At 46.0% G+C, this 109,917-nt stretch overlaps 1 protein-coding gene across 1 annotated transcript; it reads left to right on the plus strand.

Annotated features, from left to right (window-relative positions):
* Positions 1-23,206: 23,206 nt before the first annotated feature.
* SRD5A2 (steroid 5 alpha-reductase 2) lies at positions 23,207-95,131 on the plus strand. Its single transcript, XM_039532706.1, has 5 exons — positions 23,207-23,490; positions 74,395-74,558; positions 89,216-89,317; positions 93,877-94,027; positions 95,065-95,131. The coding sequence occupies exons 1-5, from the start codon at positions 23,207-23,209 to the stop codon at positions 95,129-95,131; spliced, it is 768 nt and encodes a 255-aa protein (XP_039388640.1).
* The last annotated feature ends 14,786 nt before the right edge of the window (positions 95,132-109,917 follow it).

Consider the following 109,917-nt stretch of genomic DNA (forward strand, 5'->3'; position numbering starts at 1 on the left):
AAAACAGAGTGCTAATATAATGATTTTAAATATCGCTGATGAACAACGAAATAAAAAACGGTTAATATGTAAAACCCAGTAAAATGTTGGTCATGGCGAAAGCTTGACCAAAAGGAGGGATTGTGAAAGTAGAATGAATTGTATTGTAAAAATAAGAATGGATTAAAGAAATGTTGTATGTACCTTTTAAGCAGAAATAAAAATTGTTCAAATACAGATGCCAGGAAAAGAAACATTAGGCATAAACAAGGGTGCTAATGGCGAAACATTAACAGAAGATCGGTAATAGTTAGTAAGGAAATAAGATATGCATGTCTAGCCCAGGTAAACTTATCAGATTCTGCTTCCTTTGTTATCTTGTTAAGTGCTCGCCCTTTTATCTGTATAAATAAGATAGTTTGTGTCTTGCATGGTGCTCACGTTATTTGGGTGTTATTAGCAGAGCACTGTGCTAATAAAACAGAGTGGTCTGACAAACTGTGAGTCCTGAGTCTAACTTTGACAGCTGTCATGATAAGACTGTGTTTAGATTGAATAGTAATTAACCCTCAAATTGTCTTCTTATAAACTTAAAGATCTTTTTAATGTGAGAAGCTTTACTACATTGTGATGTCTTTTTATTCCAAACTGGAGCAACTCAGGGTACAGGCATCCACAACTGTTCAAATCTGCATATTTATTTTGTGTTATTATCCACAGGTGGGTGTTCTGCTGTCAAACGAGACTGAACCCACTCACTATCCCTGCAGAAAAATTGAATTACTCGTGTAATCAAAATTTTGTCTCTTAAACGTACATTTTGTGTGAATACAAATAGACTATGGAAAAATGTGTTGAGTTTATGTGGCTTATTTTGCTTCCAGTGGGAAACTGGTTCACTGCAAAGCCACGAATCTGTTCCAGCTGCGCAAAGGTGCAATGCTGGTACCAGAGTGGGATAAAATTTCCAAAGAGAGAAACTGATCTGGTATCAGGGGCAGCAAGTTGTATTGGCCCATGGTGCCTGTGCTCCAGGAATATTCAGAGCATGGGGGCCCAACTCCACCAATGTTTGGTGCAGGGTATCTCCCCCTGCCCTGCCTGCCACCCCCGCATGCCTCCCCCAGAGTGTCTCCTCGCCCTGCCTGCTGCCCAGGTGATTTAAAAGAGCCTGCCCCCCCCCCCGGCAGTGCAGAAGGGTAACGTGGATTCCTGCGCACCATTCCCAGAAGCGGCCGACACATCCCTGTGGTCCCTGGCAGGGGGTGTGTCTCCACACACTGCACCTGCCCCAAGTGCCAACTCTGCCATTGGAACTGCGGCCAATGGGAGCTGCAGGGGCAGTGCCTGCAGGCAGTGGTGCACGGAGACCCCCTGCCTAGGATCCGCTGCCAGAGGGGTGTGCGGGTCACTTTCAAGAGCCGCCCAAGGTAAGTGCTGCACCCCTCACCCTCTCCCGCACCCCAGCCCTGCCCCAGCCCAGAGCCTGCACCCCACACCCAAACTGCCTCCCAGAGCCCGCCCCCGCACCTCTTCCTGCACCCCAACCCCCTCAGCCCTGAGCCCACACCCCCTCCCAGAGCCTGCCCCCGCACCCTTTCCTGCATCCCAACCCTTGCCCCAGCCCAGAGCCCACACCCAAACTCCCTCCCAGAGCCTGCACCCCCGACCACTACCCCACCACTGTCCCTGGACACCTGCAAGGGGGGAGTCTCATGCAACAGGGAGGAGGATTTTGTGAAGGAGGATGAGGAGGAGAATGTGCAGCAGGCAAGCAGTGAATCCGTTTTCCCCGGTGTCATGGGATCTCACCCCCACTTTGAGCTTGTGGGTTCAAAGAGGGGACCCGCAGGTATTCTCCCCCCACCCTAACCCTTAGGGTAGGATTCCTTCTCGCTGCCACCAGTCAGGTTAACGTGTCTGACGCACGGCCTGTCCCCCAAGCTTCCCCTGGGGAACCCAGATTCAAATCCCTTGAATCTCTACACACAGGGAAGCAGCCCACTTCCCCCCTCCCTCTCCTGCTCTCTCTCTGCTTGGAGACAACTCTTGTCTCCACAGAGTGGCGCCTAGCTTCCTTCCCCTGAATCCACAGGTAAGGAACTTAACCAAGTCCTGAACTTAAAAGAGTTTATTAAAAGAATAAAAGAAAGAAGAGAAAAAATACACAATCTCTATGAATCCAAGATAGACTTTCATAGGGTCTAATCTTATTAATCCCTGGAGAAATTTCTCCCTTTTCCTCAGTACAAACAATACAGGCAAAATTACGAATAATCAATGCAAACACACAGAATTGCAGACACAAGATTCTTATATGCAATTACCCAGTTCTTCTAATACTCACTAGCTTGACTAGAAGAAATTAGTTCAGAAAGATGGTCAGACTTGGTTAAGCGTCTGGTCTGGTGTAGGTCCAGACGGCTAAGAACTCAGAACAAAGAACACAGAGACCCAAGTTCCCGCTCTCTGGGATTTTCAAATTCTCTTCCCTGATTGGTCCTTTGGTCAGGTGTTTCACCAGGTCTGTGTTAACCCTTTACAGGTAGACCTTAACCCTTAACTAACTACTTATGACACGCCCCCCAAATCACCAACAGTGGGAGCACTGGCGGTGATTTCCTCCTAAACTGCAAAACCAACAGAGTAATAAACACATGCACTATTACATATACTACTAAGCATATAACATGTAAAGAACACTTTTTAGCCACTAGATTCTGGGAAACTGTCACGAGAGAGTGCATCAGCAACTTGGTTGGAAGCTCCTGAAATGTGTTGAATTTCAAAATCAAAGTCTTGGAGAGCTAAACTCCATCTGATAAGTTTTTTGTTGTTTCCCTTGTTAGTATGAAGCCACTTTAGTGCAGCATGATCGGTTTGTAGCTGGAACTGCCGTCCCCAAAGGTATGGGCGTAGCTTTTCCAAGGCATACACAATGGCGTAACACTCTTTTCACTGACGGACCAGTGGCTTTCCCTCTCAGACAGCTTCTTGCTGAGAAACACGACAGGATGGAAGTTGTGATCCGGTCCTTCCTGCATTAGTACCGCTCCTACCCCACGTTCAGATGCATCAGTGGTAACTAGGAAGGGTTTGTCAAAGTCCGGGGCCCTTAATACAGGGTCAGACATGAGCATCGCCTTAAGCTGGATAAAGGCTTCCTGACACTCATCAGTCCACTTAACTGCATTTGGCTGGGTTTTCCTGGTCAGATCAGTTAGTGGAGCAGCGATTTGGCTGTAGTGTGGTACAAATCGCCTGTAATATCCGGCCAAACCTAAGAAGGATTGGACCTGTTTCTTTGACCTTGGGACAGGCCACTGTTGGATAGCCTCCACCTTGGCCTGTAGGGGGTTGATGGTTCCTTGACCCACCTGGTGTCCTAGGTAAGTCACTCTGTTTTGGCCTATTTGACACTTTTTGGCCTTAACAGTTAGTCCTGCCTGCCTGATGCGCTCAAAAACCATTTTCAAATGTTCTAGGTGTTCAGGCCATGAATCAGAAAAAATGGCCACATCATCGAGGTATGCAACTGCACAGTCTTCCAATCCTGCTAGTAGACCATCCACCAGCCTTTGGAAGGTGGCAGGTGCATTCCGCAGTCCGAATGGAAGCACAGTAAACTCATACACCCCTGCATGGGTGATGAAGGCAGATTTTTCCCTGGCGGGTTCATCTAGTGGTACCTGCCAGTATCCCTTGGTTAAATCAATGGTAGAGATGAACTGGGCACGTCCCAACTTTTCCAATAACTCATCAGTGCGTGGCATTGGATAGTTGTCTGGACGAGTTACAGCATTGAGCTTACGGTAGTCCACACAAAAGCGTATTTCCCCATCTGGTTTGGGAACCAGAACCACTGGAGATGCCCATGCACTGGTAGAAGGGCGGATGATACCCATCTCCAACATGTTGTCAATCTCCTGTTTAATAGCAACTTTGGCATGAGGTGACACCCTGTAGGGTGGGGTCCTAATCGGGTGAGCATTACCTGTGTCAATGGAGTGGCAGGTTTGCTCAGTCCGTCCTGGGTTGGCTGAGAACAAGGGCGCGAAGTGAGTGCACAGCTCCTTGATCTGTTGACGCTGCAGACGTTGCAGGGTTGTGGTGAGGGTCACCTCTTCCACACCACCATTTCTTTTACCTTCGTAGTAGACACCTTCATTGCGCCATGGGCTTTCGGTCGAGCCTCTGACTCGCGCACGTGTTAGACTCCTTGGTCCGTGTTTCAAGACGGGTCGGGTGGGTGGCCGACATCGCCGCAGACCCCGGGCGCCCTGGCGTGGCTCCTCCCCGCCCGGCGGCGCGACGCGGTCGGGGCGCACTGAGGACAGTCCGCCCCGGTTGACAGTCGCGCCGGGAGCAGGGGGGCCCGTCCCCTTTACAGGTAGACCTTAACCCTTAACTAACTACTTATGACACCCGGAAATCAGTACCTTTTCATCACCCTGGAGCCAATACCCTCCCAAGGCAGGATCCCTGACCCTGAAGCTGGAGAAGGCAGCTTTGGTGAGTGCACATTTGTAACTACAGTACAGGGTTTAAAAGCAATAGTGTTTAATGTTTGATTTGCCCTGAAGACTTGGGATGCATTCGCAGCCAGTACAGCTACTGGAAAAGTATGTTAATGTGTCTGGGGATGGAGCAGGAATCCTTCAGGGACATCTCCATGAAGCTCTCCTGGAGGTACTCTGAAAGCCTTTGCAGAAGTTTCTGGGGAGGGCTGCCTTATTTCGTCCTCCATGGCAGGACACTTTACCACACCAAGCCAGTAGCAACTATTCTGGAATCATTGCAGCACAAAGCATGGCAGCGAATGGTCCTGGGTTTTGGTCGCATTCAAGCAACATTCAGTCTATATCTTTCTGTGTTAGCCTCAGGAGAGTGATATCATTCATGGTCACCTGGTTGAAATAGGGGAATTTTTGTAAGGGAACAGTAAAAGGACCCCGTTCATGCTGAGCTGTTTGCACTTGGCTAAAAGGGATCATCCCAGAGAATAGCCATGCAGTGGGGTGGGGAGAGGTGTGTGCTGCACATCCACCTGAAAACCGCAGCTCCTCCTTTTAAATGTGAAACCCAACCCATTGCTTGCTATGGGAAAGGAAGGTGCTGCAGTTTGAAACCATTCCCACATGTTATGAAGATGTAAGAAGCCAACCCCACGTACCTTTTGGCTTACCATGGCTGCCTGGAAACCGAATTCTGTTGCCCAGCCGTGTCTGATGTGTCACCACACTGGCAGGCGCTCAATATAAAAGGCAAAATGCAACCTTGTACCTAAAGCACATGTGCTGTCTGCTGTGAATTGCTTGATTCACTGTGAAAGTCTCCCTTTTGTTCTCAGAAATGTATCATCTTAGATTTTACTCTCCCTTTTTATCTCCCCACAGGTGCAAATGTTTCTATGCTCCCCCTATCATCTCCGTCCCTTAGGTTATCGCAGATTAGAAGGCAAAAAAAACGCACTCACAATGACATGTTTTTTGAACTCATGCAGTCCTCCTGCACTGATAGAGCACAGCTTAATGCATGGAGGCATTCAGTGGAAGAGGCCAGGAAAGCATTAAGTGACCATGAAGAGCAGAGGCAGGGGGTGATGCTGAGGCTAATGGGGGAGCAAACGGACATGATCAAGTGTCTGTTGGAGCTGCAGGAAAGCCAACAAGAGCACAGACCCCTGCTACATCCACTATATAATCGCCTACCTTCCTCCTCATGTTCCATAGCCTCCTCACCCAGACGCCCAAGAACGCGGCCAGGGGAGGCTCCGGGCACCCAGACACGCCACTCCAGAGGATGGCCCAAGCAACAGAAGGCTGTCATTCAAACAGTTTTAATTTGTAGTGTGGCTACAATAAGCAATGTGGCCTTGTCCTTCCCTCCTCCCCCACCCCACCCCACCTGGGCTACCTAGTCAGTCATCTCACTTTTTTTTTAATTAATAAAGAAAGAATGCATGGTTTCAAAACAATAGTTACTTTATTTCAATGGGGGGGTGGGAGGTTGGTTGGCTTACAGGTAATTAAAATCAACAAAGGGGCGGGTTTGCATCAAGGAGAAACACCCACAACTGTCACACCATAGCCTGGCCAGTCATGAAACTGGTTTTCAAAGCCTCTCTGATGTGCAGCGTGCCTAGCTGTGCTCTTCTAACAGCCCTGGTGTCTGGCTGCTCAAAATTGGCCACTAGGCAATTTGCCTCAACCTCCTACCCCGCAATAAACGTCTCCCCCTTACTCTCACAGCTATTATGGAGCACACAGCAAGCAGCAATAACAATGGGAATGTTGGTTGCGCTGAGGTCTAACCTAGTCAGCAAACAGCACCAGCGAGCTTTCAAACATCCAAAGGCACATTGTACCACCATTCTGCACTTGCTCAGCCTGTAGTTGAACTGCTCCTTACTACTGTCCAGTCTGCCTGTGTACGGCTTCATAAGCCATGGGAGCAAGGGGTAGGCTGGGTCCCCAAGGATAACAATTGGCATTTCAACATCCCCAACAGTAATTTTCTGGTCGGGGAAGTAAGTCCCTTCTTGCAGCTGCTCGAATAGCCCGGAGTTCCTAAAGATGCAAGCGTCATGCACCTTTCCTGGCCATCCCACGTTGATGTTGGTGAAACGCCCCTTGTGAGCCACCAGTGCTTGCAGCACCACTGAGAAGTACCCCTTGCAGTTTACGGACTGGTTGGCAAGGTGGTCCATTGCCAAGATAGGGATATGCATTCCGTCTGTTGTCCCACCACAGTTAGGGAACCTCATTGCAGCAAAGCCATCAAGTCTGACCTGCACATTTCCCAGAGTCACTACCCTTGATAACAGAAACTCAGTGATTGCATGGCTACTTTGATCACAGCAGCCCCCACAGTAGATTTGCCCACTCCCAATTGATTCCCGACTGACCAGTAGCAGTCAGGCATTGCAAGCTTCCACAGGGCTATCGCCACTTGCTTCTCATGTGTCAGGGCAGCTCTCATCTTGGTATTCCTGCACTTCAGGGCGGGGGGAAAGCAACTCACAGAGTTCCAGGAAAGTGGCCTTATGCATGCGAAAGTTTCGCAGCCACTGGGAATTATCCCATACCTGCAACACTATGTGGTCCAATCAGTCTGTGCTTGTTTTCCAGGCTCAGAATCTGTGTTCCACTGTATCAACCAGCCCTATTGCCACCATGATGTCCCAATTGCCACAGCCCATGCTTTCTGGAATGTATGTGTCCATGTCCTCATCAAAATCCTCCCCGTTCTGATGTCCCTTAGCCCGGTTCTGCACATACTCCAGGAAAATGCGTGAGGTGTTTACAATGCTCACAACAGCAGCGGTGAGCTGAGTGGGCTCCATACTTGCCATGCTATGGCATCTGCATGGGTAACCCAGGAAAAAAGGCATGAAATGATTGTCTGCCGTTGCTTTCACGGAGGGAAGAAGGGGCAACTGATGACATGTACCCAGAACCACCCGCGACAATGTTTTTGTCCCATCAGGCATTGGAGCTTAACCCAGAATTCCAATGGGCAGCAGAGACTGTGGGAACTGTGGGATAGCTACCCACAGTGCACTGCTCTGTAAGTCGATGCTAGCCACGGTAGTGAGGACGCACTCCGCCGACTTAATGCGCTTAGTGGGGACATATGCAATCGACTGAATAAAATCGATTTCTAAAAATTGACTTCTATAAAATTGACCTAATTTCATAGTGTAGACATACCCTAAGTAAATTAGTCACAGTGACTGTATAAGCTTATAAGTGCAGATAGGGCAGATATAACAACTGGGAAGTAAACTTGGTATAAAAGAAAGCAAATACTCAATTTAAAAAAACTATTCTGCTTCTTGTGGCTTTTCGAAGAGACGCATTTCTTTACCAACCTTGGTGTGAAATTCAGCTGGAAACCTTATAAAATATTTGAGCCCTCGCTGCTTGGCAAGTTCCCTTGCTCTTCTAAAGGCTGATCTCTGTTCAAGCACATCTTTTGCAAAATCTTGAAAAATCATTATCTTATTTTGTGGCATCCCTCGTTAAGTTCTTTATTTTTTCTTCCACAAGCTAGCTGCAACATTTTTTCTTTTACAGTAAATCTAAGAACTCTGACATTTGAGCTGGTCTTAGGAGCCAGGGACCTATGTGCTCTCTCTAAATCAAATTTAAAATCAAGCAGCAGGCTGAGCACTTCTGAAAGGACTTGGGGAACAAATTCTAAGGCAGAGGCAGGCAACCTATGGCATGTGTGTCGAAGGTGGCACGTGAGCTGATTTTCAGTGGCACTCGCACTGCCCGGATCCTGGCCACCAGTCCGGGGGGCTCTGCATTTTAATTTAATTTTAAATGAAGCTTCTTAAACATATTAGAAACCGTATTTGTTTTACATACAACAACAGTTTAGTTATATAGAGACTTATAGAAAGAGACCTTCTAAAAACATTAAAATGTATTACTGGCACGTGAAACCTTAAATTAGAGTGAATAAATAAAGATTCGGCACACCACTTCTGAAAGGTTGCCGATCCCTGTTCTAAGGTGTTGTCTTTCTCTGCTCCTTCAGGGACTCCTATAATTCTCAAAGCATTACAGCGAGACCTGCACTGAGGTCTGCCACTTTAGATTTAAGAGAAGATAAGTCTGTGAGGCTTCTCTGCAGCTGGGCAGAGAGTCCTTGTATGTGATCTTCCACCTTTCACATTCTCCCTTCTGCTTTTTTCATCCATCCTGTCACAGCTTGCAGAGAGGAGTTAATCATGGTCATGGTCAGATGTATTGTGGCCATTTTGGTCTTGATATCTATTGTGTCTACAGCAACTTTATCCTGCAGGGTCATCATAGACACAGTGTCCTCGGCAGCAGCCATCTTGTTTAGAGTGTGGGGAGCCTCCATTCTCCTTGCTTTTCATCTACATATAGAGCTCCCAGCAGACAAATCTTTGCTGGCTGACATCCCAGAGATCTGGGGGTACCCATTCCTTTTATCACAAGGGTTGCTCAGTGGCCCGGCATAAAAATTGATATTAGTGGATGCCTCTGGAGCTCAAGGGATCTGCTCCTCCATGCTGCACTGCACCTCCCAGAGTACCTCCTGCCCTCCTATTTAAAAATAACAGCTGGCCACACATTTAGAGAACAAAGCAAGTGACTTTTAATTATTATTTTTTATTATTTTTAAGTACTGCACTGAAATACAATTAGAGAATTAATTATTTGGAATGCATATATAGTTGCCACTTCTCAACTATTACACATTAGGAAATATATTCAAAAAGTTTAATGTATCAGTCTGAATTACACAATTCACAACAGATCACTGTCCTTGCTGGCACCGAGATGGGGGAAAAAAAGATAAAGGTGGCAGAGTTCATTTTCCCTTTGAAAGCAGCAAAGAATCCTGTGGCACCTTATAGACTAACAGACGTTTTGCAGCATGAGCTTTCGTGGGTGAATACCCACTTCTTCGGATGCAAGCAGTGGAAATTTTCCCTTTGTTTGGCTTGTTGTGCTTAGCATAGGAGCCAGAATACTCACCGTGCACTTTGTGTATCTGTACAGGGCTGTCCTTTTCATTCTCTTGAACAATGTCAATGAAACTTTCAAGGCGATAGTGTTCAGCCCCCTCGCAAATATTTCTAGGGATGATGGCCTTGTTACTTCCCCCATTATAGGAGACATTCCCACACCCCTCTGCCTTGAGTTCTGCTGGCATCATTGCAACAAACAGGCTAGCAGCAGACAGTCCATGGTGGCTTTAGGATATCAGTAGCAGCTGCATTCTCTGGGCTTTTGTCACCCTCAGGAGTAAGATATCAGCCAAAACCACCACTGCCTGTGAAAATAATAGCAACATTCACTGCACTTTTCCTATACTCAATTACAGGCCAGTAAGCCTGACTTCAGTACTGGGCAAACTGGTTGAAACTATAGTAAAGAACAGAATTGTCAGACACATAGATGAACATAATTTGTTGGGGAAGTCGACATGGTTCTTATAAAAGGAAATCATGCCTCGCCAATCTACAGGAATTCTTTGAAGGGGTCAACAAAGATGTGGACAAGGGGGGATCCAGTGGATATAGTGCTTATGCTGTGTAAACAGTGAGGTGGCAAAATTTGCAGATGATACAAAACTACTCAAGATAGTTAAGTCCAAAGGAGACTGAAAAGCTTCGAAGGGATCTCACAAAACTGGGTGACTGGGCAACAAAATGGCAGATGAAATTCAATGCTGATAAATGCAAAGTAATGCACATTGGAAAACAAGCCCAACTATACACGTAAAATGATGGGGGTCTAAATTAGCTGTTACCACTCAAAAGAAAGATCTTGGAGTCATTGTGGATAGTTCTCTGAAAGCATTCGCTCAATGTGCAGCGGCAGTTAGAAAAGCTAACAGAATGTTGGGAATCATTCGGAAAGGGATAGATAATAAGACAGAAATATCATATTGTCTCTATATAAATCCCTGGTACACCCACGTCTTGAATACTGCATGAAGCTGTGGTTGCCTCATCTCAAAAAGATATATTGGAATTGGAAAAGGTTCAGAAAAGGGCAACAAAAATGATTAGGGGTATGGAATGGCTTCTGTATGAGGAGAGATTAATAAGACTGGGACTTTACAGCTTGGAAAAGAGACGACTAAGGCGGGATAAAATAGAGGTCTATAAAATGATGATTGGCGTGGAGAAAATAAATAAGGAAATGTTATTTACTCCTTCTCATAACCAGAGCTGTCGATTAATCACAGTTAACTCACGCGATTAACTCAAAAAATTAACTGCGATAAAAAAAATTAATCGTGATTAATCGCACTGTTAAACAATAGAATACCAATTGAAATGTATTAAATATCTTTGGATGTTTTTCTACATTTTCAAATACACCTCTACCCTGATATAACGCGGTCCAATATAACGCAAATTTGGATATAACACGGTAAAGCAGCGCTCGAGGGGACGGGGCTGCTTTACCTGGTTATATCCGAATTCGTGTTACCGCAAGTGGTTCCTCTGTGCCCGCCCGTTACTTGCTGCAGTCCTCCCCGGGCCCCCCGCCCGCCCCAGCCCACCTCCGCTCTGCCTCCTCCCACGAGCGCGCCACAGCTCCGCTTCTCCTCCCTCCCAGGCTTGCCGCACAAATCAGCTGTTTGGTGTAGCAAGCCTGGGAGGGAGGAGAAGCGGAGCTGCGGCGCGCTCGTGGGAGGAGGTGGAGGCGGAGTGGAAGTGAGCTGGGGTGGGGGGGGGTGCAGCAAGTAAGGGGAGGCGCAGAGGAACTGCTCTCCACCCCAGCTCACTTCCGCTCCGCCGCCTCCTCCTCCTCCTCCCACGAGCACGCAGCTCAGCTCCGCATTGGTCTGCTCTACTTTGGATTGTTATCGAGCAGAACCCATCAGCAGCATGGATGCATGTATTCTGGAATGGTAGTTGAAACATGAAAAGACATATGAATCTTTAGCACATCTGGCACATAAAGTTCTTGTGATGCCAGCTACAACAGTGCCATGTGAACACCTGTTCTCACTTTCTGGTGAAATTGTAAACAAGACGTGGGCATCATTATCTCCTGCAAATTGTAACCAAACTTGTTTTGTCTGAGAGATTGGCTGAAGTAGGACTGAGTGGACTTGTAGGTTTTACATTGTTTTATTTTTTAAAGCAATTAATTTTTTGTACATAATTCTACATTTGTAAGTTCAACTTTCATTATAAAGTGATTGCACTATAGTAATTGTATTAAGTGAATTGAAATATACTATTTCTTTTGTTTTTTACAGTGCCAATATTTGTAATAAAAATAAATATAAAGTGAGCACTGTACACTTTGTATTCTGTGTTGTAACTGAAATCAATATATTAGAAAATGTAGAAAACATCAAAATATTTAAATAAATGGTATTCTATTATTGTTTAACAATGTGATTAATCACGATTAATTTTTTAATCACTTGACAGCCCTACTCATAACACAAGAATTAGGGGTCACCAAATAAAATTAATAGGCAGCAGGTTTAAAACAAAAGGAAGTATTTCTTCACACAATGCACAGTCAACCTGTGGAACTCTTTGCCAGAGGATGTTGTGAAGGCCAAGACTATAACAGGGCTAAAAAAAGAACTAGATACATTCATGGAGTATAAGTCAGGGGTAGGCAACCTATGGCATGTGTGCCGAAGGCAGCAAGTGAACTGATTTTCAGTGGCACTGACACCGCCCAGGTCCTGGCCACTGCTCCGGGGGCTCTGCATTTTAATTTAATTTTAAATGAAGCTTCTTAAACATTTTTTAAATGTTATTTACTTTTCATAAAACAATAGTTTAGTTATATATTATATACTTATAGAAAGAGACCTTCTAAAAAATGTTAAAATGTATTATTGGCACGCAAAACCTTAAATTAGAGTGAATAAATGAAGACTTGGACACCACTTCTGAAAGGTTGCCGACCCCTGGTATAAGTCCATCAATGGCTATTAGCCAAGATGAGCAGGGATCGTGTCCCTAGCCTCTGTTTGCCAGAAGCTGGGAATCGGCACTGGGATGGATCACTTGATGATTCTCTGTTCTGTTCATTCTCTCTGGCGCACCTGGTATTGGCCACTGTCGGTAGACAGGATACTGGGCTAGATGGACTTTTAGTGTGACCCAGTATGGCTGTGCTTATGTTACTCATATCCAGGGGCATCTAGAATCTAAACCACCCAGCAAGACACCCACTCCATACTCACCATGGCTTGAGCTGCACAGTGGTGCTGTAACAAGCCATTCCAAAGCTAAATTGCCACTTTGCATTTTTCACTAAAGATCTTTATTGGAAAAATGTAAGAGAGTTTGGATATTTGTCTTTCCCATTCCCTGCAACTGTTAATCTAATGATGTATGTGCCTGTTTTATTCAGCATCCCCTGCTGGGATATCTTTGAGAGGTGCCCCCTCCACACCTCCTGAATGCCTGACCCATATTGGGTGAAGAAAGGGACCGGAGAGGATATGTTCTCTGAGCTTCTCCAGTCCTCTGCAGCTGCTGATCATGAACACAGTGATTGGAGGGGCCAAATGACCAAGACCAAGATGATGGACCAGGAAAGGAGCATTCAGATGCTGGGGGAGAGCCAAAGGGACTGAGAGGTGCATCATACCGAGACTTTATGTCTGTGCTCAGGCAAAAAATCCAGATGTTGCAGACCATTATTGAGCTACAAACCCAGTCCTTGGTTGCTGTTCCATATATCTCCCAGCATAACAGACGGCAGCATGGCATGCACCCCTTACCCCTACCACGCCATGCCAGGGAGAACCATGATTACACCCGTAACGGAATGTTAAGCTGTGTTATACTTCTCAGACACTAGGTGATGCCATGCGTAACATACCTTATCTGAGCTGGTCATAGCTGGATCCAGGCAATGCACTCAAGATGTCCTAAGGAGAACACATCATCTTGTATTTCTCTGAAGGTGGAAGCTCTGTAACCCGTCTATATCTGGTACACAACATGGTGTCATAAGTAAAGGCAGTCTAATTGGGGACAGAGGAGGAGAGAAATTGAGGGAAAGCAGCAATAAAGATTGCAAATGGAAGAAGAAGAAGAAGAAGAAGAAGAAGAAGAAAGCAACAAAGGTTGTAAGATCTCATCCACATGCCTTGCTTCAATGCTCCAGAGAACTTCAGCTTTGATAGACCTTCAGAATAGTTAGATTGGAAGCAACATTTTCCAAGATTTTACATTGCTACAAAACTCCATAAGGAGATTGGACATGTTTAAGTATCATCTTTAATTTATGTTATGGGAAACAGACAGAGCATATGTTTAAATATTTAACCTTTACTGAAGACAGTCACAAAGATGACTCTGAAAGAGTTTTGGCTGTGTTTGATGCACACTTTATACCTCAGAGAAATGTGGTTTATGAAAAAGCACATTTTCACCAGAGAATTCAGGAACCAAGAGAAATTGATGAATTTTTATAAGAGCTTTGCATGCATTGTCAGAAAATTGTGATTTTTGGAAATCCAAAACATGAAAATATCAGAGATAGGATAAGAATAGGTTCTGCAGACACGAACTTTTCACAACAATTATAGCTGTAGACAGACACAGCTATCCAAAGATCAGTGTATTCTAAACTTGTGAAACAGCAAAACAAACTTGACATTCCTGAAAAACAAGAAACTAATGTAGAAGCTTTAAACAAATGCAGTATGAGTGTTAAAAGTAATTATCATATGACCCCTGAAGCTAAGAGGAACAAATTCCAGATAAGATACAAAAGTCTTTCAGATTAAATATATAAAATGTGTAAAAATTCAGAACCCAACAGATATATGCCCCTAAAAATATGGACATTTTGCAGCTGTTTGCAGCACAAAAGCAGTCAGGGAGTTGACTAATATTGCAGACAACCAAGAGCCACTATTTCTGGGATCTATCATATGTGATGACACAGAGCCTGCCTGGAGGGTGAAACTGAATATTCATGGCAAGACTATTAATTTTAAAATTGACTCAGGAGCAGAAGTAACAGTTATCTTAGAAAGGATTTATAATCACCTTCACTCCTCCCAGAGCTGAAATCACCTGACATACCCTGACTAACCCTGGAGGCATTGTGAACTGCAGGGGCCAGTTCACCACAGAAACAACTTACAAAAACAAAAGCTTTTCCAGGTTGTCCCTGCCTGCAGGTATATGGGATCTTGGGGAGCAATTACCACACGGGTGGGGTGCAAAATAAACTTTATTAAGAAAATACAAAAATAGGGAAAATTCAATAGTGAGGGGTATGGGGTTGTTAAGGTAGGCAATTGGGGAAGGGTTTCTTTTTTTTGGTGAACAGTAAGGGGGTTTCAATAGTGGGGTACAACACAGTAGTATACAATACAGTGGGTAATCAGTTAACACTGAGGTATAAATGTAACAGGTAGCTAGCGATTTCTATGTAAAAAGGTGTGTCACAGCAGCATATAACCAATTAACAGTTATGGATAAGATGTGTTAAATAACAAACAATTTTAGGTAAAAATGTGTCACAGTGGTGTAAATGTAGAATGTGAGGGGTATCAGAGAGGAAAAAAGTAACCAATGGGGTTTTATGCTAGAGATTTAAACTTAGTGAGATAGAACAAACAGGCTGCAAGCTTAAGCAGCAAAGAGAGTGTAACAAGGTAGAAAGACACAGAGAAGCGGGGGGGGGGGGGGAGGTGTTTGCAGTGGGAATACAGACAATTACAATTATACAGAACACAGCAAAATCTTATCTATGATCTAACTTAACCAAGACTACACAAATTAGCAAGTAACACAACACAATGCAACAATTCTCTAAGCCTAACTTACAAAGTATAATGCTAAACTTAACTTAATGGGTGCACCTTATGCTAAGGGTAGTTCCAGAGGGCTGAGTGGTGTGTGTCCAGGACACAGCTCCAAAGGGGGGGGGGTGACTGCAGCAGTGGGGTGGCTGCAAGCAGGCTTATTTCTAGCAGCAAAGGCACTGCAGAACTAGAAACAGATTACAGATACAGCTTGGGTCTGCCTGCTGGGGAAAGAAAGCCAGCAGCCAAGACAGGGGGAGTTTAAGAGAGGTTTTAAGACACAGACCAAGGTTTAGCTTGAGTCTGTGTGCTGGGGAGACAGAGCCAGCAGCTAAAATCATAAAATAAAAGTACAGAAAGTTTCACAGAGGGATTCTTACCATCCCCCAAGGCAGCAGCAGAGGCAGAAGCAGCAAGAACATCAGAAGGCTCAGTACAGTCTTGATAATCAGGAGATCTCTCAGGCAGCAATTCGTTCTTCGTGGGGGGGGTTTTCAAAAACAGGGGTACGCTCAAAAATAAAATGAGAGTGGAGAAAGGACCCCCAGAACTCCTGGTTGATCAGACCAGGCAGCAACGCAAGAACCTTTCTGAAGTCTGTTCAAAAAATGTCGGTTTTAAAGGCAAACCCTGGCAGCTTCCCGCCAGTAACTCTGATTGGCTCCCCCTCTTACAAGGAGGAGAGAAGGCAGAGAAAAAAAAACCACCAAGACATGTCTAGACTAGCCCTGAGCCCAGAGGTATGACTCATGCCCAGGATCTTAAAAACACAATAGGTCTTGCAGCTCTGGACAGTGCCCACCCTACACCAAGCCCAGGTTTTAACAAGGTGATAACAGGACTAACCCTTTGAACAGGGCAGTGGTCCCACTTAGCACAAGTGGCCATCCCTTTGAGAAGGGCAATGGCTCTTGTTAAACAACTTAAGGAGCCCTCCCTTTGAGAAGGGCAGAGGCCCTGGTAAACAACTTAACAGCCAGGGAGGGGCGGCCACAGAGGAGAACAAGAACAAAATGGAGCTGTAACAGACACAGGTATACATGATCAAAGGATCAAAGCTCAACAACAGCATGGCAGCCATGATGGGCCTAGTGAGAAAGGTGAAAGAACTTGGAGTATTTGGTGATACTGGACTTTTGGAAGGAGACCTAATATAAATAACCTTAAGAGACAATGCTGAACCATATAGTGTACATACACTGCGTAAGATTCCTATCCCATTGCTTCATAAAGTGGAAACTGAGTTAAAGAGAATGGAACAGAGTGGTATAATTCAAAAAATCTCTGAGACAACAGCATGGTGTGTCCAAGTGGTACCAATTATAAAGAAAAATGGAAAAATATGAATCTGTGTGGCTCTTAAATGACTTAATGAAGCAGTTGTGAGAGCAAAATATATCCTCCTCAACACTGGGTGACGTCCTCCTCAAAGTGAAAGGAGCAACAATATTCTCAAAGCTGGATGCCTAGAGTGCCAGCTCATGCTAAGGCCTGAGGCCTCACTGAACACTGACAAATGCATAACCGAAAACAAGTCTGGCTTACCTGTGTGTTAGTGCTGTTAAAATAGGTATTAGAGTTATAAGGCTGCATTTAGTGTTTTGACTTTATAGAATGCTTGTAGGATGCTGCATGTATTTATCCTACTTATAATATCCGTGTCCCATGTTATAAGTGTGATGCTGGTGAACCAGGTGCCAGCACTTGCCAAGGCTGTAGGTGTCAGCTGAACACTGAGAAATTAATAGATGGAAACCTGACCAGCTCTCCTCTATGTTACTATTGTTCAAGACAGGTGTTAGACATCTAAAGATGTGTTTAGTGTTTAGACTCTATAAAATACACATAAGTTGCTGCATGCATTAGTGTCTGTATCCCATGCTATCAGGTAATATGTGAGTTTTACTTTATAACTATAAAAATGCCTGCTTTGAATTTGTGAACTCAGGCAGGAGGAGTGGTTCCCCTGCCCATTCAAGGAGGACTATCAAAACTAAGTGGGCCATTGTGATGCATCATGATTAGGACTCTACCAAATTCATGGTCCATTTTGGTCAATTTCATGGTCATAGGATTTTAAAAATCATAAATTTCATGATTTAAGCTATTTAAATCATAGGGAGCTTAACATAGGGAAATAGATTCAATTAGTGTAATGACCCAACCATTCCCAGTCTCTGTTTAAACCTAAGTTAATTGTATCCAATTTGCATATTAATTCGAATTCAGCAGTCTCTCTTTGGAGTCTGTTTTTGAAGTTTAATTGAATCTATTTCCCTATGTTAAGCTCTTTCACACCTTCTATGGGTCATCTCAATTATCACTTCAAAGGTTTTTTTTCTCCTGCTGACGATAGCTCATCTCAATTGATTGGACTCTTCCAGTTGGTATGCATACTTCCACCTTTTCATGTTCTCTGTATGTATAAATATCTCCTATCTGTGTGTTCCATTCTATTCATCTGAAGAAGTGAGCTGTAGCCCACGAAAGCTTATGCTGAAATAAATTTGTTAGTCTCTAAGGTGCCACAAGTACTCCTGTTCTTTTTTTAGTAAAAGAACAGTTATACTTACAAATTAATAATAATTAATAAATGAAGGCAAGCTACAATGTGTATAGGAACAGTTTGATTTCAGAAACCAAACTTAAATTTGGTGAGGAAACATTTTGTTTCTTCCCCAAAAATAAAAGAATGTTTGATTGCTGATGCTTCCTTTTCTACAAATTAAAAGTAAATTATGTAAAGTTGTAAAAAATAAATGTCATACATTTTTAATGGTTGGCAGATGTATTCTGTCAATTCACACATACAGTAGCACTGGCTTGTTGCAGATTTTTACAGGCCACCATTTCTGCGACTGATCAGTTGCTGAGCATAACCAACGGTAGATATTTAAGGTTCGGGGGCACATCTGTTGTGTTGGTCGTGCAGCCAGGATTTGTTTATCATAGGAGAGTAGGATAAGTTAAAACTTTATTTCTTACATAAGAAGTGAGTAAATGCCTTATTCCCCAAATGAGAAGTGGGTAAACTCCAGTTACCGGTGTTTACCCTCAACTACACTACTGGCACTTGGCACAGAAATGGATGCCCTATGTCAGAGCATGGTTCTGCTCTGTGTAGGGAGCTAACCATCAGCACATGTAAGGAGGATTTGCAGGAGAGAGAGAGGGCAGGACGAACTCTGACCAGCCTGTAACTCTGACAAACCCAGAAATTACAGAAATGTTGAGCTCAGACTTGAGGAAGGTGTGTTTCATGACTTGTTGTCATTTTCAAAAATCATTAGCTCTTGATGGCTTTAAGAATAAAGTGTCAGTGGCTAAGAAACTCCTTGGCTAAGGCTATGTTCCTTACTTTCCTACCATGTTCTCCCCAAAGGGTTAAACTAGAATCTCAGGGTGACCACAGCCCAGGTGGAGTTCTGGGGGAGCATGTGTAAGTGACTAGAAGGCTCAGATTCAAACAGTTCTGAAAGTGGTATGACTCAAAAGTCATCTAGATTTGCAGAGATTTTGTAACAGGCTTCTCCATATTCACATAGCTGCTGCTGTTTCATACTCCTAGTTGATTTTTTTTCTGTACTAAGGTGTGTGATGAACCCAAATCACATGTCCTCTTACAACAGCTCCTACATGTCAAGTATTACAGAAACACAGCCCTGGTTGATGTCATTGTTAACCAACCTATATTTCTAGAAGCTTCTGTACTTATGCTAAATTGTATAACTATGAACTCTACACCCAGAATGCCTTGTACTCATGCTAAGCTTTATAGTGGAATTTACTAGTAGGTAAACTTTGCATTTAATCTCTGTTCTTTGTATATGTAGAATCTGTCAGAAACAAGATCTATGTTCAGTTGAGGCTTGCCAAATATGAACAGTGGGGTAGATACAGCTGGTACAGAGTACTAGGGACAGTTGACACAGATGTCTTTGTATCCAGAAAAATAGGTATGAAACTATATAAGTAAACATGAGTAAGGTCTGTAATAATACAGTGGAATTTTCTATCTGTTTTAAACAAGGGGAATATAAATATGAGCAGAATTGAGCCCACACTTTAGAATAGATTGAAATTGCTGCAGGACTGTTCTCCAAATTGGTAATGTATGAACTTCTCTGTTTGCACTGATTTATTTATGTTTAATAAACTGATTGAGCCAAGTTATCTGATGTCTCATTAATTGATCATTTAAAGTGAACAACTAACATCATGTTCCAGTTGATAAAATCATGGCTCCTTCCAAGTTGCTATGTCTTCATAAGCTTACCAATCCTTGTAGTCTTTGCCTGAGGACTGGACAATCAGATACTACTAGGACAAGCACTAGTAGATTAGGACCAGATTTACAAAGGTATTTAAGGTTCGGGGACATATCAAAGAGCAATCACCCATCCTTCTGAATATCCTCATTTATACAATACCATAATGTCTCAATCTTATTGCCTCTCTTATTGACTATGCAAGTGGAACTACTAAGGAGCATCATGTGGTGCCACAGATTGCACAACATGCTGTACACATCCACCTCTATGTCATTTTCTTGGTATGTGTGGCTGGTAGTCTCCTAAATACCCCAGGCCTAAATTCTGAATTATGTGCAGCCCTTGAGGTAAGGAGCTTCCCCACAGGATGTAAGGGTGGCTGAATGGACTTGTACTGCCCCCACTTGCAACCTCCAGTGTAAGAGCATCTTGGAAGTGTGGTCAGAGGAAGAGTGGACATTTCAGGGGACATCATAATAATTTTCAAGATCACTTACTCTGACCCCTACTTCAGCTATCTTCCCAGCTCCATAAATTTATTTTTGCTGCTGTCAAATCTCTTTTCACTCATGTCATTGGTTCTCACACACTCCTAGAAGTGGAAATACCCTTCCCTGCATTCTTCCTGTTAAGACCTAGTGTAAAAAAAGCTGCTAGTGCATAATATTGGTCCCACAGAACCCAGGAATTAAGGTACATATTCTTGACTACCATCTACAGGCACTTTATCTTATTAAATAACTATTTACATAGAGCTATAGAGCACTCCGATAACACTTCTTTGACCCTCTTGCCACATTTCTTGTCCTGGTACTCAGGAGAAGAAGAGGTACTCAGAAAGGAAGAAGAGGCACTCAGTGTTTAGGGCACTAGCCAAGAATTTAGGAGAGTTCGTGTAGTGAGGCGGCCTGGCTCCCGGCGGCCCCTGAGAGAGAGGAACCGGAACATCCCCCTCAGTGGGCGGAGCCACTGCCACCTGTTCCCGCCCCCCGGAAGTCAAGGGGCGGGACAGGAAGTATAAAAGCCCGGCCTCAGCACTCAGTTGGAGCCCAGCAGCCGGAGAGGACGGACGCGCCTGATCGGGCTCCCGCCGGACCAAGCCTGCCCCGAGCCAGGTACCCCGAGGTGGACTGGCCGAGCCTGCCCCGAGCCCGGTACCCTGACGTGGCCGGACCGAGCCTGCCCCGAGCCAGGTACCCTGAGGAGCAGCCCGAGCAGCCCCCTGACCCGAGTCCGGAGGAGCAGCCGGACCTAGACAGTCTTCAGCCCGCCGAGGAGCCCATGGTATGGGACCCCGCTGCCGAGCCCAGCGGGGAGCAGGTACCCGAGGAGGGGGAGATGGAGTGTAGCCCGGGGGTAGCTGACCCTTGTCCGGCTGAGGGCACTGACGTGCCCATGTCAGTGTGTTGCGGCTAGGATCCCCACTGACTGCAGCGGGTCCACGCCGCTGCTAGGGCCCCGGGCTGGGGCACAGTGGAGTGGGTGGGCCTGTGTCCCCCCTGCCACCCCACTCACGGGTGGCAGACTCCCCCTCCTACCAGCGTTTCGGCCGAGAAGCCTGCACTTACCTGGGCTTCCTGAACTATTGTTACTGCTCAGCTCCTGCTATAAGGACCTGAGCCTGGAACTCTTGTTTATTGCCCCACCCTGATTGAGGGCCGGGGCTTCCTGAGACTGATGCCGCTGCTCAGCTCCTGAGGCAAGGACCTGAGCCCTGAACTATTATTACTGCTCAGCTCCGGCTGTAAGGAGCTGAGCCTAGAACTGCTGTGTTGCTGCCCCGCCCTGATTGAGGGCCTGGGCTTAGCTCATTAACGTTGTGGTGCTCAGCCTGCAGGAAGGACCTGAGCCCCTTGGACTCTTGTGTGGTGCCTAGCCCTGAGCTAGGGCTCGGACTTGCTGACTTGGTGACTGCTCAGCTCTGGCTGCGAGGACCGGAGCCGAGAGCCGGTTTGCCGCCCCGCCCTGACTGAGGGCCGGGGTTTATTGACTTTGTTACTGCTCAGCCTGCAGGAAGGATCTGAGCCGGGAACTAGCATTTGCTGCCCCGCCCTGCCTGAGGGCCGGGCCCATTGCAGTGACCGTGTGCCTTCTGTTTCAGCCCCTGCCTGAGGGGCGGGACCCTGAGACCTTCAGAACCCGAAGACTGATCCAGGCCGTGAAGTGAGGCGGCCTGGCTCCCGGCGGCCCCTGAGAGGGCACGGCCCCCGTACCGGACTATTACAGTTGGGTTGAAGCCCCTGCTTCACCACAGACTTCCTATGTGACTTTGCACAAGTCACTTAGGCGCTCAGTTCCCATCTGTAAAATGGGGATAATGGTGAGGATAAATACATTAAAGATTGTGAGGCGGTAATATACTGAGGTAATGGGGACCATATAAGTACCATAGGGAGGATTCTCTTTATCTGGCTCACAAATGATAGAGTGCATATTTTGCCTACAGCATCTTTCACCCAAAGATCTACAAGTGGTTTACAAATATTAATGAATTAATCCTTACAACAGCCCCATGAGTCAGGGAATAAAGAACCGTTATCCCATTGTAGAGACAGAGCCAAAACAAAACACCCTCTTGTACAGTGGTTAAGCGACTTGCTCAGTTACACAGGTAATATGCGAAAGAGCCAGCCAGGAACAGACTACAGACCTCCTGTCATGAGCTCTGTTCCCCGAACCATCCTTCCTCCTGTCACTTCTTCCACTTAGGTCCTTGCCTTTCAACTGGTGGATGAGCTTTTGTGTTTCCTTAGCCTCTTCTCGGTCAGTTCGTTTTCTAAAACCACCCTGTTGAAGAGCAGGTTGGTCCTGTGCTGCGAAGGTGCTTTGTGAAGTAATGTTTTTCTGTTTGAAATTCCTATTTCTCCGCCCTTTATTGCTATAGACTAACAGACATTTTAGAATTAACCCTGGCATGAAGCACAGAGCTAAATATCCCTACTGAGCTTCTGACACCTTTATATACTTTCCCATCTCCAGTGGTAACCGGGGTTTTGGTCCAAAGATTGTCTAGGGAAAAGAAAAGATGCTGCTATAGGGAGCCTGATCGACAGCCCACTGAAATCAATGGGAATCTTCCCAGTCACTTCAATGGGCTGCGCAGCAAGCCCTATCCAGCGGCCCAGAGAGGGGGCAGATGGTCGGATGCAGGTGAGGGCAGAGCCGTCCTTACCCATGGGCGAAGGTGCCCTGCGCCGCTGCCTGCTGCTCCAGGTCTTCCCCATGGGCCCCACCCCTGCTCCGCCCAGCCCCGCCCGCCCCGAGCTCTGCAGCAGCCAGCATGGCCGGGCCTGCACGCCCGGCGGCGGGAAGTGCAGCCCCGGTCCCAGCTGCGCCGATGGTGAGGGCTGGAGGGGTGGATCTCCGCTGTCCCCCAAGCTCGCCCCCCCCAGGAGAACTGGGGCCCGCTGCCCCCCCGCGGGGAACTGGGGCCCCACACAGCCCCGCGGGGGGGGGGGGCAGAATAGCTAGGGACGGCCTGGGTGAGGGGCCAGTCTAGTAGGGCCGCCCCTCCCTGCCCCAGCTCCCCCTCCCTCTAGGAGGGGCTCCGCAGTCCAGTCAGCCCAAGTGGAAGCAGCTCGGCTGGGCGGGGTGACCGCTGCTCTATTAATGCAGGGGCTGGCGGTGGCTTGGGCTGCCCTGTCCCCATCCCTAGCATGCAGTGCTCCCCGAGCCTGGTGCTCGCCCTCAGCTCCCTCCTGGGCGCCCTGGGCTTGCTGCTGCTCTGCCTCAACCTCCGCGCCCCGGCCAGGTACGGGAAACACCAGGAGAAGCCGGGCAAGCCCTGGGCCAGGCTGCCTGCCCGCTGCGCCTGGTTCCTGCAGGAGCTCCCCTCCTTCTTGGTGCCCGCGCTGCTGCTGGCGCTGCGCAGCCCGCCCCGCCTGGAGCCCCTGGGCTGCCGGCTGCTGTGCGGCATGTTCTGCGGGCACTACTTCCACAGGTAACGCGAGCCCGGCCGCCGCGGCGGGGTGGGGCCAGAGGGCTCGCTAGGGGAGAGCGGGCTGGCGGGGGTGCGGGCTGTGGCGGGGAGCGGGCGGTGCAGCGGGTGGCGCCCACCCCAGTGGAAGGGGCTGGGTGCCGGCTTTCTACCTTGGCTCCCTCCTGCGACCGGCGAGGTGACGCTCCTGGCTCTGTTCACTGAACGACGGGGCTCGGGTTAGGAGGCTGAAGTCGGTTCTTTACTCCCGGTCCCTTGTTAAGTGCTACCTTATTCAAAGGCCAAACTTATTTCAAACGGCCACCTCCCGCTTTGAGAAATGCCGACCATGGAATGTGGTCACAACTTTTAATTTCTAAATCGTCTGTCAGTGGCTCAGTAATTATGGATTGATTTAAATAATCCAGAGGCTGGGTCATGTCCGGCTGGCTGTGACAAAATGAGGCTCAGGTCACCCAGGCCCCCTCAGATTGTTCTGAAGGTGTTCGGAGGTTCCACTCGCTTTGCTCCTGTGTAATGTGAGATGTGAGGTCCCCACCTTGGGTGACCAGACAGCAAATGTGAAAAATCAGGATGGGGGTGGGAGGTAATAGGAGACTATATAAGAAAAAGACCCAAAAATCGGGACTGCCCCTATAAAATCAGGACATCTGGTCACCCTATCCCCACCACAGTTGCCAACTTTCATGTGGTAAATAAGCACCCTGACTGTCACAATAAGCCAAAAATCAAGCAAATCCCATTTCAAAACAAGCCAATCCCTAAGAACCCCAACTCTCTATGTGACTAGACCCCCCCCCCCGGCCAGGGGTGGCTCTAGAAATTACGCCGCCCCAAGCAGGGCGGCGCGCTCGCCGCCCTTCCCCGGTCCCGCGGCCGGGGCAGAAGTGTCTGCGGCGGGTGTGCTGGTTCCGCGGCTCCGGTGGAGCATCCGCAGGCATGCCTGCGGGAGCTCCTTCCGAGCCGCGGGACCAGCGCACCCGCCGCAGTCATGCCTGCGGGAGCTCAAACGGAGCCGCGGGAAGAGGGGACCTTCCGCAGTCATGCCTGCGGCAGGTCCGCTCGTCCCGGGGCTCCGGTGGGCCTCCCGCAGGCATGACTGCGGAAGGTCTGCCGGAGCCAAATGCCGCCGTGCCCCGACAATGCCGCCCCACGCGCCTGCTTGGCGCGCTGGGGTCTGGAGCCGGCCCTGCCCCCGGCATGCAGTCTGGGACTGGTGGACCCCCTGTGCACCCTGACTCTGTCCCCCATCCCTTACCCCTGCATGCTGGGAGCCGATCAAAAAAAAAAGAAGCTACAGGCAACAAGCCAAACAAGCAACAAGATACAAGGCAAAAACTAGCCAACAAGCAACTCACAAGCCAGTTAAACCAAAAACATGCCCAATTTCTGGGGGTTTTTTTCCGCGGGTTTGGCGTGTCTGGGCTTGACCCCGCTTCCATGTTATAAATGGTGCATTAATAAGGAGCTGCATTTTGCCTGACTACATGTGACAAAAATGTCTCGGTCAGCTCAAATGACACATCCCTGTGACCGTCCTACAGTTCTGAAGGAGCTGGGACATGCCACTCTCTGACGTGAATCTTTGTTTTTGTGCAATATGCTGCCCCATGTCATGCCTCACCCCTCTTCCATATTGTACAAGGCTTGAATAGGGAACTGGGTTTTGACTGACAAATTGTGTCTTCAGTCAATCCCCACAACTGTCAGACTGTTCTGAAGCAGCTGGGACATGTCACTCCCTGACCCACAGGTTTGTTCTTGAGCACTATGGTGTGAGATGTGATTTCCCCCTGACCCTCCCCCCCAATTTCATTTTGTACATGGAGTTTGAATAGGAGCTGGGGTTTGACTGGCTGTACTTGATAAAATAAGTATTGGGTCATCCCAAGTGACTCGTCCCTGTGACTGTTCTTTCATTATGCCGAGATAAGAATATTTCTGGTCTGACAAATTTATTACCCCAATTTTAAATATGTGCTTTCTTTGTTAGTAAACATACAATATGCATGTAAAAATCAACAAAAAGTATTTAGCCAAGTTGTTGCAAATCCAGCTGTAATGTTTTAACAAATTATGCGATAGTTACAAATGAAGAAGTCTATAGGAACTTTATTTTGTTGTTAGATTAATTAAAGTCAGGGAAAATGGCTACAGTTACCAAAAATTGTTTGTTATAGATATAGAAACATTTATGTTTAGTGTTGTCTTTTCCTTGTTACACAACAAAAATAATATGAAGACACTACTCTCAAATAATCTTGTTTATTAGCTGTATGCAAATTTACAAGACCTCGCTTAATGCACACTTCTGTTCTGAGTGGTTTCTGGTGGCTTCTAAAACAATGAAAACAGTGAGCACCACTATAGCACTCAAAAACTACGTAAAGGAATACTATCCTATATCTTTCTTTGAAGGAGCTAGCATCTGTAGTGTTGCTGTGAAACTCATATAATAGTAATGTGGCTTGGTACAGTTTAATTGAATCTGGAGAACTCTTTGTGTGTGGCTGGAATATCTCCATCCTGATTCCTTTTTAATTCCAAAATTCCATCATGAAGTCCTCAGTATTACCAAGTTTATGGATACATACAAAATGGTTCCCAGTGTTATGTTATCCCAACAACTTTGTACCTATAATAACACCTTGTCTTTAATAAATTCTACTGTTAATACAAATAATTTTGATGACTTTTATTGAACTAATCAATATTTGAAAAAATATTTTAAATAGTAATGTTTTTTTAAAGTTACATGGAAAAGAGCTATAGAGAGGGCTGATGAAATGTTCCTACCCCAGAAAAATACTTCATTTTTGTCTGCATAGTCAGTGAATGGTATTTGAAAATATGCAGGCCACTACTTTTAGATGCATCCATGAAATACATCTTGTTTTCTTTTAGCTTGCTATCATGCACAGAAGTATCTGATGGAAATAGCAGAAAGTCAAATTCTTGAATCTTTCTGTGATCAGACTTAACTGTGAGTGTAATGATAAGCTGAATGGTTCACCATTAATGAAATGATACGTCCTTAGTTGATGTAATCCAGTTGCCCTTGTTCACTTTGACTCTGAAATTGTAAAAGAAGTAAAATGTCGCTATTTATTATGATAAAAATATTTTAATTAATTGAGTAGTTGTTGTTGTTAGTGTTGATCACTGGTTACACCTATATTTGAGCATTCCTGACGATTTGTATTAAAAGGCCTTGTTTTGCATAAAGGGAATTTTTTCTTCATGAATTTCTGCATAGAATTGCTGCATAATTTAGTGCTATCTGCCTCTCCCTAAGGAGGTATTTATGGTCTGTAATCCTGACACCACCATTGACTGCTCCAAACAACCACATGGAGGGGGAAACTGATAAAGGTTTGGGTGCAGAGGGGCTAGTAAAAGAGTTTAATAGATTCAGACATTTTCTGGCCAGAGGAGACTATTAGGTCATTAGTCTGCATCTGACCTCCTGTATATTACCATAGAATTTCACCCAGTTTCTCCTGTATTGAGCTTGGTGTGACGTTGTACCCCATAATGCTTTATAGAAATATGCTTATGAATGTAAATATGACATAACTGGAATATGTTTTATGCTAGATATGCCATGTAACATATCTCTGCAAAGGTTATGATCTACTGGATATATTCATCCTATTTACATGCATGTATCATTTTTGTATTAAAAGTTATGAATATTGGCTATGTACTTGTTTGATTTTAAGTAGCCTCAGTGAAGCAGTTGGTCAGCTTCTTGAGAATAGACTATTCTCAGTAAGTGCCCAATCAAGAAACACTTAAGCTAACAATGAGCTTTGAGAGATGCCAATCCACATCTGAGCTTTCCTGGGACTGTAGCTCAGCCTGTAAAGTTCTGAGTCATACATGGACATGTGACTTGCCCATGTGACTCCAAAACTCCATCTTGGAGCTGGATTCTGCATAGGAGAGGGGAAGGGGTTTCCACCCACAAGAGAGAGTGTATTTAAGCCCCTGTGAACCCCTCTATTTTGTCTTCAGCTGGCTCAAAAGGTAGCCTCTCTACCCACAAAGGATACCCGAAAGAAATTGGAACAAAGAACAGTAGCCACAGGGGTGTGAGTGATTGCTGGACCCAGACTAGAAGGAGGTTAGTCTGTAAAAGAAGCTTACTGGAACATCTCAGGGTGCGATTTCATCTGTAATCACTTTCTTACTGTATTGGGCTTAGAATTGCGTGTTTTATTTTATTTTGCTTGGTAATTCACTTTGTTCTGTCTGTTATTACTTGGAACTACTTAAATCCTACTGTTTGTATTTAATAAAATCACTTTTTACTTATTAATTAACCCAGAGTATGTATTAATACCGGGGGCGGGGGGCAAACAGCTGTGAATATCTCTCTATCAGTGTTGTAGAGGGTGAACAATTTATGAGTTTACCCTGTATAAGCTTTATACAGGGTAAAATGGATTTATTTGGGATTTGGACCCTATTGGGAGTTGGGTATCAGAGTGCTGGAGACAGGAGCACTTCTTAAGCTGTTTTCAGTTAAGCCCGCAGCTTTTGGGGGACGTGGTTCAGACCTGGGTCTGTGTTTGTATCAGGCTAGCATGTCTGGCACAACCAGCTAGGGCACTGAAGTCCCAAGCTGCCAGGGAAAATGGGCTTAGAGGTAGTCTCAGCACATTAGGTGGCAGTCCCAAGGGGTTTCTGTGATCCAACCTGTCACACCTGGTAACTATTTTTTTTAATTATTTTTTTTTATTGATTTTCATAAAGAAGGAGGCAATGAAAAATACAAGAAGGTAAATAACTTACAATTTGATATTTTTTTCAAATATCAGGGTTGGGACCCACAGCTGAACTCAGACCCAGCTCATTGCTCTCAGCTGACTCAGCTAATGAACCAGGCCTCCTGATTGGCTGAAGACTCCATCAGTCACAGTCTTAAACACTGCAGCAGGCCTGGGTTTCTGGCTGCTCAACAGCATTCCATGCCCACAGCTGTATTTCTATTCCTGCTCTCAGCTCCCTTCGTGTTCCTCGCCCTTGCTCTGGCACCTGCTTCTGTATCCTGCTCCCTGACCCTGGTTCCACTTCTGGTTTCCTGTTCCTGGCCCTTGCTCCTGTCCTCACTATAGCTGATAGTCTGGCTCCAACCCCTGGCTCTCAGCTCTGGCTTATTCCCCAGACTTGGCATTCATTTTCTGGCCACTGCTCTGACAACTGACACTTGGTCTCTGGCCGTCAGCTCTGGCTCGCTCCCCAGACTTGATAACTCAGCTCCTGACTTGGCCACTAGGCCTGACTACCTCTGTTCCAACCAGTAGGCGAGGCAGCCGCAGCCCAATCATTATGCCAAATCACATGCTTCACTAGATCTACTATATAAGTAAGCAATTATGCAGTTTTGTAACTCATTAAAGCTGCAAGACCAGACAATACAAAACCAGACAACACTACATAGACATAACATGTTAAGGAGAGCTAACAGTAATACTATAAAAGACATATATGAACAGGGAGAAGAAACAAAGAGGAGATGGGGAGGGGAAAGAAAGAGGGGGGCTTAGGTAGACTGGAGGTTTGGCATTCTTTGAGCCATCTCAACATTTTTTATCCAAATGTATCTAGAAAGAGGATCCAAATTACTTCAAAAATCATATCATTGCTCTATATGGCAATACCAATAATACATGTTAGTCAAACACAGATCTTCTAGAATGGCATCCACTCTTGATTTGAAGACATCAAGAGATGATGAATCAACCACTTCCCTTGGTAGTTTATTCATTGGTTGATCGCCCTCACTTTTAAAAGCTTGAACATAAACTTCTAATTTGATTGTGTTTGCCTTTTACTTCCAGTCATTGGTTCTTGTTCTGCATTTCTCAGATTAAAAAGCCCTTTATTACCCATGTAATCTAGATATGTCTGTCTTCTTTTTGATTAAACTAAACAAATTGATCTTTTAAAATCTCTCACTGTATGGCATTTTCTCCAGCCTTGAATAGTTTTTTTTGGCTCTTTTCTGTGCTTTTTCTAGGTTTTTCAACATCCTTTTAAAAATGTGGACACCAGAATTGGCTGCAGTATTCTAATATGAGTCTCACAATACCATAAACAGAGGGATTACATTTGCTCTTTTTACCACATCATTGCACTGGGAACTCATGTTCAGTTGCTTGTCCACTTCATTAATGACTTGGATAATGGAGCGGAGACTATGCTTGTAAAATTTGTGGATGATGCCAAGCTTGGAGGGATTGCAAGGACTTTGGATGACAGGGTTAGAATTCAAAATGACCTTGACAAGTAGGAGAATTGGTCTGAAATTAACAAAATGTCATTCAGTAAAGACCTTTTCAAAGAAATACTTTCAGGAAGAAAAAGTCAAATAGACAGCTACAAAATGGGCAATAGCTGGCTACACAATACTTCAGAAAAGGATCGGGGGTTATAGTTAGGGTGACCAGATGTCCTGATTTTATAGGGACATTCCTGATGTTTGGGGCTTTTTCTTATATAAACCCCTATCGCCCCCTCCATCCCCTGTCCTGATTTTGCACATTTGCTATCTGGTCACCCTAGTTATAGTGTGATGAAAAAGGAGTATTGTTGTGTGTAAGACATGGGAGGTAATTGTCCCTCTCTACATGGCACTAGTGAGGCCTCAACTGGAGTATTGTCCAATTCTGGGTGCCATACTTTAGGAAGGATGTGGAGGAACTGAAGAGTGTCTAGAAGACAGCTACAAAATCATAAAGGGCTTAGAAAACCTGACAAATGAGGAAAGTTTTTAAAAAACTGGGCATGTTTAATCTGGAGAAAGAAGACTGCGTGGGGACTTGATAGCCCTTAACATATTTTAAGAATGTTATTACAAAGAGGATGGTTATCAATTGTTCTCTGTGTCCATTGAATGTAGGACAAGAAGTAATAGGCTTAATCTGCAGCAAGGGAGACTTTAGGAAAAACTTTCTAATTGTATGGATAGTTAAACTCTGGAACAGACTTCCAAGGGAGGTTGTGGAATCCCCATCACTGGATGATTTTAAAAACAGTTTGTACAAACACCTGTTAAGGATGGTCTGGGCATACTTCGTCCTGGCTCTGTGTGGGGAGAGAGACTTTATGGTTCTTGAGGTCCCTTCCAGCTCTATGATGCTATGACCCCTAAATACTTTTCAGAATCACTGCTTTCAAGGACACAATCCTTCCCCCGCCCCCGTTTGGTAGTTACGGCCTGCATTCCTTGTTCCTACATGTATTCAAACATATTTTGTTTGAATCTGATTGCTCTGTCCTCTTCATTATTTACCACTCTGCTAATCTTTGTGTCATCTACAAACTTCAACAGCAGTGATTTTATATTTACTTCCAGATGTTGATGAAAATGTTGAATAGTTTTGATCCCTCCAAAACCCCTCCAGAAACACCCACATTCTATGATGATTCTCTACCATCGTCTACTTTTTGAGTCCTGCCAATTAGCTATTTTGTAATCCATTTAAAGTGTGCTTTATTGGTATTGTATAGTGCTAACTTTTTAATCAGAATGTTACAGTACTAAGTATATTGTATCTTTTCTATGGCGGCCCTTATACTGCAGTGATGAGCGTGGTATCAATGCACTGCTGGAAGGTGCTCAAAGCAATGTGACTACACATCTGTCGTTTGGTGTGTTTTCTCCCATCCTATCCCAGGGATAGGAACATGTGCAGGGAAGTATATTTGGCAGGGTTTTAGCTTTTTTGTTTGGTTTGTTTTGTTTTTGTTATTTAAATATGTGTTGCTTTGTGTTTGTTAGAGAAGGCAAGATCAAAAAAACGTGCCTTGCAGTTGGAGCAGAAGGTGGTGAGGTTTGTGATGGGTTCATTCCACAGTTAAGATTGACCCCGAGAAAGTTCATATCTACTGCACAGACAAGCTTTACCCTATTGCAGAGAGTACCATTGTGACTGAGGAGTGGAGTTGTTGACCATACTCCGTGTCCCTGGAGCTTAGGAAATCTTTGGATATCCTGGGCCCAGGCCATTGTGAACATTAAAGATAAGGAGTGAGACCTTGAACTTGATTCAAAATCCAATAGGAAGCCACTGTAAGGAGAGAGGACAGGTATATGATGTGTGAATGATAGCCTCTGTTGCTGAGGAGGTGCCTTGCAGTGTTCTGTATTAGTTGGAGTTTCCTAAATGCTGACAGCTTTATGCCCAAGTATATCACATTGCTGTAGTCCAGCTGAAAGGTGAGAAAGGCATGAATAACTGAGGCTAGGTCATTGTCTTCTAGAATGGGATGGAGTCTCCAACCCGGTCGGAGATGGCAGAAAGTATATCTCACGCTGCAGCATGGCTGCAAATATTTTTACCTTTATCAACCAAACTAGAAATGCCATCAAAAAAGAAATATCAGGTTTGTTTGACAAGACCTATTTTCCATGAAACCATGTTGACTGGAATTAATTGTATTCCTATTCTTTAATTCTTTAGCAATTGAATCCTGTATTAGCTTTTCCATTGTTTTGCCCAAGACTGATGTCAAACTAACCTGTCTACAGTTACCCAGGGCATATTGCTTGCACTTTTTGAATATTGCACAATATTAGTACTCTTTCAGTCTTCTGGAATTTCCCTGGTATTCTAACTTTTATTTAAAATTAAATTGATGGTCCAGACATCTTCCTAGCTCACTTTTTTTATAACTCTTGGGTACAAGTTATTAGGACATTCTGATGGTCTGGAAAGTAGTTCATCAGTCTCATGTGATACAAATACATCATCTGTTTCTTTTTAAATACAGACCAGAAATATTTATTGAACACTTTCTGCATCATTATTAACAATTCTACCAACTCTGTCCATAGATGCTCAACCCCCCTCTACCTCCGGCCCTGCCCCGTCTCTATCCCTGCCCTGCCCCTCCTGCCCCTGCCATGCTCCCATTCCATCCCCTTCCCCAAAGTCTCTGCCCCCTCCCTGCCCCTATTCTGACTCCTTCCCCAAATCCACCGCCCCCGGCCACACCTCTTCCCCTCCTCCTCCCCTGAGCATGCCATGTTTCTGCTCCTCCCCCCTCCCTCCTGGAGCTTGCTACAGCTGTTTGGCCGCAGCAAGCGCTGGGAGGTACGCGAAGGAGCAGGGATGCCGCACTCTCAGGGGAGAAGGCGGAGGAGGAGGTGAGGTGGGGAGGGGAGGGGAGCTTGGCTGCCAGTGGGTGCAGAGCACCCACTAATTTTTCCCCGTGGGTGCTCCAGCCTTGGCGCACCCATGGAGTTGGTGCCTATGACTTTATCTAGTAATATGTCTATACCCCTATACCATTGCTGGGATTTCCTTAGTTACTAATATTCTCTAAAAACTCCTCCTTATTGTCATGAGCCCTGCCAGCCATGGATTTTTCCCTGATGTCTTTAACTTCCCATATCAACTTTCTATACTTTTAAACTTCTAATTTATATATATGATTTTTTATTGGTGCCTCCACTTTCTTGATTGTGGAAGCATGGCTTTTTGTTCATCTAATAAACTCTCCTTTAAGAATTCCCAACTTTCATTCATGTTTTCTTGTCTATTTTTTTTCTTCCAGTCAATTTCACTCATAATTTTCCTCAGCTTTGAGAGATTAACCCTCTTGCAGCACCAAGTTTATATATTACTTGTTCGGACTGTCCTCTGTTTGCCCATATTTAATGTAATCAGGTTATGATCACAGGTCCCTAGGAAACCAACATCCAGTCCAGTGATTGATTCTTCTTTATCTGTCCTAATGAGGACCAGAATAGAGCTACCTTATATTGAGTGCAGCACCTTATGTGCTAGAAAATTATTATCTGTAATTTTGAATTACTGGAACGATGTTTTATTACTGGCTGCATGAGTTCTCCAGTATATGTCTCCCAAATTGAACTCCCCCATAACAACATTGTTTCTGTCAACACATTAAGCACCTGTCCGTAAAGAGTAACTCATCCCGTTCTCTGGTTTGAGTCAATGGCCTGTAATAGATCTTCACCAGACCCCAAATTGGGCTTTGTTAGTTAGCACATTGATCCATATGCATTCAAAATTCTGTGGTTCTGAGTTACTGATAAATCTAAAACTTGTAAGATGTCTTTAATATCGCATGTCACCCCTCATCCTCTTACCCATTCTCTTCTTCCTAAACAGTCTCGCCAGTCATGTGACTTGTCCCACCAAGTTTTAATAATGCCAGTTATATAATTTTTCTTCATCAATAAGAATTGCTACTTAATTGTTAGTTGTTACCCAGACTCCTACCATTGATGTATAAACACTTGAAAATTTTCTTCTCTTCGCATTCTTTGCCACATCGGTGCCATTTGTTCATGACATCCTGAGTTTGAGTTTTGTACTGCATTTGCCTCCTTAGCACCCTCCCCTTGTATTGGTAGTTTAATGCCCTCCTAGCTGCTCCAGCTAGTCTCTCCAACAAAGCTGTACCATTGTGTGCCAAAATAATCAGTGAATTCTTGAATCTTTGTGTGAGTCAGAATCCCCAAAGAGATTTTAACAGACCAGGGAATCAATTTAACCTTCCGTATGATGTGGGAAGTCTGCAGCTTTTTGAAGATGAAGACCCTTTGGATATCTGCATACCACCCTCAGACTGATGGGCTGGTTGAGTGGTTTAATCAGACCTTAAAGAAAATGCTCCTGAAGTATTTGCTCAGGACCTTCGACATTGGGATCAGCTACTCACAGCATTACTGTTTGCTATTTGGGAAGTACTACAGACCTCAAAGGGTCACCTGCAATGTGATTACACCATAGTGACATTGTGGGGATCACCGAGATGGGTAAGAAATCCTGTCATCACCTGCCCTGTAACCCTGGGGGCCTTTATGCTGTGCAGCATTGATTCAATTTCCTGACAAGTACAAAGGCTCCCCCTGGCTTCTATTACCCTAGTTACCTTTTTGCAGGAAGACGCCAACAGCCCTTCCAGTCCTGAGTCTCCCCAAATCCATTCTCTCTGTGATCTTAAGTACCAGGCACTCGGACTGCTCCCCTATGGTTCGTCAACCCCCAAGGTGTGACACCAGTTGCCCCCCCCATTAACAATTTGCTTTGACACACACAAGATTTGCACACCAGACACTATCTTGGGATGAAAATAAACAAAAGGTTTATTTAATAGAAAAACCACAGATTCAAAGATGAAATAGTAAGGGAGAGCAAACATATACTAGTTACATAGAAAATAAACAAAGACACAACCTCAGGCTTTATACTTCCATATTAGATAAAGTCCTTTTTCTAATGCAAGTTACCTAATTCCTTTGAACAATTTCCCAGCATACCTCTTACCTGTGGGGGTGGGGGTGGGAATTCAGCATTTCTATGACCGCTTCCTGCCTAGAGGCTGTCCCTCAGTTTCTGGATGAAAACTTCAATTTCAAGCCTTCTTTTAAAAAGGCTCCCCTCCCCCGGTAACTCATGGTTATTCAGAATGGGGAAAATTCCCTCTTGACTTGGTAGCTGGGATGTATCAATTTTTTCCCATTAACTCTAATACTCCATCATTGTCTTTTCCTGGGCTGGACAATGGATGGTTACTTGGAGCTGGTTTTGTGTAAACATCTGGCTTGGGGGGATGTCCCTCCCTGCTATGAGGTGTAGCTGAAGTTGTAGTACAGGTTATGAGTACAGTTTTCTATATACACAAATGCACAGATTCATAACCACAGTCTGTATACGTACATCATAATGACGATCAAATTCAGAACATTACTAGCTTTCAGAAAAGACCTTACTCAATACACTTATAATACAATGATACAGTGTGCAATCCATTGGTTCAGTTGCTCATTTGGGGTGGGGGGTTAAGCCTTCTGTTTTCCTCTTGAGGTGGCTAGACCCCCACTTGTCACAGTAGGAAATTTGCTTCAGTGAGAAAAAGCATATTCTATTGTCTAGGTCAAGGACTGACCCAGGCCGCTCAAACTAGGACTATGTACAAGATAGCGTCCATCACTGCTGACACCACCTTAAGGAGGCAATGCTCTCAGCCTCTCTCAAGGATTTGCAGATTTTTCCATGGCAGCTTAGATCACAAGAGCTCGGCACTGTTGCCTAGGATTGGGCTCAGGGTTTCATTTATAAATCATGAGGCTCAAGTTGCAATATTTTGTGTATTTTAACTTAAATCATCAAAACTCAAAATTATGCTGTTTTAAAAATATTAGTATTCTAAACCAATTAATTTTACAGCCAAACAACTTCAGGGGGCTGGACACGTTTTTGCTGAATTCAGGCTGAAGTGGCACAGTTGATTTAAGAAAAAGAAATTATATCTGCAAGGTGGATAATCTGGGCAAAATTCACCTCGGCCTAATTGCATTGGACCAGATTCTGACCTCAGCTACACTGGATTAAATCTGGAGTTACACCAGTGACTCCAAAAGGAGTTACTCAAAACTTAAACCAGTGTAGTTGAGATTATTAGAGGAAGGAGTCTCTTATGGTTAAAACATAGAACTGTAGACCAGTACATCTGGATTCTATTCCCAGTTCTAAAATAAAGCATGCAAAGATTGCTGGCTGTGGCTGCTGAGTTTGTACTCCACTGCTGAAAAGAGGGCTGTAGCAGGAAGGAGTGCTGCTGCTGAAGAGGCCAAAGGAAGACTGGATGCTGAAGGCTGCCTAGCGGGTGTGACTGCTGCTGTTGAAAGGTGGTTGCGGAGATCATGGAGCCTAAAATAAACCCAGGAGGGCTACAGAGAAGCTCAGGAGAAAGGCAGAAGACTTGTTGGACTTTGATACCCCGGATAGAGTTGCCAGTTTTGGTTGGATGTGTTCCTGGAGATTTCATCATGTGACATAATCTTTAATTAAAGATTAATCTTTAATTCTTGGAGACTCCAGGACAAGCCTAGGGGATTAACAATCCAAACCCTGGAAGAGGTAGACTCTCATGGTTTTTTTTTTCTAACTTTTGTGCTTGACTTTACAACCTTAATGTTAACATTTTTTTGATGTAAAGTTATATATAGACACACTTTTGGGGGGCAAAGGAAGGTTAATATGAGCTATTAGAAATCAGCCCAAGGCAGCCCTCTTTACCTTCTTTAGAAAATAGATTAGTTTTTAAATCTATTATATTTTTAAAGGAAGTACACACTTGGCATCTAAACTCATTATTTCAAATTATACTCTCCTTTACACCTATGTAACCCCACCTGCATTTCAGTGCAGTTGGACTACTACCTTTCAAATGTACGTCAGATGATTTAGCAAAGACATAAAAAAGGGTTAATAAGGATTTAGAAACCTAACTTAATTTTTGCTTCTAAATATTTAGGAGCCTAACTTTATTCACCCATTTTTGAACAGGTGCTTGAATTATTAAAGGAGAAGGACCCCTCAAATAAAGTTGGAGAGGCCAATTTTTGAATGGCAGCATTGTTAACTTTTCCCCTGATGATTGTTTTTACAGAGCCATCTTGCTATTGTGCTTATCACACAGTCCCAAACTGCTTCCCATTTTTTGGGGGGGATACTTTACTGGTGGTATTATTCATTTTTATGTGTAATTAATAAAAACAATCAGAATTTTAAAAAGTTAAATGAAGCTGTTGCAGAATTTCCAGTCAGCTGTATCAGAGTTCCACCAAATCTCAGGAATGTTGCCACAAAAGTAGATCAAGCCTTCTGCAAAATATACAGGGCCCTGATTATAGGCAGCAGAGGAGCAGTCCCAGTGTTGTGGGATCTGTGTGAATATCTGCGTGCATGCACCAAACCAAACCAGGGAAAAGATGAGGCTCAAAATGAAATTATCCACTAGGGAAGGAAGAGAGACCAATGTTAAGATGGAAGAACCATAATGTAGAACTATGAGGTAAGGAGAACTAAGAAGAAGCAAAGAAACGCGGGCAAAGGAAAGGGCAATTAATGAAAAGCAAAGAACAACAGGAGCAAGAGTGGGAGGTTAGGGATGAAGGAGACCATAAGAGATGAGAAGTAGGACAGAGTGGAGGAAGCAAGACCAGGGGATTTTAAGGACCATCAGATCTCCTGTCAAGCACAGTTCCACCCCAACCCACTCCCTCCAGGAACTTTCTCAATATTTATAAGGTATAGCATAAGCCAACATGGGTACAATCTGACTGACATTGTGCAGGAAAGTTTAATATCTTTGCTCTCCCTGTGTCATTACATGGCCTCATGTGGGTCACTTATTGAAAGTAATTGTGCTTTCTCTGATAAACAGAATTTGCAGAATAAATGTCTGCTTATCCTTGGAATTTGTACCATTTTTAATGTAGAGGAGAGTGCTTTTGTTCTGTTCTTACTTTGATCCCTCATGAACTCTTTGAACTCTCTGCTCCAATGGAGCAACTAGTTTTTTGAAGTTCATAGCGCTGTGTCTCACTAAAGTTACTGAGACACGTTTTTCATGTTTTTGTTAGACACACTTTTTTAGCAATAGGAACAAAGTGATCTGTCTCCATAAATATCATATGGTTATTTTTGGAGAAGAATAATGTGGGATATATTGTTGAAATATACACTTGTGTCTCCGGGCTGACCATGCCTTTGATGTACTGCTATTTACATAAAGCAATGATCTCGTAATAGTTGGCTAGCGAGCGTGGCTGCACTTCAGATACAGCAAACAGGAGGTAGCAAGGGCAGGCATGAAGCATTGTGGTATCAGTGGGTATGTCTTCACTGCAGAAGTAACTTGGGCTCTTGGGTAAAGGCCTCTAACCCCTTTCCCATCCACATACAAAAATCTCTGACCCTAGTTTAGTGGCGCTTTCACCCCAGGGTTGCTGGGCAATCCTGGAGTATAAGCTAAAGCCTGAGTGGGGCTTTCACACAGGCTGGTAACCCCTCCCTCTGCCCCCCCCCCATTTTGTGATGGGCACATGGGCTAAACCATTTGAATACTGATAGTCTTCTAATGTCATCCCACAATTTTTCCCCTCCTCCCTTTGTGTCAGAAGAACAGAAAAGTTCTTCCACAATTCACTGGGAAACAATCATAGAGCAGCTGAGCTTACTGCAGCTGTGCCCCCAGAACAAGCAATACACATGGGTGAGTGTAACACCAATGAGGCTTCAGAAACTCAGCTATGGCTTTGCAGTGTGGCTGTACACACCTGGGCTAGTGCTCAGGCTTGTGTGCCAATCTCCTGTGTTAACCCTGGAGTGAAGACATACCCAGTAAAGCTCTGCAAGTTTGAGGGAAGATCAAAGAACACTCTCCTCTTATTTGCAAAAAGCTGGAAGACTGTGAGCAGGTAAAAGAGATATTAGAGGAAAACTCTAACTCTCCACAACAACAAAGGTTACTGGAGATGAGAAGGCAACATTTCTCTCCCCTCACAAAACAAGGAACCTTCCTTCTTCCCACCTAACCCTTCCCCCCACCCATTTATGAATTGATGAATATCAGAAGGTCAATAGATGGTAACTGTACAAAAATGGAGATCTCTACAGGCCTAAGCCTGGTCCCTTTGAGATCAGTGCTATTTTTATCATTAACTTCATATGTAGGATTGGGCCATAATCAAATAGGTTACGCATGATGGAAGAATATGTCCAAGCATATATCAGTGTATTAAAAACAAAAACACCTTCAAAATAATTTTGACTTCCACTTTGAAAAGACCATACTGTTTACAAATTGTGATGGGGTATATAAGTCCCCACTGGTCAACCATGGTTAACAGGAGCCTGAGCTCAATTAGGCTACCAGGTGGCAATTGGAGCAGTATTAGACATAACATGATCAAACCCATCTGGGATGGTTCTGGGTCTTTATAAAGGAGTAGTAGGGAAAAGGCTAGGGAGGAGACTGGTAGTCAGGTGTGTCTGCTCTTAGCTAAAAGCAGAGAGAAGCCTGAGAGGCAGATGTGGAACTAGAACCAGAGGATCCTGAGCTAACAGGAAGCCTGGGGCAGAAGTGGGTTGAACCTGGAGGTAGTGAAGCCCAAGAGGGAATGATCATATAGCCTAAAGGGAATCTGGACTGATGTTTGAGGGGCTGCAGGGAGAGAGTGAAGAAGCCTGCAGTCTCTCTTATGATAGTAGAGAGTGGGTGGATCTGTGGGAAACATGCTTCTGCAGAGCAAGGAGGAAACCTGAGGCGGTCCAAGGTTTATTTAATTTTGTACTTTTCATTTGGAATTCTTGTTGAAGGATTCCATTGGACAGCTCTGTGAGTCCTAGCTCTGGACGAAGGATGCATCTAGGGAGGTTGTGGAGAGAAGGCCTGTAGAAAAGCTATAGTTGGAAGAAGTCCTTGAAGGCAGTATCAAGGAGTCTGATAGAGCAGACATTGGCTGCTGGTTATAGGGTCCCTGAGCTGTAAAACTAATTGTAATGGGAGAGCTTGGGTTCCCCTACTGGCCACTGGGGAAGATGAGGTGGAACTAAAATGTGACCCAGTTGGAGACAGCCTGAGGCCTGGTCTACACTAGGCGTTTAAATCGGTTTTAGGAGCGTAAAACCGATTTAACGCCACAACCGTCCACACTAGGAGGCACCTTATATCGATTTTAATGGCTCTTTAAATCGGTTTCTGTACTCCTGCCCGACGAGAGGAGTAGCGCTAATATCGGTATTAACATATCGGAATAGGGTTAGTGTGGCCGCAATCGACGGTATTGGCCTCTGGGAGCTATCCCACAGTGCACCACTGATCGCTCTGGACAGCATTCTCAACTCGGATGCACTGGCCAGGTAGACAGGAAAAGCCCCGCGAACTTTTGAAATTCATTTCCTGCTTCAACAGCGTGGAGAGCTCATCATCACAGGTGACCACGCACAGCTCATCAGCACAGTTAACAATGCTGTCTCCTGAGAATCGAAAAAGAGCCCCAGCATGGACCGCTCGGGAGGCAATGGATCTGATCGCTATATGGGGAGAGGATTCAGTGCTAACAGAACTGCGTTCCAAAAGACGAAATGAAAAAGTATTTGAAAGAATTTCTAAGGCTATGACGGCTAAAGGCCACAGCAGGGACTCCGTGCAGTGCAGAGTGAAAGTTAAGGAGCTCAGACAAGCCTACCAGAAAACCAAAGAAGCAAACGGAAGGTCCGGGGCAGGTCGAAAAACATGCCGCTTCTATGATGAGCTGCATGGAATTTTAGGGGGCTGCGCCACAAGTACCCCACCCCTGACCGTGGATTCCGAGGTGGGGGTTGTAATCTCTGCCATGTCTGAGGATTATGCAGACGGGGAAGATGAAGAGGAAGAAGAAGAGGAAGACCTCGCAGAGAGTACACAGCAATCCGTGACCCCCAGCAGCCAGGAGCTTTTTATCACCCTGACGGAATTACCCTGCTCCCAGCCCTCACAAGCAACTATTCCAGAGAATGACGCCCTGGAAGGGAGCTCTGGTGAGTGTACCTTTGCAAATAGCAAACAGTGTTTTTTAAGCAAGCCTTTTTTAATGATTGATTTGCCCAGAGGACTTGGGATGCATTCGCAGACAGTATAGTTACTTAGAAAAGTTTGTTAACATGTCCGGGGATTGAGAGGAAATCCTCCAGGGACATCTCGATGAAGCGCTCCTGTAGGTACTCCAGAAGCCTTTGCAGAAGGTTTCTGGGCAAGGCATCCTTGTTCCGCCCACCATGGTAGGACACTTTACCATGCCATGCATGTAGCAAGTAATCAGGTATCATTGCGTGGCAAAGCATAGCGGCGTATGGTCCCGGTGACTGCTGGCATTCAAGAAGCATCGCTCTTTATCTTGTTCTGTTATCCTCAGCAAAGTGATATCGTTCAGGATAACCTGGTTAAAAATCAGGAATTTAAGTAAGGGGGGTGGCCATTTCTCTACTGGGTTCGTGGAATGCAGCAGCTTAAAAAAAACACTTTCCTGCACGTAGCGGCGGGGAGGAGGAGTGAAATGCCGATGATCTTTTCTGTTTGGTCACCGGCGGCGATCTTCCCAAGCTACCGGACAAGCAGTGGGTGGGGAGGGGAAGGTTGTTGATTAGCAGGAGCTAGCGTGGTATTAGCCATGCGTTGGGGGGAGGGTAAATCACTGAGACAGTGGCTTACCATGGCCGCATGCAAGCTGAATCCTGATGCCTGGACCTGTGTCTGAGATCTGTAACCCCAGAGATGCAAGCAGTCACTATTAAGATGAAAAATGCGACCTTGTAGGGAAATCACATGTGCTATGTAAGGTGAATAGTGCTTTTCACTGTGAAAGAGTATAACCATTGTTCTGTAAAATGTATCTTTCTAAATATTTATCTCCCTCATGCAGCTGCAAATTTTTCAAGCGTCCCTCCTCCATCCCAAAGGCTAGCACAGATAAGGCGGAGGAAAAGAAGACGCGAGATGAGATGTTCTCGGATATTATGGAAGTTACACGCAATGAAAGAGCTCATCTGAATGAGTGGAAGGACGTGGTTTCAAATTACAGGAAAGAGGCCAGTGAACGTGAGGACAGGAGGGATGAACGTGAGGACAGGAGGGACAACCGAGATGAGAGGTGGCGGCAGGAAGACCGGCAGGAAAATCAGCGGTGGCGGCAGGAAGATCAGCGGTGGCGGGATGCAACTCTGGGGCTGCTGCGTGATCAAACTGACATGCTCCGGCGTCTTGTGGAGCTTCAGGAACGGCAGCAGGATCACAGAGTGCCGCTGCAGCCCCTGTATAACCACCCTCCCCCCTCACCATGTTCCTTAGCCTCCTCACCCAGACGTGTAAGAACGCGTGGGGGGAGGCTCCGTGCACCCGCCCACTCCACCCCCGTGGACAGCCCAACCAGAAGGATGCCGTTACTCTGAATTTTTTTTTAATGGCCTTCTCCATCCCTCCTTTCCTCCTCCCAAAGCACACCCTTACTTCTCTCCCTCTTTTTATAATGAATCAATAAAGAATTCATGCTTTTTAAATGAGAGTGACTTTATTTGCATAAGTAAGCTGTACTCGAAGGGGGAGGGGGAGTTGCTTACAGGGACTGAGTCAATCAAGGGGGTTGGGTGTTCATCAACAAACACAGCAGTCACACTGTACCCTAGCCATTGATGAAGCTCGTTTTCAAAGCTTCTCTTATGCGCACCGCTTCCTGGTGTGCTCTTCTAATCTCCTGGTGTCTGGCTGCGCGTAATCAGCGGCCAGGTGATTTGCCTCAGCCTCCCACCCTGCCATAAAGGTCACCCTTACTCTCACAGAGATTGTGGAGAATACAGCAAGCAGCAATAACATAGGGGACATTGGTTTGGCTGAGGTCTGAGCGAGTCAGTAATGTGCGCCAGCGAGCCTTTAAACGGCCAAATGCACATTCCACCACCATTCTGCACTTGCTCAGCCTGTAATTGAACAGATCCTGACCACTGTCCAGGCTGCCTGTGTATGGCTTCATGAGCCATGGCATCAAGGGGTAGGCTGGGTCCCCCAGGATAACGACAGGCATTTCAACATCCCCAACTGTTATTTTCTGGTCTGGGAAGTAAGTCCCTTGCTGCAGCCGTTTAAACAGAGTAGTGCTTCTGAATACGCGAGGCCATGAACCCTCCTGGCCATCCCGCGTGGATGTTTGTGAAACGTCCTTGTGATCCACCAGTGCTTGCAGCACCATTGAAAAGTACCCCTTCCGGTTTACGTGCTGGGTGCCCTGGTGCTGCGGTGCCAAGATAGGGATATGGGTTCCATCTATCGCCCCCCCACAGTTAGGGAATCCCATTGCAGCAAAGCCATCCACTATGGCCTGCACGTTTCCCAGAGTCACAACCTTTCATAGCAGCAGCTTAGTGATTGCTTTGGCTACTTGCATCACAGCAGCCCCCACAGTAGATTTTCCAACTCCAAATTGATTCCCGACTGACCGGTAGCTGTCTGGCGTTGCAAGCTTCCACAGGGCTATCGCCACTCGCTTCTCTACTGTGAGGGCTGCTCTCATCTTGGTATTATGGCGTTTCAGGGCAGGGGCAAGCAAGTCACAAAGTTCCATGAAAGTGCCCTTACGCATGCGAAAGTTTCGCAGCCACTGGGAATCGTCCCACACCTGCAACACAATGCGGTCCCACCAGTCAGTGCTTGTTTCCCGGGCCCAAAATCGGCGTTCAATGGATAGAATCTGCCCCATTACCATCAGGATCTCCAAAGCGCCGGGGCCTGCGGTTTGAGATAATTCTGTGTCCACGTCCTCATCACTGTCATCGCCGCTGCCGTATCCGCCTCTTACTCGCCTCGGTTCGAAGGTCCTGGTTCAGCATATACTGCACGAGAGTGCGCGAGGTGTTTAAAACATCCACGATTGCGGTATGGAGCTGAGCAGGGTCCATGCTTGCTGTGCTATGGCGTCTGCACGGTTCACCAAGCAAAAAGGGCGCGAAACGGTTGTCTGCCGCTGTCAGGGAGGGAGGGAGGGGTGAGGCTGTACCCAGAACCACCCGCGAAAATGATTTTTGCCCCATCAGGCACTGGGATCTCAACCCGGAAATGCCAAGGGGCGGGGGAGGCTGCGGGAACTATGGGATAGCTACGGAGTAGCTATCCACAGTGCAATGCTCCAGAAATCGACGCTAGCCTCGGACCGTGGACGCACACCACCGATTTAATGTGTTTAGTGTGGCCACGCACACTCGATTTTATAAAATCTGTTTTACAAAACCGGTTTATGCAAATTCGGAATAGTCCCGTAGTGTAGACGTACCCTCAGTTCTGTTTTCCCTGGCTTTTCATTCAAATCTCCTCCCCTAGTCTTCACTCCTCAGGTATCTCCTCTCAGTTTCCTGGCCCATTAAGTTCTAGTGATGCCCCTCTGGACTCCATTCTCCATTTTCCAGTTTTCTTCCAGCGCTTGCCTCCCGGGTCCTCAATTGATCTCTCTTTGCCACCCTGGCCTCCAATGTCCATATGCCCCATCCTCACTGGCTGGCAGTCCTAGTCTCCCTCCTTGGGCTCCTTGTCTAGTCTCAGTGTTTGTCCCTGTCATAAACAGATAGTTAAGGGTTAATGTCTCTTTTACCTGTAAAGGGTTAAGAAGCTCAGTAAACCTGGCTGACACCTGACCAGAGGACCAATAAGGGGACAAGATACTTTCAAATCTTGGTGGAGGGAAGTCTTTTGTTTGTGCTCTTTGTTTGGGGGTTGTTCACTCTTGGGACTAAGAGGGACCAGACATCAATCCAGGCTCTCCAAATCTTTCTGAATCAGTCTCTCATGTTTCAAACTTGTAAGTAATAGCCAGGCAAGGCGTGTTAGTCTTATTTTTGTTTTCTCAACTTGTAAATGTTCTTTTTTGCTGAGAGGATTTTACCTCTGTTTGCTGTAACTTTGAACCTAAGGCTAGAGGGGGTTCCTCTGGGCTATATGAATCTGATTACCCTGTAAAGTATTTTCCATCCTGATTTTACAGAGATAATTTTTACCTTTCTTTCTTTTAATTAAAAGCTTTCTTTTTAAGAACCTGATTGATTTTTTCCTTGTGTTAAGATTCAAGGGGATTGGATCTGGACTCACCAGGAATTGGTGGGGGAAGGGAGCGGGGATGGTTAAATTCTCCTTGTGTTAAGATCCAAGGGGTTGGATCCGTGTTCACCAGGAACTTGGTGAAAAAGCCTCTCAGGGCTGCCCAGGGAGGGGAAGGTTTTGAGGGGACAGAAAGTGATCCAGACACTGAAATTTCTGGATGGTGGCAGTGTTACCAGATCTAAGCTAGTAATTAAGCTTAGAAGTGTCCATGCAGGTCCCCACATCTGTACCCTAAAGTTCAGAGTGGGGAAGGAACCTTGACAGTCCCCTTCTTCCACACATGCTTGTCCTAGATTCTTTGTCCGTCCCCTCCCTCCGGTTCGTGTATCAATCTGCTTTCTGTCCCAGGTCCAGCTCTTGTCCCTTATTCATTTGAATCTGGCAGCTTCCTCCTCCATGTTGCCTGGGCCCAGACAGGGGACATTGAGAGCATAGGAGGCACAGTCTCCCTGCTCTCAGTTCCACTGCCCAACACTGATCCAGCCCACAGCATCCCAGATCTGCAATTGCAGGAAAAATCCTGCTTAGCTCTGGGCTGCATCATGTTCAGTATGGATGGAATCTTCAGGGAATTTAGCTCCAAAGCCATCTACTGAGCATGTGTGAACTGTGATTTCTTCTGCCCCCCCACCCCCCCCCCGGCTTATAACTTGACCGAATTTGGGTGGATTTTCATAGGAACACCAAAAGGCACATGCCAAATTCTGAATCCCCAGTCCAAAAGCATGGGGCGCCCTAGAGCTTCTCAGAGAAAAGGTCACATGGGCAAAAGATATTTTTCCCTAGCCTTGTTCTTGGAAACAGCTGAACCAATTTGGTTTAATTTTTTTCAATGGTTAAAGTTTGGCAAAGTTGTAAACAACTGAAAATAGGGTTGATTTATGGGAAGTGTCAGGCAGCCTTAGAAATAAGTGGTGCTACCAGTGTCGTCTGTCATGTGCATCATAGCTGTAAATGCCTCCAGTAATGAAGCCTGTTTCAGGATAAATATCACAAAGCAAAAGATAGAAAAGAGAGAGATCCCATCCTCCTGCAAGTGCAAGATCTATTGTACTTGCAAAAGAGGAGGATGTAGCAAATATTAAAGGGGGGCTGGCCTTCCAAACATCTTGGTTACAGCTGGCAGAGGGCACAAGGAGCGCTTAGAGTTTATGGGAATTCCCCTGGTCAAGTATATACATAATTCACTAAAAGGTGGCATGTGAAGTTGTAACAAACACACCTCCTGGGTGTGGTGCTCTGTCCGATCTAGTGGCACCGAGACCACTTAGAGATTAATGAGTCTGCTACAGTCTTAGCTAAGAGCTATGTGGCTTTTAGCTCATGCAGTAGAGACTCATGCATTTAGCTCCAGAGGTCCCAGGTTTGATCCTGCCCACTGACAACAAGGTCTGTCAGTGGTTCTAAAGTCTCTACTGAGAGCCAATGGCAAATCATAATCATGGCAAAATGTATGTTTGGATAATGTTTAAGGAACTGTACATCAGTAATGAAAATGATGTCCTTAAGGTATGTGAGTTAAGGCAGGGCAACAGAAGGTGATAAAGGTGCTCCTGTCCAGCAGGCAGGAAGAGATGCTTATCTTTCTCTGGCTGCTTGTGTGCATTGTGCATTTAGCATTGCCAGCCCTCCAGGATTGTCCTGGAGGCTCCAGGAATGAAAGCTCAATCTTTAATTAAAGATTATGTCATATGATGAAACCTCCAGGAATACGTCCAACCAAAATTGGCAACCCTATGTGTATTGTCCACTTCACAACAAAGGCCTATCTACAGACTGACCCAAATGCTAATCAGGAAATTGACAAGAAAGCAGTTCAGGGGAAAAAAAAACAACCAGCAGGGGATGTCTTGCTTACCAGTACAGAGAATGGATTGGGGGTATAACTGGGGGTGCAGGAGGGCACCATGAATCTTTTCCACTGAGGAGGCAAGCTGACAGCGTGACTTATCTCATGCACAGAAGATCATCGTCAAGCCTGCCTGTAATACACTGAAAGGATTGTGCAGGTCTTGCCCTATAAGACATAAAAGTAACTAGTTAAGTAAACCCAGGTTTTAGAATGCATGTTATGTTTTTGTTTTATATGTATATTTGTTTCCAGTACTTCCACTTGCTATCATTTCAATCTATCCTCTTTGTTACTTAAACTTTTGCTTGTTTTCACTACAAGCATATCTAAGTGCTGGGTGTTAAGGAGTGCAGTGATCTGAGGTGTAACTGGTAAACTGGGTTGTACTACTCCTTTGGGAGCAGTGAATCTGTGACTACAGCAAGTGTCCAGTGGAACAGGGGCTGGACACTCCTGAGGGACTTTCAGAGGGTACAGGGGTTGGAGTGTATCTATCACTAACCTGAAGATGGACAGTGGAGCCTGCACAGGCTGAGAATGGAGTGCTTGTGTTGCCTGTAGCCGGTGGAATCAGGAAGTAGACACAGACAAGACTTCCTCATGCTCAGGACAGGTGGTAACAAAGTGCCCCACAACTCCTGGGAAGCATGTCAATGATATTCCCATTGTAGAATCTTAAGATCCAGTCCTACAATATGCAGTGTGTGGGGGCTACACAGAACCATGTTGACTGCAGTGGGGGTCTGCAGAGAAGTCGCAATCCTCTTGCTTACTATACATTGCAGGACCAGGGCCTTTAAATTTCATATAGCCTCAATTTATTATCTCTGGCTGTTAAGGACCAAAATATCTTAGGCACAAATCCTAATCTTTTCGAGAAAGTTCTCTCCCCAGTTCAGTTGACCAGTTTGGCAAGGAGTGGTGAGAAAGAGATTAAACAGCCTGTTCTGATATCATATGTTTATTTTTTTAATTATGGGCATTCAGTCCCATTGTTCCTAACTTTTTTTTATCATCAGATTTCATCCAAAATTTTTTTCCAGATTAAGAACAAGGGGTAAGACACTAAAAGTTATCTAACATAATGAGAGTAGAGTCTTAAGGGTAAGGGGATTTAAAACCTATATGGTGGTTGTGCCCTAACATGGTAAAATTTTGGAAACAAATATTCAGATAGACTTATTACCGATCGTAGTTTACTGATTAACCCTCTGATTCTATTGTTGGTTTCCCTCTGGATAATCAATATTTGAATTATAGGGCATAATCCTGCACCCAGTGAAGTTGGTAGCAAAGCTCCCATTGAGTCAGTAGTGCAAGCCAATAAAGAATTAATAGCACACTTACTGGTTGCAGCTAGGTATCCTGCTGGAAGACACTGGAAGACAATATACGGTAGTTTCAACTATTTGAGAAACACAGGAGTGGATGGGGGGAATCACTGACACCACAATTTTGGAAAGTATTTTTAAATGTGGCTGTTAGTCTAATGAATTTCCAGGATCTAAAATGGGTCGGCAACCTCTGGCACGCGGCTCGCCAGGGTAAGCACCCTGGCGGGCTGGGCCAGTTCGTTTACCTGCCATGTCCGCAGGTTCGGCCGATCGTGGCTCCCATTGGCCACGGCTCCTGGCCAATAGGGGCAGCGGAAAGCCACAACCAGCACATCCCTTGGCCTGCACCACTTCCCTCAGTCCCCATTGGCCTGGAACTGTGAACCGCGGCCAGTGGGAGCCGCGATCAGCCGAACCTGCAGACGCAGTAGGTAAACAAACTGGCCTGGCCCCCCAGGGAGCATTCCTTGGCGAGCTGCGGGCCAAAGGTTGCCGACCCCTGATCTAAAATAACTATCTAGGAACTGAGTCCACACAGCTGTAGTAATCTTTTGTGTAGTGATTAATAACTATCCATTATTGGATCTTGTTGAGTGAATTTCTCTTTTATTGTTTTCAGTTGTTGTATTTGTTTTTATTGATACAGAAAAGGTAATAACATTTATATAGATGTTTTGCCAAAACTTTTCATGCCAAAACTTTTTGCCCTCCTTATTTTCCTAACAGCTTCCATAAAAATTTTAATAATCACATAAACAATAACAAGGGAAATCATGGCAATTTTGCACCCCCCTCTCCCCCCCAGTGCTAAGATAAGATCATTAGTACCTGCTCTGTCCATTCTCCTCCTGCTCAATTTGTATGTAAGGCAGTTATGAGAGATGTGAGACTTTTGGAACAAAGGAGTTTCTAAACTGGATCAGACTAGAGGTCTGTCTAGTCCAGTATTCTGTCTCTGACAGTAGCTAGTACCAGATGTTTCAGAGGAAAGTACAGTAAACCCTGAGATTACCGTAGAAGTGGTTGCTTCTTAAATCCGTCTGTTAGAGTGATGGCTTATCCCCTGAAGTGTGAGGATTTATGTACATTCCAAATGATTAGATATTCTTCATCTTTATTAATGTAATTCTGGATGTTCTCATTATTTATATAAATGTCTAATCCTTTTTTCAATCCTGCTAAACTCATGGCTGTGATGCTATCTTGTAAAAATGAGTTCCATGGGCTAACTGCATGTTGTGATAAAAAGTGTTTTTTCTTCTTCGTATTAAGCTTGCTACCTTCAGATTTATGGAACATTCCCTTTTTGTGTTACAAGAAAGCAGGTGAATAGCAGTGCCCAATATTTTCTCAATACCATTTATTTTCAATGCCTTCATTACACCCCTTCGTCTTATTCTCCTTTCTAAATTAAACAGTCCCAGCCTTTTCAATCTTTTTTCATATGGTAGTCTCTCCAGGCCTCTGCTCATTTTGTCATCCATCTCTGAACCCCCTCTATTTCTTTTCAGTCGAGGAATGATCTGAGTATTCCAGGTGTGCCAGTGTTTTATATATCTGCTTTATAATTTCTTCAGTATTGTTTTCCTTCCCATGCATTAAGTTAAAATGACCACAGGCTTATTCAAATGCATTTTGAGGAGTGCTGTAGGAGGGAGGTTTCCATGTAACTGTGAAAGGAGAGTTGATTCAAACATTATGTTAGGAATAATTGATCTAGCTATGGAGCTAATAAAATAATAAAGGATGTGTTCCTGCTCCCACCAAAATCATTAGTCAAACTCCTGTCTTACTTCAATAGGAGTTTGCAAGATTGAGCGCTGAAACAGCAAGTTACTACAGGCAATTCGTAAGTTTACACAGTTCCAGTGGTGGGGGTGTTCATTGAAATAGAAATGCAGGATGGCTTGCAATCCAGAAGGGGGAGGCAGCAACATGTTTTTTAGATCATACCTTAGAAATGTTAACTTGTCATCCTATAGGCAGACACCACCAGATGGTGCCCCAAACATTCCTGTTCCCTGTAGAGCGTATGTTGCTTGCAGGTAAAGATCTGAACAGCATACACAAGCATCGCCCCCACCAGTAGTTACTGTACAACTGCAGCATTATAAGTAAGGCCCTGCTTGAACAGCAGAATGATTGTCAAATAATTGCATCTGAGTTGCGGATAAGACATGGAAAATCGTGGAAAAGTAATAATGGAGCCAGAGAAGACCTATTTGTTCAAGAAAAAATTGCTGGAACAATATATAAGCACTCAAGTATTATGTTATGCCTGCTAATTTTTTTTTGATAATCAGACATTTTGCTGCAACTATATTACAGTCATTAGTACATGGGGCTGATAGTGGGGGCCCTGGCCGCCAGCCAGGGCTCCTGCCGTCAGCTCCTGATGGTTGACAAAATTGCGGTGGAAGCCTAATATTGCGTGATCCACAATTTCTGCAATATCACAATTTAAGTAGGGCATTAATTATAAGGTAATAAATGAAATGGCCTGACTTCTGTTCTGGGTCTACTTTACACACTGCCAATGCTGTATTGTTCTAGGACTATACATGACTAGCCCTATTCATTTCAGCCCTGCAAGCAGGACTAGAGCCTTAGTCAGTATTTTGTGTTTTGTCTGGACCAAAATATTTATACAGCTAGGGTGACCAGATGTCCCGATTTTATAGGGACAGTCCTGATTTTTGGGTCTTTTTCTTATATAGGCTCCTATTACCCCCCACCCCCATCCTGATTTTTCGCACTTGCTATCTGGTCACCCTATATACAGCTCAATTCTTATTCCAAGCTTTTTGGGGCAAAGACTGGATGACTCTGTGTGTGTGTGTGTGTGTGCATGTGTAGCATTAAGGGACTCTAGGTACTAACAGTGCAAATAGTTAATAATAATGTACTTGCTACCCTGGTGGTTCAAAATACTCCCAATTTGTTGATCTCATGGGTATACCACAAAGCCTGTTTGCTTGAACAGACATTTGGGGAAGGCAGAGGCATTTGGGGCTGGAAATTTGGGGGAAGGAGTAAAAAAGGTGTAGAGATTCTAACTTGCTGTGTGATATGTTCTTGCAGACTGGTTGTTGGCATGTTGGCTGAGGGGAATACGTTGCTGTTTTGAAATAACTTTTTGCATTTTTTAACTGATGGCGATAGTATTTAGAGCCTGGGATAGGCATGTTAAATGTTTTCTTATAGCCATACATGTATTTCTAGCAGCAACCTTTAGACATTTAAATTACTTAAGTGTGTTCTTAACTCTTAGACACCAAGTTATGCCCACAGTTTTACACCTGCAGAATGTAAGCACAGAAATTTAGACCCAGGAATTGAGACATTGTCTGTATAACTTTTATCTGGAATCAACAAAATATAACTCAGGTATCATAAAAGTTAAAAGCATTAACTCTGGACCAGATCAATTACTATCACAGAAATACCTGTGGGGGGAAGAGAGGGAGAGGGGGAAGGAGTCTCCTGGGAGAGGATTCTTAACCAGATCCTCTAACAAAGTCCTCTGTTAATTGTTCCAGCTGGAGCATGTGTTTTCAGTATCCCTAACTCCCAGAATAGGGGGAGGTTTTTTCCCCAAACATCACCAATTCCCTAGAAGCCAGTGCTGCTATTTTGGGTGCTCTATATCTTGAAATGAGCTAGAGGCAGCAGAGATCCAGTGGAGTTGGAGGCATTCCCAAGATGATAACCATTCTTTAAACGTGGGTTAGCGTAGGCTGAGGCTGCATTACTTTCCTGCCAGATTCTCTGTGGGACTTATGGGAGGAGTGAGAGATGATGTGTATTCTTCCTCTCTTTGGTCACTGATCTTCTTCCCTATGGTGTCACAGAGATCAAGTAAAATCCAACCCCACTCAAGCCCAAATAGGTCCTTGCAGGTCTCACTGGACCTTTGGTTAGGGTAAAATATGACACCCCTGCACAATAACAGGGCTGGTTGTAGTCAATTTGTTCACTGCTTGATGTACAAGATAAGATGCAAGCTAAACTTATAGCTTTAGGACTGCATATTTTTTTATGTCTTAACTTTTATTTTTTATCAAACTGGTTTCTTTAAGGGAGATTATCTATTAGTAGTGCTCATATACTACAGCAATAAATGGCATAGAGAGCCCAAAGTCAACAATAGAGAATACTAGGAACAATTGTTAAGTGTTAAATCCCATTTCCTTTTCTATAAAAGTTCACCTGCTGAATAGGTAAAGTAATTTGTAACACACCATGGAGTTGTCTGAACAGTGTCTCCACCACTACACTATTCCATTCATGATGTGGGGCTTGCAACTTCTGAGCACAGGAGCCAACTCTGAGCATGCTAGGGGGCTCACTTGCAAATTTGCAGCGCTGCAGCAGGGTGTGAAAACACACCCTCTCCAGCGCTGCAAATTGCGGCGCTGCAAAGCGCGGCTCCCAGCGCTGTACGTTATTCCCCACAGGGAGGTGAAGTACGGACAGCGCTGGGAGAGCTCTCTCCCAGCGCTGGCGCTTTGACTACACTTAGCGCTTCAAAGCGCTGCCGCGGCAGCGCTTTGAAGTGCAAATGTAGCCATAGCCTTGCTCAGCTGCTATCCCAGAAGCCAAGCCCAGACAGGAGGCAGCCCGCTGCTGCTGCAGCCAGGCATTCTCCCAGTCAGCTGCTGTGCCGCGCCAGGCAGCGGGCTGCCTCCTGTCTGGGCTTGGCTACACTTCAGGGCTGCCCGGGGAGGGAGGGGCATGGGGAATTTGCCCTGGGCTCGGCAGGGGCCCCCATGAAAATTGCTGAGGCTCCCTCCCCGGCCCTAGCCCGACCCTGCCTCCGCCCCTCTCCCAGAGCCTCAGTGCATCCAGGAGTGTCCCTGGACAATCCTGCAACGTGGCTCTGGCGGGGCCTGAGCTTCTCCCCACTCAGAGCCACGTGGTAAGGGGGCTGGGCTGCGAGCTCCAGGCTGAGCGGAGGGAGGTCAGGCCCCACTGGAGCTCTCAGCCCCGTCCCCTTACCACACGGCTCTGAGTGGGGAGGAGCTCAGGCCCCGCTGGAGCCACGCTGCAGCACTGTTCAGGGACGCTCCTGGATGTGGTGCACTGAGGTTCCGGGTGAGGGGGGAGCCGGGGGTAAGGGGCCGGGGCCGAGGGGAGATGGATAAGGGGCAGGGAGTCCCAGGGACAGGGAGGGGGTAGAGGTTGGGGGCAGTCAGGGGACAGGGAATGGGGGTTGGATCGTGAGCATTCCGGGGTCTGTCAGGACTCGGGGGGGGGGGGTGGATAGAGGTCAGGGCAGTCAGGGGACAGGGAGCATGGGTGGGGTCCCAAGGTGGTGGTTGGGGGACCTATCTGGGGGACGGTGAGGGGACAAGGAGCAGGATGGGTCAGAGATTCTGAGGGGGGTGGGCAGTCGGGGGGCAGGAAGTGGGTGGGGGCCAGATAGGGGGGCAGGGCCAGGCTGTTTGGGAGGCATAGCCTTCCCTACCCCAAAGCTCATTCAGCAGTTTGAGGCTTGCAGAAGAGCTAAGCTGTTAGCTTTTCCATTAGGGCTACCATCCCTTTCACATCTCAAATGCCAAATTATAGTCTATATTTAATTTTAGTGCCATAGGGAGATTCATGTCAGGGGAGGGTAGCTTCATTTAAAATTAGCCACTGGGGGAGGGATCACATGAGAAGAGCAATATCCTACACCACCTACCTCCTTCCCAACCCTACCAAGGGAGACCCACCCCCTGCATTCCCTGAGGCTTCAGAGGGGTTAATTCAGTGGTTCTCAAACTTTTGTAATGGTGACCCCTTTCACATAGTAAACCTCTGAGTGCAACCCCCGCTTATAAATTAAAAACACTTTTTTATATATTTAACATTATTATAAATGCTGGAGGCAAAGCGGGGTTTGAGGTGGAGGCTGACAGCTCGCGACCCCCAGTAATAACCTCGTGACCCCCTGAGGGGTCCTGACCCCCAGTTTGAGAACCCCTGGGTTAATTTAATTTTAGCACCCTGTGTCCATTCACATGCATGTGCTATTTTGAGCATTTCAGTTTTCACAACACAGGCTCATCCTAGATTCTGGAACAAGCTCAAGTGCTCAGTTCATGGAGTATGTACATAAGCTATACTAAAGACAAACCCACAGTAACCATCTCCAGTTTGTGAGGGACCCCATGAAGCCAGTCTCTAGGAAACAGATAAATGCATGGAGGTTAAGTCCATTAATGGCTATTAGCCGGGATAGGTAAGGAATGGTGTCCCTAGCCTCTGTTTGTCAGAGGGTGGAGATGGATGGCAGGAGAGAGATCACTTGATCATTGCCTGTTAGGTTCACTCCCTCTGGGGCACTTGGCATTGGCCATTGTCAGTAGACAGGATACTGGGCTGGATGGACCTTTGGTTTGACCCAGTATGGCTGTTCTTATGTTCTAACCTAAATGAACCCAAAGTTATGGAGACAGATATGAGTCAAGGAAGCCAGTAGAGTATCAGAAACCTGGAAAAATCTCTGACTGGATGGGCTCAGGCATTTGGTCACAAGCTGAGGTGGTTCAAAAGTTTTGGATTTTTTTTAAGCAGAATTTTTTTATTGTTCCTTTAAACAATCACAGCAAGCAGCAAATATTTGGCCACACACTTCTGAAACCCCAAACCATATTCAGGTTTTGGCAGACTAATTTCAGCTTTTCAATTAAAACAACAACAACAATTTTTGAAGGAAAGCAGACATTGTCTGTGTTTTTTTTCTGCTTTTTAAAAACCCCTAGTTTTTGATCCAGAAAAAGTTTTGACGGAAAATATTTGTCCAACCCTTTTAATGAGCTTTAGTGCCTGTTAGCACTAGCTGATGCTGAGAACCAGGGATACCTTGTAAAGAAGTTTTTTCAAAACTGGGTTTGTGCCGAGATGCGGAAGGTTTATTTTTCCCAGGGCCGCCCTGGGTGGGGGAGCAAGTGGGGCAATTTGCCCTGGGTCCCGCAGGGGCCCCCACGAGAATATAGTATTGTATAGTATTGCAATTTTTTTTATGGAAGGGGCCCCCGAAATTGCTTTGCCCCAGGCCCCCTGAATCCTCTGGGCGGCCCTGCTACACTTGCAAGTTAGAGCTCATTGAAGCAGCTCCGGGCGCCCTAGCTCACTACCCATCCACATTGGCAAGGCACATAGAGTGCTCCGACTCTGCAGCTAGAACGCTCCTGGTACTCCACCTCAGCAAGTGGAATAACGTTTGATGTGCCCCCGCTGGAGTGCTGCAGTGCCAGTGTGGACACCCTGATCTGTTAGTGCGCTCTGATCAGCCTCCAGAAGTGTCCCACAATGCCTGTTCTAGTCACTCTGGTCATCACTTTGAACTCTACTGCCCTGCCCTCAGGTCACCAACCATCAGCTCCGCCCTTTACATTCTCTGGGAATTTTGAAAATCCCCTTCCTGTTTGCTCAGCCAGGCGTGGAGTGCTATCAGCGAATCTTTCCAGGTGACCATGCCTCCACGCAGCAGGTGATCCCCAGTATGGAGCAATGGTGAGGTGCTGGACCTCATCAGTGTTTGGGGGGAGGAAGCTGTCCAGTCCCAGCTGCGCTTCAGCCATAGGAATTACAATACCTTTGGGCAGATATCAAGGGACATGATGGAAAGGGGCTATGACTGGGACGCACTGCAGTGCAGGATTAAAGTGAAGGAGCTGTGGAATGCCTGTCGCAAAGCCCGTGAGGCAAACAGCCGCTCCGGTGCTGCCCCCGCGACCTGCCGTTTCTACAAAGAGCTGGACACAATACTTGGGGGTGACCCCACCTCCGTTCTGAGAACCACCATGGACACTTCAGAGCTCATTGCAACAAGGCAGGAGGAGGAGGAGCAAAGTGGGAGTGAGGGTGCTGAGGCAGAGGAAAACACCCTGAAATCCCTAGATGCATGCAGCCAGGAGCTGTTCTTAAGCCAGGAGGAAGGTAGCCAGTCGCGGCGGCTGGTGCTTGGGGAAGGATAAACGCCAGAGGAGGTTCCCGGTAAGCAGCTTTTATTTTGGGAAGGAAGTTATTTGGTTCAGGCTCTTGGGGCGAGGAGGGTTAGGGCTGCATGCATGCGTAGATGTGGAACAGGGTGTTGATGTGCTCTCTTACATCGTGGTAATCGGCCTCAGTGATCTCTTCAAAGGTCTCAGCCAGAACTTGGGCAATGCGCTTGTGCAGGTTTCTGGGAAAGCCACTGTGGTCCTTGTCCCAGTCAGGCTAACTTGTCCGCACCACTGTGCCATGAGGGGTGTGGGGACCTTTGCTGCACACAGGCAAGCTGCATATGGGCCAAGGTGGAAGCCACATTGTAATAGAACATCCTCCCTTGCTTCCCAGGTCACCCTCAGCAGCGAGATATCTTCCAGGATCAACTCCTGTGGAAAATTTGGGCATAGTGTTCAGTAGAGGGGACCCCTACCACTGTTGGCTCTCCCCAAGGCACAGAAACCCAGAGGACAGTACAGCTGTGAAACAATCAGTCATGCTTGACCCTGTGCTTACTCTCCATTTTGAGACTCCTGTGGGTTATGTGCGCTTGCTTTGGGACGGGCAAATTATTCTATTGTGTAGACTGTGCTTGCCCTTAAGTACGGAGGAATCATTGCTCTGTCTGGTGTGAACAATGTTGCCTCTGTTAAGTGTTGCATTTTGCCTTTACAGATGCAACGTTGAGATCTCAGCCGTCCGTGTTATCACCGGCTGAAAGACTCCAAAAAATTAGGAAGAGGCCACGTAGAAGCAAGGAAGACATTGCATGAAGTAATGCAGCATTCAAGTAATGAAAATCAAAAAGTGCGGGAGAGTGAAAGGAGGATCCGCTAGCAGAATGAGGAGCGCCGGCACAAAAGCGCGGTACTCCAGCAGCAAAGCATGGATCTAGTGATAAACATAATGGAGCGCCAAGCGGACTTTATCCAGGTGCTCATAGCCATGCAGGCGGGGCACTACCATGCTCGCCCCCCCCCCCCCGCTTGTCCGAAAACTCTTTCCCTTGTGTCTTCATGTCACCTCCAACCCACTTACCCCAACATCCGGGTTCTTACCGCCACCAGCTGCCTCCAACACCTGTAGCTTCAACACCCAACTCTGAAAACTACGACCCTTACTCACTGCACTCAACCCCCATCACCATGCAGTATAGCCATCCTGAAGTGCAGCACTCATTGCACAGCACTCCAGCCAGGAAGGCTGAGTATGATAACAGGACATACGCAAATCTGTGATTGTACCATTCCCCACCCCACCCCCTTGCCTTTTCTGGTTCCCAAGCAGTTGTGTTTCTTTTCAATACATGAGTTTTCTTTTCAATAAATGGATTTTTTGGCTTTGAAAACATTCTTTATTATTGCATAAAGTAAAAGATATCTTAGCCCAGGAAAGAAACAGGCACTGCAAGTCAGCGTAGCAAACAGATTCCTACTAACATTGGAACCACTGCACTTCACTCCTGTGCAGGGCACCAGACATTACTGGTGTCTTTCAGCCTCAAATTGCTCCCTCAAGGCATCCCTAAATCCTTGCAGCCCCGCACTGGGCCCCTCTAATAGCCCTGTTCTCTGGCTGTTCAAATTCAGCCTCTAGGTGTTGAATCTCCACGTTCCATGCCTGAGTGAATCTTTCACTCTTCCCTTCACAACTGTTATGGAGGGTACAGCACGCGGATATAACCGTGGGGATACTGTCATCGTCACAGGGTCTCCAAGGATCACAATGGGTATTTCAACTTCCCCTACGGTGATCATCTGGTCTGGGAAAAAAGTCCCGGCGTGCAGCTTCCTGAACAGGCCACTGTTCCGAAAGATGCATGCATTATGCACCTTTCTGGGCCAGTCTGCGTTAATGTCAATGAAACACCCATGGTGATCCACAAGCGCCTGGAGAACCATAGAGAAATACCCCTTCCGATTAATGTACTTGGAGGCTAGGTGGGCTGGTGCCAGAATTGGAATATGCGTCCCATCTATCGCCCCTCCACAGTTAGGGAAACCCATTTGTGCAAAGCCATCCACAATGTCATGCACGTTACCCAGAGTCACAGTTCTTCTGAGCAGGATGCAATTAATGGCCCTGCAAACTTGCATCAACACGATTCCAACGACAGACTTTCCCACTCCAAACTGGTTCCCGACCGATCGGTAGCTGTCTGGAGTTGCCAGCTTCCAGACTGCAATAGCCACCCGCTTCTCCACCGTCAGGGCAGCTCTCAATCTCATGTCCTTGCACTGCAGGGTGGGGGCAAGCTCCTCACACAGTCCCATGAAAGTGGCTTTTCTCATCTGAAAGTTCTGCAGCCGCTGCTCATCATCCCAGACTTGCATGATGATGTGATCCCACCACTCAGTGCTTGTTTCCCGAGCCCCAAAACAGCGTTCCACGATGGTGAGCATGTCTGTGAATACCACAAGCAAACTCGTGTTGTATGCATTACTCGAGTTGATATCATCATCAGAGCCCTCACTGTCACTTTGGATCATAAAGAATAACTCAACTGCCAAACGTGACGTGCTGGCGAGACTCATCAGACTCCTCAGCATACTCCTCACCAGTTCGGGCTCCATTCCCACAGACCGAAAGGGAAGACAGAGTGCACAGTACAAAAAAACATTGAAAGATGGCGCCAAATGTGGATGGAAGCACAGGGATTGCTGGGATGCGAACTGATGCATCATGGGGCATTGGGACAGGACCCAGAATCCCCCATCCCTACAAGCCACAGCGCCAGAATGGGAAGAGGTGCTCTGTCGGATAGCTGCCCATAATGCCCATAATGCACCGCTGCCAATGCCGCTGCAAGTGCCGCAAATGTGGCCATGCCAGTGCGCTTGCAGCTGTCAGTGTGGACAGACTGCAGCACTTTCCCTACTGCGCTCTCCAAGGGCTGGTTTAACTCAAAGCACTCTACATCTGTAAGTGTAGCCATGCCCCAAGTTTATTTAACAAAGAGATTTGTATGGTAGCAAACAAAAATATTGGATACAAAGGGTTACCTAGAAAAGAAAAACAAAAGCTTTCTATGGCCCAAACTTAACTAAAACTTTATTCTTCTGTCTAAAAAAGTTTATCTCATCCAAAGTTCTTCCCAGGGTTTTCAGCCAAGTCTGGCTGAGGTCCATTTTTCGTTATGCAAGCCCACTGTCAGTTTACTTTCTCAGGAAAGGATAGCTGGGGATCCCTCTGCACCCCAGATATAGTTTCAAAAGTTCCTTGTCTGTACCTGTAAATAGGATACCCCAGCTGGTTTTGTTTTTGACCTGCAGGACTCACAATCTGTTGATTAGCATTTTGCTTGGACTGTAAAGGGGCATCCGTTGTGAACTGTAGTGGTATTAGGCATCCTTCAGCCTCGAGAGACCATGTGTATGCACCTCTGAGTGGTAAAGAATTTGAATTTACTCAGCTGGTTTTATGGCAACCGCGAACGTGGTTGAAGAGACCCACTCAAGAGAGGCAACCTGCCACATCTGTCACATTTAAAGGTGATGTTGCAACCTTTTGGGCTCTGCCTTCTGCAAGCTCTTTTCTCCTCTGTGAAGCTGGACTGCTTCCTCTCGTAACTCCGGAGACCTTTGTAAAGTTCTTGGTTCCAAAAGCTGCGGTCTTGAGTGTGATCTTCCCATTTGTCCACATCCATGTCCATTTCTTCTCACTTGCACACATCCTTGAAATGCAATTTTGGGTGCCCTTTGGGTCTTTTTCCAGATGCCAATTGACCATAGAAGATGTCCTTTGGGATGCACCCATCGTTCATTCGGCACACATGCCCAAGCCAGTGGAGGCATCTCTGTTTGAGGAGTGTTTGCATACTGGGTATGCTGGCCTGCTTGAGCATCTCAGTGTTGGTGACTCTGTCCCTCCAGGACATTCCAAAGATTTGTTGAAGGCAACGCATATGAAGGCTGAGCCTCTTTTCATGGTGAGTATAAGGTCCATGTCTTGCTCCCATACAAACGTGTGCTGATAACACACGCACGATACGTGCAGATCTTTGTGTGTTCCGTCAGTTTGTTGTTTTGCCATACAACAGGCCAGTCTAGACATTGTTGTGGTGGCTTTTCCAATGCTGATGTTGAGTTCCGTTTCAAGTGAAAGGTTGACTACAATAGTGGATGTGAACTCGTTCACCACTTCAAGTTCATAATTGTTGATCTTGATGGAGGGTGCTTCCTCATCTGCTTGGCATATTATGTTAGTCTTTTTTAGGCTTATAGTAAGCCCAAAGTCTTGGCAGGCTTTGGAAAAACTGTCCTTTAGGCTTTGAAGATGAGCTTTTATGTGGGTTGTCACTTCTGTGTCACCAGCGAAGAGGAGGTGTTGGATAAGGGCATCCCAAGTCCTGGTTTTAGATCTGAGTCTTGCAAGATTGAACAGCTTTCCATCTGATCTTGTGTGCAATTAGATCCCCTCAGGAACCAAAAGCTTGTTTCAGTAGCAGAGAGAAGAAGATCCCAAGCAGAGTTGGGTCAAGTATTCAACCTTGCTTAACTCCACTACGAATCTGGAAGGCCTCAGACACTGAGCCATCATATTGGACTGTGACGTATCATGCTTAAGAGCTTGTGGGGGGCATCCAATCTTTTCTAGAAGTGCGAAATGTCCACTTCTACTGACAAAGTCAAAAGCCTTTGTGAGATCGATGAAGGCTATGTAGAGGGGCTTTTTTTGTTCTCTGCATTTCTCTTGTTGTTGTCTCAGCAAGAAGATCATGTCGATGGTAGACCTTTCAGCTCTGAAGCCGCACTGTGATTCAGGATAGACTGTGTCTGCAAGGATCTGAAGTCTGTTCCGGACAACTCGGGCAAAGGCTTTTCCCATAATACTAAGAAGGGAAATGCCACGGTAGTTGTTACAATTGCTCCTATCATCCTTATTTTTATAGAGCAGGGATAGGCAACCTATGGCACGTGTGCCAAAGGCGGCACACGAGCTGATTTTCAGGGGCACTCACACTGCCTGGGTCCTGGCCACCGGTCCAGGGGGGCTCTGCATTTTAATTTAATTTTAAATGAAGCTTCTTAAACATTTTAAAAACCTTATTTACTTTACATACAACAATAGTGTAGTTATATATTATAGACTTATAGAAAGAGACCTTCTAAAAACGTTAAAATGTATTACTGGCACGCGAAACCTTAAATTAGAGTGAATAAATGAAGACTCAGCACACCACTTCTGAAAGGCTGACGACCCCTGTTATAGAATGATGATGTTGGCATCTCTCATTTCTTGTGGTACTTCGCCTTCTTTCCAGCATAGGAAGAGCAACTCATGAAGATGTTGCAGTAGAACAGGTTTTCTGCATTTTATGACCTTGGACAGTATGCAGTCTTTTCCAGGGGCCTTTCCATTGTGAACTATATAATACCCAATTTGCACATGACCAGGCAAGGAGAGAGAAGCATCTCTTAGCCCCTGCCTGGCAGCACTGGTGCCAGAACAGGGGGAGGCAGGAGGCCAGGCCCATCCACTTTTCACCATGGGCCCCACCCCTGCACCTCCTCTTCCCCCTGAGGCCCCGTCCCCCAGAGCCGGGTCAGGGTAAGAGCCACACAGGCAGCTGTGCAGAGCTGCAGACCCTCCACCTGCTCTGGGCAGGAACACGGGCCAGAGGGTGCTGTCATGCCCTCCTACCCTGGGCAGGTGGAGGGACCCGGGCCCCCTGGCCTTGCTCTGGCTTGAGGTACTTATGATAACTTTTTAAACCCTCTCTGATTCTTACATGTACCTCTACTTATTAGGAACCTGGGGGAAGAGAAGGGGCAGGGGTGGGGCCACAGAAGGGGCAGGGGCCCCTGGCCCCCTCACTTTTGGGAAGGCTCCTCTGCCCCTGCCTGGCAGGTTTATGTGGCCTGCCTTAACTCATAGACCTACAGAACATAATTTTCAGCATATATACATAACTCCACCTATTTCCCATACATACATCTTGCAATGATTGTGACTACTAGCATGGTACAGGCTTTCATTAGAGACCTTACATGACATTCTTTGTATGAAGCATTGTTGTAGTCATATTCGTCCCAGGATATTAGAGACACAAGGTGGGTGAGGTAATAGTTTTATTGGACCAACTTCTGTTGGTGAGAGAGAAAAGCTTTTGAGCTTGCACTAAGGCCTGGTCTACACTGGGGGGGGGGTCGAACTAAGGTACGCAACTTCAGCTACGTTAGGTGAATAGCGTAGCTGAAGTCGAACTACCTTAGTTCGAACTACTTACCCGTCCTCACGGCGCGGGATCGAAGTCTGCGGCTCCCCCGTCGACTCTGCCACTGCTGTTCGCAGTGGTGGAGTTCCGGAGTCGACGGGAGCGCGTTTGGAATTCGATATATCGCGTCTAGATGAGACGCGATATATTGAACTCCGAGAAGTCGATTGCTACCCGCCGACCCGGCGGGTAGTATGGACATACCCAAAGAGGTATGAGAGAGCTGCAGGGGTGAAAGTAGACATAGGGACTTACCAGTACGGGGCTGGATTGGGGCTGGCTCTGGCCCCCGGAAGGGGCGGGGCCTCAGGTGGAAGGGGTGTGGATGGGGGGGTCAGAGCCAGCTCCAGCCTGCCCTGTACCAGTAAGTGCCCTCCCCTTCCCCCACCGGGGTAGCAGCAGCAGCTGGGGGCTCCGTCAGCAGTTTAAAGGGCCCAAGGCTCGGCCACTGCTACGGCCCTGGCCCTTTAAACCGCTGCCGCTGCTACCCCAGGGCTCTGGCAGCAGGGCTCCAGGGGCTATTTAAAGGGCCCAGGGCTCCCCTGCCTCTACTGCCCTAGGCCCTTTAAATAGCCGCCGGAGCCTGCTGGAGCAATGGCCAGGCTCTGGCAGCGGGGCTCCAGCTTCTGGGGCTGTAGAGGCAGTGGGAGCCCCGGGCCCTTTAAATAGCTGCTGGAGCCCCACCGTTACTCCAGGGCTCGGGGGGCTATTTAAAAGGCCCAGGACTCCCCTGCTTCTACCGCCCCGGCTCTTTAAATAGCCCAGGGCAGTAGAGGCAGTGGGAGCCCCGGCCCTTTAAATAACCCCCGGAGCCCCGCTGCCGCCACCCCAGGACTCCAGCAGCGGGGCTCTGGTGGTTGGGAGCCCCAGGCCCTTTAAATTGCTGCCTGGGGAAGGCAGGCCGCCCCGGTATACCGTACCATGGCATACCAGCTTACTTTCACCTCTGGATAGCTGGATATAGTGTCAGTTATAATGACTTGTATGTTGTGGACACCTACCTGTCTATCTTAGATTTGTATATGGAGCCCATTGCTATTGTATCTGAGCTCTTCACAATCTTTCATGGATTTATCCTTACCACAGGCCTGTGAGGTAGGAAAGTAGTATCATTTCCACCTGCCGCCTAGGAACTAGATGGAGATGGCTAATTTATTTCACAAAGGGCATCTATACAGCCTGTAACAAAGTTAAAGTTACTACCGACTTGTGTCTGATAACCTAGAGGTTAAATATTCTGTATCTCATTACCAATCTGCAGAGCCACACAGACTTCTGCCCAGTAATTTTCTAAGGAACAAAGTATTTTAAGGCAGTTTACATGGAATCCTGTTAATGGGAAACAGCAAGTTTCTCTTTCAGAGGTCTTTCAGGTCTTTTGTACTGCAGACAGATTTGTTCGGCCTCTAGCAGCCAGGTCACTGTTGTTCTGGCAGGATCCCTGGTCTCTTGGTCTGGGGACTGATTTATTTTGTCTTTGATGGACTGCCAAGTTGTTTTCCTTGCTGCATATGCTGTTTCCTCCTCTGCAATGTAAGTTGTTAACTTGGCAGTATGTAGGACTGTGATATTGGCTTGGTGCCATCCTTCTCTTAATTCATTCTAAGCAGCTATTGATGCCACACTTAGGGCTTGTCTACACTACAGGACTATTTCGAATCTACTTAAGTCGAATTTGTGGATTCGACCTTAATAAGTCGAATTTGTGTATCCATACTAAATACACAAATTCGAACTTCTGAGTCCACATTCACGGGGCCAGCTTCGACTTTGGAAGCGGTGCACTGTGGGAAGCTATCCTACAGTTCCCGCACTTCGCTGCCCATTGAATTAGATTTCCCCAATGCATGCTGGGGAAAATGTGTCGCCATTGAACCGTCAATCCCGCCTCCCTGTCTTCCTTGAAAGCGCCGTCGGGAAATCTGTTCGCGCCCTTGTCTGGTCGGTTACAGCGCGGACGCCACAGCACTGCGAGCATGGAGCCCGCTGCGATCATCGCTGCACTTATGGCCGTTGTCAACTCCTTGCACGTTATCGTCCACCTCTTCCACAGTCAGATGCTGAGAAACCAGGCGAGGAGGCTCCGGCAGCACGGTGAGGAGAGTGGCGCAGACCTCTCAGAAAGCAGGGTACGCCGGGCAGTGGAGATCATGGTGGCAATGGGTCAAGTTCATGGTGTGGAACGGCGATTCTGGGCCCGGGAAACAAGCACAGACTGGTGGGACCGCATAGTGCTGCAGGTCTGGGATGACACAGAGTGGCTGCGAAACTTCAGGATGCGTAAGGGCACTTTCCTTGAACTGTGTGACTTGCTGTCCCCTGCCCTGAAGCGCCAGGACACAAGGATGCGAGCAGCCCTGAGTGTGCAGAAGCGAGTGGCCATAGCCCTCTGGAAACTTGCCACGCCAGACAGCTACCGGTCAGTAGCGAACCACTTTGGCGTGGGATTGCTGTGATTCAAGTAGCCCACGCAATCGTTGAGCAACTGCTCTCAAAGGTAGTGACTCTCGGAAATGTCCAGGTCATCATAGATGGCGGATTCCCAAACTGCGGTGGGGCTATAGATGGGACTCACATCCCTATCCTGGCACCAGCCCACCAGGCCAGCGAGTACATTAACCGAAAGGGCTACTTTTCAATGGTGCTGCAAGCTGTGGTGGACCATAGGGGACGTGTTACCAACATCAACGTCGGGTGGGCGGGCAAGGTTCATGCCGCGCGGTGTTCAGGAACTCTGGTCTGTTTAGACGCCTCCAGGCAGGCACTTTCTTCCCGGACCACAAAATAACGGTTGGGGATGTGCAGATGCCTACAGTGATCCTTGGGGACCCGGCCCACGCTAATGCCCTGGCTCATGAAGCCCTATACAGGCGCCTTGGACAGTGAAAAGGAACTCTTCAACTACCGGCTGAGCAAGTGCAGAATGGTGGTGGAGTGTGCTTTCGGACGGAGATGGCGGACCTTACTGACTCGCCGGACATCAGCGAAAAGAATATCCCCGTAGTTATTGCTGCTTGCTGTGTGCTCCACAATCTCTGTGAGAGCACGGGCGAGACCTTTTGGCCGCTTGGGAGGTTGAGGCAAATCGCCTGGCTGCTGTTTACGATCAGCCAGACACCCGTGCTGAGAGAATATCCCAGCGGGAAGCGATATGCATCAGGGAGGCTTTGAAAGCGAGTTTGAGCAGGGTAACCTGTGACTGTCCACTTGATTTTAAGAGAGCCTGATCATAAACCAAGTTTCCCCACTTCCAAGGCCTTTTAAAACTAAGGACATGTTTTAGTAATTAATAATAAATCTTTCGTTGACTTTGCATTTCTCTTTCTTCGTTGAAACATGGAAGCATTCTGTGCTGGTTAAGGTGTGCACTGATGGGTGGGTTTGCAGGAAGGTGCCGTCTTTGGATAGGGTTAACATGACGGCTGTGGGTTTGGGCGTTGTGAGGGGTGTGGGGAAGGGTGAGTATCTGCCCCTGGATGAGGTCTCTTTGGGGCTCAGGGCACCGGGAGGATCGTGACTACGGTCCAAGTGCATGTGAAGGGAAGCCTGCCTTTACATTCTGGGATGTCAGGCACCAGGACCCTGCACAAGCATACACATCAAGGAAAGAGGCAGCATACACCACACAGACTGTCCCTGGTGCCTAGTGACTGCAGTCTGTGTGTGCCCTGCAGTTGACCCTGCAGCCAAGTCTGTAGCATGGCACTGTGGGCTATGCAGTGAAATTACAACCCCGTACAGAACAACAGAAAGTCTTCTGACACCAGAAACGGGATGGAAACAGTCAGTAACACAAACCGCTTTTAATAATGTAGTAAACAGTGGGGGTTTGAACTTGGAGTTGGGACTGGTTGATGCTTTAAGGAAAGAGCTTGTACAAATTTACAACAGTTGTCTCGAACATTATCGGTGTGCTGCGGTGCAGGGACAGTTCTCACGGCCCCTACCGCCTCCGTCTTGTCACTTTGGGTGAGGGGGACAGGACTTCTTGGCGTTGGAGGGCGGTTGCAGATGCACTGCAGGGGCTCTCCTCCTGACTGCGATCTTGCAGAACATCTACAAGGCGCCGGAGCGTGTCCGCTTGCTCCCTCATTAGACCAAGCAGCGTGAGTCGCCTGCTGGTCTTCCTGCCGCCACCTATCCTCCCGTTCCATGTGTGTGCGATGCTGCTGACACAGGCTCTCCTCGACTGTCTCTGCTCTGCCGCCTCCGCTCTGGAGCTGGCCATCAGTTCCTGGAACATGTCGTCCCTTGTCTTTTCTTGCTAATCTGAGCCAGCCTCTGCGAGGGGATGGCGGGCAGTCCGGGAAGGAGCCAAGCTGTGTGATGCAAAGTAGGTGATTTCTTGAACAAATACATGTTTGCCAACAGTAAACACAGTCTAGTCAGTTTCAGTTAAGAAGACCAAACAGGGAACTAAGTCTCAGGAGATCTCGAACTAGTCCGAGATTTCGAATACGCTCTCATTGGCGCGATTGCACTGGATAGCGAGAGACAGCTGCATCCTCTTGCACAAAGTCCTGGTAAGCCTTACAGTACATACTGCTTATCAGTTAGTGGTTAGCTGTGCTCTCCTGCTAAAGGCAATGTGCAAAGCAGAAAAGATGAGCGTTATGCGGCACCTCCCGCCAGTGAACGGGAAAGACCCCTGTATGCTTTCCCTCTGTGGCCTGCAACACGTGGCTGTTAAGCGAGGGTCATTCTTATGCAAAGTAAAACTCTGTTAAGCGAGGGTCATTCTTATGCAAAGTAAAAGTCTACCATGCACAATAGTAACAGTACACTAATTCCACTAATTAGATGCAGCACTTCCACAACGACATCACCCTGAGGCGTGTCAGGCGCACACAGAGAGAGCGGATGCTAACAGAAGCCCTGCACAGACCAGGACCATACGCTGCCATGCTCGTAGAGGCGATGGTCCCCCTGTACCTGAGGATGGCCTGGCGCGGAAGAGTGTGCTTCAACGGAGCACCCAATAAAGCACCTCTCCCAAGAAACCTCTTGCTGAGGCTTTTCCAGCTGCTCTCTGAGAGCTTTTTTGAACTGTCCCCAGAGGACTATTGCTCCATTCCTATCTGTGTAGACCTGCTGTTTGTATAGTTTCATATTTAAAAATGTTTACATAGTATTTCTATTTTTTATATATATACCTGTTTCTTAAAAAAATAAATGTTTCCCTGTTTGTAACACTTACCGCCTGATCCTTCCCCTGATTCCGAGTCCGGATCTCTGTGAGGGTGATGAAGAGATCCTGGCTGTCAGGGAAAGCGGGAGTGGGTTCGATGTCGCCTGGCCTCCAAAGACCCTTCCTCATCTTCCCCATCGCGAACAGGAGGGGAACTGTCCCGCACACTATTCCGCCTCGGAGTCCACCGTCACTGGTGGGGCACTGGTGGCAGACCCACCTAGAATGGCATGCAGTGCCTCGTAGAAGCGGCATGTCTGGGGCTGGGTGCCACTCTGACTTTTTGATACCCTTGTCTTAGGTCCTTCACTTTCACGCGCACTGCATCGCATCCCGGCTGTATCCTTTGTCTTTCATGGCTTTAGAGACCTTCTCGAAGGTCTTCGCCGCTTGTTGGAGCGCAGCCCGAGAGCACAGACTCCTCGCCCCACACAGCGATCAGATCCTGGACTTCCCGGTCACCCATGCTGGGGACCTCCTTCTATTCTGGGATTGCCCGACGACTCTGCTGGAGAGCTCTGCATCGTTGCAGGTGCTGCGGACCCGATGTGCAACCAGAACGTCAGATTCAAACCGCCCAGACAGGAAAATGAATTCAAATTGTCATTTCCTGTGTGGCTGGCCAGAGAATCCAAGCTCGGACTGCTGTCCAGAGCGCCAACAGAGTGGTGCACTGTGGGATAGCTCCCGGAGCTGCTAAGTTCGATTAGCATCCACACCAAGCCTAATTCGAGCTAGCAAGAATTTACTCCACCTGCCGGGTGGAGAAGAGCCCTCTAGTTCGAATTAAATGGCTTCCTGGTGTGGACGGTTGAGCGGTTAGTTCGAATTAACGCTGATAAATTCGAATTAAAGTCCTAGTGTAGACCAGGCCTTAGAGATTTTTTTGCTGTGTTTGCATATTGCTTACCCCCTTTTTGGTTCATAGGTTTTCCATTTTTTAAAAGATATCGTTGCCAAAAAGGGCCTGAGACTTGAGACTAGTTCATGTAAGTATAAACCCTTAAATGAAGTTTCTATTGCTCCTGCTGATCCCACTGGAGGATTGAGGCCATAAACTGCTTGAGTTTCCAGTGGTATAGATATTTACCCTACTGCTCACATGGGGTTTGATTACACTGGATTGGCGCAGTTGTATTTACTGATCATTGCCAACCCCAAGCATTCAGAAACCATAAATCAAGCTCCCAAAATCATGAGATTGCTTTAAAATTCATGAGATTTTTTTTAAAAATTGGTTTCTTTTATCTGCCTTCTGGTTTCTGAGCTCTTAGCGTTCACTTGATTCATGTTTTCAAGGTTTCTTCCACAACCACGAGGACTAGAAACTTTGCTTTTGTATTGTTTGTACAGTGCCTAGCACAGGGGTTGGCAACCTACGGCACACGTGCCAAAGGTGGCAGCCCACCGCTGCTCTGGGGTTCCGGCCGCCGGCCCCACTCAGTGCCTGCTGCTGGCCTGGGGTTCCGGCTGCTGGCCCCGCTCAGCCTCCTGCCGGCCTGGCTGAGCAGAACCCCAGGCTGGTAGCAGGCTGAGGGGGGCCGGCGGCCGGGATCCCAGCTGGCAGGAGCTGGCAGAAGGAACCCCAGACTGGTAGCAGGCCTGAGGGGGGCCGGCGGCTGGGATCCCGGCTGGCAGGAGCTGGCGGAAGGAACCCCAGACTGGCAGCGGGTCTGGGGTCCCGGCCACTGGCCCCGCTCAGCCCAGACTGGCAGCGGGCTGAGCAGGGCCTAGAATCCTTGTCTGGGGTTCCAGCCACCAGCCCTGCTCAGTCCGCTGCCAGTCTGGGGTCCAGCTGCTGGCCCTACTCAGCCCGCTGCCGGGTTTGGGTTCCATTCACTCAGCCGGCAGCAGGCCGGTGTCGGGCTGAGCGGAGCCGGCGGGGCGCTGAGCAGCTCAGTCTGCTGCTGGTCTGAGGTCCCAGCCACTGGCACCACTCAGCCGGCTGCCAGCCTGGGGTTCCGGCTGCCAGCTCCTGCCAGCCAGGATCCCAGCCACCATCCCCCCTCAGCCCACTGCCAGCCTGGGGTTCTGCTCACTCAGGCCAGCAGGAGACTGAGGGGGCCAGTGGCTGGGAGCCCGAATGGCAAGGGGCCAGCAGCCGGAACCCCAGACCGGCAGCAGGCTGAGCCACTCAGCCCCCCGCCGGCCCCGCTCAGCCCGACACCGACGTGCTGCCGGCTGAGTGAATGGAACCCTAGACCAGCAGTGGGCTGAGCGGGGCTGGTGGCTGAAACCCCAGACAAGGATCCCATGGAGGATCACACTAAATTGATACGATCTGCATTTTAATTTTATTTTAAATGAAGCTTCTTAAATATTTTAAAAACCTTATTTACTTTAAATACAACAATAGTTTATTTATATAGTATTGACGTAGAGAGAGACCTTCTACAAACGTTAACATGTATTACTGGCACGCAAAACCTTAAATTACAGTGAACTTGGGACACCACTTCTGAAAGGTTGCCGACCCCTGGCTTAGCACAATGGGGTCCTGGTCTATGACTGGGGCGCCTGGTAATAGTACTAAATAAATAAATGAAAGTTGGCATTCTGGAGCCATGGGCTTATGTGAGAAGCAGGGGCTTCAAGAAGAACATCAAATACAATGAGATTTGTAATAAAAGTGTGAGAGTTGGCTCTTTACTGTGTTCAAATTATTTTGATTTAGAAATTTTTACCCACATGCATCCGACGAAGTGGGTATTCACCCACGAAAGCTCATGCTCCAAAACTTCTGTTAGGGTACGTCTACACTACGGGACTATTCCGAATTTGCATAAACTGGTTTTGTAAAACAGATTGTATAAAATCGAGTGCACGCGGCCACACTAAACACATTAAATCGGTGGTGTGCGTCCACGGTCCGAGGCTAGCATCGACTTCTGGAGCGTTGCACTGTGCGTAGCTATTCCGTAGCTATCCCATAGTTCCCGCAGCCTCCCCCGCCCCTTGGAATTTCCGGGTTGAGATCCCAGTGCCTGATGGGGCAAAAATCATTGTCGCGGGTGGTTCTGGGTAAATGTCGTCAGTCACTCCTTCCTCTGGGAAAGCCACGGCAGACAAGCATTTCGCGCCTTTTTTCCCTGGATTGCCCTGGCAGATGCCATAGCATGGCAATGCATGGAGCCTGTTTTGCCTTTTGTGACTGTCACCGTATGTGTACTAGATGCCGCTGACAGAGGCGATTCAGCAGCGCTACACAGCAGCATGCTTTTGCTTTTGCATGACAGCAGAGATGGTTACCAGCCATACTGCACCATCTACCAATCCATAAATTAGTAAAAAGATGAGCATGGCTACCAGTCGTTTTGCACCATTTGCTGCTGTCATAAGTGCCCCTGGCTGCTCTTAGCCAGGGGCTAAAGCTAAAATTGGGAATGACTCCCAGAGTCAATCCCTCCATTTTGGTATCTAAAAATAGAATCAGTCCTGCCTAGAATATGGGCAAGTGTACTAGAGAACCACTGTATCAGAGAGCACAGCTGCTCTGTGTCAGATCCTGCAGAAATTATGAGCTGTATGCTATTCACAGGGGGTGCTCCTGCAACAACCCCACCTGTTGATTCCGTTCTTCCCCCAGCCTTCCTGGGCTACTGTAGCATTGTCCCCCCCACTTGTGTGATGAAGTAATAAAGAATGCAGGAATAAGACACACTGACTTGTTAGTGAGAAATGAGTGGAAGGCAGCCTCCAGCTGCTATGATAGTCCAGACAGGACAGTAAGGAGTGTGGAGCAGAGGAGCCCAGCATCCCTCTGCTAGTCCAGGGGCAATTGAATCTTTTTTTTACACATGAAGGGTGGGGGCTGACAGAGCTCAGCCCCCTGTTGCTATGACAACGATGGTTATCAGCCATACTGCACCATCTACCAGGAAAAATTAAGGCCAGGCACCCTTGATAGACCTCACCGATGCTAGTCTGCATGGTTACCAGTCCTTTTGCACTGCCCCATGTGCCAATAGGCTGATGACGAGGACGGATACCAGTCGTATTGCACCATCAGCCACCCATGGCGGGGGGAGGAAGGATGTTGGTGTTGAGTGCTGCAGCATCACATCTATCTGCAGCATTCAGTAAAGATAGGGTGACATGTTAAAGAGTCAAGAGAGGATTGTTTTCCCTTTCACTTCTGGGGGTGGGTGGGGGGGTGCGTAAATTGCTGAGCTATGCCCTGACCCACCGCGGACACTGTGTTTGACCCTAGAAGCATTTGGAGCTCAGCCAAGAATGCAAATACTTTTGCATATATGACTTAAACATTTGGGAAAACCCTGTTGAGGTCATTTTCGTTACAATGGTGCAGTGAAGACAGGATCTTAAAAGTACTGATAAATTCTGGTAACTTCCATAAAAGCAAATAAGTGTGTTATAGCTAGGGTGACTATATTTCCCAAAGGGAAAACGGAACACCGCATGGAGCTAGCCCGAGCCACTCACCCAAGCCCCCTTTCCCACGCAGGGCTGGTGTCGCTGCTCCTGCATGGGGCTGGCATTGTGACTTCCCTCCCTGCCCCCCACATTTTCTTTCACACCCCACTTTTTTTTTTACAAAAGTGGGCATTTGTCCCATTTGCTCTTGCCAACAGCTCAAGTTGGCAAGAGCAAATGGGACAAATGACCACTATTGCCAAAAAAAGTCAGGACGGCCAGGACAGGGCTTAAAAAAGAACGTACAGTCACCCTAATTATAGCCCATAAAATTGTAACGTGGTTTGTGAGTGTGTGGCTTATCAAAGTGAATTGGTAGCGGTTCTCAAATTTCACTGCTCCTCAACCTCCTTCTGACAACAAAAATTACTGTACAATCCTGAGAAGAGGGACCAAAGCCAGAGCCCAAGCCCACTGCCCTTCAGTGCCGGATGTGTCTGTGTGTGCTGGGGGGGCGAAGCCTGAGCCCTGCCGCCCAGGGCTGAAGCCTTTGGTCTTTGGTTTCAGTCTCGGGTGGTGGGGCTCAGGCTTCAGTTTCAGCCCAGGGCCTGAGCAAGTCTAATGCCAGCCCTGGCGACCCCATTAAAATGGGTTTGCAACCCACTTTGGGGTCCTGACCCACAGTTTGAGAACCGCTTAACCTAATCCCGCAAGTGAAGGTTTAAAACAAATGGTAAAGTGGCATTAATCACCCCAACTCCTATACACAATGTATAGTTTAAAGAAAAAACTAAGCAAAGGGGTGAGGACACAAGTGAATACACAGAGAATAAACTTCCCCTTCACTGATGCAGAGTTTCTCTGTAATCCATAACAGCACAAGTAAATTGTCCGTAGTGAATAAATCAGTCTAAGGCATGAGTGAAAGGTTTTAATTACATGAATTTTGCAAAAAATATAATCAGACTAGGAGTCTTTCCAGGGTTCTAAATATTATTTGTATCCTAGCATAAAGATTTCTCCCTACAAATAAATAGTTCTGCACAAGAATTATGTCAAGGCACAGATACCACATTTTTAAGGTAGTCTTGAATCCCAGAACAAGGGTACTGTCACAACAATAATTGGAAAAAAACTATTTCCTATGATGGTTCTGTGGGTGTTTAAAAGAAAGCTTTCTGTTGTAGGTAGGAGACCTTGGGAAGTGGCTTTGGGGCATTTTTTTAGCAGTACTTTGATGTACTGTATGTATGTAGATGCTTGGTTTTTGAGGAAGACCCTACAGATATGGCTAGAACAGACCTCAGAGGGTGCCATCCAAATGAGTAATAATGAGGACATAAAACTATCATAAGCTGATCCTTTCTAGTGGAAGAAGATAATACTGCTGTGACAGGCATCCATCAGGTGCTGCTGTTACAGTCTCACACATAATTTTTCATAGTTTGTGAGTACGTTTTTGGTCTTGGAAGAAATGTTTATGGTAGTTTTTTAGTTTACAAGGCTCTGTGTAGATTAGAAAGTGCTGTGTAAACAACAGGGGAGTTTGGTCTCTGCCTTGGTTTCTGACTAGAGTCAACTCTTGAGGCAGAGTTGCTCCCTGTGCGCTGTTTAACCATCTGGTTTCAGGACTTTGTAAATTAAGCAAGTTATATGTAGAATATGCCCAGATTCTGTGTCACTCATTTTTCATCCACTGAGGCGCCAACTTGGAAGGCCCTGAAATTCTGCTACCGCTTGGGAGAGAGGGGACACTGACACTGGTGTCAGAATGGGACACTAGTGTCAGAAGTCAACGATGCTTAGCATTTATATAGTGCACTATAAACACCAATCAATTTTCAAACCACTGCTATGAAGGCGGATAGAAAGCATGGTCTCCATTTTATAAAGACGGAAACCAAGGCAGAGAGGTCAATTGACTTTCTCAAGACCACAATGTGGATAAATGAGGTGCTCCTAGCTCCCAGTCCTCTGCTCAGACAACTAGGGAATGTTCCATTTTATAGATGAGTATACATTTCTGTAATGCTTCCTGTTCTCATTGGTAGTTATTTGTATTACTTATGCTAATATAGTCTTACTTATTTTGATCATCCAGTACATTTAGTAAAGTTTGTTTCTCTACAATACAGAAACTGTTAGTAGACATGTCATGAATAGTGTAAAGATGCTCACACTGTAACACGGTAACATCCTGTTAAATAGAGAGATCCATTGATTATATCACTGTATAGTGTTTCTCTAAACAAAAGCTCACTGTTGAAATGATCATTGTATTGTCACTAATGTTTACATGGTTAGGATTTGTAAACCTGTTGTAAACTTCCTAAATAAAGTGAAAAAAATAATGAAAAAAAATAGTAGAAGAATTATGTTAGCGTAGTGTCAGCCCACATAAGCTGAAAATGTTGTTGTTGTTTTTTTAAACCCAGCAGTTTACCAAGATCTATTTATGTATGTGTTTATATGTGGTGTTTACTTCTGGTTTGACTGTGTTTTTTATCTACCTTAGGACGTTTATTTACTCATTCTTCACGAGAGGCAGACCTTTCCCACTGCAGATACTTCTCTTTGGCATGCTATTCTGTATCTATAATGGTTTCCTTCAAGGGTACTACATGATTTACTGCGCTCAATACCCAAAAGATTGGTTCACTGACTTCAGATTTACATCAGGTAATTACAGACTACAGGATTTCCAGTATCTACTCTCTAAGCAGTGTGGAAGCATTTTGAATTGTGTTCTAAACTTTATTGCAGCTGTGAGTCAAAGTCAGTGGTGATGGGAATCAGCACAACACCTGCCTGCTGGACTCGGTACTCCGGGGCTGAAGCACCCACAGGGAAAAAATGGTGGGTGCTGCTGAGCACCCACCGGCAGCCCCCTATTAGCTCCCCCCACCCCTCCAATGCCTCCCGTCTGCCAGCAGGCCCAGCGGATCAGTGCCTCTCCATGCCTCCTGCCTGCCGCAATCAGTTGTTCTGCAGCGTGCAGGCAGGAGACTGGGGGGAGGAGCAAGGACGCGGGGCGCTCAGGGGAGGGGGTGGAACTGGGCGGGAAGAGGCGGGGCAGGGGTGGAGTGGGGTGGGAAGAGGTGGGGCATGGGTGAGGGCTGGGGAAAGGGGTGGAGTGGAGACGGGGCTTGGGACAGAGCCGGAAGTCTAGCACCCCACGGCACTTTGAAAAGTTGGCGCCGGTTCCTGCTGGCCCAGATGTAAAGACTAAAAAGAACCACTTTTGCAATGAAAATAGAGGAGTTAAATGTAGTAGCTTTTTCCCGAGCAGCCACCTTTGAAAACACCAGCTATTAAAGCACAGACTCAGATCATTAGCCTTGCTATAGCCTTCTTGGCACCACATTAGACCACTGCTTTGTTAAGGCCTGAGGAGTTGCAAATTCCAAATGAACTTCTCAGGCCTTGTCTACACTAGGGATTCCCCCTAATTCCAGCCGTCGATGGCCATTCACCAGTGGAGTTGCACTGCTGCGGACAAGACAAAGCCACAAGCTCCGTCTGTACAAATTGTGGCTTTCCTTGCCCATATGAGGGGCTTGCACTGATGCAGCTAAACTGATGGCTGGTGACTGATGGATGAAGTCAGGGCAAATCCCCTATGTAAACAAGGCCTCATAGACTAACTTCCTTCTCCACCTGAGGCACATGCAAAGACTAAAGAACAAATTTGGTCCTAGTGTAAGTAGGTTCAACTCCACTGACTTCAGTGATGTAATATGCAGGCTGAATTTGGCTCTGGAAATTCACTGAGAGTGAGTTATTGAGCAAGGGAAGCCAGCTGATGTGCTCAGTTCAAGGGAAATTTTTTAAAAACATGCATACAAGAAATGATGATAAATGGGCGGGGGGAACCTTCTTTTGGGCTTTTTTTTGCATTATGTAAAATGCCCTTACTTATAACTACAGCCCTATATATTCTGCAACATGCTGGGGGTCTGTGTTCTGCAGAAAGATCTCATGACTTACTATTTGAATTGCAGTAATGCCTGGAGGCTTCAACTGAGGTCAGAGTCCCATTGTGCTAGACCAGGGATCAGCAACCTTTCAGAAGTGGTGCCCCGAATCTTCATTCATTCACTCTAATTTAAGGTTTCGCGTGCCAGTAATGCATTTTAACGTTTTTAGAAGGTCTCTCTCTATATGTCTATATTATATAACTAAACTATTGTTGTATGTAAAGTAAACAAGGTTTTAAAAATGTTTAAGAAGCTTCATTTAAAATTAAATTAAAATGCAGATCTTATCAGTTTAGTGCAGTGGTTCTTAACCTGGGATGCACGCACCCCTTGGGGGTGCGAGATGCCCTTTCTGGGGGTGCGAGACATGCGAGATTTTTTTAGAAGGTAAATCATAGAAAACACAAATTAAGCACAGGCACATAAGTACTTTGTTTCATCAAACCTATGTATTTATTAACATTATACATGTTTTAACAATTACTGTAATATACAAACAAAGTTTTTAAGTTTTCAAATTTTTAAGCTAATTGTAGTGTACTTTTTTATAAGGGCTGCGGAGCACTGGGACCAAGCCAGGAGCAGAGCCCTGGGCTGGCTGCTGGTACCCCAGGCTGGCAGGAGGGCCGGCGGACGGAACGCCAGACCATCAGCGGGCTGAGCAGAGCCGGTGGACAGAACCCCAGACCGGCAGCAGGCTGAATGGCTCCTGCCAGCTGGGGTCCCAGCCACTGGCCCCACTCAGTCGCTGCCGGCCGGGGGTTCCGTTCACCCAGGCCGGCAGCGGGTTGAGCAGGGCCGGTGGCTGGGACCCCGGCTGGCAGCAGCATGCCAGTAAAAATCGGCACACGTACCGCCGGTTGCCAACCCCTGTGCTAGACACTCAGAACAAACCTAGCAAAAGTTTGCCCCTGCTTACAGTCTAAATAGACAAGACAGAGTGGGGAGGCCAGAGAGGTGAACTTGCCCCGGGTCACCAGAAGTCAGCAGCAGAGCCAGCATAGAGCGAGGTCAGGGTGGATTATATACAGTTAGTATTACACTCCACTTTCTTGCACCTCAGTTTAACCCTTTCCTAAAAGCAAGGCCAGAGTTCTGTCTTTTCAGAAAGTATTACACAGCGTAAAACCCCTGAATTTTGGTGTAACAGCTTCCAGTCACTTTCAGGAAAAGAAAGTACCACACAATTTGCCTGATAAACAAATATTTATATATATGCAAACAAAGACAACCAGTGTAAAGAGTAGTTGAAGTATTAAATAACTTGTAAACAAAAAGCTATTGGCTAGTAAATCTATGCGTATGTCCTTCCATACAGACTTTCACAAACTTGCTGCTGCTATTAAAAATGCAAGGCTTTAGCATAACACCTACACTCTACTTTCACACACAAATAAACAGTCTTGTTTTCCTCCTGATCACCTTCAGAGATGATTTTCTCAGTCTATAGTGTGGTCCAAAAGGTAGCACATGCCACCTGAATTTGTTGGGCCTGGAATGACGCTCCAGAGGCTCTCCATCCCCAAATCAAACAGATATGGTCAATGGATTCTTCTAGCTAGCAGTTCTCAGTACTCTGTTAATAGAAGATTGGCTCTCCTAAGCTTGTGCATCAGACAGGAAGATTGTGTTTATAGCCAAGATGTTAGAGATGCTCAGGGGCGGCTCTAGGTATTTTGCCACCCCAAGCATGGCAGGCAGGCTGCCTTCAGCGGCTTGCCTGTGGGAGGTACCCGGTCCCGTGGATTTGGTGGCACACCTGCAAGAGGTCCGCTGAAGCCGTGGGACCAGCGGACTTTCCGCAGGCATGCCGCCGAAGGCAACCTGCCTGCCGCCCTCGCAGCGACAGGCAGAGCGCCCCCCCGTGGCTTGCCGCCCCAGGCACACGCTTGGCATCCTGGTGCCTGGAGCCGCCCCTGGAGGTGCTCATGACCCAGCCCTGACAACCAACACCGACCTGCCAACTATAATGTATCTCACATGACACTCATGCACTTAGCAACCCAGTACACTTTCCTGCAGGCCCGCTTAGGCCTGGTCTACACTGCGGCGGGGGGGGAGGGATCAACCTAAGATACGCAACTTCAGCTACGAGAATAGCGTAGCTGAAGCTGATGTATCTTAGTTCGACTTACCTCGCATCCTCACGGCGCGGGGTCAATTGCCGCGGCTCCCCCATCAACTTTGCTTCCGCCTCTCGCCGAGCTGGAGTTCAGCAGTCGACGGGAGAGCGATCGGGGATCAATTTATCACGTCTACACTACACACGATAAATCAATCCCCGATAGATCAATCGCTACCCGCCGATCCGGTGGGTAGTGTAGATGTACCCTTAGATGTGGCTTATTCAGCTGAGCAGCAGTAATGTCTGTAATTGTGTCCAGCAGCCAGTAGGAGATGCTGTGATACACAATCTGCCACATACTCTGTTTCTCCTGATGAATTACAGTGGGAGAAGCAGCAATGGGAGGAGGAGCGGGCAGCAGACTCCAGGAAAAAGACACTAGTTCCTCTGCCAGGCTCCCCCAGCTTCTGACAGACAGATAGCACTCTCTTGCCTCCAGCTAACCCTTGCCCAGCCCTGCCAGACTCTTGGTTGTCCCTGTCCCCCCCAAAATACACCCCCTCAATTTTCCATCCAGTTACCCTCAGGCAACTGTCAGCAATTCCAGACTCACCAGCGCTCATCCAGTATCACCTTCGAACACTCATTCACCACCTTTCCCCAGACTCCTAGCACTGCCCAGCACCCACCTCTGTACATCCCAGATTCCCTCCAGCACTCGCCCACCCATATATCTTCTGTGACCTATCCCAACTACGGCAGCCAAGTTCTGCACAGCCCCATATCCTGCCCCTGTCACTGCTCAGGGCACGGTCTGTTGATCATAAGATGAATTTTATAATCATATGTAAATAATTTGCAAATAGGAATGGCCATACTGGATCTGACCCAAGATCTATCTGGTCCAGTGACCTGTCTCTAATAGTGGCCAGGAATAAATGCTTTAGATGAAAGTGTAAGAGCCCTGCAATAAGCAGATGGATGATTTCCTCCCCACATTAGGTCTCATCTTGATCTCTGATCGTTAAGAGATTAGCCTAAGCCCTGAACATGAGGTTTAATATCCATTCCAATATTTCATTATTATTATTATTATTATATTTATTATGATAACTGGATATTCTTGTTATCCATATAAATCCCTTTGTAAATCTTGTTATATTATGGATCCTGTGGAACTCATTGCCACAACCTAACTACACATTGTGTAAAAAGTATTTACTTTAATCGATTTTGAATTTGTCATCTTTTAATTTAATTGAATGTCCCCTTGTCCTTGTGTTACGGAACAGAAAGAATAAAAAGCTCCTATCTACCTTCGCTAAACCATTCATTATTTTATAGACTTCTATCATGTGCCCTCTTATTCAATCCCAATATTAAATCTTTCTTGATACAAGAGTTTTTCCAGGCCCTTAATAATCTCTTTGCCCTTTTCTGGGCCCCTTCTAGTTCAGCAATATATCCTTTTTGAGGTGGGGTGACCACTTCTGCACACAGCATTCCAGATGAGGCCAAACCACTGATTTATATGAAGGCATTATAATGTTCTCCATATTATTCACCATCCCGTTCTTTATACATCTTAACATTTAGTTTGCTTGTTTGACCATAGCTGCACATTGAGCAGAGGTCTTCACTGAACTGTTGACGGTGATACCAAGTCCCTGTCCTGAGTTGATGGAGTTAATTTAGAACCCTTTAATGTGTATTAATTTATTTTTTTCCTCCAATATGCATTATTTTGCATTTATCAGATCATCTGCCATCGTGTTATTCATTCACCTAAGTTACTCAGATCTCTTTGAAGTTTCTCACAGTACTCTCTCTGGTCCTGACCAACCTAAATAACTTTGTGTCATATGCAAATTTTGTTACCTCACTACCTATCCTCCTTTTCCAATCACTAACAAACGTATGAAACAATACAGGACTTAGTACAGAACCATGAGTCACATCACTGTTAAATTTTAGTCATGATGAAAAATGACCATTTAATACTACTCTTTGCTTTGTTTCCTAGCTAGTATTTGATCTATGATATAATGCTTGCCTCTTATCCCATGACCTGGCTTCTTCAGTAGTCTCGTCTCTTCTCTGTTGTCAAAACCCTTTGGAAGCCTAACTACATTGTCAGGTAGTTCTCTTTTATCTGCTGTTTCAGTGAGGCATTCAAAAAATACTAAGAGATTAGTGAATCATGATTTTCCTTTGTAGAAACCATGCTAATTAGACCCTATCATATGATCTCCAGATGTGCTGTTATTCTGGTTTTAATTATCATTTCAACCAATTTGCCAGGTGCAGATGTAATGCTACTGGTCTATAATTCCCCTTATCATCCCTAGAGCCTTTTTAAAATATAGGAACAATGTATGCTACGGTCCAGTCCTCTGGACAGTGACTATTTTTAATGAATGCTTTTTGTTAGCATTTCATATCTGAGCTCCTTCAGAACTCTTGAGTCTACACCATATGGGTTTGGTGACTTATTGCTTCTTTAATTTTCAGTTTGCTTCAGCACCTCCTCTTCTGATATCAGAGGCCTTGGCTACACTGGCGCTTTACAGCGCCGCAACTTTCTCGCTCAGGGGTGTGAAAAAACACCCCCCCCGAGCGCAGCAAGTTACAGCGCTGCAAAGCGCCAGTGTAAACACTGCCCCAGCGCTGGAAGCGCGGCTCCCAGCGCTGGAAGCTAATCCCCACAGGGAGGTGGAGTACCTGCAGCGCTGGTGACGACTGATGCAAAGAAATCATTTAGCTTATCAGCAATGTCCTTTTCAACCTTAACTTCTCCCTTTAATCTCTGGTGCTGCACTGATTTTTTTCACAGGGTTCATACTACTGATGTATATGAAGACTCTCATATTGTTTGTTTGTTTTCACAACTTCAGCTATTTGCTCTTCAAAATCTATTTTGTCTCTTCTAATTTCCCTCCAATTGAATGCCTACTTTAATCTGTGCCTCTGTTTATTGGCTTCATTGGGGCAGATTTTCAAATGTTGAAGGATTCCTGTTCGGGCTTGAATAGCTTCTCGAACCATGCCATTTGGTTAATCCATTGCCTTTTTGTTTAGCTGTACATGTGTCTTCGGAGACTTTTTTTCCTCCCCCAGTAGCACACATGCCACCTCTAAGGATTTTACTTATTTACTTTTAACTTTAGGGTATTAGTTCAGAATTTGCATAAAATGACATGCTTGAATAAAATTTGGCAGCTATGTGGATATACCACCCTGGGTCATCTTCAGCAAAGGGTTCTGAATAACTCCTATATTTATAGAATTTTCACCTTGAGCTCTGATTGGCTCTGCTCTCAGGCTGAAGATGTGTAGGATAGACAGAACAGTTTGCCCATAATGGAAACTTTGTTTATGGCTTCAAGAAACTTATTAAGCTATCTCAGTAATTACAACACCCTTCTGGATGTTACTTGGCACTTCCAGCTGAGTCCCTAATTCTATTCCCTGCACAGAGACTTCAAACAAATCCATTCTGCCTTCCTGTTGCTCCTTCTCCTCTTTTTGGACTTAAACAGCTACAGTGTTGTGACAGCGGGTACCAGGCATTATTGCCCCCTGCCGAAAATCCTGTTGCCTTGGTGCACCCCGCCCTAGAGAAGCGGCACTGTAACAAGAGAATGGCAGCAAGTTTGGGATCTCTGTAGTTGTCTAGAAAGGCCTGCCTGGGGCAGCTGCTGGTGGAACCAGTGAGATTTGGTCCGCTAGTGGCTAAACACACTGAAGCAGGCAGCAGCCAATCGGGGCCCAGCAGGCCAAATGAAAAGGGATGGGTGTTTCTATCAAATCAAATGGCAGTTCCTGGGAGAAGCCAGGGTAGGGAGGGAGGATGGAAGAAGGAAGGATCAATTGAACTTCCCTCTACCATAACCCAAGAGGCCAGGCCAGGTCAGGGCCTATTGTTGACCACACTTTGCAGTTAGGTCATGGAGAGACCTTATTACTGAAATTAGGTGAGCTGACTTCATGAGACACCACCTGACTCAGGCAATAAGTATATGGCATGGTTACGTTAGAAGAAAACTGAGGTCTCCTGAGTCCTACTCCAGTGTTGTATTTACTGCCTCTCACATGCACTGTTGGATTTTGTAGCAGCCCGCAGTGCATGGGAAAACATTCAAATCTAAACATTTGAATTGAATTAATACTGTGTTATTCATTGTGAACTCAGTGTGCTGAGTGATTCCTGTGAGGTGCCAAATGCCCTCAATTCCCACTGCAATCGGAATCAGGTCCAAAATGAACAACATGGCCAATGTTTAATTCAATACAAACATTAGTGAATATTTCCTCAAGTATTTTAATTGGCTGTAACAATGCTTGCTTCTGATGCATGCACAAGATTGGGCTCTGCTGCAGAATGTCAGTAGTGGCACATAGCAGCGGTTGAGCAGGGGCTGATGAGTCAAAACAGGAGTATCTGCTGCTAGGGGAGGCTGGGATTTTAGACATTTTGCGCTGGCTGCTGAGCACTCTGTCTTTCCCCGCTCCCTTCTGCTTGATAAGAAGGGCATGAGGGCTCAATCTATGCACTTCACTCTAGGCTGCTGGGAGCAAGAGGAGAATTCTCTCCTCTTCTTATGACTGTTGGGAGGGGGCTGTCCCTCCCCTCTCCACGATGTCTAGAAAGGGCTAGGGAGCTTTGGACAGTTTTTTCTGTATCCTGACGTGTAGACACCGAGAATGAGACGATCTGGTCACTCCTGTTCACCCCAATGTGCTCGGGCACTGAGAGGGGGAAAAGGCTAGGGTCACCCAGAAGTGAAAAGAATCGGTCTGAGGGTCTCCTTAGGGACATAGACAAGGACATGACTAGGAAATGAGGTGCAAGCTACTTCCTGGTTTGAAGGAAATATCACAAAACCAGGTGCTCTTATGATATTTCTGACCCCATCTGAAGTGGAGCCAGATATTATTTTCTGGGGGTTCGGTTCTGCACTGGGATGAAAATAATAGTCACTAGCTTGGATCAGGGTCCTTGAATGTGACCTCTCCTTCTTCCCAGTTCCCACCACCCTATTCCTCCTCCCTCTCCCAAAAGGCATCTGTGGCAGAGAAGTAGGGGGAGGGAACTAGTTTTGAGGTTCTGGCTTTGACCCATTTCTGTTAATTATTAGAGCTGGTCATCACTTCTCCAGACCCACCTCTGCCACAATGCCTATGAGACATTCACCAAGGTGTATTGGCAAGGCTGAAGGGCAGGTGGGGAAAGGAAGTATTATTTATATACATAATTGCTAAATTTGTTGTATAAAAGCAAATTGACATGGACACAAATAGTGACTATGTTGATTGTATCCCTCCACTCTTCCACCTGCTTCTGGGGATAATTAGTTGTCTTATTGTGTAAGCTCTTCAGGGTAGGGAGCTTGTGCTATACAAACCTCTGTTTATACAGCCCCTAGCACGATGGGACTCAAACCAAAATATAAATATTTAATAATGAAAGACTGGAATTTTCTAAAGCTACAATTATCAGTTTATAATGTTATCACCATACATTTGTTAGGAAAAGCTAAATGCACATTTAATGAAACTGTCACATACTACTGCATTAATAATAAACGCTTTAAAAATGTAATGTACGTGTTGATATAAGAGCAGCTAATGGATGTGGAAGAGCTGATAAGCTTTATTGTATCAACTCTTCTTATACTTCTTGGGTCCCATTCTGCTCTCTACCTCAGTAAAACTTAATTGGTCTTACTCCTGGTTTACACAGGTGGGAGAGGGGAATTTGGCCCAAAATACCAAAAAAGTTATCATATTGCACAACACTGAGTTAAATTGACAGATCCAGGGAATTCAAAGATAAGAATATTGGGCCTTAAAATCATCTCTAGCATAAATGTAATAATCAGTAGAGTTACATCAGGGCTGAATTTGGCCTTCCATTCCGAAGTTGCACTATTTTTCCTCCCAGTGTATTTCTTGCTTCCCCCAGTATTCATGAACAGAGTTGTTAAATATTAGTCACAATAACGGCAACTGTACAATTAGCATTAAAATGTCAGAGAGACAATGGGGGTATGACATTGTGGGATGCAATCCAGACTAGTGAGGGGCTGTGTCACCCCTGCCCTGAAATGCTGGGGTGCCTCACAATGCTTTGCTGCTGTAGCTCCCAACCTGGGCTCCTCACAAACAGCCTGTCAGCATGCAGGTCACAGCCTGAGTCTCTATGTATAGCCACAGCCCTGGTCCAGCAGCTCTGGGCCCAGCAGCCTGTTAGCAAACACCAGCTACTCTCTGGCTTCTAGCAGCCTTGGTTACTCCTTGCAGAGTGACTCCGACACAACTCCCAGTCATGGACTTCCCTCAAAAAACATGTGTTCTGCACAGGGGCGGCTCTAGGGATTTTGCTGCCCCAAGCACGGCAGGCAGGCTGCCTCCAGCGGTTTGCCTGTGGATGGTCCGCTGGTCCAGCGGACCCTCCGCAGGCAAGCTGCCGGAAGCAGCCTGCCTGCCGCCCTCGCGGCACTGGCAGAGTGCCCCCGCGGCTTGCCGCCCCAAGCACATGCTTGGTATGCTGGGGCCTGGAGCCGCCCCTGGTTCTGCACTGTCCAGCCCTCTGCTGGATAATCCAGATATATTAGGTCAGTTGCCCCTTTAAGGGGATCAATATACAACAGTCTGCTATCTTAAATGGAGTTACCCAAACAATTCGCAAGACTGGATCAGTTTTAATTAAAGAATAAAACAAGTTCATTTACCTGCAAAGCGGTAGATTTTAAGTGTGTACAAGTATAACGCTTTAAAGTCAGAAATAATCTCAAGAAGAAGAAAGATAAAACACTTTCTAGCACCAAACTTAACAAACTAGACTTGGATCAAGCTGAAGTCTTTTAACACATGTTTAAAGTAACATTGCTGACCAAACTCTCAGGCCAGTATTTGCTCCCAAAATCAATGGCTGTTTCTTTTGTCTTAGGTGAAAAAGAAACAGATGGATAGGGAAAGAGAACTTGGGCTGTTTTTGCCCATCACTTTTATTGTTCAGTCACCCTTTGAAATGAATTTTCCTGAGGATTACCCCTAGATAAAGTTCATTCCCACTGGGAGGTTGAAGTCAAGGAGTCTGGGGGTGAAAGAGGTTCCTCGCAGTTAGTGGTAGTATATACATAGTCTCAGATGCAGATCTGTTTGTTTCTGCCCCACTTCCTTGCCAAAGAATTACTGTTTGATAGGTGATAGCCCATCAGCTTTGATGACACCTGGCTAGAGGTATGAGCTTGTCCTTTGTCTTTGAGAAACAGATTTACCCACTCCCTAGACTTGTCTGGTAAACACACTTCAGTCATGATTTCAGCTTATGTTCATAACTTGATATATAATTGTCTCTCTCACCAACAGAAGTTGGTCAATAAAAGATATTACCTCATTCACCTTGTCCCTCTAATATCCTGGGACTAACATGTCTCTAACAACACTGCAATTAATCCTGATTTTCCTTTCACTTGCCCTAATTTCACACTGGTCCAACTCCACTGATTTCTCTAGACTTATTCTCAATTTACCCTGATGTGAGAAGAGTCAGGCCCAACAAGTATACTGCTGACTGAATTAACATAGAGAGAGAAGGTGGGTGAGGTAGTATCTTTGACTGGACCAACTTCTGTTGGTGAGAGAGACAAGCTTTCGAGCTTACACAGAGCTCTTCTTCAGGTCCTATGTAAGATCAAAAGCTTGTCTCTGTCACAAATGGAAGTTGGTCCAATACAAGATATTAATCACTCACCTTGTCTCTCTAGCATCTTGGACCAACACAGCTACAACAACACTGCATACAACAATAAGGGTAATCATAGTCAGTTTGAAATCTATGAGACACGTTCTGTTTTCAGACATGTGTATGCTTGAAAATCGGCAGCCAGGAATGGAAGCTTTGAGCACCCTGATTTGGTTTCTTTCAGATTACCAAGGTTAACAATCTTCCGATGCATTCTACGTTCCAGATTGAGGCTTAGGGTTAGCGTATAGTCCATGTGTTTTAGCACATACCCTACTGACCCATCCAGGGACACTATGCCTTCAACCTTGTTCAGATTTCTTCTGCTCCTGGAACACATCATCTATACTAGCAGCTGTGCTGAGGTTACATTATGATCCCATAACTAACATAAAATAATGCTGTTTTGTAATAATTCATTTATATGTATTGGGTCCAATGGTAGAAATCATTTAATTGGGTAGCTTTCTCATTAGGATACCAAAAAGCATAAATTTTGAATTGACAGCATGGCTCCAGTTCAGGCCAGGTGTAAAAGGGTGAATTCAATGGAAAGATAAATTTGCCCTAATGAATACACTTAGGATATTAGAGTAGTTATAATAGAAAATCTAAGGGATAAAGAGAGCTGGCAATTTCTCCAGGAGACAGTATTAAATGCACAACTGCCAACTATTCCAATGTGGTGTAAAGATAGTAAGAGGCCAATATGGTTCCATCAGGAGCTTTTAAAGCTGAAAATCAAACAGGAATCCTACAAAAAATGGAAACATGGTTACATTGATAAGGAGAACTATGAAAGAAGAGCATGAGCATGTAGGGACAAAATCAGAAAGTCTAACGCAGGGGTTCTCAAACTGGGAGTCGGGACCCCTCAGGGGGTCGTGAGGTTATTACATGGTGGGTCACGAGCTGTCAGCCTCCACCCCAAACTCCACTTTGCCTCCAGCATTTATAATGGTGTTAAATATATTAAAAGGTGGTTTTAATTTATAAGGGGAGGACACACTCAGAGGCTTGCTATGTGAAAGGGGTCACCAGTACAAAGTTTGAGAACCACTGGTCTAAGGTACAAAATGAATTATACCTAGCAAGGAGCATAAAAGGCAATAAGAGGTTCTTTAAATACACCAGGAGCAAGAGAAAGATGAAGGAAAGTGTAGATCCTCTACTTAGTGAGGAAGGAGAGCTGATGACTGATGTCATCCAGAAAATTGGGGTGCTTAATACCTATTTTGCTTCAGTCTTCACTAAGAAGCTAAATGGTGACCAGATATTCAACACAATATTAACAAGGGGGAAGGGAATGCAAGCCAAAATAGGAAAAGAAAAGGTTAAAGAATATTCAGATAAGCTAGATGTGTTCAAGTCATAGAGTTTAAGGCCAAAAGGGACAACCAGATCATCTAGTCTGACTTCCAGTATACCACGGGCCACCAACCTCACCCAGCACCCCCACACTAAGCACAACAACTGAAATTAGACCAAAGTATTACAGTCCACAGGAGACTGGACTGTTATGAGCCACACGCAGAGAATAGGAGGGATCAAGGTGCACCAGGGCCTGAGGCCCCTGCAATCACAGGGAAATTATTAAGTGAGATATACTCAGATAAGCTTGGCAAGTGACCCACACCCACGGTCCCCGCCAATCTGACCTGGGGGGAAATTCCTTTCCAATCCCACTTATGGCAATCAAGGTACCTGCACCATAAGCTTCCTGAAACTTTGTGAGCAGCATCTATTGGGGCTACTCACCTCTGTAGGGCCTGATGAAATTCACCCTAGGTTACTTAAGGAACTATCTGAAGCAATCTCAGAACTGTTAGCAATTATCTTTGAGAACTCATGGAGGACGGCAAGGTCCCAGAGGACTGGAGCAGGGCAAACATACTACCTATTTTAAAAAAGGGAACAAAGAGAACCTAGGGAATTGTGATCTAGTCATTCTAACTTGGATACCTGGAAAGATACTGAAACAAATTGTTAAACAATCACTTTGTATGCACCTAGAGAATAATAGGGTTATAAATAATAGCCAGTATGGATTTGTCAAGAATAAATCATGCCAAACTAACCTAATTTCCTTCTTTGACAGGGTTACTGGCCTAGTGGATAGGTGGAAGATGTGATATACCTTGATTTTAGTAAGGCTTTTAACACAGTTCCACATGACATTCTCACAAGCAAATTAGGGAAGTGTGGTCTAGATGAAATTACTGTATATTGGTTGCACAAATGGTTGAAAAACCATATGCAAAGAGTAGTTATCAATCGTTCACTGTCAAATTGGGAGGACATATCTAGTAGGGCCCCACAGGGGTCAGTCCTGGGTCCAGTACTATTCAATATTTTCATTAGTGACTTTGATAATGGAGTGGAGTGTGTGCTTATAAAATTTGCAGATGACTTCAAGCTAAGAGGGCTTGTAAGCACTTGGAGGACACGATTAGAATTCAAAATGACCTTGACAAATTGGAGAAATTGGTCTGAAATCGACAAGATGAATTTCAACAAAGATAAGTGCAAAGTAGTGCACTTAGGAAGGAAAACTCAAATGCACAACTACAAAATGGGGAATAACTGGGTAGGCAGTAGTACTGCAGAAGAGAATCTGGGGGCTGTAGAGGAGCTCAAATTGGCTATGATGCAGCTGTGGAAAAGGTTAATATCATTCTAGGGTGTATTAACAGGAGTGTCCTATGTAAGCATGGGAGGTAATTGTCTTGCTCTACTTGGCACTGGTAAGACCTCAGTTAGAGTACTCTTTAGGAAAGATGTGGGTAAATTGCAGAGTCCAGCAGAGAGCACAAAAATGATAAAAAGTTTAAATAACCTATTAAGGAAGGTTTAGAAACTGGGCATGTTTAATCTTCAGAAAAGAAAACTGAGGGGGGACTTGATAACAGACTTCAAATATGTTAAAGATTGTTTTAAAGAGGACAGCGATGAATTGTTCTCCACATCAACTGAAGGTAGGACAAGAAGTAATGCACTTAATCTGCAGCAAGGGAGATTTAGGTTAGATAGTAGGAAAACTTTCTAAGGGTATTTAAGCCCAGGAATAGTCTTCCAAGGGAGGTTGTGGAATCCTCATCATTGAAGGATTTTAAAAAAGGTTGGACAAACACCTGACAGGGATGTCTAGGTCTACTTAGTGTGATGAATGTTCTGAGCCTCATGAGTCATCTGAAGTAATTTTCTGCGAATAGTAAGGCTCCAGCCAATCCACAAGCAAGGGTCTAACCAAGTGACCCCAAAGCAGAAATATAGACTTCCAATGAAAGCACTCTGCTCAATGTCACTATCTTGTCAGGGTTACTTCCAACAGCATAGTGGTTCTGACAGACTGCTCCTACTCCAGCCTGTTCCTGCTCCAAACAAGGCTGGTTGCCCAGCTGACCTGACGCTTGGTCCAGCTTCAGTTTAGAGGGCTGGACTTGATGACCCCCTGAGGTCCCTTCCAGTCGTACATTTCTATGATTCTATAATTAGCCAAACCAGGAGCTATCACACCAATCAATATCTCATTTTCATTCTGTAGGTGTTCTGTTGTTTTTGTTTGGCATGGGGATCAATATTCACAGTGACATCCTGCTACGCCAGCTAAGGAAACCTGGAGACCATACTTACAAGATTCCACAAGGTACATTCTCCTTATGCCCCTCACCCAAAAAGAGTAGCACAACTGGATAAATAGTGGGAGGGGGAGGGGCCTAGCAAAAGTAAAATATACATCAACACACAAAGCTCTTAAAGTTATTTGGAGCCATTAGTTTCACATGGATACTTGGCCCAGATGTTCCCCCTACAGCATGAATTAATTGCAGAGGCATGGTAATCATACATCTTTGGCCTGAATTTTGCAGATGACAGGGAGAGTTCAGCAGGCCACTCCTACCTTCTGAGCCCTGAAGAACACTTTCTATGTGAAGCTTGCACAACTTGGGTTTTTGGGGGGTGCCCAGCTGTGGGATAGGAAGTGTCGTAGGCTATACCTCTCTAGCACCCCCTTAAGGGGAGGGCAGATGCTGCTCCTGTCTTGGAGTTCAGGGCATCTGCCCCCTGGCAGGGGAGTTAAAGTAGTACAAATAAAAACTCAGTCTGCTTCCACAGCCCATAAAAAGCAGAGTCCTAGGCCTTCAAGAAGCCAAAGAGCAAAGTACCAGCCCTCCTTCTTTCTGAGAGGGCCTGAGCAGCCAAGACTTTCAAGCCTGGGTCAGTAACCTCTGCTTCCGGGGGCCGGGAGTTCTGAGTTGCCGTCCTGCTCCTTCAGAGTGCTGCCCTGCATTGAGCAGGGATCCTCCAGATTAAGAACTTGACAATTTCCAGGCTTGACAAGTCTCATGAGGTGCACTGTGTCGAGTGTGATTGTGCCCAGAGGATCTGCCCCAGCACATACCTGACCCCTTAAGATGGAGATCAGAATCCCATCATCAAAGCCTGAATCCCCCACTTCCCACAAAAGAAGTCTACATTGCTGTGTTTCTTTCCTGCATGATGATGTACTCTAAAAATATTGGGTTGTAGAGACAAGTAGCATAGCATATACTCCTGGGGGAATTCTGCACTACTGTGTGCATGCAGAATTCATGTCCCTCTGCAGAATTTCTATGCTTCCCTGCAGAAAATGATGGGGATGCAACGAGAAGCCACGTGGTGGTGGATGCGGGGTTGGGAGTGCCTATGGGTGTAGTGCCACTGTCCCTGAACATTTCAGCAAGCGTAGATCTGTCCAGCTGAATGAGGATGCAGCTTGGCTCCGCTGACTCTGCAGCTGGACGCTGGGCCCTAATGATGGTCATGCTCCCCTTCTGTGTGCTAGAGCCATCCTGTTTTCTGTACAACAATGAGTGCCTGTGGTACTAACGGCAATCCCCCAGTTACCTCTCCTGTCTGCAACCTGAATGGCAGTCACATGGATCTTGAACCAGGTGCCAGGACTAGGTCAGAGGTCACAGTCTCCAGTTTTCCTACCTTGTGAATAATTTCCCAAAAATATTGCCAGTCCTGACCAGTAATGACAGGGTAGTGCCAGTGTTGAGGAAGGAGCTACCAGGAGGGCATCCATATGCTGACCAACAGTTAACTATAGTCATCCGCTGGGGCAGGCCTTCACATCTCCATGAATGCACTGGAGGAAGATTATCTCACTTGCGACCCCTTCTACCGCAGCCTGGGGAGACTGGACCAAGGTGTGGCTACATCTGGAGTCCAACAGACGATGCACTTTTGTCCCATTAATCAATCCAAGTGCTGTTATTTTGGTGGGCTCTTTCTTCCTTGCTCTGCTTTCTGTTGTCCACATCTGGGCATACTCGCACTCCATCATGGGGCATTCTCTTCAGATGTGTCCCAGTTGCCTACATAAGAAAAAGATCACCATGTTGTGGTCTGAGCCCATCTTCTCGTTCAGCGATGACCCTGTTTGTTGTAGGGGTCTGGCATCTAAGTCGTAGTAACCCCCACTCATTAGCAGGGCTGTGGATCAACTGTCCGGGTTAAATTTTTGTCTGGGCCCTTCCTGGCCTGTTGCTGTGACTCACTGAGAGACTGAAGACAAGGGTATTTGTCCCTGATCAGCATGGGGTGCCTTCACCTGACCTGGCTTCACATCAGGCTGGGTCAGCTTCTAAGCCCTAGGTTGTCCCCTTCCATCTGTCTCTGGAGGTTCCATAGCAGCCAAAAAGTTTTCCATCAATTGCACCACCATTGTTAATGCCGTTGGTTGATTGCCTCAGTACCCACTCCCATACCTGAGTGAGGAATATTTGTATGAACTGCTTTACAATTACTAACTTGGCAACTTGAGCTCCAGTTTTCTCCTCTAACTGTAACTGCTACCAGCAATGGTCCTTCAGTTTTTGGGCTACCACCTGTGGCTGGACTCCTTGGGGACACGTTTGCATACAGAAGTGGTGGAGGGGCACCTCTTTGCTGATATAGAGAATGTCCAGCATGGCAGACTTAATCACCGTGTAATCCCAAGCCAGAGCCATCCCTTAGGTATGGCAAATCGGAGCGACCGCCCCAGGCCCGCGCTTTGGTAGGACCCGCAGGAGGTGGGTGGGGAGGTGAGGTGGGAGGCAGGCGGGCAAGCGGGGTGAGAAGGCGAATGGGGAGGCGAGCAGCAGGTGGGTAGGCAGGTGGGGGGAGCGAGGAGGAGCCCACCTACGAGAAACTCCCCCTCCCCCCAGCGCCTCCTGCCCACTGGCGGCCCCACTGATCAGTGCCTCCCCTTCCTCCCCCTCCACCTACTGCAGATCAGATGTTTCGCTGAATCAGGAGGCGGTGGCGGGGAGGGGAGAGAAGTGAGGGTGCCGCACGCTCCGGGGAGGGGTGGGGGGGCGGGGGCAGGGAGAGGCGGGGGGGGGGGAAGACGTAAAAAGGTGGGGTGGGGCCTTGGGGGAAGGGGTGGAGTGGGGGCAGGGCCTGGGCAGAGCTGGTGGGGAGAACTCCCTGGCATATTAGAAACTCGGGGCCTATGTCCCAGGCTCTGGACCCCGCTAGGGACGGCCCTGTCCTAAGCAGCCACAGGGTCAAGCCCTCAGCAGGCTGTCAGTCAGGTAGGGGGTGAGCACAAGCGCCAAGTGCTCTGGAGGCCTGCTCCTGGACCTGCTCGAAAGTGGTCAAGAAAACCTCAGGGTCATATTTTAAAACACAAATCAGACAAAGAATTCAGATTTAAGTCATAATTCTAACATTATAATAAGGTTTTACGTTAAATGTTGCTTTAGTGTAAATCTTTTAAAACACGAATCAGGCCCCATGTTAGTCAGCTTTACTGGCCGCTGGATCCCTGGCTGCCCTGGCCACCTGTTGCTCCACAAGTAACGGTTGTACCAGGTTTTGTTGCAGGTCTTTCTGCTGGGTCACCATCTTGAACAGCAGCTGCTGCTGTTGGGTTGTCTGGAGCTGTTGTTGAGTGGCCCGTTGCAACAGTTGCTGCTGAAACTCCCATTTCTGGGTTGACTGCTGTGGCTGGCTCCCTGTCAGCCAGCCACTTGCACCATTGCTCTGGATCTATGCTGCTTGGGTTCTTCGTCTCTCATGTGCACAAGATTCAAATCTCCCTCTAATTTACCCTTACGTCAGGGTTGGGACATAAGCATTCTCTACTGCTATACCGCTCTCACTACACCTAGGCCTTCAGGAAAACAAAGAGAAAAAAAGAAGATAGAAGAAGTACTGACACTCCTCCTTTCTGAGAGGCCCTTGGTAGCCTAGACTCTCAAGCTGTATTCTTGGTCAGAGCCCCCTGCTTCCAAGGCTTAGGGGAACTCTGAGTTGCAGTCAGCACTGAATAGAAATCAAGCCTCACAGGTGTGCTGGGTTGATGCTGAGTGTGCCCAGACGAGTGCTTTAATTCCTTTCTGACGGGCAGGTGGAAATGACCCAACACAGGGCAAAAGAGCTGAGGACTTCTTCTGTGTCATGCTCCCCTGTCTATGGCATGTTCCCCTGATGAATCTATGGCCTATTGTGTAAAAATTGCCCTGAACAATATTCTGGATCTATGTTTTGCCATTGCCAAACCTGCTCATCAACCTCTTTCCTGCTCCATCTTCTGTCCCCTTTGGAGAGAAGTGATTTGGGAATGTCTTGTCCTTGAGAGAGAAGTGGTCTGAGCTCAAGATGGGGATCTAGGATCTTTCTGGTTCTAATTCTGATCTTGACTCTGACTCCTTCTGTTGGCTTGTTGCCTCTGGTAACCTCTTTCTGCATCAGTTACTAATTTACCCTAACATGGGTTTGGTGAGTAGCAAAGGACTCTAGCTCTAAAATATAGATCCAGAATTTGATCTCCCTGAAGTTCAGAGATTCATAGATTTTTAAGGCCAGAAGGGACCATTCAATCATTTAGATTGACCATCTGCATAACAAAGGCCCTATTCCACCCAAGTTTGATCTGGGAAATAGGTTCAGGCCTGTCTCTAGCTGTGAGAATTGATGTTTGTAAAGTGGTTTGACGTCTGTGGACTTATTTCTCCTCTCACTTGTGCCAGTTTTACTTTAGTATAATTCTACTGGCTTCAACGGAATTATTCATTGATTGACATGGGTTCAGTGGGAGGAAAATCAAGATTTCTAAATGTGAAAAGTGTGACTTACAGTCTCCACCGTGCAAAGTTTGTTGTTGACTTGAAATAAGAGTAATTAGTTTTCACTCTTCTTATTTGCACTTGTGACTCTTTTTGAATGCAGGGGGACTGTTCACATATGTATCTGGAGCTAATTTCTTTGGTGAGATAGTGGAATGGTTTGGCTATGCCATAGCAACCTGGTCCATACCAGCCTTTGCATTTGCACTTTTTACACTGTGCTTCATTGGGCCACGTGCTTATCACCATCACAGGTATCAAAACCAAGATTGCTTCATGCTCGCCTACACTTGCATAATCCCAGGGATGGGGGTGGAATTCAGGATAAAGTTGAAATGCTCAGTACTGTATATTGAAGCAGAAATGCCTCATTATTTAATGTAAAGAACATTTAATGTGGGGACATCAGGAAAAAGCATGATGTGGTGGTGTTTAGCAAGTGGAGTTTTCAGTTGATTCCCTCATTACATTTTCTAGAACCTCCATTTTTGAAAGTGACTTATGGTTTTGGGTACATTGATTTTTGGGGGGCCCAACTTGAAGCACCTTAACGGGGCCTGGTTTTTAGAAAGTATTGACCATCCATCCTCTGAAAATCAGACCCCATTAATGTGAATTATAGAGTCAACACTGAAATGGAAGAAAGTGTTCCATCAGCAAAGGTAACAGCCTCTATTGCTGAGCATTCCTACAAGCCTCTACAACTTCCATGAGGTAGCAGTCAAGGAAAGTGCTTTAGTCCAGGCCAGGAGCAGTTCTTAGTGATCCATACCTGGACATTTTGGGGTGAAATAAACACAGCAGTAAACTGTAACTCCAAAAAAGTCAATGGGTCTGACTGTCATTTACATTAAACCCCTTTACACAGCTCTGGCAATGTAAAGGGGCTTAAAGTGACTGTAAGCTACATTACATCTCCGACCATGTTAAAGGCCCCTTTTGACTGCCACAGCAGTGTAAAGGGGCTATAATGTAAATGTGAATCAGATCCTAGCAATTTACTTTGGATTTACATTGTTGTGAATAAGAGTGGGATTTTGCCCTTAGAGCTACAAAAAATACTGCAAGAATTCAGATTTAAGTCATAACTTTAACATTATATTAAGTTTTGATATTTAATGTTACTTTTCTGTAAATCTTTTAAAACGTCTCTTTTGTGCAGTTACTGAAATTGGTTACAAAGTGAGGCATTTTGGGGGATTGCAGGATGGAGGAAGATTAAGCTTTGTTAAAGCAATAAGTGAAGTTTTCTGGCATACATGCAGTTTCACTCTCATTTATTGTCTTTCAGGTACTATCTCAGGATGTTTACAGACTATCCAAAATCAAGGAAAGCCCTGATTCCTTTCGTTTTTTAAAGTCTGAAAATGAGGACTCCTTTGTTTTTTAGGGGGGTTACATAGCCTAATTGTAAACTGAGGTTTCACTGTAAAAAACTTGTGCAAAACAATATTGTTGGTTTAAACGATCAGTAATGTAATTCTGAACTAACACTCTTGTGTTTAACTGCAGTAGGTACCACAGATAACTTTACTTGGAGACACTGAGGTAGCTGAATGTGCAAAGGGAGCCCTGCCAAACAATGGGCATGATTGTTAATGGAGTTACACCAATGTAAAACTGATGTAACCCTACTGATGTCAATGGAGTTACATTGGTTTAACACCAGTGTATCAGAGTAGAAAATCAGGCACAATATCTGTGTTACCTCTTTAAACAATAACTTTTCTACGGCTAGACTACTGCTATTTCACCATCAGGGATCATTATGTTGTTCGTTAAAGCATTCACAGCTACCTCAGGATTTTTGTCTTGCAAATCCAGATTCTTTTCAGACATGTAAAAGTTGTCCACCCTCTATTGCTATTCTTACAAAGGCTAGAGGTGCTGAAAGTAGGACAAAAATAAAAACCACATAAGACATCTTCTAGTGAGTGAAGATGTTCTCTGATGCCAGTACTTAATTTTGTCCGAGAAAACATTGTCAGATAGTCTCCATCTTCTGAACTGACATAGGAATATTGTTGAATTTCCACAGAAGCCGGCGTGTCTCCTGCTAACAGGGCCGGCTTCAGGCACGAGCCCAACAAGCAGGTGCTTGGGGTGGCCAACGGTGAAGGGCGGCAGGTCTGGCTCTTTGGTGGCAATTCGGCGGCAGGTCCCTCACTCCTTCTCAGAGCGAAGGACTAGCCGCTGAATTGCCGCCGAAGACTGAAGCGGCAGCAGTAGAGCTGCCGCCGAAGTCCCGCAGATCGCGATCATGGCTTTTTTTTTTTTTTCCCCTGCTTGGAGCGGCAAAAACCCTGGAACCGGCCCTGCCTGCCAAGGTTTCACCAGTTCCAATAGGAACACAGTTCCCAAAAAACCCTGATATTGTTAGTTACTTATTAGAGCATAATATAGATCACAGTAATTATCCCAGTAGATGGGGAAGACAAAGGTCAGACTCCCACAAACTAAACACATTATGTGCCTCTGAAAATTGCCTTTGGATTGATTGTATGCAATTTTATATACAGTACAATAAAGTTTATGTAAAACAGTGAGCTATCTCAGTCTGTAACTGTTTTTTATAGGAATAGTGTTGGGGGTGCCACACACAATTTCCGGTTTGCTCTCAGTTTCTTTCCCATGGCAGTCTCCCACTGTTTTGATATTATTATTTATTATGTTTACGATGATAGTGCACAGGGCCAACTGAGAATGGGGACCCATTGTGCTAGGCCAGGGGTTGGCAACCTTTACTATCAAAAGAGCCATTTTGCCCCCTCTTCCACTAAAGAAAAATAGTCTGGAGCTGCAAAACATAACACTGCTTATAAACTTTTAAAAGTTTTAATCTTTTTTTAATTTTACCTTTTACAACAATAGAATACAACAAACAGAAGTGCAGTGTGCATGTGTAGGCCTACTTTGAAATAAATTAAACACTGAACTATGCAGGCCTTTTTGAGTCCTTCCCGTATTTGTGTAAAATTAAAATAAAACATAGCCCACTTTAATATAAAAAAACATATAGTTGCAGCTTAGCAGTTTTAAAAAAGTAAACATAAAATTAGGAATGTTTTTTGACAAGTCCATTTCAGTGTGCTCTCATCCTCTTCGGGTTTCTTTCTCTGCCAGCAATCAACCAAAGCACCTGAACATACAATAAAAAACTACATCAGCTCCGCGTCTGAAATAAATGTTTTTTTCTGAATAATAATAGCCTATTAAATGCTAGTGTTCTCACCTGTTTAATGTGACTTCTGTTTCTGAAGCTCGATGCTGATCTTCCCTATGTCGGGGCTGTAAGATGTGACTTTGATCTTCACACAGGACTGTAGGCTCTCATTTGTGAGGCGGGAGTGATATTTGGACTTTATGAAGTTCATGCTCGAGAAAACTGCTTCATAAGTATATTGTGAGCCAAAGATGGACAGGACTCCAAATGCATACTTTTTCATGTTCATATACGTGTCGGGAATGGCACTCTATGTTTCAAAAACAAGTTTGTCGGGTTTGGGGAGGTTTTCAATATCATTCCATTTGTGCTCTTTAGCGAGAGTGGCCTTCTGACGGGCAACTTCTTCGAGATCCGCTGTCAGGCTTTTGAACTTGGACACCCATAAGTCTTTATCCGCTATGTTGGCCAGTTCAATTTCAAGATCGGGCTGACTTATCCCTGTGAATGCGGATATGTTCAGCAGGGATGGGTCGATGTCCAGCGGTGTGACAGGGAAGGACAGAGTGTTTTTTTCCTTTCTGAACTCGCTGAATCTTTCTCCAAATGCAGCTTGCATTGCCATAATTGCACGGTGTAAATAATCACAATTTATGTGATTGTTCTCTTCTTTGAACTCTCTCAGGGAGGGGAAGTGAGAGAGCGTACCTCTCTGTACATCTCTGGCAAACACTGTCATCTTGCGCTCAAATGCCAGAACATCCTCCAGCAACTGCAGGGCCGTGCTTCCCTTTCCCTGGAGATTTTTATTCAGCGTGTTTAAGTGACTTGTCATATCCACCATGAAATAAAACGTTTCCAGCCAATCGAGGTCTCCCAGTTCGGGATAGCTGAGGCCTTTGCTTTCTAAGAAGGTTTTCACATGTTCCAGACAAGCAGCGAAGCGTTTCAGCACGTCTCCCCTTGACAGCCACCGAACTCTGTTGTGCAGCAGGAGATCCAAATATGCGCTCTCAACTTCATCTAACCATGAACAAAACTGTCGGTGGTTTAACCCGTTTGCAATTATTTTGTTCACTATCTTAATAACGAGGTTCATCACTTCCACACATTCAGGGGGGAATGTTTGAGCGCACAGTGCTTCTTGGTGCAAGATGCAGTGAAACGTCATCAGCTCTCGATCCAGCGACTTTTGAAGTAAATTCACAAAGCCCTTCTGTGCTCCTCTCATACTGGGTGCACCATCAGTAGACACTGACACCAGGTGAGTGGTGTTTATTCCTTTGGCTTTTAGACAACTCAAAACAGCCTCACAAATGTCCTGTCCCCGCGTTTGGCCCTTTAGCGGTATGAGTTCAATCAGTTCTTCCTGCGGCCCATCAGAGTTCACGTATCTGCATAACAGTGCTGTCTGCTCAATATCGTTTACATCACTTGACTCATCACAGGCAATTGAATATGCTTGAGCTGAATTGATGTCATCAATTTGCTTACTGGTGATGTTTGTTGCCATTTTAATGGTCCTGTCCTTGACGGTCTTTGCAGAGAGAGGCATTTCTTTAATTTTCTGAATAATTTCCTGTTTGTTTTTTAATTCGGAGAATAGATGCTCTGATATTTTTATGAACAATTCCTTCATGTATTCTCCGTCTGTGAACGGCTTCCCCCTCCTTACGATCTCATGAGTTGCCACAAAACTAGCAGCTGTAGTTGAGTTTGGAGAGTTGATCCACTTCTTGAAAGTATATTTGCTCTGCTCAACTTTCCGTAGTAGTTCCGAAATCGCTCTCTTTCACCCATCTTCAGTTGGGTACTTTTCAGAAAATGCTGAGTGCTTGTTTTGAAAATGTCTTTCAACGTTACATTTTTTGTTGTTTGTTAATTTCTCACCACATATCAAGCACACAGGTAAGCCAGCGTCGTTGGCAGTGAAGGCAAAGGAATCTGTCCATGCAGAATTAAACTCTCTATTTTCTTCTGAGATTTTTCTTTTTTGGGATGTATTCATGGTTATCTTACCGCGGGGGTCGCACACTCAAGAAGCCACCTGCAGGTAAAGGCGAGGGCTATAGACGTGGATGTGACGCATATTTTAATTGACAAATTATAAAAACTTTTTAAAAATTCGATGTTAAAGTATCACCTCGAACTCCAAGATAACTGTGCAACAAAATAAACAAAAATAAAATAATATATAAATAAAAATTAAATTAATAACCGTTATTCTTTTTTTTTCTTTTTTTTTTCTTTTGTCAAGGCCGAAGGGAGCCACAACAAGGAGGCTGAAGAGCCGCATGCGGCTCCGGAGCCGCAGGTTGCAGACCCCTGTGCTAGGCACTATAAATACATATGAGAGACAGTCCCAGTCCCAAAGAGCTTACAATCTAAATAGACAAAACAGACAGAAGGTTTGGGGGAGGGGGGAATGGGATAGCTACAACACACAAGCAGAGTGATTAATGCAGTGGTAACAAATGTCATACAAATGCCACAAATTTATTTTTGCTTTTGTTAAACTATTTTAATCCTTTCAATGGGGTTATTTAGGAGGTGATTCGCTAGGTGAACTAGACTCACTATTGGTGGGATCCAGTATAATGTTTTGTGAATGACACTGAAATTAGAGATAGAAAAGGCCTATTAGCTCATCTAAACTACCCTCTTTTGCCAGTGCAGGATTATTCCCTTGAGTATGTTTTCTCTGTCTCTGCCTAGTCAGCTTAAAATGTCTCAGAGCTTCCATAGGGAGACTATTACATGATCTTAGATACCATCAATAGAGATTTCTTTTCATCCCAGCATGATAGTAAGCCTAAATTTTACATGTGTTTAGTTTCATTGCATTTTGTCACCTTAGTTATACCACCACATCCCATGGAAAACAGTTCTAGGTAGATAGATCTTTGTCCATTGCCTCAAAAGTATTAGCCAACAATATCAGCTGGATTCCTGCTGCTGCCACTGTAATACCGAGGTCTGAAAATCTGCTAGTGGGAATTGATGGAGAAAAGAAAAAGAAGCGGTGAGATGCTACTGGCATTGACCTTTCCATAACCTTTCCCAAGAATGGAAGTTTAATCAGTGGGCAATTCTTGGCCAGGCTGTTCTTATCAAGCAATGATGCCCTGAATAAAGGGCACACCACAGCATATTTAAAGTTGACTAGCAGCTTCAGGGAAAGAGGACCAGGGTCTGGGGAGGGAATTTGTCTCTATTCTCTCCTCCCTCACCAGTGATATTTGGGAATTAAAAGGGCAGGGACACCACTGTCTATTTCCCTACACCCACACTCAAGCTTTGTCTAATTCTGCTGCCCTGGGCTACTTCCTATGTGCTCCTTCAGTATGGGGAATGGCCCCTTGTGGCAAGGTAGACTAGGTCTGGAGGCTCCCTGTTGGAGGCCTCACAGTCCTGCCTCACCCCGCCCCAGAAAAGAGCAAAGAGAAGTCCTCAAGGCAGCCTAGAGTGGCTGCAAGGGAGTAGCCAATCAGAGGGGTTGCTGGAGTGACCAATCAGGGGCCAGAAGGGCCATATAAAAGGAAGCAGCCAAGGCAGAGTAGTCAGTTGTTGCCTGGAGCTTGAAGAGGGCTGGGCAGCAGGACTGAGCCCAAGGAAGACTGCCAAAGAGCAGGTGCCTGACTGGCTGGAAGAGCAGCAGGTCAGTGCAGGCAAACTGAGCCCAGAACCTAGCCAGACCAGATGAGGGTACCATGATGGGCCCTGCTGGTCTGGTTGAAGACTGAGCCCAGGGAGGGCTGCCGAAAGGATGCCAGCTGAGGGTGCCAAGATGGGCCCCTGTTGGGCTGTTAAAGAAGGCAGTGTCTCCAGGAAGGAAGTCTTGGTGCTATGGCCCCATACCAGGGCTGTGAGAAAGAACTAGAGACTGTATACCCCAGAAAGGGGAGGGTAGTGTGTGTGACCCGGATGGAGGGCTGAGTCACTGAAGACTTGCTGAAAGAACCATCAGCCAGGTTGGGGAGGGGTGCTTTTGAGAGGCGGGTGCCACTCTGTTGTAAGAAGTGAAAGAAAAGCAGGTCACACCTACCCAGAAAGGAGGTGCTCGTGAGAGGTGGGTGCCACCCTGTTAAAAACTGAATGACTGCAGGCATTTATTAGCCAGAGAGTGGGTGCTCATGAGAGGTAGGAACTGACACTATTACGCCCCTATATCCAAAACACTCAACAGCTTCACAAAAAGTCCAAATGATTAGGGCCCTGGAGGTCCTGGTGGTTCTCAAAGGGGATGGTGGCTTGAGAAGGACCTGCCTATGGGCCTTACCCACTCTGTGGTTCCCGCTCAGGCTCCACCTGCTGTATGGCTTGCCAAAGAAGGATTCTTCTCTCCTGAAACCTTCCCATCACCCCTTGCTTGGGCTTCTGAGCTCCTTTTAACCCACTCTTCCAGCTGGAGCATGCTTGACAGGCCCAGAGGAGTAGGGCTGCCTTTTAACCCCTTTGGCCCAGTGTGGCATTTATATGTGTATAGATGTGGTCGTCCATCTCAAAAAAGACACATTTGAATTGGAATAGATTCAAAAAAGGGCAACAAAAATTATTAGGGGGTATGGAACCGCTTCCGTATGAGGAGAGATTAATAAGATTGGAACTTTTCAGCTTGGAAAAGAGAGAACTAAAGGGCAATATAATAGAGGTCTATAAAATCATGATTGGTGTAGAGAAAGTAAATACAGAAGTGTTATTTACTCCTTCTCATAACACAAGAACTAGGGGCCACCAAATGAAATTAATAGGCAGCAAGTTTAAAACAAACAAAAGGAAGCATTTCTTCACACAATCAGCCTGTGGAATTCTTTACCAGAGGATGTTGTGAAGGCCAAGACTATAACAGGGTTCAAAAAAGAACTAGATAAATTCATGGAGGATAGGTCCATCAATGGCTATTAATGCCAGGATGGGCAGGGATGGTGTCCCTAGCCTCTGTTTGCCAGAGGCTGGGAATAGGCAACAGGGGATGTATCACTTGATGCTTATCTGTTTTGTTCATTCCCTCTGGGGCACCTAGCATTGGCCACTGTCAGAAGACAGGATACTGGGCTAGATGGACCTTTGGTCTGACCTAGTATGGCCGTTGTTATATTCTTAACAAGGGCTCTGTGTGAGAAAAACACGGAAGAGCATCTCAGTACCACAACCTCCCCTCCCCTCAAGCTTTTACAGGTGGCATGTGTACATATTATGGTTGCAGACTATCCCTAAACAACCATAAAGATTTGAAACCAAATACCCTTCTCTCTTTGTTTTAACTCCTTTTGTTCTACCAGCTTTATTTGTAGATAGAACTAACACAAATGTCTTTTTCTGGTAAGCGATTTTAATAATTATTTTGGGGAGCCCATTGTTTTCTTCCTCTTTTTCAATAAATGTTTTATTTTGGGTTCTTCCCAACATTCACATTTTTTGCCTTCATTTATGGTTTTGGGAGGTCTGACATGCAAAGACTGAGAGATATTGGGTGAGAGGAAATGGTCCTGGGAATAATTTAGCATTTGGGAGGAATTCTGTTACTGTCCCTTTAAGGGTCGGGGGCCAGGCACCTTGCAGAGTAGGTGGGACAAGGTTCCTATCTCTCCCCAGCCAACTGAAATAAGCTTTAGGAAGGCAATCAGTATATATGCTGCTTTCTCCCTTGTAGTAATGCAGATGTGAAGCAGCAGAAGCCTATGCTGTTGATGCTGAGCCTTCTGGGGACTAAGTGGGAAACGGGGTCAGCTAAATGGGAAGGTGGGGGCTAAAGCCCTGCAGCTGGCCCAGGTTACATGTTCAGCTTCCAGGAGCAGAGCTGGGTCATTCCTGTCTGATGGAAAGAATCAGAGGTACTGTCTAAAATACAATCCCAGTTCCAGCAGGAGGGCTGGGGTGACTCATCCCTTAAGGAGGGAAAACCATAAGGGTGGTTTGAAATACAGCCTAGGAAGTGCCAGAAAGGCTGAGGAGTCACTGAGAACAGGGGCCATAGGTGATGCCTAGAGGGGGGCATGTGGGGTCAAGAAAGTGTCCCTCCCCAGATTTCTGTCTGGCCTGCTGAGGGGGGGTGGGCCTCCCTTCCCCTGCTGCACCTGCCCCCAAGCATACTCAGCCCCTGTCCCTGGAGGCTGGGCCCAGGTGGGAAACAGAAGGGGCTGGACCAGCCACTTCTCAGGCCAGCCACTTTTGGGTCACTGCTCTGTGCAGCACAGAGGCTGCCTGAGAGAGCACGGCTAGGGCAGGGGCCTGGGCCCGGCTGCCCAGGACAGGGGCCAAGCAAGACAGAAATGTGCAGGTGGGAGAGGGGGAGCTCTGGCTCACTGGCCCCTGTCCTGGGTCAGGAGCAGAGTGGGCCGCCGCCCCAGCCAGGCTCTCTCTTAGGCGTGCTGCACAGTGTTAGTGACTCAGAGCAGCCAGCATGAGAAGTGGCTCCATCCATTGCTGTCCAGTCCCAGACTCCCAGCATCTGGCAGTCAGAAGCTTAGGGACACCCAGAGCAGGGGGTTGCATTCCTGACCATCTATTCTTCATGAACTTATCTGGGAGAGTTGCTGCAGCCACAGTAGATATCAAGGCCAAAATACAAGTGACTGTTACCTCAATTATATCTTTCCTACAAGTGCTGAAAGCCACTTCACAAGGGTGAAGTGGGTCAGAAGGGAGAATGTCATTGGTGGAAGATCAGGTACAAAGGCTCTCTGGCCAAGTGCAGAAAAGCCTTAGACTTATCTTTTAAATCTGAAGTGGAAGACCTTGAGGGAAGGTTTCACTGCAATAATTTGAGAATTATAGGAGTATCTGAAGGAGCAGAAAAAGGCAACCCTGTGGAATTTGTTCCCTGGCTCCTTTCAGAAGTACTCAGCTGGGTGGATGATTTTAAATTTGATCTAGAGAGAGCATATAGGGTCCTGGCTCCTAAACCAGCCTCGAATACTAAACCTTGTGCACTGATTATCAAATTTCTCAGATTTGCTTTTCAAAATAATTAATAATATTGCAGCTAGCTTGTGCGGGGGGATTATTTTTCAAGATTTTGCAACAGATGTGGTTGAACAACAGAGGTCAACCTGTTGGGAAGTGGTCCTGCTTTGAGCAGGGGGTTGGACTAGATGACCTCCTGAGGTCCCTTCCAACCCTGACATTCTATGAACCTTTAGAAGAGCAAGGGTACTTGCCAAGCAGCGAGGGCTCAAATATTTTATAAAGTTTTCAACTCAGTTTCATGCCAAGGTGGGTGAGGTGCATCTGTTCTAAAAGCAACAAGAAAGGGAATGTTTTTTAAATAGTCCGCAATGAATTGAGTAGCTCTTCTGTTTTATATCAAGTTTACTTCCCAGTTGTTATGTCTGCCCTACCTGCACTTATGAGCTTATTCAGTTACAGTACTGTGAGTGACTAACTCACATATTTGAGTTACCTCTTCTGCTCCAAGCTTATACTGAGATATACATGTCCCTAAAGTTAATAATTCTCATCCAACGGCTGAATGTGAAGTGCCCCAGTAGGGGCGTTAAGGAAATACCTCATCTCAAGCTGATCTCATGGGTGTGAACCGACTGTGAAAAGGATTTATTTTTGGGCTGTCAAATGATTTTTAAAAATCGCAATTAATCTTGAGATTAAAAAAAAGTCACTATTCATCAGTTTTATTCATCATGCACTGTTAAATAATACTAGAATACTAATTTAAATTTACTATAAATATTTTTGGAAGTTTTTCTACATTTTCAAATATATTTATTTCAATTGCAACACAAAATACAAAGCATATAGTGTTCACTTTGTATTTTTGATTACAAGTTTTTGCACTATAAAATGGATAAACAAAAGAAATAGTATTTTTCAATTCACTTCATACAAGTACTGTAGTGCAATCTCTTTATCGTGAAAGTGCAATTTACAAATTATTATTTTTTTTACATTACTGCACTCAAAACCGAACCAATGTAAAACTGTAGAGCCTACAAGTCCACTCAGTCATACCTTTTTTAGCCAATCACTAAGACAAACAATCATTGGGTACAATATTTATGGGAGATAATGCTGCCCACTTACAGCACTGTTGTAGCTGGCGTTGCAAGGTACAGTATTTATGTGCCAGAAATGCTAAACATTCATATGGCCCTTCATGCTTCGAATTGAAGGCGCCAAAGTTTTACATTGTTTTGGTTTTGAGTGCAGTAAAGTTAAAAAAAAAAAAAAAAAACCTTACATTTGTAAGTTGCACTTTCACACCAAAGAGACTGCACTACAGTACTTGTATGAGGTGAACTGAAAAATTAAATGTGATGTGAGTAGTTCCATTGATGGGGCGGGGGAGAGGGGACGGTGGGGGCTGTAGCCTATGCTAACACAATATGGATCTTTGTCTCCTTCTCCTAGCTAGACCATGTATAGAGGTTTATATGTCTGCTATTGAGCTAGCAAACCTGGTCCTTTAGGTTAAGCACTAGTGGCTAATGCTTTTAGATCCAGAGGTCCTGCATTCAGTCTCCACAGATGACTTAACAAGGGATATCATAACTTCAGTGCGGTTATTTGTCCTTAAGTACCTTGCTGAATTGGGTCTAAAGGGAAGTGAAGACTCCTCACAACCACATAAACACCATAGTAAAGTACCAGTCTATTCTGCCTAGGAGGTATTTTAATAAAAGTTACACAGCTTGCTGTAACAGAAGGATTATCTTTGTATCTGCATAATACATGAGAGAACAATTAAGAGCTTTGACAGTGTTCAGCAAGTTAAATACATATAACAAAGAGGATGTTCACAGCACGTTTCTAGAGAATTGGAAAGCAGATTTGATTAGAAGGTAGCAAAAGAATGTCACAACAAAGTTGCAGTGTATTAAAAAAACAAAACTCCTCTCAAAAGATTAGTTTAAAAAAAAATTAAACTATTAATAGCAACAGGCTAGGGTCTGACCTGAGTTCTTTGTTCTCCCACTCAGGGATTTAGAACTAGGGTTCCTGAAATAAATTTCTGAAGGGTGTATGTCTACACAGCAATTAAACACCCACAGCTGGCCTGGCTCAATTGATGTGGGCTAATGGGCCTTAGGTTGCAGGGCTGTAAAATTGCTGTGTAGATGCTTGAACTGGAGCCCGAGCTTTGGGACCCCACAAGGCCGAGTCAGCTGACCTAGACCAGGTGTGAGTGTTTAATTGCTGTGTAGACATACCCATAGCCATAGTGTTGACATATGCACTTTATCAGAGGGGTAGCCGTGTTAGTCTGTAGCCACGAAAACAATGGGGAGTCCGGTGGCACCTTAAAGATTAACATTTATTTGGGCATAAGCTTTCATAGGTTAAAAAACCCACTTCTTCAGATGCATGGATGCACCTTTAAGGTGCCACCAGATTCCTCGTTGTTTTTATACACACTTTAGAAATGTACTGTGACTGGGACTTCCAGGGTGCCCACATCATATATAGAGGTGAGGAAACCTATGGACTTCTTGTCAGCTTACTTCAATGCCAGAAGGACCCAGTTTTGGAGGGCAGCAGTCTCACCTTCACTAAGGATGGTTGAATCAATTGGCAAGGGACTCCTTTCCTCTTTGGATTATACTACAGCCTCCCATTCCACTTTCAAAAAATCTCCTAAGATCTGAAGTACTCAAGAAATGTTTTATCCGTTTGTTACAGACAGAGGTGAAAGTAAGCTGGTACGGAGGACTGGTAAGAAAAAGAGACTGCCTGAGGGAGGGAGAAGCCTGCCCCTGCATAAGAATAGTTTAAACTCAGCTGTTCCCTAAGTGGTTCAGCCCCCCAGGGGGTTAGGAGTGTTTCTGGCATCCTTGTTAATTTCACTCACAGTACCTGGGGGAAGGGGGGAGAGTGTGTTTGACCATGGCAGGGGCAGTCATTTTCTGCTTCTGGGATGAGGGGATCTCTTCAATACTAATATACACAACAAATTCAAGCATTTGGCTGCACAGCTTAAATCCAGAGTGTTGAGATGAGTTCCTGTCTGCATCCTATAAAACTTGCCCATACCGGTATTGCCCTGGCCTCTTCTTTTGTCATTCAGTGTTGAACGCATTCTAAAACAATATGCATTTCCTCACCTTTTGGGGGCGAAGCCAGACTTTAAGGCACCTACTCCCCTACTTGGTGTAAACTTTGCTTGTGCCAATCAGAAACGAACACAAACAGGTTTTGGGCCCCGTCCCCTATGACACTTCTATGATGTCATAGTTGGTACTTTAGGCCTGCCTGCCATGTGCAGGCAGGGAGAGGAGAAAGAAAAACGAATCCTGTGTATCCTGTGTACACCCGTAACCGAGCCTGATCACCTCGAAGCCTCTCTCTCAGCTCACGTGTTTCAAACAGAGCTTCTACGTTTGCCGGTCGTTATGCGTTGGTTTGTAAGTATCAGTTATTACTAAATGCTGCATCTTTGTTTATAAATATTGTTAGTAGATATTTTAGTCATTGTGTGTTTTAAGTTTCATTAACTCTATTAGCTAATCATACGCTCCTCCCTTACCCCTTGTAATTATCCCCAATAAAACTTTAAATTGATTAATTTTAGTGTGTGTGTGTGTGTCTGCAGTTTGCATCGTGACCCATACTCTCCTTGCATCCCTTACCAATATAGTCTGTTGCCACGTGCAGCCTGGTAAATAACAGGCCTGCATTTTCTTTCGCCCCTGCGAGTCCGTGGCAATCTACACAGAGCTAATAAAAGCAGGTGGAAGGGCAAAACTCGCTGTCACATTGGTTTCTCGTCTCCTCCCTCCCCCTCCTCCAGCCAGGCTGCAGAAAAGGCTCTGCATTCCTCCTCCCCCGGCCCCCAGCAGGGGTTCTCCTCTAGGCTCTAGCTTACAGTAGGGAGACTGGCTGAAATGCCGCCTGCTGCTGCCTGCATAAGAACAGTTTAAACTCAGCTGTTCCCTGCGCAGTTCAATCCCCAGGGTTAGGAGTCATTTCTGGCATCCTTGTTAATTTCATTCCCAGTTGTTTGGAGGGGGGGGGGCTGTGACCATGGCAGGGGCAGTTCTTTTCTACCCCCCAGGATGAGGAGATCTCCTATATACAAAAAACACAATCAAAATCAGGAACCATTTCCAAGTTCAAATCTATCCCATTCCCTCCCCAGCAGAGGATCATGGTTGTGATGTCCAAACTGCTTGCAAAGCCTCTTTGAAATGTTACTGAACTGCACAGGGAACAGCTGAGTTTAAACTGTTCTTATGCAGGAGGCAGGCTTCTCCCTCCCTTAGCCAGTCTCCCTGCTGCAAGCTAGAGGGAAGCCCCTGCAGCTGCTGAGTGCCAGGCAGGGAGAAAGCATAGAGCCTAGTGTCAGCAGCCTGGCTGGAGGAGGAGGGAAGACAAGGAGAAAAATGTGACAGTGAGTTTTCACTTTTTCAGGCTTATTCCAATAGTAAAGTTTTATTACAGACAGTACTGGTAGTAGTAATAGTAGCTTTATTTTCTCTATTTATGTCATGCAATGGGAGGGATCCATGAAGTACATAGGAGAGGTGGGTTGCTTGCGATTGGACCATATGGGTAAAAAATGTAAATTACTTTTGCCCCTGCCCAAACCCCAGGGCTCCCAGCCACCTCTGCAGCTGGTAGCTCCGGGGGTGATTTAAAGGGCCCGGCTCCTAGCTTCAGCCGAATCCCGGAGCCCTTTAAATCCTGATTTAAAAGCCCTGGGATTTAAAGGCCCCACCTCTTCCGATAGAGGCCATGCCTCTTCCGGTTGAGGCCCCTCCCCCTCCGCAGGACTCTGGAGTACCGGTAAGTCCTTTGAGTTACTTTCACCCCTGGTTACAGATCACGAGTGCTCCTTCCTGGCCACCTAATAGACGGCTGTGAGGGGAATCCAGACCCCCAGCCAGAGCCCTCACCCCTCTACACCCCAACCCTTTGCCCCATCCCTGAGCCCCTCATCCCTGGCTCCACCCCAGAGCCCATATCCCCAGTCAGAGCCCTTGCCCCCCACACACCCCAACCCTCCGCCCCAGCCCTGAACCCCCTCCCACACTCTGAACCCCTTGGCCCCATACATCACCTCCATATTGGTGCACATAACAAAATTCATTCTGCACATGGCTGGGAAAAATTAGAGGGAACACTGCTCAGGACTCCTGGTTTCCAGAGGGTGAGACCATTGGGATTATAATTGAACTCCAGGAAGGAGGCCTGGGGACTCCTGACCTTAGGAGAGAGTACAGTCTGAACTGTGGAACTAGTGACCAGCTGGGTAGAGCCATCATGAAGTATTAATGTGTGTATGGACTAAATAAACTGGATCCCACTCCAGAAGGGGAATGTTTTTAAATAATACGGACTGAATGAGTTCTTGAGATGCCTGATGAGAGAGGGAAACTGAGATAGGGTTCTATAGAACCCATCGCTGGCCACAAGAGCTGCTTAGGAGGTGGCTGACTCTGTTACACATATATGCAGTTGCCAGATGTGTGAAGGGTGCTAACAAGCTCCCAGACAATGTCACTAGATTCTGCCAAATCACTGGGAATCATTGGCTCTCTCTGCAGTGGGTACTGGAAAATTGTACAAATAACAGCATGGCTCTACAGTCATGTTATGGGACTGACCTTTATAAAGGCTGTTAAACTGGAGATATACGGGAGAAATGCTACACAAATGTCCTGTGAACCTCATCAGAGATGCATCTATACTTACGTTCTATGTATGGGCGTACACTTCCATAAATCTCCCCAGGAGGTGATGTGAGAGATCTGATCCTCTACAGCTTATCAAAGCTAGATTGATGGCTGCTTGTAGCCTTTGTGTTTTGATGGTAGTGGAGGAAGTAGAACAGGAAGAAGAAGAACCTGTCCCTGCCCATCACTGTGTAAAAACAATGTGGGAGAGTGCACTGGGTTCATGGACCAATAATGAGAAACTTTTGCTTTCTGATTATTTCCAAAAGAAGCTGGAGACCCCAAAATCTTCTTATTTCAGGTATACACATTAGGACCCAGTTCTGCACCTATGAATGGATGGTAAATTGTA

The sequence above is a fragment of the Mauremys reevesii genome, linkage group 3, assembly GCF_016161935.1.
Source record: "Mauremys reevesii isolate NIE-2019 linkage group 3, ASM1616193v1, whole genome shotgun sequence".
Taxonomy (NCBI): domain Eukaryota; kingdom Metazoa; phylum Chordata; order Testudines; family Geoemydidae; genus Mauremys; species Mauremys reevesii.

What these genes read in the sequence shown, in the direction of transcription:
- SRD5A2 (XM_039532706.1), top strand. Translation starts at nt 23,207, where the DNA reads ATGCAGTGCTCCCCGAGCCTGGTGCTCGCCCTCAGCTCCCTCCTGGGC. An exon ending in TACTTACAAGATTCCACAAG is followed by an intron (nt 89,318 to 93,876) that starts GTACATTCTCCT and finishes TTTTGAATGCAG; the next exon opens with GGGGACTGTTCACATATGTA. An exon ending in CGTGCTTATCACCATCACAG is followed by an intron (nt 94,028 to 95,064) that starts GTATCAAAACCA and finishes ATTGTCTTTCAG; the next exon opens with GTACTATCTCAGGATGTTTA.